The following is a 126,177-nucleotide window of genomic DNA, read 5'->3' on the forward strand; positions in this document are numbered from 1 at the left end:
CCTTGGGAAAGCCAAAGTCCTCCGAAGCCGGAGGGGAGCAATCCCGGCTGGCACCCGGCAGCGTTTCCCCTGGGATGCTCCAACCTTGACCTCGCTCCTCGTGGGACAGGACCAGGGACATCCAGCAGTGTCGGAGACACCAGCCCAAACTGCTCCCATGCTTTCATCCTTTCTCCTCTCCAGGTTTCACCCTGGCTAGCAAAAGCCTGGGCTGGAGAGGCCAGTCTGCTTTATTTGAATTTTTTCCAGCCCGCCTGCTTTGCCGGCTGTCGCTTCAGGGCAGCGTTTTGGTGGGTGCCGGACTGCTCGCAGGGTGCAGCCTCCTGCCCTGAACCCCCCCATGGCCGCAGATCACCCATCTGAGATCTTGTAATATTCAAACCTCGGTGCCTCCGTCGGAGATGGCAGCCGCCTGGCAGCGCTGGCAGGAACGGGGCCGGCCGGAAGATGAATTGATTCCAGCCGGAGGATCTATCCCTGCAGTGCATCTGCCCAAAAAATAGTTGTCAGGGCTGGTTTGTGTGCGCGTGTATTTTCCCACCAATAAACTTCTGCCACAATTACCCCATTTTTTATCTTTATGGCCTTGGACGCTGCAGGAGATATTGGATCCATATCGGAGCAAAAGAGGACATGAAAAAAGCTACTAAAAGCAGAGAGGAGATCAGTCAAACCGTCGGGTGAAACACGCTATTTTGATTAAGCATTCAGCAGGTAACCCAAACATAATTTATGGGGCTTAAACAGCTGCGTGTTGGGTTTCACTCGGCGCCGAGAGCTGGCTCCTTCGAAGAGTGCTGTTACCCGCATCTTGCCGCGGCCGATGCAGAGTGGGGACAGCCTTGGGGACCCCCGGAGACCCTCACAGCCCAACCCCGTGGGGCATTGCACCCCAGGACTGCGGCTCCGGGAGGCTGAGATCGATAAGAAGCAATCTGATCGTGCTCGGATGGAAGAAGGTGCTTTACCCGTGCAGCTGCTGACTGTCGAAGAGCAAGTGAGAGGCAGCAAAGCAGATGCTTTCCAGGAGCGGGGATTTAATTGCTGGAGCTGACAAAGCCCCGCTGAGAGCAGGACCTGCATCCTTCGGCTGGGGGAAACGCTCTCGCACCCCTGAGCAAGCCTGGCTACAGAGCCCTGTGTTTTGGGGTGCCCAGGGATGGGCTGCGGGTGGTTTTTGGGGAGCGGAGCTGATGTTCAGCCCCTGCCTTGCGCCACTGCCTCTTCAGCTGGGACCTGCGTGGCTCTGTGCCCAGCGTGCCAAGAGGGCATTTATCCTGGGGATGCTTTATAGCCCTCATCCGTCGCCCGCTCTGATCGGGGTGTTTGCAATCCCCCGTCCTGCTGCTGCCCGCAGGTGATGTGTGGGCGTCCGCCTGGCCGCGGCAGGCTGCTGCGCTGGGGGTTTATGATGTGTATTAAAAAAAAAGTCAATAGGAAAGGGCCAGGAGGGTTGACAGGGCCCATCCATCATGGGCGAGGAGCCGCCATCATTGCGGAGGCTTATCCCAGCGCGAGGAGCGTGCAGCCGGCCAGCAGCTCTGTCCGTCCAGCCCCTCGCTGGGTCGTGCCAGCACTGCGGGGGAGTTTGTCTCCCACCTTTGCTCACGCCGCTCCCTCGGCCATCCGTCACCCGGCAGAGGGGATGGCAGCAGGGCTCTGGGTTGAAGGGACAGGATTTATGGGCAGGGCTCAGCAGCAAGGCTGGGAGGCAGCCGCAGGCAAGCTGCAGGAGCGGAGGATCTTGCGGCGGCTGGGAATCGATGGGGCAGCGCAGCGGGGGCTCCCACGGCAAAAAGGGTGCTGCACCCAGCTGTGATACCCCTTCTGCTGCTGCCCCGAGGTCTCTTCTGCTGGACCACACGGGGCCGTGCCGGAGCGTGTGGGTGCTTCTTGGGTGTCGATGGATGGAGGCCGGTGCTCTGCATCCCGCGGGTGCGACCAGGAGACGAGCTTGGGTCAGCCCCGGGACCCAGTCAGCCCCGAGGCTCCTGCATCCTCTGTGCTGATGGCGGGGGGCTGCTGGGTCAGCTCCCGGGTGCCTGGGGAGGAAGAATGAGCGTTTTCATTAATTATCCTCAGAAACGAGGTATTGCAAGACCTCAGGGACTTGCAGCGGGTGATGCTGATAGGGATGTCCCAGGGACTGTGGAATTCGGGCAAAACTTGGTGTCTCCAACCTCATCGCTCTCCACTTGCTTTTGGAGAGGGACACGGTGCTCCTTGTCAGCACGGCATCGCCGGCTGCCAGACCCTGCGTTACGGCGAGGCGGTGATGGAGTTGGGGAAAATCAGACACAGCCTGGGCACGGTGCTGGGGGAGACCGGCCCCGAGTCAGACCGGCAGCCTGGCACCGCCGCCTTGGCCCAAATTCCCCCCAGGGAGCGAGAACTACTTTGAGGGTGTCTTAATGGCGGGGCTTTGCGGAGCAGGCGGGGAGAGAGGAGGTCGGCAGGTATCGCTGCCATACTCCATAGGCGGGTGCCTGTCATTTAACATCAGTTAATGAGCACTTACAGCGTTATGTAAATTTGCTCTTCACTCTCACCCCGAGGAATCAAATAAGAGCAGGTGCCTTTTTTTTTTTTTTTCCCTTTTAATCTCGCCACAGATCGTCTTTTCTTTTTCCCTTTTTCCTTTCATTTAGCAGCAAAGCAGCTGGGAGATCACACCGAATGCTGAATTCAAACCGGTGCACGCGGATTTCATAGACCGGCATTACCCGGGTACCGGTACTGCGGGGGAGCGCGCGCCGGCGCGGTGGCAGAGCAGGCGCCTTGGCCACGCTGAGAGCCCCCTGCCCAGCCTTCTCCTCGGTTTCGGTGTTTTACACCCCTCCAGAAACCCTCCGCTGTGGTCAGCACGTGGGCATGAGCATCGCGAAACGCTAGCGAAGGTTTTTGGACCTGCGGCATTAGAAGCTCCAGTAAGGAACGAGCAGCCCCAGCGCCGCTGCCGATGGGCTCTGCCGTTTGGTGATGCCCGGGCAGGGACCGGTGAGCACGGGGGCTCGGGTTGGTCTGAATTCACACGTGTTGGTTCGATCCTTCGGTAAACAGCGAAAGAAAAGACACTTGGCTTTGTACACATCCGTCTCCTGGAAGTACTTTTTAGCTCCTTTCCTTAGTAATTATTCTTGGTATGAGAAAGCAGCTCGGCAGCTCTAAGACCTGGGAGGAAATGTGTCAGTCATATAATGATTTTTCTTGATATTTTTCCCCCTTCAAATGAAAGTTGGCTAATGGTTCGTTTAGAAAAAAATAATTGCCACTGATTTCTCCAAATTGCAGAAAATGTATTAATGACACTTTTCAAGACAGAAATAACACAATTTGCATTTAAATGTGCCTAATCTTTGCAAACTCCACTTGGTATTTTCTTGCAGACACATAAAATACTGAGCGTTTCAGCACATCGTGAGAGTGCTGCAGCTCCGGCGGAGCGCTGATGAATGGTGGCAGGAGCAGGTGCCTCGCAGCCGGGGATGCTCGCGGGGACGGTGGCAGGGGACAGCTCTGGCTGCAGCCGCTCCGTCTCGGGGGCCGGCGAGCTGCAGCGTGGCACGGCCAGCTCCGGCGCTACCGGTGCAGGGGCGATGTTTAAACGGTGCCAGGTTTGCTTGTCCGTATTGACTTACCATGCTGCCAGGAGGGGAACGCCGCCTCGCCAAGCTGCTTCGCTTTATTAATAACCTGGCCCTTGATTTTTATTGCTGCCTCATTAGCGAGAGCCTGGGGGGAACTGGGAGCACAACAAGTGATTTATGCAGCGGGGCACGATTCCCCCGGGATGGGCAGGACGGGGAGCCCCGGGAGAGGCTGAATGTCCCTGTCCTGCAGGGATAACCCAGGGGTGAGGACGGCGTCGGGGTGTCCCGGGCTCTGCCCTTCCCCTCCTGGCCCAGGACAGCCTCCTGCGCTGCTGCTTCAGGTCTTGGCATCCACAAAGGCTTGGGCTGTGGGTGAGCAGATGGGAGAGTACAGGTCGTTGGGTCCCTTTGCTGCCTTTATGTCCCGCTGGCATCGCCGGTGATGGGAGGCTGGGCGAGGCAAGCGTGTAGGGCTGCGCGAGCATCCCCTGCCCGAGGAGCGGGGTCACGGCTGCAGGGGTGGGTGCTTTGCCCCCAGACCCCGGGCCGTGCACCCACGCTCCCCTCCGCCACGGCTGCTGCAGTTTAATTCTGCATTAGGCATAAATGAGTTTGGTTTTAGGAGATCAGAACGGACTCAGAGCTTCTGAAATTGGACTTTTCCCTGGTTTTAGCAGGGCAGAACTGCTGCAGAGGAGCTAAGAGCGAAATCCCACCGGTAGCTTCAGGGGAAGATCAAGAGTAGTCAAGAAATCATGATGAATCCTTGGTCTAATCTTCCTCTTCCCGAATAACGATCGTTCCCAGCTCCTCGTGCGCGGGCTGCCTGCAGAGTGCCTGGGCCCTCCCCAGCTGACGGGTGGGGAAACTGAGGCACGGGGCAGGGGAGCACCAGCCCAACGCGGGGCGGATGGGGGGGTTCGGTGGAGAATTTCCCCGGAGCCAGGAGGCAGCAGTGCAGGGTCTCCCTGGCCCCTCGGACACCTCCCTCCCACCCCTTGTTGTCGGAGTATAAATGCATTTATCTGGAGAGGGGAAACCTTTCCTTTCATCGGTGGGAAAATAATTCTGTTTCTTTCATGCAAAGAGGCGTCAATATTTGTGCCCCGTGGAGCTGAGGCTGCTCCCTGCCCCGGGCAGGCCCTTTCCAAGGGCTCATTTTTGGGGGTTTATGGCTCCGCTGTAAAAGAAAAAAAGGCTGCTGAGAAAAATAAACTGCAGACAATCCTGGATGGGTTTGTCCAGGCAGTGGAGGGGGGGGTCCTGGAGGCCTGCGGGCCCCTTCCCCTCCTGTCCGGGCAGGTTCCAGGGATGCTCTCTGCCTCTGGCCGTACTCCGTCCCAGAAGCAGCCGCCTTTCGGGTTGGGTGCTGGGGGTGCAGGGTGCTGGGGTGCTGGCTGTAACGCCGGTGTAACGCGCTGCGCTGCACAGCCCTGGGGGGCTTAACGCGCCCGGTTGTGCTTTATGTGCAACGCACTCGGATCCTCCCCGGGCCTCAGACTCCATAAAAAGCAAACGGCTGCCTTAAAAACTAAAAGGAGGAGGAAAGCGCTCGCCAGCTTTCTCCCCGCTCCGTGTCCTTTCCCATCTGGCTCCGGCTTTCCGATTGCTTTTGCTCTTCTCCCGCATGGACAGACCCTTTGCAGACCCCACAGAGACAATTCCCCCTTCGGGGCTGATTTCGGGAGCATCCCCGTCCCCCCCAGCCTGTGACACGTCCTGGGGTCAGGACTCGTCCCCTGGTGTCCCTGTTCCTCGGGGGGGGAGCGGCACGGCGAGGGGACAGGGGACAGGAGAGCGGGATCGGTGCAGGCAACGGCAGGGCCCTCGGCACGTTCCCGGCAAGGCCAGGGGCAGCGGGGACCCTCGCCAGCCCCTCTCTCCTCCTGAAGTTATTTCTCCCTTCTCCCCTTCTGTTTTCCTTGCAAACAGCTTGCCTTTGAAATTCAAATGTTGCTATAGCCCTTTCCTCACCCGCTGCAGGAATATCTCCCTTTTCATCTGAAAATAATTAACAAATGAACAAAACTCCTGTGTGAAATTAAAATTCATGCCCAGAGGTGACCGCTGAAGCCCAGCACTTGCTGCTGCTGGGTTGGGTTGGTTTCTTTTTTTCCTTTTTTTTTTTTCCCCTCATGCTCTTTTCTCCCCTGCTTCAGAAGGGCTCCTTTACACCTCCTTTTCCTCTTTCTTTTTAATTGCATTAAATTGCATTCCTCCAGAGATGCTCTCCCTCCTGCCGCCACCTCCTCCTCAGTCGGGGCTGTCCCCACAGGCTCCCAAACCTGTCCCCAGCGAGGAGCCGGGCTCAGCCCAGTGCTCCCCATGGGCTCCGGCACGGCGGGTGCAGCGTGTCAGGCTGTCTGGCAGATCAATAAGGTTATTAAATCCCCACCAGCCGGCCGTGGCCGGGCTCCATCTGGCCAGCTGGCACCCGGACACAGGGCCGAGGTCAGCCACCATGGGAGGATAATTGTTTGTAATTGGTAACGAAGAGCCTCGGGCTTCAACTTCACTGCCGGAGCCCCGCGGCCGCTCGCCTGCCCCGGCAGAGGGGACTTTCCCGCTCGATCCCCACGGGGCTGGAGATGTCTCGTTGCTGCTCATTTTAAGCTGATACTCGAGCACTCTGGATTTTCCTGCCTCGCTGCTGGCCGCTTGCAAACGCTGCGGGGTTTGCAAGGCTTTGCCCCGCCGTCGCTCCTCTTGCCGAGCAGCTGCCCGGCACGACAGACCCTTCCCACGTCCACCCATGGAGAAGCCAGCCCAAAGCCGGTTTTCTCACCAGAGCAACACGATGACCCTGAGCTGCGGCCTGGGGTGTTTCGGGGAGGAGCGTGGGAAGGCGTGTGCCATCCTGCTGCCTGCACGTCTGCCCACGCATCGGGCTCCTGCGCTGGGGGAAACCTGGTCCCCTTGGTCTGGTCTTGCTTTGCACCCCGGTTGGGGCGGAGGGTTGGGCTGGGCCGCCCCAGCGTGTGGTGGGGTTTGAAGAGCGGTGAGGGTAGGAGTGAGCATAGGAGTTTGCGTGTCCAGAGAAGGGCAACGGAGCTGGGGAAGGGTCTGGAGCACAAGGCTGATGGGGAGCGGCTGAGGGACCTGGGGTTGTTCAGCCTGGAGAAAAGGAGGCTGAGGGGAGACCTCATCGCTCTCTACAACTGCCTGAAAGGAGGCTGGAGAGAGGTGGGGTCGGTCTCTTCTCCCAAGTGACAAGCCATAGGACGAGAGGAAATGGCCTCCAGTTGCGCCAGGGGAGGTTCAGACTGGATATGAGGAAATTTTACTTCACTGAAAGGGTTGTCCAGCACTGGACCAGGCTGCCCAGGGCAGTGGTGGAGTCCCCATCCCTGGAGGTATTTAAAAGCCGTTTGGGTGAGGTGCTCAGGGACATGGTGTAGTGGTGGGCTTGGCAGTGTTAGGTTTACGGTTGGACTCGATGATCTTAAAGGTCTTTTCCAACCTATACGATTCTGTGATTCTGTGGTAGGAGTGAGCTGGGACAAGTGCTGGGAGCACTGGTGGAGGTCTTTTCCCTGCACGGGAACAGGCTCTGCTGGCTTTGCCCTGGCATCCTGATGGACCTCGTCCCCCCAGCATGGCCAACCGTGGATGGGACACCAGTGGGGCATCGACTCGGCTGCACATCAGGGTTGCTCCATGAGGATGCTCCTTTGGGGCCAGGCGAGGACCCTCTGGCTCCCGTGGGAGCTCGTGGGTTCCTGTCGGCTCCCATCCTGTAGCCCTGGCTCTGGGGAGCAGCAAACAAACAGACCCCCCCCAACCCCAACAGAGGCAGCAACCGACTCTGTAATTAAGCCAAGTAGGAAAGGTTGCCATGGCACCAAAAGCAAAGAAATGAAGCTGCACCTTTATTGCTGCTCCGGAGCCTCCGGGCATTCCAAGCCCCTCTGCCCGGGGCGGTGGGATGCTGCAGGGTGCGGAGGACCCCGGGGTTCCCCTGCCTGCCCCTGGCCTCTGCCCCATGCCTGCGGTGGGGCAGAGGTGTCGGGATGGAGCAGTTGGGCCCCAGCCCCAGGGCTGTGCTGTGTCTGTTCCCCGGGGACCTGGGGTTGGTCCCTGTGGGCTCCCTGCTCCATCCCGCTTTCCCTGTGTCCCCGCAGCGCCCCGTGCCATGGGGCCGTGTCCCCATCCCTGTGGGACCCACCAGGCTGCGCTCGGCACAGTGCAGGCAGCCCTCGGGGGCTCTCCGAGGGGCTCATGTGGACCCTAGCCTGGGGGGGCTTCCCCAGCACCCCAATCCTGCTGGCTGATTGCATCCCCCACACCCCAATGTCTCCCTGTGCCTGCGATCGTCCTGATGGAGACGGCTCCATCACATCCCGTTGTCCTGGCAACAGACAAGGATGCTGCTGAGCCAGCCCTGGCTGGTCCCCTCCGGCTATGGGGGGGCTGCCCTCACCCTGAAACATCCCCCCCGTGTCTGGACCAGAGGGTTCCGCTGCATTTCCCAGCCAGCCGGCGAGGGAGGGCACTTCTGCCCCAGGGACGGTGGGGACCGTCCCATCCTCACGGCCCCGGCTCGCTCTGCTCCCCGCGGGTGCACGCAGGATGGAGTGCCTGGTGGCATTCACGTCCCTTTGTCCCCCTCCAGTTCCTCGGCGGGTTGTGATTATTTACGGGGTGAGCAGCAAAGCAGGGCTGGTGGCGCGGCGGAGTATCAATTAGTTAATTATTGGCAGGCCGCCTGCCTGGCTGCCAGCATTAAGCCATTTACCGTAGGGCTCTTCTGGGACTTAAGAGCCCCCTGCCATGAGCAGGCAACAGGGCTGGGGCCGGGGCAGGCAGAGCCCCGGGGGGGCAAGGGGCATTTTTTGGGTCGCACCCTTCCAGCTCCTCTCAAACGCTGTGCCTGGGTTGGGATTTATTTTTTCTGCCTCTGCCCCACATTTCGAGCTTGTTCCTTGCCCTTTCTCTGGCCTTGTCCTCCTGCTGTGTTTCTGCTGTGACAAAAATAGCCAAAGAGGTGCTAAAATAGAATTAAGGTGCTTGAATATGTAAATACTATTTGTGCTCGCCCCGTTGCCTCCTTAATTTCAGCAAGAACGATGCTTTTCTTCCAATCTCAGCCCAAGGAGGTGATTTTGGACCAGGGGTAGAGAGCCGTGCCGGGGGGCAAGGAGCTGGGCTCCCTGGATTTGCAAGCTCCCCTTGGCACTGATGACCCTCTTCCCAGAAGCTCCTTATAAATACTGATTTTCCACCCAAAATTGGCAAGTGCCATCGCTAGCGTCAGGCGGCAGCATGTGAGCTCCCTTCGGCTGCCCCAGGGGACACGCGGCATCGCTGGTCCCCATCCTACCAAGGGATGCTTTGCAGTCAGCATCTTCCTGGGAGGAGGTTGGGGGCACCAGGCTCAGCCCCACGGCGTGGGGTTGGACTTCTCGTAGAGGAAGAGCTCGGCAGCCCCGAGTCGATTCCTCTTCGTGCGGCGAGGGGGGATATTTCGGGAGCGCTGCCGTGAATTTCGGCTGCTCCCGCGGCCACCGAGGGGAAGGAATTAAGCACTTTGAGAAGCTGGTAAAGGTCCCTCTGGGAGTTCTGGTGGCTTCTTCAAACCCATCGTTATTTTTCGCTCCCATCAGAAGTTACAATACATGGTTGCTGCCGATGCCGACACCTCTGATTTCCACTCCGCTCCGGTGCCGCAGCCCCCTGCTCCGCACGCTGCCCAGCTTGCAATGCCCGGGTCTGCATCGCCCCATCCGTGCACCAACCTCCCTGTGAGGCAGCTGAGAGACCTGGGGGACCCTTAAATCCCTGCCCACGGCCACGGGCTCCCATCCCACTCCTCCCCTGTGCTCCCTCTTCCCCCGGTCTGGTTTCTTTCCGCTGAGGCAGGTGATGGCATGCGGGGAGGGCTGGGTAAGGCTCGCTCCGAGACGGGGAGGCTTGGGGCCGTGGGTGTGAGCTCTGCCAGTCGGCACAGATGCTGTATTTGCTCACACAACAGCTCTGCTTCCCCCTCCAGATTTTGCCCTGAAAAACTAGGGCGCAGCCATGCTGCCCACGTCTCCTAATCCCCCCCCCCGGCATCTGCTGCTGCCGGTGCTCGGGGACAGGGAGCGGACATGGCCCTCACGGGTGCCCGGGCAAGGACTTGCCCCTGTGCCGGGTGCTGCACCCGCGGGGCCGGAGGGCTCCAGCGAGGCATTAGAGGGGTCGGATCCAGGATGAGATGCGCTGCCCCAGCCGGTCTCTGCCTGGCTTGCCGCAGCAAACCGCGGGCAAGGCGGCCTTCGATTGCGGTGCCATCCCAGGCGTGCCGGGGCCCGGTTTGGGAAGGAGCATCAGGGCATCACGGGGACCTCATGGGAGGCATCTGCTCCCGTTCCCTTCTCCCTCCCTTGGGCTCGAGCGGAGCAGCGGGTCAAGGTCCCAGCATGGCCACGCACCCAGTGGCTCCGGCTCCGCACCAGGCGGTGGCAGGGAGGCAGCAAAATCTGCATTTAAATGGGGATATTTAAAGCCCGAGCTGGGTGGGAAGCGAAGGAATCAATTTCCCAAGTGGGAGGGCGGGGTGTTATTTTTATATATTATTGGATACGCAGCTTAAATCTGGTCCTGGAAAATGAAAAGGAAACTGGGTGGGGTGGGGAAGGGAAATCACGTCCTGGCGTTATTGCTCGGCAGTCACCGGCTCCTCAGCATCTCCGGATGCTCCAGGAGAATTGCCCGTCGCTGCCAGCCCCCAGGCTGTGCCATGTCCCGCTCCTTCCCCGGCCACGGCTGGGGTGGCAGGAGGGGACAGGGACCTGAGCACACCCTCCCCGTTGGATACATCCCTGCAGCCCAGCGTGCTGCAGCGGGCGCTGGCATTTACTGGGGTGCAACATGCAAACGGTCAAAGCAAGGGAAGGCAAAGCCATCAAGTCGTCATCAGTGCCCGGGGCTGCTCCACACAAGGATCCAAAGGGCTTGCTGCCCTCGGCTCCGAGCATCCCCTCCTCTCCGAGCATCCCCTCCTCTCCGAGCATCCCCACCTACTCACGGCCGAGCGTTTTGGGACGTGGCTGGCCCTGGCCTGGATAGCGAGGTGTTTCCCATGGAGCCGTGCATGCTCCTCCAGCAGCGACGCTGGGTTTTGGAGGTGGGCAGGGGCTCCTTTTGTGCTGGTTGTTAATTAAGAGGATCATTCAGAGCCACTAGTAGTGTAGTGTGTTGTCTTATAATAGTTGCAATTCTGTCCCTGTGCCAGCTTCCATTAGCAACAAAACCCACTTATCTTGTTCTTTCCTATCTCTTCCCTTTATATTTTTATCCTTCCCTCTCTCTGCAAGTCTCTCCTCTTTTTTCAGCCCCAGCACCGCAGTAATAATTCTACCAGTCGTCATCTCGGTTGACAAAACACTGTTGATGTGACAGCTCCGAGCTATGAAATCTCCGTTACCGCTCGATAATTAATTTACTAATTGCGTGTGCTGCTTTGCCACGTGGCTCGGAGCCAGCTCCGGGGCCGGCGGTGCCATCCTGACCTCGGTGCCCGCCGGCCCGGGGATGCCTGGGGGGAGCGATGGGGTGGTCCCCTCCCCGTGCTGGGGACCACGGGGGGATGGAGGGACGTCCCTGGGGATGAGGCCACGTTGCTGCCAGCCATGCTGCTCCATGGGGGGCTTTGCCATGGGGTGCCCCCCTGGTTTGCTCCCTCCAGGAGGTCGGTGCATAGATGTGGGTCTCCTGGGGAAACTGGGATGGAGGGAAGGGGAAGAAGGGGCTGGTGTGGGATGGAGGGTGTCAGGGTGGCTGGCATGCCCCATTGCCCCCCGGCTTTCTGCCCCAGCGAGCTGCTGTCACCACCGGCCATGCCTGAATGAGCGAAGGTGTCGTCTCCATCCTCACACATCCCACCGGAGGGAAGGTTTCAAAACTGGTCCATCATTTTGAAGAAAAAAGCCCTTCCTCCCCTGTCTCCTGGCCAATAACCGTGGGTACGTGCTTCGCCCAGCTCCAGGCGTTGGACGGGACCTGCCGCTGCCTTCGCACCGTGTGAGGGGCAGGAGGTGTCCCCGGAACCCCCTCCACGCGTCCCGTCCAGCACACCGCAGCCATCTGGTTTCTTCCCCCTTGTTAAAGACCCATCCCACATCTCATGTACGACAGGAAGGTGTGACGGAGAGAGGAGGTCTCTCCTGCCCATTCCTTTTTAAACCAATTCAGAGACCGCCTGTGCCTCCTGCCCGGCTCCGTGCCGGCGACCTGGGGCTTGGTGAGAGCTGATGGTTCCCGCACAGGGATCTTGGTGGCTGTGAAATGTTTTGATTTTCTCTGATTGCAAGAGTCAAAATGAACAAAGTCTGCCGGAGCCTCCGTAACCAAGCGGCATCTCTCACTTCGACATCGCCGCTTGTTTCGTTTCTGGAGGGAAGTGTTGGGTTTTGCTTTGTTTTGTTGATTTTTGTTGGGTTTTTAATTTTCCCTTTGATGTCTCAAGCCGCAAACGATGCATTTTCATCTCCAGGAAAATTTCTTCAGGTCTCCGGCAGGACATGCAGGGCAGGACCTTGGCCCATTTGGGGTTTGGGGTTATGGACCTTGGCCCATTTGGGGTTAGCAGCATTTGGGGTTAAACCCCCCCTGTTTGGGGTTGTGCGGGGAGGAGAGACCCCCCGGTGCTCCCCAACCCATGGAGCCTCTGCTGCAGCACGGTGCCGCGGGTTGGCATCGGGGACGGACGGACCCTGCCTGCATCTCCGTGGGCTTTGCAGCCCGGGAGGTGACACGTGCTGGGATCCTTGTCAGCCTATTTTTAGGAGATGTCGCCTGAGACTTGGTATTGATTTGTCCCTACCGCCTCTACCTGCTTGGGCTCAGCTGCTGCCCACAGCGTTGGCGTGTTGTCACCCACTGCTGGTACAGAAGCGGGGACGGGGCAGCACGGGGGGACCAGCTCCGGCAAATACGGTGGCAGGAGGGGTGCTGGCGCTTGGCTGGGCTCGGCGTCCTGCAGAGCTCTGCTCTGAACACATATAGGATATAAGCAGGGAAGGGAAACTGAGGCACGGGCCGATCGTGCAAGAGGCTGCCGGTCGGGGCAGGTGCCGCTGGCACGGCACGGCACGGCACGGCCTGGCACGGCTGCCTAACAGGGGGTTAAGTGCCCTGCCCCGGTGCCATGGGACCTTCCAGGGCTGCCACCTCCTTACTGGGTAAATAACTAATGTCTCGGCTCCGAAGCCGCAGGGTGGGTTACATGGTAATGGCTTTTTGGGAGATGCAATTACCAGGCGATGTGGCGGAACGTGTCCTGCCCGTGCATTGGCACAGCCTCCTGCCAGGATCCAGCTCTGGCTGGGGGGCGGGTGCCGGTCGCGGGTGGTGCCGCCCCTGCGGGTGCTAAGGGCGTCGCTGCCGCTTTGGGTGCTGCTCGCGGGGACCACGGCACCGTCCTCGCCTGCGCTGGGCTCCCTTCCACCGCACGCTGTCGTCCCCGAGGGCAGGGGCTGGATCCAGCCTTCCCGTGTCCTTCCCCTCTCCCTGCAGCCAGAGCCCCCAAACCTGCCCTGCTTTAAGTCCTCTTCTGCTTTTTTGGGCTTTGGGGCTCCCTCCTCCCGTTGGCAGGAGTGTGGGCAGGGGGAGGCACCGTGCCATGTCCCCCCCCCCGTGTTTCGGGGCCTGCATCTGGGCTTGGCACCGTCACCCGGAGCCCGGGAAAACGCTGATTTGTGATTTGGGATGGGAGAGGAGGGGACGGTGAGGGAGGGCAGGAACCGCTGCAAGCTGAGGCTGTTTGGGTAAATGAGTGATGGTTTTGAAGCACGAAGCTGTGGCTCTCAGCAGCTTTTGAAGCCTTGGGAGATTTGTCTTTTTGATTCTCAAGGTGCTCAGGCGGGGAGGGAAATGCATTACAAGTTGAAATGCTTTGAGAGCAGAGAGGAAACGTTATGCGATTCAAGCCCCGTTCCTCCCAGCGAGAGGAACCCGGCAAACACAGTATATTGTATTCTTTGCGTTCCTTCACCTCCCTGTGCTGTGTGTGTAAATTTGCTCGTTCCCTGCCAGCTCCGGGAGCCTGGGCTGCAACCAGGAGCTGGCTGCTGCGGCACCCGCTTCCTGACGGGCTGGGCACCCATTGCATCCAGCCTGGCCCAGAGGGATGCAGGGAACACCGGGCAGGGGCCGGAGCAGAGCCCGGATGCTGGTCCAGGACAAAGCCGCTTTCCCTCCTGAGCATGCCGATGCTCCCCCAGCCTCCCCCCAGGTGGGCTTTGCCCATGGCGAGGTGGGAAAGGAGCTGGGAGGGAATGGGGGGGCCTGATGCTGAGCGTCCCGAGCATCCTGATGCTCTCCCGGCCTCTCCCCAGGTGGGCTTTGCCCATGGCCGAGGGGGGCCGTGCCTCGAGCGGGTACCGGTACCAGGCTGGGGGGGCCGGTGCTGCGCCGAGCATGCGCCGCCCCGCCGGGGAGCCTGGGAGCTCAGCATGACGTGTAAGGAGTCGAAAATAGAATCAATGCCAGTTTGTTCATGATAATAAATGGGAGCAAATCGCAAACAGTGGGTAAGCGGCTGACAAACGCTGGTATTTTAATGTCCTCACAAAAGACCCATGTGTAAGTGGGACTTTGCATGAGTAATTCCATACATTTTTAACGGTGGGCCCTGAGGGAGAATCAATCACGCTGCGCTGTTGAGTTTCCCTAACGCAAGGCACAACACAAAGCAATTTTGTTTGATAAGGCGGCACCGAGAGCGGCCGGTTCCCGCGCAGAGATGGGCGGCGTGAAGCCGCCAGCTCCTCTCCCGCTCTGACGGCAAAGTCCTCCTGGGCACCTCTCCCCGGGAAACATCCCTTTGGCAAAGCCGGCTGCTTCTCCCCAGGAGTTACTGGCTGGGCTGGGATCTCACTGGGAAGATTTCTCCGGCTTTGTGGGACTGAGCGGCTGTTACTGGAGGGGTTGTGCGTGCAAGAAATGCGCTCAGCTTGGCCCTGGGCTATCCATGGTATGGAGACTGGCCGGGAGATGCTGGCTGTTGAGGCGAGATGCTCTCCCTGGTGGCACCCAGGGACACAGGGGTCGGGTCCTGCCGTGGGATGCAGGGTCCCACCTGGGCTACCAGCCTCTCTCCAGGGCTCCTGGTTTCCAGGAGCACCCCGAGGCTCTGCTCTGGGCTCGCCCGTGACCTGGGCTGCTGCCTGCGCGTCTCTCCTCAGCCTTCCCGGAGAAGCCGGCTCGGCCGGCAGCGCGGGGGGGAGAGGCCGAGTGACCGGTACTGCCAAGAATAGCTCTTGGGGAAAAAAACGCCCTTATTGGTATTCTGGATGATCCCAGCTCCATTCATCTCTGGTGGCAGGACGCTTAATAAATATTAGCGGAGCGAGCCTGGGGCTGCGCGGGCAGAAGCACCCCTGGGTGCCGGGCAGCACCCAGTGCGTGGGAGCAGCACCTACCCAGTGCAGGGTGCTGCTCCCACAGCAGGAGGGTGTCACTTGGGGACCTGGGCCAGTTTTGGGGCAGTTTGTCCATCCTCTGTGACCCCGAGGGCTCAGCGTGGCCCCGGAGGGACACGCAGTGGCAGAGGTGGCAGGAACCTTTTCTGCAAGGGCAGGCAGCAAGCATTAGCTTTTTGTGATGGAAATGTGGCCCTGCAGGAGCAAAAGGCTAATGTGCTCTGGGTAGCTGCTAAAACTTCTGCCGGGGATATATAGCACCTCATTTACAATGATATTTTTTATGCTGAAATGGAAGAAAGCAGCTGCTATCTGTACAAACAAAATTAGGCCAAAGGAGGAAAGTAATTTTGTAAAAGAAATAGGGAGATGCAGGGGGAGATGGATAGGAGACAGATGAATAAACACAATCTACATAGAAACTGATAAAAATTCAATTTCTGCTCACACACATCCTGGTCTAGCTCACTCCCTTCCTCTCCTCTTCTCCACGCGCTCCGACGTTGTCTGCAGCCCTCGTGCATCCATCTGGGATGTGGGAGGCAAACACAATGATCCTATTCTGTCTTCAACATGCTGCAAAATTTTCTTTAATTATGGTTCTTTAATTCCTCTGACTGCGGCTTTATCTTCAATATTTTTCCCTTGCAAGCAGTGGGTGCCAGGGCGAGCGTCCCACAGGGAGAGACGGCCCCGGCGCTGGGGGATGCCTCTGGGCATGACCCCGCTCCCACCATGGTGCTTCTGTGCTGGTATGGGGTACCTGGATGGGGGATGTGGGACTGAAACCCCGCGGGGTGAAGGGGGTCGGAAGGAATCAGCAACTCCTGCGAGCGATCTGTGGTACCCATGAGTCTGGCTTTATCCCTGTTCTCAGGACCGGTGTCCCTGTAAACCTCAGCTCCCGGAGCCACGGGAGCACACCGGGCTCTCCCCGATGCTTTTCAAGGGTATTTAGTGCCTTTCACTGTGGGTTATAAAAAAAAAAAACACATCCAAAAACTTCCTGGGGCCGCCTGCGCCCCGCACGCCAGCGGCTTGTCTGCGAGCTGGGGTCGTGCGCTCTGACCGGCTGCGCAGCGGGAGCGATGCTGGGGAGGGAAGGACCTTCCTTGGGTTCATCACGGCAACCCTGGCTGGAAAATTCATCAGCATGAGCTTAATGACCGACCACAGGCCGGCCTGGAAGCTGGAGCTGGCACATACGTCAGCTTTGATCCGCTACCCACGCACCTCCGGTGGCCCCGCGCCCGTCCTGGTGCGAAGCCCACGCAGAGGCAGCGCTGCCCGGCTCGCTGCCGGCTCCTCCAAGTCCATGGCCAGCCCGGCACAGGCAGCCAATGCACAACCCCCTGCTCACACCTCTGTTCTCGGAGGAGACTTCTCCTGCCTCTTCCTTCGCCCTCTGACTGCGGGGGGAGCATCTCGCCTGCTGACGGTCCCCTTAGGTGCATTTTTTGCAGAGGCTGCGGGGGAACCAGATGCGATGGCTGTTTGACGCTAATGCTTTCCCAAATCGGGGGCTAAAAGTTCACTCAGAGGAGCAGGAGGCACATGGGTGCTTGTAAAGCGTGGGGCTGAGGCGGGGTGGGCTGACCCCCCCTCCCACCTTCCCCTTCTCCCTTCTCCCACCGCAGCCTCCCTGAGCCCAGCGCCGGGCTCTGGATGCGCCCCAAGGTACTGCACCTCCGTGCCAGACGCTGGGTTGCGTGCACACGGGAGGGTCTTGCGTGTCCCCTATAGCTGGGGACGTGGGGCACAGGGCTTTGCACCGGCGCGGTCTGTTCCCATGGAGCAAGCGACAGCTCCAGGCGAGAGGGGATCGATGAGAGCAAAGCGAGTGCACTTTTGAATCTGTTCGAAGGATAATGGAGCATGGAAACGGCCGTGCCACCGGGGAGCGGGGCGCGTGCCACCGGGGCATGGGGACAGCCAGGGCTGAGCCCTCCTCCTGCCACACACAGGCAGGCTGGACCCAATTCTGCTGGCTGCTGAGCACCCCCGGCCGGGCCGGAGGGCTGGGGCTGGTGGGGCGGCAATGGAGCATCCTCATGGTGTGGAACCTGCATCGTCCCCGGGACCATCGCTCCCCAGGGACCCTGGCTAAGGGGGCACCCAGGAGCGGGTGCTCTGCTCCATTCTGGCCCCCGCCTTGGGCGTTTTGGGAGGCTTCATGCTCTGCACCAAGGGTCACCACGCTAGCGAGAGCCAGGAGGGGAGAACGGAGGGTGTGGGGCACCCATGTCCCCGTGCACGCCCACGTCCCCCGTGCACACCCACGTCCCCCGTGCACACCCCCGTGTGCGGAGGCTGAGCCGAGCTGCAGCCTGGTTTCCCTAGGAAACCGAGCGGAGGCCAAAATCGTGCGGGGAGGTGCTGGAGGGGCTCCGAAATGTGGCTCGAAGAGCTTTGCACCCAGGGAGCCTCACTGTCCCAGCCGGTGCTCTGGGGACACCGATAGCAGCGATGGTGAGGTGGCACTCAGGCGGCTGGGGGTGCAAGAAGGGCTGCGCTGGTGGCAGCTTGGCTGCAGCGGGAGGTTTGGAGAGGGGATTTTGGTGATGAAACAGCCTCTGGGTGCTTCCCAACACTCACAAGTGACCCAGATGGGGCGGTGAGGGGCTGTCACCGGCGCTGCGGGGCTGTCACCGGCACTGCGGGGCTGTCACCGGTGCTGGGGTATGTCCTTCTCGCTGCCACGGGCTTGTGCAGGATTGGCGCAGCTCAAAGCGCACCCAGAGCATCCCCTCCTGAGCAACGGGGAATTTGGGGCTATCCAGAGCCCCCAGCACGGTGCAGCCTGTAACCCTGCTGCCACAGGGGCTGGGAGGACGCATTTCCCCGGGAAGACCCCGAGGATGAGGGGGGAGGAAGGAGGTCCTCGTTTGAAAGTCGAGGACCAGGCAGGCGTGCGAGGGAAGAGGCTCTCGCAGGCAGCAGGGTCTGCCCAGCTCCTCGGCCTCGCCAGTCACACCTTCACCCTGCGCACTGCCTTCGTGCCAGCCCTCCTACACCTCCTTCTCCTCCTCCTCCTCTTCCTACACCTTGTCTTCCTCCTCCTCCTCTCCTCCTCCTCCTCCTCCTCCATGGGCCTTTCGCAGGCTGCCAAGTGAAGATGCATTTGCTGGGCTGCACGCTCCAAAAGTTGATAATTCCCCTCCAGGCAATTAAAAGGAAGCCATTTCTCCTCAATCAGCCGTATTTGAATATGGAAATGATTTTTAATTACTCAGAGTCAATATCATTTTATCACTGAAATGTGTTTGAACGAGGTTCGCTGTATTTGCAGGGCGTCTAATAAGCTGAATGCAAATTCACTGCGATTCACCGTTTTTAAATGTTCTGATGAGCGAGGGAAGGTGCTGCCCTTTGAAGGTTTCATTCCCAGGCTCCTGACAGGGCACGAAGTGCCAGCCACCCCTCCCGCCCTGCCGGCCACCACGGCTGCAAAGGCAGGGGGGACGTGGCAGGGGCCACGAGCCTGGCGGGGACATGGGGACCGCGACTGCCCCTTCCCCGAGCGCGGCCATCCCCGGCTTGCCTGGCCCTGAACATGCCCGGGGTCAGCTCCGCACGGAGCTAATGACAGCTCAGCAGCGTTAGATCCGCGGGTATTGTCTCCTGATTAATTTGCTAATTATGTTCTGCTTTTATCCAAGGGGCCTGGCGGCAGTGCGGAAATGTCAGGCACTTGTTTATGCCCCGGGTTGCTGGCAGAGTGACAAAGGCAGGGTCCCCGAAGAGCCATGCGTAACCTGGCCCTGCTGGCTCCGGCATCACCGTGCCGCACCTCCCATGGGGCCGGGACCGAGCTGCTGCCTCTGCCACTGCCTCCCCCAGCAGCCCTGGGCCTGTCCTTTTGCCTGTGCCTCGATTTCCCCCGTAGTGGGGGCTGAAAAATAGCCAAATCCATCTCCCTGCACACTCCAGGGGTGGGGAGCGCTGGCACAGTGGCCTCAATGCCACCATGCCATGGCAGGGACCGACTCCCTGGGGCTGCGGCCCCTATACCTCTGTGGGGCTGTCACCGGGTGGGTGCAAAGCACAGAGCACCCAAGGCCAGGGTGACCGGGGCAGCTTCCCCCGGCTGCAGCTCGGCATTGCTCTTGTTTCCCGCAGCCTCCGCATCCCAGCTCACTGCTTACTGGGAGGCACTGGGGCTCCAGCACCCTGGGGGAGAGGCCCCCGGAGATGCCACCCCCCCTGCTGAGAAGGGGACAGAGGACATGGCCGAGCGGCTTCCCAACATCCAACCTCTGGGTTTTCCTGCTGTGAAAACCCATCAGGTGTTGGCATTGAACACCGCGCTCCTGCAAGACTGAGCAGCCAAGATAACATCCCCGCTGACGGCTTCAGCCGGGCTTTCTGCAGCCCTCATGTATATTAATCGAGATGAATATTTATGCAAAGTTTCTTGCTCTTGAGCGGTTGCTCATGTGCAGGCATGATCCGGCTACCGCTGCCGGTTTGGGCGGTGAAATGGCCGGTGGCTGCAGGCAGCCCTGCGGTGGGAATGGGCAGGGCTGGGGGTGGGCAGGCAGGCAGGCAGACAGGCAGGGCTGGGTGTGAGCTCGCTCCTGGCCAGGCTGCTCCGGCTCCAGGAGGATCTCCCAGCACATTGGGATGCGGAGGGATTTATCCTCGCCGAAGCCCTGGGATGGAGCAGGGCTGCTTTCTGGTGCGTGGGGACCTGGAGGTGCAAATCCCGCAGGTATCCCACGTGCTGGCTCCCCACCGATGCTCTGCTCATCCCTGGATCCCACAGGTCCAGGAGGCAGCCTCTGCACCCTCACCCGGCAGAAACTCTCCCAATTTCTTCCAGAAACTCTTCCCAGCAACCCTGGCCCAGTGCCTCGAGTCCTTCGCGTTGCCCTGCCTCGTGCCAATGCATCATCTCCGTATTGGCGCAGACGGACACGGGATCAGCCCTGGTCCATCCTTTGGTGCACAAAGTGCCTGGAAAAATCAAAGTGAAGATGCTGAGCTGAAGCCCATCTTCCTGGGCACGACGGCTGCGTCCGTAGGTCTGGGAGCCCCTTGGGATCAGCTGTTGGCTGCGCTGCCGCGGCAGCGCTCCTCGGTCCGTAACAAACCCCAAAGTGAAATTTATTTCAGAGCTTATTCATATCCTTCCTCTTCTGCTCATCACACGGGCTTCCCTTGCTCCTTTTCCTTTGCTTTTCTCCGTGCCACCACTAGCAGAAAACTTCACGTGAAGGTTCCTTGGAGGTGAGCAGCGGCCGCTTGCAGCCTGCGCGGGGCCGGTCCCTCCGTCCCGGTGATGGACACCAAGTGACTGGCGAGGGTTCCTCCGCCGGCGCTTACTGCCTCTTCCCATTAGAGCGGATTATCTTGCAAACCAAACTTTCCTGTTTATAGCTGCTTTTGTTTTTCCATGGGAGCAATTCGCAGTGAAGTTTATGGGAAGCGATTCAGGCAGGCGGCTGTGGTTACTGGCTTCTCGGGGGCTGCCTTCTGCTCCCGTCTCGCCCCGCGGTTCGAGCCGAGATGCTCCTGCTAAGCCTTTCTGAAAAGCTGCTGCTCCGTGCCCTGCTCAGGGCAGACGAGCCCTGGGGATCGGGCCCATCGGGGGCCACGGGAGCTTGGGGGCTGTTTGCAGCATTCCCACATTCCCCCCCCTGGCTGGGATCTGGACTCGCTCTCTTCCCTGAATCCTCACCCAGGGCCGGGCATGGCGTAGCTGCCACCTCCGTGACTCTCCCCGGTCGCTGATTTCTGTGCCAAATGAAGGGGAAATAAAGCCCCATGTTGGAAATGCAATAGTGCCAGGGGCCTCGGGAGCCCCCGGCTGCAGGGGGGGCTCAGTCGGTCCCTGCGTGGCGCTGGCTGTCCCGGCGGTGCCCGCGCCCGTGGCGGTGGATGCTGTTAGCCGTGGCGGCAGCGCCTGCATAATGATCGTGGCGGCACCAGAGACCTTGTGTCAACTGGCGGATTATTATTGCTTTAATGGACAGGTCTAATTCCCATCCAGCAGACAAAGCCCTGGTGTTACAACCTCCGCACACGCGGGCGCTGCTCTAATTATACCCTGCGAGCTGCTCTGCTTGCGCTGACACCCAGCCCCCCCGAATCCGCGGGCACCGGTGAGGCTGAGAGCCCTCATCAGTGTTTTCCCCGCGTCCCAGCAGTTCACGGGGGGTGAGGCGGGCGCTGGGGGCTCGGGGTGCTTGTACCCATCAGCCGAGGAGATGCTTCATTTTGGCTGGGGGGTCTCCAGCACCTTCCTGAGCGCTGCCCGGTCCAGGGGGCTGGGGGGGGCTGAGCACCCCTCTTGCCTTGCTTTGGGCTGGGGGCACAGCCAGCGGCAGAGCTCACGCTGTGGCTGGGGGAAGGTTTGCAGGGACGCAGCAGCAACAAGCAGCTTACAGAGAGCACCCAGTTGTCCTGGTAACAGTGGGTGCCTCCGGCTCCTGCAGCTTGGCCCCCCTCCCAGCACCAGAGCCCTCCAGCCCCTCTTTGCCGTGGGCAGGGTCCTACCTGGGGCAGAGGAGCCTTTTGGCGATGGTGCCGGCAGCAGTGGGGAGCCTGGGGCAGAGGAGGTGACACGGAGGCTGGAAATGACTCCCCGTATTGGCAGGACAGCAGCAGGCACAGGGTGACGTTACGTGCACGACCACGGGCCGTGGCCAGGCCTGGTGACATGGGGCTCTTTGCAGGACAGAGCGATGCAAGCCAGGCTGCGCCACAGCCGGCACCGGAGCCAGGGCAGAGGCCGCGGGCAACGTGCAGGCAGCACATCCTGCATCGCATCCTGCATCGCTTGCAGGACAGTGATAGCTGGTGACAAGCGATGCGTTTGGAAATTTCGAAGTATATCAAGCGTGCAGACCTATTCGGAGCAAATACCTCGCGGGAAGCAGAGAGTGTGACCCAGAGAGCCATGGCTTTGGGATCGCCCTTCTGCTAAGCTGCAGCCGCTGCAATGATCTGTATTTACAGAGACAGGTTCTGGAATATCCTCCAGTTACGACTGAGCTAATGATGCTTTTCTCCCTGGGATAAAGAACAGCTTGAAAAGCTGGTGTGCTTTCTTTCAGCCTTGACCCAGAGGGGATGAGTGTCTGTCTGGGGACGCCGGGTCGGGCACGGGCAGCTGCAGGGGAAGACTGGGAAAAGGGAATGCCAGGGAAGGAGGGAGCTGAATTGCACAAAGGTCTTGGGTGGATACGACCCCAGCGATGCCCGGCTGGATTAGGGCCGGCGCTGAGCTACAGGTCTCCAGGGTGCTGAGCAGCGGTCCTGGTGGTGCCTCCCGCTACCGCGTTTCTGCCTCTGTCGCATCTGGTCCTGGACGGAGGCTGCAAGGGGCCGCCCGGAGACCTGTGCATCCCCTGGGGCTGAGCACAGCGCACACAGCGCCGGGCAGGATGCAGCCAGAGGAAGTGGACAGGCGGGCAATGGGAATACGCTGCATTTCCAGCTGCGCTGCTCCCGCAGCATGGCAGCATGGCCGTGCCGCATCCTGCTGGGCGCCTTGTTGCGGGGCTGGGGCTTGGTGGCAGTGACGCCCCGTCCCCTCCAAGCCAGAGCTCCCCGTGCTCCCGGCGGGCTCTGCCCTGGGCAGGATCCGGGCTGCAGTGGAGCCTCTGTGCCAGCTGCTCTCAGTTGCCCATGGACCACCAAGACGCTCAGGTTTATCCCGTCTGTGCACGGCCTTCACATGTGAAGCTGCAGCTCCGCAGCCCCCGCCAAGCCCCACCGTGGCCCTGGGGGTCTGACATCCTCCGTGTCACACACACTCGTGCCACGTTTGTGCAGCCATGGGGTGTGCCAGCCCCGTGTCTCGCCCGGTGCTGATGCTCCAGGTCTCCCTGCATCCCGCACCCCCCGGCACCCCACAGCTCTCCCCGCAAAACCTGCCATGCCACGGCCTGCACGTGTGCGCGACAGGGCTGCTGGCAGGAGCGCGCGTATCTTGCACAGGGGTGTGCCACACGCGCGTGCGTGCACGCCCCAGCACCCACTGGTGTGCACGTGTGCACTGCCCACGCATCAGCAAGCACGAACAGACCCCTTCTGTGTCCACGCACGAACAGCCCAGCCGCGCGCACGCAGACACAGCCCACCCCTCTGCACGCACGACCCACTTCACGCGTGTGCGGGCACACGCCAGCCACACACCCGCGCGCAGCCTGCATGCACCCCCGTCCCCCCCAGTAGCACCACAACACCCGTCTGCGTGTGCACGCCACATCCACGCGTGTGCAGCCCTCCCCCACCCCCCCAGCGCTGCAGCATCCCGGGGGTCACCTTCCCCCCCCAGCCCCCCCCCGCTCCGGGGGCGGCGGGGGTGCAACGGCGGGGTGGGGGTGGGGCACACACCCCCCCCCTCCCGTTTCCCCCGTTCCCCCCTCCCCGCCCCGGCCTCCTTAAGGCGGCCCCGCCGCCGCGCAGGCTCCCGCCATGCCCGGCGCTGTCACACCGCCCCGCGCCCGGCGCATGCAGCAAGTGCCCGAGCCGCGCGCGCCGCCGCCGCCCCCGCACCCCCACCCCCCTCCCCGCCGCCGCCACCGGGGCCCGGCGCGCCGCGCGCCCGCTCCCGGCCCCGCGCGCGCCGCCGCGCTCCCCGGGGCCCGCCCGGGCACCGGCTGCTGCCGCCGCCGCCGCTGCCGCCGCTCGGGGATGGCCAGCCCGCTGCACGCCGCGCCGCGCCGGGGCTACACGCGCTGCTGACGGAGCGCAGGTAAGGGCGGCGGCGGGGGAGCGGGGACCCCCCCCCGGTGCACCGACACCCCCCCCCCCCCCGGTGTACCGGCCTCCCCGCTCCCCGGTGCACCGAGCCCCGAGGTGCGGTGCGCTCCGCTCCCCACCTCCGCGGCGCAGCGGGGGCGGCAGCTCGCCGGGGATGCGGGATGCGGCGGCCGGTGCTGCCGGTTGGCAGAGCCCCGGTTCCGCCGTGCCACACCTCCCCCCCCCCCGCTATCCCCCCGCTACCCCCGGCCAACTTTCCTGCCCCGACGGCGGGCTGTGGGGCCGGGGAGTCGCAGCCGCGCCGCGGTACCGGCGGTGCCCCGGGGCCGGTGCGGGGAGCGGCATCCCCGGGGCGGCCCCGGCCCTGCCTGGAAGTTGCGCGGGGCTGCGGCGGCGGCGGGGCGCGCTCGGCACCGGGGCTGGCTGCGAGCCGCGGGCATGCCCGGGACTGCCGGTCCTCCTCCGGGGCTGCCGGTCGTGTCGTGTCCCGTCCCCCCCCCCCCCCGCCCCTCCCCGGCGTGCCGGTCCCTCCCTGCAAGCGGTGCCAGGGCTCCGGCAGCCCCACGGTGGAGGGGCTGCACGCGTGTCGGTGGGCACATGCATGTTGCTGGGCTCACATGTGGCACCGCGGTGCCGTGGTGTGTCATACAGCAAGGCCACGGGTGCCCGGCTGCCCGCTGGCGTCCCTGCCAGCCCCGGCGTGGGCACACGTGTGCTGCCAGCCCGGCATGTGTGGGTGCTCAGCAGGTTGGTCTCCCCACGCCGGTGCTGGCCCCACACCGTCACCCCTTGGCCAGGGCTCCGGGGAATCGGCACGCATCGGGGCGTGTGGGCAGGCGTGTTGGCGGAGCCCCGGCAGCGGGCGGGCGGTTTTGCAGCTCTCCCCTGCGTGGGGCTTTGTTTGGTGCCAGCGTGGAGGGCTGCGGGGAGCCCCCGTGCCACGGCCGTGCCGCTGGGGCGAGCGGCACCCGGGGACCGTGGGCGTGCAGCGAGGGCACACGTGGGTGCCCAGCGTGTGCCGGCACGTGCGGCGTGCAGGTGGCAGCCGGCTCTGGGGGGGCGCGGGGGAGCTGCTTCCCTTCCCAGGGGACCTGCGAGCCCTGGGGTTCGTGGCAGGAGCGATGCCACGTGTGCACACGCGTGTGCCCACGCAGGTCACTTGTTGAAGCACGGGGAGATTTTCCGCAGCCCCGGCCGGTGCGGAGGGTGTGTGCGCACCACGCCTGCATGGTCGGCACCGAGGGCTCGTGGCGGCGCAGCGTGTGAACAACCCTTTGCTTTTCTAGGTCATGTCACTGCTGCCTGTGCTGGATGGCGCCTGGCAGCCGGGGCCGCCGGTGACGTGGAGAGGTGGCCCTGGGGTGGCCGGGCTGGGCTGTGGCAGAGCGTCTGGTTGGGGTTTCTGGCCGGGCGCTGCCGATGGCTGGGGCACACGTGGAGCCAGCGGCACGGGGCTGGCGCTGAGCCGTGCCGCTGGGAGAGCTCCCGGTGGGTGGCAGGGCGGTTATTTGGGACTGACCTCTCCCCTCCTCGAAGGCGGCAGCGGCGGCTGAGCCAAGGAGGGCTCGTGGGGAGGGAGCCGGCTCACGGGGCTTGCATTGGGCGCCCGTGGGGAGGAGCGGGTTGGCGCGGCTGTCGTCACCGTCACCATCACCTGGCTGCTCTCCGGCCACCCTCATCGGGGAGGCTCGATGCCCCATTTCCCAGTGGGGTTTGTTACCAGTGCAAGGACGGTGGCGGATACTGGAGTTGGCCGTGGGGCAGTGCCAGCCCCTCTGTGCCGGAGCCCAGAGCCTGGCAGCGGCTCCTCTTCGAGGCCTGCTCGGCTGCTCATCAAGCCTTGTCACCAGACCCTGCTTTGATCCGAGGAGTTTGCAAGAAGCTGGGATCTTACAAATTTGGTCTGTGCTGGAGAGAAAATGGATATGGAGCCGGCACTGCGGGCGGCTTGCTCTCCAACCGGCAGCCGCGTGGCAGAGGTGCTCTGGCGCCCGGGCTGGGATGTGCTGCCTGATCTTCCCTGCTGCCTCCTGCTCTTTTCAACGCCTCTAAGGACTCCGGCAGCGCGGCTCTGCTGCCCGGCACGACGCCTCTGCTGTGCCGGGGGGTGCTGGGGTCTTCCCGGAGAGCTGCGGTGGGCTCTGTCCTTCCCGGCGGGCTTGCGGGCTGCGGAGAGCTCTGCGCTGGCACCAACCTCCCGTGCAGAGCAGTGGGAATAGATGGGTCTTCCTTCGCCCCATCTGCCAAGTCCCCATGTCCCGGGCTGGGTGCTCTCCAGGCTGGGTGGGGGCTGCGGGACGGGCTCCCCACGTCCCCCTGCCCGGAGGAAGATGATGCTCGGCCGAATGGATGCACAAACTGTGGGACGAGCCGCTAGCCCTGGTCCAACCCCCGCCACCCCTGTACAGCCCTCGGGGCTGGGCTGCTGCAACGCCTCGACGCTTCTCCATGGGAATTTGGACTGAGGCCCTGCAAACTCGTTTCCTACCACAGAGCCGTCCTCTAATGGGGACGGGGCTGGCTCTGGGCCACCCAGCTCGGGTGCCAAACGTCAGAGGCTCCGTAGCTCCTCAGCACTTGCGAGGGCCATTGTGTCCCCCCCCGCTCTAGTCCCGTCTGTTCATTCTTGATGCCCTCCAAGAGTGGGATGGAGCCAGGCCCCTTCTCCTCCTCGGGGCACCTCGGAGGCTCCTGGCAGATCTGGGTCTGGCTGAGATGGTTACAGAAATAAGGGGGATTATTTCAGATCCTGCTGCTGCCCCCGGGACACGGATCCCCCTCTGGAGCCCTCCTGAGGCTCTCAGCCCCCCCATCCCTTTGCCCTAGGGTGCCAGGGCAGGATGAAGCTGATGGAGAAGAGGAAGTCGCATCCCAGCGACATGGAAACTACTTGGAAGAGGCTGTGGGAGAGCGACGGGAGCAGCCGCGGCTGCTGCAGCCCCTGCGGGTGCCCTGCTGCAGGGGGGGGCTCGCCTCCAGGGACCCCCGCAGCTGCGGAGGGGGAGGCAGCACACGCTGTTCCCTGGCAGAGCGTAATCCCTAATCCCACAGGAGATTTCACTGTGCTGTCTCTCGGCCTTGCTTTTGGAGTGGAGTTTTACCAACAGCAGTTAAGTAAAATAAATAAAAAGGCCTGTGCTTGCCAGTGCTAGCGAGGCTGAGCCAGTGATTGGCAAAGCGGCACCATTAATTACAGCTCGGCGCTCCTGCCAGCCTGCCTGCTTCAGGAAAGGTGGTGGCAGCGCGCCGGGGAAGCCAGAGGGAGAGGAGGAGTGCGCGGGGAAGGGGGAGATGTGGGAGCGTGGAGCGGGGAAACGTGGTCCCGGGAGCCGGGGGGATTGTGCCACAGCGGGTGGAAGCGGCCCCGATAACCCTCTCCCCGCCGAGTGCCCGTGCGTGCATGTGCATGGGAGCCCATGCGTGCACATGCGTGTGCATGCACACGCCTTGCAGGAAGCCGCGTTTTCGGGGGGCTGTGATCTCAGTGGAGTTGCTTCAGCACTTTCGCCCGGCGATGCTCACAGCGTTAATTAGTTGGCAGGGAGGCTGTGTCGGTGCTGCCGAGTGCTGGGCAGGGGCTCGGTGCTGGGGGTCCCTCGTGCCGGCAGGATAGGCGGCAAGGGCTGAGCGTGGTGGTGGCGGAGGTGGCTTTGAAATTCCCGGATGCCTTTGAGCTGCTAGTGAAGATCCTGGAAATTGGAGGGTCGCGGACTCTCCCAGCGGGAAGAGCTCATTACGGCGCTCCGTTCGTCGGTGTCACCTCTGGGCGGGCAGGGATGTGCTCCCATGGGATGGAGCCCGTTTCGTGGCCGCATGGCCGTGCTGTGCCGTGCCACCGGCCAGCCTGCTCCTCCCCAGATGCCGTTGCCTTTCAGCAGGGAGCGAGGCCGTTCCCACCGTGGTTCAACATCAGGACTGCCTGGCCCTTCCTTATCCTCGTGCCCTTGTCCTGAGCCATCCTCGTGTTAGGAATTCTCATGGATCATATATTTTCTTCAGCCTATTAAAAAAACGCTGTCGGGTTAAAAACCGTGTCTCTTAAACCCCAAATCTCCTTTACTTTGCTATTAATCGTTTCTCAGATTATTAATGCTAGCGGGGTTTAGTGCCGCCCGTTTATCACTTTTGGGGCTGTCTGGTTGTTTCTGGCTTTGCCTGGCCGGAGAGGGGCAGCCGCAGCAGAGCAGAAGCGTGGTGGTCGGGCGCCGGCTCCTGCTGTGCCGGGAGGATGGAGCTGGACCGGGTCCCCACCGAAATCCCCATTCAGGAGAAGCATCTTCACGGAAACAACCTGTTTGTGCCGCGCGAGCAGAGCTGGTGTGGAGCAGTGCCTCCTCCTGCCGTGCCGCGGCTGCTGGCGAGGGAGAGGCGAGCCCTGGTCGGATCCTGCTGGTTACCGGAGCCGGGAGGGATGCGACGGCAGCGATGGCGAGGGGCCGTGCTCCAACTGCCGAGGATGGGGAGCCTGGGATGTCACTTCCGCACAGTCGCTTCCCGGTTCTGTGATGGCTCTTTAAAAGCTTTTAATTAAAAACCCACCCCCTTCCCTGCGCCCGGGCGGGGAACAAAGGCAAATGGAAGGGACTGGATGGCTCCGTGTGCCAGCCGTGCTCCGGGTGGCATCGCAGCAGGGCGGTTGGGTGCGGCGGGTCCCTGGGGGCAGCCGGTGTCCCCCCATCAGCGGGCTTTGCTGGTGGTGCCGGGATGCAGATGCCAGTGCCAGGCAGTTTCTTCTGCATGGACCGAGGCCGTTTCGGAGGCGGAGGAGGCGGACGGGCAGTGGGGCCGTGCCCCGGCACCCTGGCAAGGCCGGGCTCGCCCTTGCCGGAGCACACCGATGGCGATGCCGCAGAGTGCGAGGTCCTCGCCGCGGTGCCAGGTAGGGGGTGACGGTGACCCCTCCTCGAGCTGCTCAGCAGCTCCCGCCGGGTGACTCGGTGCCCCAGATGTTAAATATCTTCTCGGGCCCAGCTTGCAGCTCAATGAAATATTTTCACTGCAGCACTAACAGCAAGCGCTGCAGGGAGCGGGGCTGGTGCTGAACGAGCTGTATCAGATTTGATCTGCTCTTAACGAGCCCTGGCCTTCGGTAGCAGCTACGGTGCTGCGCTGGGCTCTCGGGCAGCCGCAGCCCCAGCCCCAGCGGGTTTTTGGGGTGGGGGGGAGGCTCCCCGTGGTCCGGAGCACCTGGGTCTTGCACGGCACCGTGTTTAAAGCCCGGGGAGCCCGGGGAGGTGCAGCAGTGGGCTGCCCGGCCGTGCCCGTCCCTGCCGAGCTTTCCAGCATGCGGTTTGCACTAGTGGCAGCTGCGCAGGCAGGCTGGGCACCGGCAGGAGCCGGGCGGGAGGGATGAGCGGATGGCAGTGCTGGAGCATTCCTCCTCGCTGCTCCCGGGCGAGGGAAGCAAGCACCATCTTGTGTCCCTGCCAGGCTGCGGGAGCCCTGGGAGCTCACTGCAGAGCGGCAGCGTGTCCCTGTCTGACCTCCTCTTCCTCCTCCTCTTCCTCCTCCTCTGCTGCCTCCTCCTCCTCCCATCCCCGGCTCTGCCGGAGCAGTGGAGGACCGCGATGGGCCCAGGTCCTTGCTGGCTGCTTGAGGAACATCAGTGGGGGATGCCTGTGGAGCTCCCTGCTCCAGCCCCCCTTGGCTCCCTCCTCCTGGGGGAGGGGGGGGGTGTCTCCTGTTGAGTTCCCCGGGGTCTCCTGGGGATGGAAGTGGCTGCAGGAAAGTGGGGTTTTCTTTTGCCCCAGATCTCCCTGCTTACATCGGGGGGTCCTGCCTGGATCCGGCCCCAGGCCTGGCTGCTCCCGCTGGCTCCGTCCCAGCCCCTTTCTCCCCGTGCCTGTGTGCCGCTGGTGGGGGCCGGCTGCCGGCACCGAGCCCCCGCACTGCTGGGGCGATGGGAGCCAGCGCCAGCCTGTTGCATGAGAGCCGGGTTATTTTTAGCTCTCTAATGTGCCCGTTGTGGCTTCAGCGCAGGCTCGGCTGAGGCTCAGGCTCCCTCCCCGATGAGCAGGGGGATGCCCCGGTTCCGGAGCCTCGGCCAGGGGTGATTTGGGAACAGCAGACATTGTTTGGGGATGGAGAAGAGCATCCCGGTGTCACGTTGAGCGCTTGACATACCCCACACGTGGCTGGGATGGAGGGGAATGGGAACCTTGGTGATTTTGGAAATCAATCTCTGGAATGGCATCTGTCCCCTGTGGCCACCTCCTGAATGTCCCCTGCTGTCCCCAGGGCTGCCTCCTCACCGCCGCTGCCCCGTGTGCAGGCTGGCCCGGCAGAACGGTGCCGACACGCGTGCGGTGGCCTCGGCCTCTGTAGAGCCACGCTCCAGTCCCACTTAATAAGGCCACCGCACGCATTATTTTATTAATGAGTTATTAAAAGGCTATCCACGGCGATGCTGCTGCGTACCCGGCACGGTGTCCAAGAAATATGTACTTTAACGATTGCTCGCCCTGTGCCGGGCTCTGACGGCAGATGCGGGGGACACCATGCTGTTGGGGTGCCCGTGCACCCTCAGCACATCACCCTGGGCTCCTCTGCTGAGCAGCCGGCCCATTGCCGTGGTGCTCCGGGGCACCAGCAATAGCTAGGAGGTTTTTATAGCCCCATCTGGGCAGAAGCTGTTTGGTGGCTCCTTGCCCAGGTTTGTGCTTGGCCGGCTCCGGCGGGTGAGCTGAGGGCAGGGGGGGGTCACTGCAGCGGGGGTCTGCTGGCTGCAGGGTGGGAGCCGGGTCTCTGCTCTGGTGGTTTCGGGGTGAAGTCCCCGGTCCATGCTGCACGCTCCCCAGCGCAGGGGCTGCCTCGGCACAGCCTGGGGGACAGGGCAGGGGGCTCTCATGGCTGTCCCCTGTCTGCAAGGTGGCAACTGGGGACATGGACCAGCTGGGATGCTGCTCCCGTGCTGGCTGGGGCTCGGTGCAGGGCGCTGACCCCCTGTACCAGCTTCGCTCCCCCGGCACAGCGGGGAGCCTGCAGTGGCGTGCCTCCTGGTAAGCATCTGTCTGTCTGTCTGTCTCTCCCCCAGGGCAAATGCCATAGGATGACAGCTGCTGGTCCCCTCTTACTGGCTGTGATATCGTCTCTCCTGTTGCTCACGCGGGGCTTCGACCCGGCTCCCAGCGCCTGCTCCGCTCTGGCCTCCGGCGTTCTCTACGGCTCTTTCTCCCTCAAGGACCTCTTCCCCACCATCTCCTCTGGCTGCTCCTGGACCCTGGAGAACCCCGATCCCACCAAGTACTCGCTCTACCTCCGCTTCAACCGGGAGGAGCAGGTCTGCACCCACTTCTCGCCCATGGTGCTGCCGCTCGACCACTACCTGGCCAACTACACCTGCGATCCCCGCGGTGAGGCCGCCAGCCCCCTGCCCGCCCGCCAGCAGCCAGAGGAGGAGGAGGAGGAAGAGGAAGCCGAGCTGGAGCTGTGCGAGGGTGCGGGGCCCTTCACCTTCCTCCATTTCGACAAGAACTTTGTGCAGCTGTGCCTGGCGGCCGAGCCCGAGGCGGCCCCCCGCCTCCTGGCCCCCCAAGCCCTGGAGTTTCGTTTCGTGGAGGTGCTGCTCATCAACAACAACAACTCCAGCCAGTTCACCTGCAGCGTGCTCTGCCGCTGGCTGGAGGAGTGTCTGCAGGCGCCCGGTGCCCGCCGCTGCGGCTTCACCCACGCCGGCTGCAGCTGCCAGGCGGAGAGCCCGCCGGCACCCCGGCGCAACGGCACGCGGCATGCCGCCCGCACGCCCGCCCCGCCACCCGCCGCCAGCGACTGCTGCCCCACCGACCTGCATTCTGCGAATGCCGACGATTTCGACCTGCCCGAGGTCCCCCACGGTGAGTGGCGCGCAGGGGGAGCCCCGAGGATGAGCCTCCTGCTCCGTGCATGCTTCCCGGAGTGCTGTGCACGGAGCAGGGAGGCCGTGCCATGGATGAATCCTGCCTGTGCACGCTCCCCAGGGCAGGAGGGTGCAAATCTGGCACCGTCCACGGAGCAGGGAAGCCGTGCAATGGATGAATCCTGCCTGTGCACACTCCCCGGGGCAGGAGGGTGCAAATCTGGCGCTGTGCACGGAGTAGGGAGGCCGTGCCATGGATGAATCCTGCCTGTGCACGCTCCCCAGGGCAGGAGGGTGCAAATCTGGCACTGTGCACGGAGCAGGGAAGCCATGCAATGGATGAATCCTGCCTGTGCACGCTCCCCGGGGCAGGAGGGTGCAAATCTGGCACCGTGCACAGAGCAGGGAGGCCGTGCCATGGATGAATCCTGCCTGTGCACGCTCCCCAGGGCAGGAGGGTGCAAATCTGGCGCTGTGCACGGAGCAGGGAGGCCGTGCCATGGATGAATCCTGCCTGTGCACGTTCCCCGGGGCAGGAAGGTGCAAATCTGGCGCTGTGCACGGAGCAGGGAGGCCGTGCAATGGATGAATCCTGCCTGTGCACGCTCCCCAGGGCAGGAGGGTGCAAATCTGGCACCGTCCACGGAGCAGGGAAGCCGTGCAATGGATGAATCCTGCCTGTGCACGTTCCCCGGGGCAGGAGGGTGCAAATCTGGCGCTGTGCACGGAGCAGGGAGGCCGTGCAAAGTGCAAATCCTGTCCGTGCTCCCAGCTCCAGGTGCACCTCGCCCGAGCGATGGCCAGGCTCAGTGGAGCTGCAGCTCGCTGTGCCCTGGCCGCGCTCCGGCTGGCCCTGTTAGCGCCGCTCCCTGCCACGCTGGCCCCGGCTGTTTGCCACGGCTGCTGTGGCACAGCCTGCGTGGCCCCGGGGCCTCGCCTGCCACCTCCTCGTGCAGGGCTGTTGCTCGCCTGACTGCGAGCCTGGAGCAGGAGCCTTGTCACTCTGCATTGGTGGAGACGTGGAAAACAATTTGCAGGTAAAATGACCCTTTCCCGTGGCAAATTACCCTTGACTGCTGCAGCCCGGGCGCTTGTTATTCCAGGCAGGATGTCACGGCACGGCGGCATGGCGTGGCCGGGCTATTAACCAGGCGGAATGAAGCCATTTGCTCGTTACGGAATTGCAGGAACCTCAAGTGAAGATAAAGCAGCCGTGCTCGCCCGTGCCCTGGGCACTGGGGTCGGGCTGCCCGTGGCAGGGAGCCGCCTCACCCAAGCGCTCCTTTCACCCGTGGGGCATCTCTGCTGAGCCTGGTGAGGTGATGCAGGGGTTTTGGGGCACATCTGGCCAGATGTTCCCACCGCGCCAGCCCCGGGCGATGCATGGGGAGGAGCAATCCCCAACTTAGCTGTGTGGGGTCTTTATCCAGCAGATTAGGTGGTGGTGACGGGCTGTGGGTATATCTATAATTTCATTGGGCTTTAGCATTTATTTCAGGAGCTAAATGTCATTACGGGCAGATCCCCCGACTAAATCCCCAGTCTGTTACAGCTGCAGGGTTATAAATCGCCTCATCCCAAGGGGAGCTGCTTGAGCTGATTTTATTTTTTTCTTCCTTTTTTTTTTTCCCCTTTAAATGCAACTCCACATGGACAATTAAGAGCTCAGTGCTGGGTTCAGGTGTCATCCCCGAGCTCAGCCTGGCCGGTTCTCTGCCCAGGGATGCCACAGGGGCTGGCGTCCGCCGTGTCCTGGGGCTGCCTGGGGAGCAGCGGGTGCTGTGGGCTGCCGGCGTGGAGCAGGGCTGGAGGATGCCCCATCCCCTTGGTTCCCAGGGGATCCTGCACCTCCCCAGGGCTGGTTTGGCAGGGGTTAGTAATGCCGAGCACGGCTCAAAGAGGGGATGCGGGGCTGGGTGTTGGAGACGGGGTCCCCGCAGACCTGGCACACTCAGGCACCGAGCCGCCTGCCACCTTTCCGCAGACCGGCACGCCGACCGGCTGCAAGGGTGAGAGCACGAACTCCCGCTCCTTCCCCAAATTACATTTGACATTCAGTTAAAACCTGAAGGCGCCCAGAGGTACAATGTTATTGCGGTGCCGGAGCCGCAACGGTAATGCACTGCCTCGGCCGCCCCGCGTGCCACGCCGCTGCCGGCCAGCGCAGCCCCCGCGCCGCGTTCCCCCCGGGGCGTTCGCCTGCGTCGCGGGGCTGCGGGGCTGGAGCACAGAGCCCCCTTCATGGCAGCGAGGGGGGGTCCCGGGCTCCCACCTGGCCTCCCCCCAGCACCCTGCGGGGTGGAGAATGGCTGCCTTTCAGGGTGGCGGTGGCAGGCGAGGCCGGGGGGCTGAATGGCGCCTGTGAGCCGAGCCTTGGCGGGCACCCAGAGCTGATCTCACCGGCTCTCCTCCGCCGAACGCCGCAGCCGCTCAGCAACGTGGGGGCTGGCACCCGCCCAGCCGCTCCCCAGGCCTCCCCGCTCCCAGCCGCGGCGGTGCCTCCGGGATCCCTGGCCCCTGCGCCGTCCCCGCCGTGGCACGGCTCTCCCGTGGGGCCGGAGGGACGTGGTTGGAGCCGGGGAGATGCAGCACCGGTGCAATGCGGTGCTGGGTCCATGTGGGCAGAAAGCGTGGATGGATGCGGGGACGAGGTTGAAACTTTGCGGGGTGACATTGGGCGCATTGCAGCCATGCGGCGGGGGGGTCTTTGGAGGGGGCACAGACCCTGCAGCGCCGGGGCTGAGCGGTTCCAGCTCTGGGCTGCGTTTCCCCTTGCCCCAAACCCATCACCCTTCAGAAACCAGCCCCCGGGGAGGTGATGCCGGGATGGGGCTGTGGCTGTGGGCTTGCGAAGACGTGACTGGCCTTGGGGGACATCTTGGGCTCCCCAAAAGACCCCCCCTGCCCTTGCAGCCCAGCAGCCGTGCTGTGGTGCGGGGCACTGGGGGACCCCCCCAGGGCAGGACTGGGCGCGGGTGCCACGGTGGAGGGTGCCGGGGATGGCTGCGGCTGCCCCGCGGTGACGGCTGGGGATTTAGTGCTCTCCGAAGGAAATTGAATTTGGTGTCTCTGTCGAACACAGCCGGGGAGAGCGCCCTCGTATATCCTCAGGATTTATGGTTTTCCCCGGGCGCTCGTCGTGACGTGCGTAATTCTGCCGTGCCGCTCACGGGAGCGGGTCGCCCTGTGGGGAGCTCGGCTCCGCAGCCGGACAGACCCCCCCAGGGCAGCCCCTCTGCCTCCCCGGCTCCCCCTGCACCCCCATGCCACATAGCGGGATGTGCCGGGAGAGGAGCTGAGGGCGTCCAGCTCCACTGGCAGCGACGGTGAGGAGCCCGCGCCGGGGACAGGCCCGGGCAGGGGTTACGCTGGATTGAAGGCAAAAGTCAGTAAATTTGGGTCTGGTTTACGGCACTAATAAGTGTCAGTGCAGGCAGCGCTCCTTGCCTGGGGCTCGTATATCACCAGTGTGCGTTGCAACGGGAACCGCAGCGTGCCCTAAGCACAATGAGGGCTACCCCGCCAATGCCAGGTGTCCCCATGTCACCTCCCCTCCGTCCCTTGGGGACATCACCGTGCTCAGCCGGCAATGCCGGGGCAGCTCAGCGAGGCGGTTGTGCCGTCCTTGGCTGCTCTCCTGGCCGGCACAGCAGCGGGGTGCCCATGGCACTTTGGGGGGCCCTGTGCCTGGGGTGGCACTGGCATTGCCCAGGGGAGCACCCGCTGTTTCCTGCGGCACACGGCATCTCCCGGCGGCAGCAGCCCCGGTGCTGCCGTGCCGTGCCCAGGGTGAGCACGCAGGAGCTCACCAGCGTCCTGCGCCGGGGCGTGGGGACAAGAGACCCTGCTGCAGGACAGGAGGGTGGCCTGGGGGTGTGGGGGAGGCCGGGGAACACATCCCCCCCCCGCGCCCACAGCCGTGCCTCCCGCCGAGCCCTCCACATGCCAGTTAATTTCACGCCAAGTGCTCTTGATGGATCTCTTGTTATTTTTGGTGAGCCGAGCCATAAATTTGTGCCACCTCACTGCAGCAAGCTGTTAAGCGGGGACGGAAGAGCACCTCTGCCCAGCACGGCAGGGCCGCGGGCACCCTGGCCGCGCTGGGGATGCGGCACCGGGGCCGTGCTCCAGCTGCAGCCCCTCTGACAGTGGGTGACGTATTTTGGGGGAGCCGTGATGTGTTTGTGGGAGGCTGTGAGTGCGCTCAGCCATGCTCAACCATCTCTAGCCCTCAGGGATGCCATGTGTGGGGCTAAGGTGTCCCCGTATCCCCCCTGCAATGTCCCTTTACCCACAGTGTCCTGTCCCCATCCCTGTCCCCATCCCCATTCCCTGCCCACTCTCACTGGAGCCCTTCTCTCTTCCAGGCAATGCGGTCGAGGAGAACCAGAAGGTGAAAACCCAGTGGCCGCGGTCAGCAGACGAGCCAGCTGTCTACATGGCCCAGACAGGTACCAGTCTTGTCCCGGCACGGGGACAGGCACAGGACACCGGCGGTGCTTGGCTCAGGTGCCCGGCCACAGGCAGGGGTGATGGAAACGGAGCGATTCCCTTTGCTTCCTGCCCACGGACCGACTTAATTTGTTCCATTTATATATTTTTCCTTTACACCTTCCTCCGAGGGTTGTAAAGCGAAAAAAAAAAAAAAAAAAAAATCCATTAATTGTTTTGTTCAAATGTATTTATTTGGCAAATCCATCTGGGTAATTTGAGCGTGCTGCTCCCCCCTCCCCAGCCCCCTCTGATTTATGGTCGGAGGGCTCGGAGGCGAGCGGGAGATGGATGAGCCCCGGCGCTGGGAGAGGAGCTCAGCTCCGTGTGCCTGGCATGCAGATCTCCTCCCAGCTGTGCTCGGGTGCTCGCGGGGGTCCTGCACCCCTGGGAGCTGCTGGGCACAGCGTGGGGTGACCCCAGTGGCCGCCCGGTCCGGCCCCAGGGTCCCCGTGTGACGCGGAGCAGCCGCGGGGCATTGTCACCTCCGTGGAAGCCCTGCTCCGGAGCCTGGGTCCTGTCTGTCTCCAGGACAAATCGTCCCCTTCGGAGCCCTCCTTCGTATATTCCTTTTTAATTTAAACTGATGGCCTTTTCTTCTGACCTGTCCAATAGCTTCAGAGACATCATCAAGCTTAATAAGAGCCGGGGTGTTGTAAATGTCAATGCTGTGTGCCTGGGTGGGGAGAGGGAGCCGTGCCAGGCTGCCTGCGCTGCCTGCGCCGTCTGCGCCGCCTGCGCTGCCTGCACCGCCCAGGCTGCCCCGGGGTGGATGCTGTCCCTCGTGCCGGGAGCGATCCTGTGCCCCAACCCCTTCTCCAGGTGCATCTGGTGCTGGGTCTGGAGGGTGGCTTGGCCTCCTTCTCCCCGCTTGTCCTCAGTGTCATCCCCGTCGCCCACGGCACCTTGTCCTCGTCCCTGCGCTCACGGGTGCTGCCCGGCCGCGTTCCCGTCCCCCCCGCGGGGGCTGCACTCACGGGACCTTCCCCGGCCCCCCCGGGCAGTCGCCAGCTCTCAGGTCCCATGTCTCCCGCAGGGGACCCGGCGGCGGAGGAATGGTCCCAGTGGAGCGTCTGCTCCCTGACGTGCGGGCAGGGCTCCCAGGTGCGGACGCGCTCCTGCGTCTCCTCGCCCTACGGGACGCTGTGCAGCGGGCTGCTCCGGGAGACGCGGACCTGCAATAACACGGCCACCTGCCCAGGTACGCCGCGGCACGGGGACACCGGGGGGGGCTTCGCTGCCGGCTGGGGGGTGCCCACCGCTGGCTGGGCTCTGGGTCCGTGCCCAAAGGGCTGAGCGGGCGGTTGGCTGGGGAGAGTGGGGACACGTTGCTGGGGGGTCTCTGGGGGTCTCTTGCAGGTGGGGGGGTGCCGGGGGTGGACGAGGAGGGCGGCTCTGCGCAGCGGCGCTGTCGTGGAAGCAGGCATTGCCCGTCCCGCACCGGGCTGCTCCGAGCAGCCCCCCGTCATCTCGCCTTCCCCACTGTGCCAGCTCTTGGGCAACCAGGTGGGGAGCAGCAAGCCGGGGAAGGCGTCTGGAATGGGTGCCCCAGTGCCCCATCCCACCCCACCGCTCCTGCTGCCGGGCGTTTTGCCTTAGGAGCAGCTCGGCCAGCGGCCCCTCTCCATCCTCCCTCCCGGCACGCTCAGGGCTTCCCCAGGCTGCCTGTGAGGCTTTGTGCTGGGGGAGAAGCGAGGGCTGGAGTCTGTGCCGGAGGACTCGGGGCTGGGCAGCTGCCTGGCCCGGTGTGGTGGGGGGTCCCCACTCATGCCGGGCAGGAGGGGGCCGAGCTGCTCAGTGCTTCGAGGCAGGTCACAGGCAGGAGCGGGCAGGCAGGATGCTGGGGGTCTCACGGGGCTGTGTACTGGCCCGTTTCTCCACGGTGGTATCCATGCGTCTCGCGTGGGACACTGGATCAGAGGGGCCTCGGGATGCTGCAGCGGCAGCCGGGCTGCCCTGTCCAAGCCTGGGATGTTTTGGAGGCTTTGCACCCCCAAAACACGCAGGTGCCTGCTCCCCTCTGTGCCGAGGAGCGCAGTTCTGTCCCGGCACTCCAGGGACGCTGCAGCTCGCAGAGGAGCATCCCTGTAGGATGCTTGTGCACCCCGCGGGTCCCCGCTCCCTTCCTGGGTGAGCTGAGCTCCCGTGGGTGTGATGTGTCCGAGGAGTGGCCGTGCCCGGTGTGTCGACATGGGTTGGGGCGAGCCGGGCTGTGCGTGGGTGCGGGGGGACGTGCGCCGCCGGTACCGGGACCCCAAAGTGGGGGCTGGAGCAGGGCAGGGAGCGGCAGCGGCACCGTTGCCTGCTCAAGGCCCTTGGGGTTAGGGCTCGGGTGTGATGGTGGGGCAGGCGGTGCCAGCGGGACGTGGAGGGGAGCCGGGGACCGTGCCCGGCTCTGCCATGGAGCCCTGGCCCAGGGCACCAGGGGTCTGCGATGGCCAGGACCCCTCGGTGCCAGGAGGAGGAGGAGGCGGCTGGAGTCCCCCCGGGGCCGGGAGCGTGCGGCGACGGCGCTGTGCTGTGTTGCAGTTCACGGCGCGTGGGAGGAGTGGTCCCCATGGAGCCTGTGCTCGGTGACCTGCGGGCGAGGGGCCAGGACCAGGACGCGGCGGTGCGTGGCCCCGCGGCGTGGAGGGAAAGCCTGCGAGGGCCCCGAGCTGCAGGCCAAGCCCTGCAATATCGCGAGCTGCCCGGGTCAGTACCTCCCTCTCCCACCGCTCCTCACTCCCCCCCGGGAACGCCTTGAGACGGCACCGGCCAAGAGCCAGGGCCGTGCTCCCGGCACAGGGCTGTGGCACTGCGAGGGATGGGTGGCACCGCCGTGGGGACCTGGGACAGCCCGGGGGCACGTGGGGGCCGTGACATGGGGTGCAGCCTCTCGTCCCCGTGGGAAACCCAGATGGAGAACCGGCTCCGTCAGCCATGCCAGGGGGCTCGAGCCCCCACCATGGGCAGGGGGGACCAGCCTGGGGACCACGGAGGAGCCGGCTCCTTCCTTCCCCTTCCCTCCCCATCTGCTGCAGGTGACTGTCCCCCGTGGCAGGCACAGCGCTGGCACCAGGGTGGCACGGGGATGTCGTGAGGCACCGGGGAGGTGGCTGGAGGTGGCAAAGGGGGGTCAGCTGCAGGGTCTGTCTGTGCGCGGGTGGCAGTGCCATCTCCGTCCCTTCCTCCTGTGTGCCAGGAGTGGCTGTGGTGGTGGCCGAGGGGTTTCTGCGGTGATGGCCAGGGATGCCATGTCAGGGCCAGCATCCCTGCGGGGACCCCATGTGCGGCACGGCGAGGCCAGCGGCGGGCTGGGAGCAGGAGGGAGCACAGGAGCTGAGGGTTGCGCAGGGTGCACCCCCCCCTACAGCAGCTCCGGGAGGGACGTGCCACCCACAGCACGTGGCTTTTGCCACGGCAGCCCCATGGAGATGCTGCTGGAGTGACGAAAGCTCACAGCAGCTCCTTCCCCGCCTGCCCTGCCCCATACAGCAATGCCGGGGCTGCTGGGTTTGGCGGGGAGCAGTGCCGGGGCTGCTGGGTTTGGCGGGGAGCGATGCCGGGCTCCCGTGAGCGTGGCCGCGCAGCAGGACTGGGCATTGCAGTGCAGCGGGGCTGCAGGAGCAGCCGCTCAGGGTGTGGGGGCCAGTCCTGGTGACAGTCCCCCCCGCTGGGGCAGGATTCGGCGCTGGCCGTTGAGGTCGGCACGGGAGGAGCCGGCACGTCCCTAGGTTGGACCCGTTGCACGGAGAGCCCGGCGCGGGTCGTGGGGAGCTGGGCCCGCGCGGCCGAGGGGCCGCCGGCCGGTGGGGGCTGACACCGCTCTCGCTTGTCCCCGCAGTGGAAGGGCAGTGGCTGGAGTGGGGCGCCTGGAGCCGCTGCTCCGTCACCTGCGCCAATGGCACGCAGCAGCGGACGCGCAAGTGCAGCGTCTCGGCCCACGGCTGGGCCGAGTGCCGGGGGGCCCATGCCGACGCCCGGGAGTGCTCCAACCCCACCTGTCCCAGTAAGGCCCCGCGCGCTGGGGGGGGAGCGGGGGAGAGGCCACGCGTGCCGCTGGCACGACGCATCGGTGCACGGCACGTCAGCACGCGGCCCAGCCGTGCGTCTGCCGTGAAGACGCTGCGGTGTCACCGCTGGTGACACGAGGATGCCGACAGCCCCCGCCGCTGCGGATGTGGGTGCGGGGGGAGCAGGAGCCAAAGGGCGATGCTGGGAATCAGCAGGTGCCCCCTCGTGCCGGTTGCTCCCTCCAGGCACATCCCAGCCAGAGGAGCTGGGGATTTGTCCCGTGCCCTCGCCCCTGTGTCACGCTGGGGGGACCCGTCCGTGCCTGGTGGCTGCAGGTCCCGGCGTGCAAGCACACGCGAGCTCTCGTGCATGCACACGGGGCAGTGCGTGGGGCTGGGGGCCAGCTCTGCGGATGGGGGGACACCAGGCAGGGGGTAGTAATGCCAAAGGACGGACCCCGTCCTCCAACCCCATCCTCGTCTTGTCCTTTGAACCCCCCGGCATCGCTCGCAGGCGCAGAGGGAGGTGGGTGCTGCGCCGTGGCCGCCGCGGCAGCTGGAGGGAGGGAGCGGCTCTGCCATGCGCCGAGGGTGCCCTTGGGCTGCTGGCAGGAGAGCGGCCGGGCGGCGACACTGGTCTCGTCTGAAAGAGATTTAAATCATTGATCCATGGATTTCACGCCCTGCGGGGCTTTCAGTTCATGGCACCGGGGGCAGCTGCCGCTGGGACCCACCAGCCCGTCCCTGTGCCCCCCCGGGTGCCGCTTGCTGTGCCGAACCAGGCGTCCCACGGTGTCCCTATCCCCGCAGCCGACAGCAAGTGGGGTCCCTGGAACCACTGGAGCCTCTGCTCCAAGACCTGCGACACCGGCTGGCAGCGCCGCTTCCGCATGTGCGAGGGCACCGGCGTGCAGGGCTACCCCTGCGAGGGCACCGGCGAGGAGGTGAAGACCTGCAACGAGAAGAAGTGCCCAGGTACGGGGCACCCCCCCACGCCCCCGGTGCCCATCGCCCTGCATCCGGCCTGCGCCTGACCCTCTCACCCCGCAGCGTACCACGAGATGTGCAAGGACGAGTACGTCATGCTGATGACCTGGAAGAAAACGCCTGCTGGGGAGATCATCTACAATAAATGTCCCCCCAACGCCACGGGTCAGTAGCACAGGGCGAGCACCCCCAAACCCCCCACGCCCTGGAGCGGGGCAGGGGGCGGTGGGTGGCATCGGGGTTCCGGGCGGTGCTGCCTGTCCTCGGGGTGCCGTTCCCGTGCCGGCGTCGAACCCGATTCTCCCACGCAGGGTCCGCCAGCCGCCGGTGCCTGCTGAGCCCCCACGGCGTCGCCTACTGGGGTGTGCCCAGCTTCGCCCGCTGCATCTCCCACGAGTACCGATACTTGCATCTCTCAGTAGGTGCACGCTCTGGCGTGGGCCCCCTCTCCCCCGTCCTCCCCTCCCCGTCGTGGAGAGTCTGTCCCCAGCCCCTGCCCCTCCCCTCCGGGGCAGGGAAACGCAGCAGCTGCCTTGCTTCACCGGCTGGCTACTGCATGGGGAAACTGAGGCAGGGCTCCCCAGGCAGGGCTGGGAAAGGGGACCCCGTCCTGGAGCTGGAGGGGGATCCCAGTCCGAGCTGTGCTCCCGTATCCTCGGGAACTGGCTTTTGGGGCGGGAAGGAACCCCCAGACCCCCGTGTCCCTCTGCTGCCCTAATTAGTGCCATTAGCTCTGCGGTGTCCCCACTGCCCAGGCTCCGGGCTTAGCGAGGGATCTGGGAACGCTGCCGGGGAAGGTGCTGGCAGCCAAGTGACACCAGTGTCCCCCCCTGTACAAGCTGCGGGAGCACCTGGCCAAGGGGCAGCGGGTGCTGGCGGGCGAGGGCATGTCGCAGGTGGTGCGGAGCCTGCTGGAGCTCATGGCCCGCAAGACCTACTACAGCGGGGACCTGCTCTTCTCCGTGGAGATCCTGCGCAACGTCACCGACACCTTCAAGAGGGCCACCTACACCCCGTCCTCTGAGGACGTGCAGGTAGCGGGCAGGGGACAACGAGGGACGCCCCCGGGGAGGTGGCGGCTGTCGGTCCCCAGACCCCAGCCCCGCTGAGCCCCGTCCCCGCAGCGCTTCTTCCAGGTGGTGAGCTACATGGTGGATGCGGAGAACCGGGACAAGTGGGAGGATGCCCAGCAGGTGAGTGGCACAGGGCACGGGTGGGTGGCCGGGGCGGCCGGGATGTCCCCGCCATGGGGACGCATCCCGGCGGCTGCGGAGCTGGTTGCTCGCCCGCAGGTCTCGCCTGGCTCCGTGCACCTGATGAAGGTGGTGGAGGACTTCATCCACCTGGTGGGGGACGCGCTGAAGGCCTTTCAGAGCTCCCTCATCGTCACCGACAACCTGGGTGAGCGGCGGGGTGGACACGGGGCCTCAGCGGGCGCAGGGAGCTGGCCGGTGACGCCCGCTCTGCCCTGCCAGTGATCAGCATCCAGAGGGAGCCCGTCTCCGCCGTCTCCAGCGACATCAACTTCCCCATGAAGGGGCGCCGGGGCATGAAGGATTGGGCCCGCAGCTCTGAGGACAAGCTCTTCATCCCCAGGGAGGTGCTCAGCCTCGCCTCTGCCGGTGAGGCAGGGCCGGGACCGCGGGAGCAAGCACGCTTTGCATGTGTGTGTGTGAGTGTGCACGTGGGGCCATGCGCGTGTGTGAGCACGGAGATGTGAGTGCAGATCTGGGGCCGTGCACGCACACGTGAGTGCAGATCTGGGGCCGTGCACGTGTGTGAGCACGCACACGTGTGTGCAGATCTGGGGCCGTGCACGTGTGTGAGCACGCACACGTGAGTGCAGATCTGGGGCCGCGCATGTGTGTGAGCACGGAGATGTGAGTGCACATCTGGGGCCGTGCACGCACACGTGAGTGCAGATCTGGGGCCATGCACATGTGAGTGCAGATCTGGGGCTGTGCACGTGTGAGAGCACGCACACCTGAGTGCAGATCTGGGGCCGTGCACGTGTGTGAGCATGCACACGTGCGTGCAGATCTGGGGCCGCACACGCACACGTGAGTGCAGATCTGGGGCCGTGCACGTGTGTGAGCACGCACACATGTGTGAGCATGTGCATCTGGGAGTGTGTGTACATGTGTGTGAGCGTGCACACGTGTGAGTGCGCATCCATGGAGCATGCACACGTGAGTGCAGATCTGGGGCCGTGCACGTGTGTGAGCACGCACACATGTGTGAGCATGTGCATCTGGGAGTGTGCGTGTGTGCACACGTGTGTGAGCGTGCACACGTGTGAGTGCGCATCCACGGAGCACGCACATGTGGTGCAGTGCACGTTTGCACACATGTATGAGCGTGCATATCCAGAAGTGTGCATGTGTGTGCATGTGAACATGTGTGAGCTTGCATGTCTGGGGCTGTGCGTGTGTGTGGGTGCACATCTGGGAGCACGGGGGGGGTGTGCACATCTGGGGGTGCACGTGTGTGAGCGTGTGGGCGGCTTCCCGCCGGCCCATGTGCCTGCGTGTGCCCGTGTGTGCTGTGCCTGTGTCGGGGAGGGAGTGCGTGTTCCCTCACGCGTGTCGGGGGCAGACGCGTGGGCTCTCACGTGTGTGCGTGTGTGCTTGCTGAGCCCACGCGTGTGCCGCTCTCCCTTCCCCTCTCTCTGCAGAAACGGATGAGTCGTCCCACTTCGTCATCGGGGCCGTGCTGTACCGCACGCTGGGGCTGATCCTGCCCCCGCCCAGGTGAGTGGGGCTGCCTGCTGTCCCCCACGCCGTGTCCCCGTCCCTGTGACAGCCGGTGCCCCTCCCTGCAGGACCCCCCTGGCCGTCACCTCCAAGGTGCTGATGGTAACGGTGCGCCCACCGACCAAGCCCGCGGAGCCCCTCGTCCTGGTGGAGCTCTCCCACATCATCAATGTGAGTGTCCCCTTCCCGTCCCATCGCCGTGTCACCACGTCACCGTGTCACCTCTCGGTCCCGTGTGGGTCCCGCCGGCCCCAGGCACTGAGAGCTGGGCAGGGGCCAGCAGCTCCCAGCCGGTGGCCACAACTACTCGTCTCCGTGCCCACGGTGGGGACTTGCCAGCGCTGGGGAAGCTGGGCAGGTCCCCAGGGGCCGATGACCCTCCTGGGGCCGGGAGCAGGGCAGGGGGCGAAGCACAGACCTGTCCCTCTGTCCGCAGGGCACGTCCCACCCGCAGTGCGTCACCTGGGACTACTCGAGGACGTGAGTGGGGCATGGGAGATGGCGGAGGGGACAGGGACACCCCGGCCATGCCCTCACTGGCGGGCGATGCTGGGCGATGGGGCCGGGCTGTCCCAGTGCCCGGTCGGTCCCTGGGGAGGTGGCGGGAGGGACGGGGAGCAGGGCCAGTCCCTTCCCGTGGCTGAGCCCCTCTGTCTGCGGGCGAACCGCGCTGCCATGGGATCGATCCTCCTCCGCGTGACGCCGGGGACGGATGCCGCCAGCCTGCCAGATGCGATTTGTTAGCGCGGAGCCTGGCGCTGTGGCAGGAGCCAGGGAAAGTAGGGCACGGCGGGGGGGCGGGTGGCACCGCGGGGCGGGGGGCGGCAGTGCCAGGTGCCCGTGGGTGCCCCACGCCTCGGGGTCACTGGTTCCAGTACATCTCCCGTGTTGACAGGGAGGCGTGTGGTTGCGACGAGCGTGGCAGGTCTCAGCCTGGCGCGGGGGAGCCGCGTCCCCAGTTGTCCCACAGACCCAGTTCCCGGTTTCCCCGCCTCTCTGGGAGCTGTGGCTGCTCTCCCGGTGCATGGCCAGCATCACCACGAGCATCCCCTCCCGGGGGGTCCCCATGGCGGGAGGGGTCCCCATGGCAGGAGGGGAGCATTGCCCGCTCCTGGGCAGGTCTGGCTTTGGGGCTAGCACGTCTCTGCTGCGTGAGCCATGGCTCCTGCGGGGGGGGACGTGGGTGGCATGGAACCCCTGGGACTGCTCCTGCCTGCCCCGGTGCTTCCTTGGCCCCCCCCCTCCATCCCCACCGCCCCCCTCCATCCCCACCTCCCCTCCTCCTGGGCCTGGCCCCCTCCCTCTGCAGTTTGCCCCCCCGGAACCTGGGTGGGATGATTAAAAATCAAGCCTTTGTGTTGCACCACTCCCCAGGGGGATCAGCACCAGGGCAGGCGGGGGGGAACCGAGCACAGGATGGCTTCGCCCCCCACGATGGGCTCAGGGGGTTAACCTGTCCCCTGGCAGAGCGCCCCCCCCCCCCGTCTGCTCCCCCCAAGCAGGGGCCAGCAAAGGGTTAACTCGGGAGAGGCGCGAGGGGCTGCCTGGGTGTTTGATGATTTCAAATTGCTCTCCCTCGCTCTTGTCCCATTAATCAGGGACGCTGGCTTGGGAAACTGGGACACGGAGAGCTGCCAAACCCTGGAGACCCTCCCAGCGCACACCAAATGCCAGTGCCGCCAGCTCGCCACCTTCGCTGTCCTCGCCCAGCTGCCCAGAGACCTGGTAGGGGACAGGACTGGGACAGGGATGAGCCTGCTGGGGACACGGGCCATGGATGGGGGGTGATCCCAGGGCTGAGGGCCCTGGGTGGGGGTCCCAGGGGAGGATGGGGATGGGCAGGGGCCGCACTGTCTGCAGACACCTCGACAGGGTGGGGTGGGTGCTGGGGGGACGAGGGGGGTGTCTCCCACCACCCGAGGGAAGGGCCCCTGGCACCCTCAGGGTGGGCTTGGGCGGGCAGGGGGCTACCGTGGTCGATAGGGGTCAATATGGGGCGTTGCTGTGTGCGAGGAGGGGAGGGGGCAGCCCCGGTCCCAGGCGTCCCCCCACCCCATTGCTATTCCGCCCGCGTCCCCCGTCGGCATGGCGATGGGCACGGGTCCCCGGGAAGGCGCCTTGGCTGCGCCACCGCCGCCACCGAGACCCCCTCTGCCACCCAGGGGTCCCCAACCGGGGGGGGGGTGGAGGGGCCCAGTGGGGGGCAGGGGGCTGGCAGGGAGCAGCCGTCGGGGGCTCAGCCGCTCCCCCCTGTCCCCCACCAGGCCATGGACCCCTCGGGCGCCCCGTCAGTGCCGCTGATGATCGGCTGTGCCGTCTCCTGCATGGCCCTGCTGACCCTGCTGGTGATCTACGCTGCCTTCTGGAGGTGACCCAGGGACAGCTGGGGATGTGGGGGGCACCTGGGGCGCGAGAACATGTGGGGAGGGGGCGGCGAAGGGGGGCACGGCGCGAGCGCCGGGCTCAGCATCAACGTGATTAAATGCAACGTGGTGGGAAGAGAATAACCCCGGTGACAGCCGGGTGGGAGAGGTGCCCGGGCTGCCTGGCACCGTCCCTGGCTCAGGACAGCGCCCACGCGCCGGGGGACGTGGGACAGGGACGTGGCACAGGCTGGCACCCCGGCCCCACGCTGCTCCTGCCTGCAGGTTCATCAAGTCAGAGCGCTCCATCATCCTGCTCAACTTCTGCGTCTCCATCCTGGCCTCCAACATCCTCATCCTCGTGGGCCAGTCCCAGATGCTCAGCAAGGTGGGTGCCACAACCGTGCCCCCCTTGCGGGGTCCCCAGGCGGGCGCGGGGGCTGCGGCAGGGTCCGAGCCTTCTCTTCCCAGCCGGTCGCCTCGTCCCCGCTGGCTCCCAGCAGCAGATTGGATTTGGATTAACTCGATCTCGGGATTAAATCCTTTGTGCTGGTGGTTTTGACACAAACCTCGCCCAGGCGTGGGAGTTTAACCGCCGCGGTGCCGGGTGCGTGCCCGCGGTGGTTCTGCGATGCCTCCCCCTGACGCGCCCGTGTCCTCGCAGGGTGTGTGCACCATGACAGCCGCCTTCCTCCACTTCTTCTTCCTCTCGTCCTTCTGCTGGGTGCTGACGGAGGCCTGGCAGTCCTACCTAGCAGTGATCGGCCGGATCCGGACACGCCTGGTCAGGAAGCGCTTCCTGTGCTTGGGATGGGGTAAGAGCCCGGCAGGGCTGGTGCCGGGACGGGGTGGAGGGGAGGCACCGTGCGCCCCTCCCTGGTACCCCCTCGGGTTATCAGAAGGGGAAACTGAGGCACAATGGAGGAAAGCAGACCCAGGTGTCTTGGTCCCTTCGACGTGCCGCCCTCTGACCATCCAGACCATGGGGAGCTGCCGGAGGGGCCCCATCCCTGTCCCCAACCATGGGGGCTGGCACGGGGTGATGCTGGGGGGGGACAGCGATGCCACCCCCTGCAGCTCCAGCCTCGTCTCCCCTCTCCAGGGTTGCCAGCCCTCGTGGTCGCAGTCTCCGTTGGCTTCACGCGGACTAAAGGCTACGGGACAGTGAGCTAGTACGTGGGGACGGGGGGACACAGGGCTGGGCACGGGGACCGCTCCGGGCCGGCAGCAATGCTGGGAGCAGGGGATGGGGACAGGGGATGTCCCCTCTCCGTCAGCCCCTGACACGCCACGGTCCCCCGCAGCTGCTGGCTCTCACTGGAGGGCGGTTTGCTCTACGCCTTCGTGGGACCCGCTGCTGTCATCGTGCTGGTGAGCCGACCCCAAGCCTTGGACCCCCAAAAACCACCCCGGTGCATGGCAGCTCCTGCCGGCCCCAGCTCGCGGAGGGCTCCATGCCCAGCCCTAACCCCAGTGCCGCTCTCGCCCAAGGTGAACATGCTGGTCGGCATCATCGTGTTCAACAAGCTCATGTCCCGTGATGGCATTTCAGATAAGTCCAAAAAGCAGCGAGCTGGGTAAGTGCCGTGCGCCTCGCGGGGCTGTCCCTGGGGCCGGCGTGGGGCACCCTGCCCTGCCGCGCCACGGGGCATGGCACGGGGTCTCCTCTGGGAGCGGGCTGAGGACGGGGCAGACTTCATCTCATCAGTGGGCGGTGGGGACCAAGCCCGGGGCGACTACAGCCCCTTGTTGGGGGCTGCTGGAGGGGCAGTAGCTGGGGGGGCAGTCACCCCCACACCTTCCCCTGCGGAAGGGGGAGCCGCACGCTGCAGACCCCCACCCCTGCCGCCAGCGGAGGGGGCTGAGCCCTGCCTGCCCCATCCCGCTGCCGCTTGGCCACCCCTGCTCGTCATTAACAACTGCTGCCGCCCTCGACTAACCCGTCTCTCTCTCTCTCTCTCTCTCTCTTTCCCTTCTCCCATTTGCTTTTTGCCTCTGTCTGTCCATCCATCCATCCATCTGTCTGTCCATCCATCTGTCCGATCCCCCCCCCCGCCGCCATCCTGCTCTCCCATGGCCTTGCTCCCCTCGCCCGCATCCCCGCGTGGCCCGGTCCTGGCCGCGGGGCGCCGGGGGGGTGGTGGGCACGTAGCTCCAAGCCCCCACCCTGTGGCAGCCTGCTGCTGAAATGCACCAAGTGCGGCGTGGTGTCCAGCGCGGCCATGACCTCCGCCACCGCCAGCAGCGCCATGTTAGTGCCCGCCACGCGCCCGCTTCGCCCCCCGCCCCGAGCACAGCCTTGGACCCCGGGGAGTGGGGGGGGGGGTGGGCTCTGGGCATCGCCCCGGGGAGGGGATGGGCTCTGGGTTGGGGGTCCCGTGGGCAGGGCGAAGGCTGTGTGCTCAGGGCGGCCCCGGGCGCAGGGTGCGTGTGCCCCACCGCGGCCATCACGTCTGCATGGCATGGCTTCCCGCAGGTCACGTCATCTCCGGGGTTGGGGCGCGGGGGGGGGGGGGGGGGCTCAGCTCCTCTTCCCCGGGGCAGCTTGGGAGCGGGGAGGGCACGAGGGGCACCACGCCGTGGGGCGCGGGCCAGTCCTGGCCTTGGGGGTGTCCCCGGGACCCTCTTCCTGGCACGCGAGCCCCCATGGGTGCTGGCTGGGACCTATTCAGAGGGTTGGGCTGTGACCACTGCCACCCTGGGCAGCCGAGGTCCCTGCTCCCAGGGGTTTAGTTGCAATAGAAGCAGCCCCAAAATTCACTGCTAAAAAAGAGAAATCCCCTTTCTGCTCTTCTTGCGGCTGTGGGAGGGTGACGGTGGCCCCGTGTCCCCCCAGCGCCCTCGCTGCCGGCTGCACTGGCTGTGCAGGGACAGGGACACGCATGGCCGTGCCCTGCCCGGGCCGGCTCGGTGGTGCCGATGGCTCAAACCGGGGTTGTGCCGGGGCTGCCGGGGGGAGAAGGAGCCCATGGGCCTCCATACCCTAAGGCAGGCAGTGCCCTGAGCACCCAGCCAGCGCCAGCTTGGGGACGCCGAGGAAGAGGGGACAGCAGGGAGGGAGACGTGGGGTGCTCGAGCTGGGGTCTCGTGCCATGCACGCACGGTCGGCCCCGGCCACGCTTGCGGGGCTGGGGGCGATGCTCGGGGGGGGCTGTCACGGGGCAGCCCTGGTGCAGCGGGCTCACCCCGGCCCCTCTCTCCCTGCCCCAGGGCATCGCTGTGGAGCTCCTGCGTGGTCCTGCCTCTCCTGGCGCTGACCTGGATGTCGGCCGTGCTCGCCATGACCGACCGGCGCTCCATCCTCTTCCAGGTCCTCTTCGCCGTCTTCAACTCCGTCCAGGGCTTCGTCATCATCACCGTACACGGGTTCCTGCGCCGAGAGGTGGGGTGACCCCGGAGGGGTGCCGGGGGAGGGGGGGGGGGTGACCTGTGACCGCGGGGCCGTGACCGGCTCTGTCCCCGCAGGTCCAGGATGTGGTGAAGTGTCAGATGGGGGGGTGCAGGAGCGAGGAGAATGAAAACTCACCCGACTCCTGCAAGAACGGGCAGGTGCAGATCCTGGTGAGTGCGGCAGCGCTGGCAGGGGCTGCAGCGGGCACCGGCAGGGCTGGGCAGGGCTCCTCGCCCCAGCTGGGGCAGGGTCCCACTCGCAAACCCCCCTGCCCCCGTGCTGGCCAAGATGCATTCATTTCCCCGTCTCTCTCCCTCTCTTTCTCTCCTCTCTCTCTCTCTCTCTTTCCCCTCTTTCTGTATTTTTATAGACAGATTTTGAAAAGGACGTTGACCTGGCGTGTCAGACAGGTGAGGTCTCCCCTGCTCTCTGCGCTGGGGACGGGGATGTCACCGTGCCGTACCTGGGAGGGGACAGGCAGCGTGCACCGGGGCGGGCGCGATGCCGCCGCGCAGGGGGTCGGTGCAGCCTCCCCGCCCTCCCGCGGGACCCCCGGGGCCGGCTCTGACCCTGCTCCCCGCCCGCAGTGCTGTTCAAGGAGGTGAACACCTGCAATCCCGCCACCATCACGGGCACCTTGTCCCGCATCTCCCTGGATGGGGACGAAGACCCCAAGCTCAACACCACCTCGGAGGGTGGCCTGGGCTTCTCCAGCCTGCCGGGGAACATCCCTCCCCCCAGCATCCTGGTCCAGGTCCCCAAGATGACGCCCAACGTGGTGGCAGGCTTGAGCGAGCTGGGCGACCCGCCGGCGCAGCAGCTCAGCCTGGAGGCACCGGGTCCCGTCTACCTGTGCACGGAGAGCAGCCTGCGGCCCCTGGAGTACGGCTGGCTGCGGGCCCCCGAGCCCCCGCGGGAGAGTGACTACATGGTGCTGCCCCGCCGGACCAGCAGCCTCAAGCCCTTCCCGCGGGAGGAGGCCACCCTCGGTCCCGGTGCCGAGGAGGGGGTGCCCGGTGGGACGGGGCGCCCGGCGCCCAAGGGGGACGCCTACCCCGGCTTCGTCGCGGTGGACCACGTCAACGTGAACTTGAACCAGCCCTACGGGATGGTGAAGGCTCCCTACAGCCTCCAGTTCAAGCAGCACCCCACCGTGCGGCAGATCCTGGCCTCGGAGCTGTCAGAACGCAGCCGCACCATGCCCCGCACCGTCCCCGGCTCCGCCATGAAAGTGGGGTCCCTGGAGGTGAGCGGGGGGCTGGCGTGTGAGCGTGCCCGTGGGACACGCGCATGGGGAGGGAGATGTGTGGGAGGGGGTTGGGCGAGCGTGCAAGAGCACGCGTGAGCGTGTGTGGGCGTGCAGGGTCGCACGAGTTGCCCCTGTGCTCGCTGCTCGGCATCCCACCCTTGGCTTGGGGCTGCCTTCACCCCAGCAGCGCGGTGGATAAGCTGCACGGCCCCCAGCTCGGCCGGGAGCCCCGCGTCTCCAGCCAGGCTGCTGCGAGTGGCGTGGCTTGGGGCTGGCAGGAGCTTCCCCCCCTGCCCTGCTCCCCCAACGTCCCAGACCTGCAAAGACCTTTCCCTTTTCTTCTCCATCTCCTCCCCCTGCTCCGGGCCCTGCGTGTCCCCTGCCAGAGGAAGAGGTTGCGATACTCCGATCTGGACTTCGAGGTAAGCCCCACCACGGCAGCAGGCGTCACCGGTGCCCGCCGTGGGGTCGGGTGCCATCCGGGGACCGAACCACCTTGTCCCCGGTTGCCTCTGGCTCGCTGTCAGCAACGCAGCAGCAATTTAGACCAGGCAATAACGGCTCTTGATTAAAACACCGGCGCCAAGCGGGCTCTGCCGCTCATCTGGGGTGCCCCGGGAGGGGGGCAGGGGTGGGACGGGGGGTGTGCGCCGAGGGGCGCAGGGTTGTGCCGGATGCCGGCGGCCGCAGGCTCTGCTCTTGCCCCGCAGAAGGTGATGCACACGCGGAAGCGCCACTCCGAGCTCTACCACGAGCTCAACCAGAAGTTTCACACGCTGGACCGGTACCGGGCCCCGGCTGCTGGCTCCTCCAAGGTGAGGTCCTGGGGGCCCCATCCTCCCTCACCCCTCCCTGCTCTCCCTCACCCCTCCACCTCCCCCTGCATGGACCGGGGAAGGAGACTGGGCATCCCCGGGAGGATGCTGGCGCTGAGCGCTGTGGTTATTTCTGCAGCGAGAAAAGCGGTGGAGCGTCTCGTCAGGCGGCGGGGAGAAGAGCACGGCCAATGTAAGTGCCCAAAACCCCCTGGGGCTGATCCACCCCATCCTGAATGGGTCCGGAGGGCGGAGGTGGGTGGCTGTGCCCCAGGGCTGGGTGCTGGCGGGACAGAGCCGAGCATCGCCACGCAGCCCGGCCGCTTGCCGCAGCTCCCCTTCGCCCCGCAGGATGCGGCCAGCCCCGAGGAGCAGCAGGCACCGGCCGCGCCGCCGAAGCCGTGGAGCACGTTCAAGGCGATGACGCTGGGCTCCCTGCCCAGCACCCAGCGGGACCGGCTGGAGCTGCGCTGTGCGGACTGGGAGGGCCCCTGCGCCAGCCTGGATGCGGCCGATGGCGACTTCCAGACGGAGGTGTGAGCCCCGCGCCCGCTGCCACCGCCATCGCCCCGGGGCAGGACGAGCCAAGAAGCTGGCTTTGCTCCGTCCTCCTCAGCGGCCGGGGGGGTCCCTGCCTGGCCGGAGCCGTCCCCGCGGGAGGGACCGTGCTCCCCCCCGGCCGCAGCCGCCTCCTGCCCGTCCTTGCGCGGTTTCTCCTCCCTGACACCCTCCGGATGCGGGTGCGGAGGGGACACGTGCACCCCCCCACGCTCACCCACCGATCACGCCTGCACCCCCCCCGGGGCAGGACCGGCCGTCGAGGCCGTCAGATCTTCGTTCTTTTCTACCGGGATGTTTCTTCACGCCGTGCACCGTGTGCACGCGAGCGGCTGCCCCCCGGGGCTGGGCTGCCCTCGCCCCCCCCCCCCCGGGGCCCCGTGGCCGCCCCCTCCCAGCCCTCCCCATCGTCCCCACCCCACGGGGCAGGTGCTGTCGTTGTTGGAAATAAAAGTTCACTCTCTGTGGTGCCGTGGGGCCGTGGCCGCCGCCTCGTGCTTCGTGTCGGGGGTCTGGCTGGGGAGGGGGTGACTGTCACCCAGTGGGGACCTCTGCTCTGTCTGCTCCCCCCCCCCAGCCCCCTCCCCGCTTGGGCTGTGCCCCTGCCCGCAGGATCCTGCTGGCCAGGGCCGAGCCCGCACCCACGCGCTGCCTTGCAAATGAGCGTCTTATCGCAGGAGCCAAGAGCAGTAAATTACATGGTAATTAATCTATGAGCAAATTAGTAACTTTGGAGGCAATTACCATGCAATCTGCAGAGGCACGTAACGTGGGGTGCCTCACGCTGCCAGAGCATCGCTGGCATCAGCACAGCCGGAGCAATGTGGGTGCGCTGCCCACGGCCCCGGTGCCATCGGGGTGGGGATGGGGTGTTGGGACAGAGGGGGCTGGCAGTGCAGCAGCGGGGCCAGCAGCCGTGGCCCTGAACGCTGGCCTTGTGCCGGACCAGGAGCTGTTGGGAGAGCAGGGGCTGGACTCGAGCTTGGGGCAAGGCAGGGCTGGAGGAGAGGACGTCTCGGCATCGTGGGTCTCGGCACCTTGGGAATAACGAGGTCTGCGCTAAGTGTTAGTCCATGGCGTGGATCAGGTGCCTGGGCACGTCAGCCGGACCGCGGCACCAAAACCCTCCCACCGCGGTGTGCCGTGACGCACCAGGGAGGGCTGTGCGGCCACGGTGCCGGTGGGAAGCGTGCCCTGGTCATGGCTATCGCTTCTCTCTGGAAGAAGCCGTCAGAGCTTCTCTGAGGGCTCGTTTTGGTGAGGACAGGCTCAGCCCAGGCTGCGGGCGAGCAGGCAGCACCCTCCAGCACTCGCATCTCAGGCGGGCAACGTTCCCGCAGGGATGGCGCTGGTGGGAGCCGTGGGAGCCGTGCTCCCAGTGACCCCCTGCTCCCGGGGGATGCTGGCCCTGCTGAGACCTCCGGGCAAAGGATGCTGCCCAGTTTGGACCAGTGGCCTCCGAGGTGTTGGTTCACTCCTCACCTGCACTGCGGTGCCGTGGAGGGTGCTGAGCACCCTGCAAGCCCTGGGCACGCCGAGCCCCCTGGGTGCTGGGGGTCGGGGCCCCTGCCAGCACCCACTGCCCCACGGCAGTTGCTCTTTCCCCTGCTGCAGCACCTATTAGTCCTCGTCAGCGCAGGCCCGGGGCCACGGAGACGCGATTGCGAGACGAGGCATGAAATTAGGCAGGCTAAAGGGGAGCGTCATTAACCGAACCTGCCTCGGGAGCGCGCGGAGCTGCCAGCGCCCGCAACGACTCAATCAGCGCCGATGGCTGGGCACCGGCGCGGCGCGGCAGGGACGGGCAGATGCGCGTCCTTGCTGAGGGGGGTCCCTTGCCAGGGATGAGCTGTGCCTCATCTGGGAGAGGGGACCCCAATGGGAGCGAAAAAGGGGTGCGGGAAGATCCTGGGCCAGGATGCTGCAGGAGAGGACCATGCATTTGGGGGTGCTGCATCTGGTGGGGGGGTGCAAGGCAGAGCTGAGGGAGGGGGCAGACACCTCCCACCCGGAGCCCCGGCTCAGCCTGGCAATGCCGCCAGTGCTGCGTGGCGATCCCCTCCCGGCTCCCACCGCTCTGCCCGCGCCCGGCAGTGCCAGCCAGCCCCGCGGTTTCCCACCGGCTCCCTCGGCCTCCCGGTGTCTCGCCAGAAGCTCTCTGGTTCCCGCTGGCACGGGGCCCGCGGCGGAGCTGTGCTGCAGGGGGGGTGCCCATGGGCCCCCATGGGACAGGACCGGAGAAGCTGCCTCCAGCCCCAGTGCAGCCGTGCTAGGGCACGGGGGCAGGACACGGGGCCCCCGGAGCGCGGGGTCTTGCCTTGCCCACCCCAAACTGTCCCATTAAGGTTCAAGCGCTAATTGCATAACCCAGTTCACCCCAGCACCACCCAGGGGAGAAGCGGGCTGGGGGCTGCAGCACAGTGATGGGAGCAGGGAGGGGGCGAATTCTCCCCCCCCCCCCCCCCCCAGTTAGAGCCTCCTCAAACAAAGCAGAAAGGGGAGACGAGAGGGCCCGGGCCCGGCACAGCCGCTGCTTGCCCCCGGGTTTGCCAGCGCTGGGCTGGTGCCAGCTCCAGTTGTGCAACAGACGCCGGAGCCACGGCACAGGGAGGGGGCCGGTCCCGAGCTCGGGGGGCTTCGGCTGCCCACGCCGGGGTGGGAACGGGGCTGCGGGAGAGGCTGCGGGTGGGTGGCAGTGCCGGGCGCGGCGAGGGGCTGTGGTGGGGCTTGGCCGTGGCTCCCCAGCCCCACGAAGGCTGTGGGGTGGGAGGCTGCGGCAGTGTTTTGGGGGCGATGCTGTGGGTCAGGGCACTGGCCCCTCCCTGCGGATGCTCTGGCTCGGCCTTGCTGCTAATTTTGCTAATAATAGCAGCCACGTCCTCTCGCTCCAGTTGCTGGGAGCCGCCACGCTGTGGGATCCCCCCGCCCCGCGCTTCGGGGTTCCCGGGGCCGGCTCCAGCTCCCCTCCTCTCCCTTCCCAGCCGAACGCAGCCGCAAGAGGCAGCATCAGGGTTTCCTGGGGCATCTGTTGGCAATTAGCAGCTTTTATTACTCATGGAGACGCCATATGTGGTGAGGGAACAGAGCCTGGGCGAGAGGCGCAGGCTCGCGGCGTGCTCCAGCAAGGGGGGACGGGGGGCCAGCCCCCAATCCTGCGGTGTGCAGAGGGTGTGTGGGTCTGGGCAGCGACTGAGGGGTGCAGGGGGGTCCGAGCAGGTCGGAGAGCTCTGGAGCCATTTTCCATCTGTAGCTTCCATCTGAGCCAAGCCAAAAATGTTTGGTTTGGGGGGCGGAAATGATGGAGAAACCGCTCTGAGGCTGCGCAGCCCACGGTGGCGTGGGGGGACGGCGAGCTCCGCCGCTTGGCTCCCCGGCCGCTTCTCCCTTCGTGTTTCAGCAAAGTATTTCCTCCAAAAGAGGCAAAACTGCTGCTTTAACGCTGCGGAAACAAACGGGCCTCGTCAAGCTGGAAAGAATCCCTGCAGGCTCTTTCCTTCCCAGTGAATGCTGGAATCGGGGGGTTCGTGCCTAAATCGGTGCAGAAATAAATGCTGAACCGCCGAAATCCTTGCCACAGGAATTCCCTCCCGCATGCTGCCTGGGCCAGCGTGCCGGCAGCTGCCTGTGAGCTGGCAGGATCCGGCCGGCGTTACCCCAGCCCTCACCCCTGGCAGTGGGGGACCCTGGGGGGGCCGTGCCGGCAGCGCTGGGGCTGAGCTCGGCATGGGAGGCGGGGAGCCCTGCGGTAACCCAACCGCCGCAGCCGCCACATGACGCTCATGGTCGGAGGCAAATTGTCTCCAGCCCGAAAATTGCTGGGCTCTGCTCCGGCTCGTGTTTCTTGGCAGCCAGCGCGGCTGTTTCTTGGAAGTGCAACTTGCCTCCGCTTTTTCCGTGCTGGGTCGGTGGGCAGGGGCCTCGGGATCCTGCTTTCCATCCCCCAGCTCGGCGTCGCTCCAGAGGATGTCAGCACGGGCTGGAGACAAACTGCTCCCCCCTTAGCAGAGTGCTGGGGGAGCAGGATCCGGCCTCCTCCCCCCAGAGACACCGATCCCATGCACTGACACAGCAAGGGTAAGCAGGAGCTGCATGGAGCGGTTTCCATGCCGTGGCCGTCCCCATGCTCCCGGGGCCGGCGAGGTCCCTTTGTGCCACTGGACTGGGGACAATCTACCCGTGGAAGCACCTTGGCAAACGAGGGAAACTGAGGCACGGGAAGAGCAGCAGGAGGGATAGGTGCAACCCCCCAAAGCGCTTCACAGCCGAATTTGAGGGGCCTGAGAGCTGCTGGCCCTGCTGGTGTTAGCAAGGGGTCTGGCTTGAGAGGAAGGGACGAGGCTGCCCTTCGTCCCTGCTCTGCTGCGGGGCGGGTTGTGGGGCCAGGCTGGGCTGTGGGGCTGGGTTGTGGGGCCGTGCCTCGTGCGGGGGGCGAGGGCACCCCACCCCAACTCCCCGCACCCACAAGATGCACAAACCCCACTCGTGCTCATGCACGGGGTTCGTTGCTGCTGGGTGGCCACAAAGAAAGAACAGCTCGGGGTGAATAATTGTCCAATAACCAGGAATTACAAAAGTTTCGTTATATTTCGTACCCACTTGCTTTAATTACCTTTAATTACTACAGTAGGCAACTCGCAGGAGAATCGAGTGCTCTGTCACCGCATCTCGGGGGCTGTCGGCTGAATAAATGGCAGAGTCGAGCCGCTTTTCAAAAGCGGCGTCGCTTGGTTTGCCCGCGACAGCTTATTTACTGTGGGCTGAATAAATATCAGTTGTTAATTAGAGCGCGTTTATTGAGATGCATGCGTCCCTAACACACATTTGTAAAGCTTCAGTGTAAATAGATTCATCACAATTTGGGAGGAAAGCGGCTGAGCGGGGGCCTGGCGGTGCTGTGCCACGCTGGGCATCCCTCGGAGAAGGGATGCAGGGAGGGGGACCTGGGGACACACGTGGCTGCTTTGCATCCCCCAGACCCAAACTTGTGTGGGTCAGCTGCTGCCCTGGGTGGGCCTGCTCCCTGCCTGCTCCCTGCCTGCTCCCTGCCTGTGGGGGCTCGAGGTGGCCTGGCTTGCGTGGGCAGGGGATGCTGGAGCGGAGTCAGGCAGCCAGGCCCGGGGGGCAGCGGGGTGGCATTTGGGTCTGGCACATCTCTGCGGCGCGGAGCCGGACGCCGTGCAGAGGTGGCGGGAGCCAGGACGGGTGCCGGATCCCCCCGGGGCTCGGCGGGGCTGGCAGGGCCCTGGCGCTGCTGGAGAGGCTGGTTCAGCTCTGGAAAGCTGGCAGCTCTGCTGCTGGGGACGAGGGGGGGGGCCCGGCCAGGAGCAGGCAGCGGTGCCAGGGGGAGGGATGGCGGCAGAGACCCCCCCACCCTCCCGGGGCTCTGACCCCAGGCACCTTGTCCTGGGCCGGATTGTCCCCAAGCCACCAGGCACCGGGGACGGTACATCAGCCCCGTGGCACGGTGGGGTCTGGCTGCCCCGGTGCCGCGGGGTCTGCCCGGGGCTGTGGTCCGGTGCCTGGAGCATCCCTGGAGGGACACCCGTCCTGGCCAGCCACCGGTGCCAGCGCCTGGGTCCCCTCCGGTCCCTGGGGGGAGGAAGAGCTGCTCCACAGGGATGGCAGCCAGGGGATGGGGTTCACCCCCATCCCGGGGATTGGGGCGTCCCGCTCGCCCCCTCGCAGGGGGTCCCCTCCTCCGGGCGGGGGCCCAGCCTCCGGGGGAGGGGGAAGGCGGGGTGGGGAGGGCGGTGCCGGAGGAGGCACCCGGGGGGGAGGAGGAGGAGGAGGAGGAAGAGGAGGAGGAGGGCGGCGGCGGCGGCTCGGGCCCCCCGGGCTGGGGAGGCGGAGGGCGGGCAGCCGCCGGGGGACGGCTCGGGCCCCCCCGGAGGGAGGCGGGGAAGGCGGCGGGGGCGGCGCGGCGGAGCTCCCGGTGTCCCGCGGCGCTCCCACCGCCCCGGACCGGCCGGACCCGCGGCACCGCCCGCTCCCTCCCCGCCAGCCCCGGGCAGCCCCGGGCCCCGCCGAGCACCGCGCAGGTGAGCCCCGGGCGCGGGGAGCGGGGCAGAGCCCGGCCCCGCCGTCGGGCGGGCGCGGAGCGGAGCGGAGCGGGGGATTCCCCGGAATTAATCGTAATTAATCACCGCCCCGGGGCGGGCGTCCCGGAGCCGCGGGGACCCGCCGGTGCGGAGGCTGCGGGGGTAGGAAAGGCGGGGTGCGGGCGGGGGGCAGCCCGGGGGGGCATGGGGAGCGGGGGGGGGTGCGTGGGTGGGTGCAGGGGGGAGCAGCGTGGGTGCATGGGGGCAGGGGGTGCGGGGCCAGGAGGCGGCAAAGGGGAGCCGGGAGGTGCAGGGGTCGTGCGGGAGGTGCGGGGCAGGGGAGCTGGGGTGCAGGCAGGGAAGAGCTGGGGGCTGCAGGAGAGATGAGTGCGGGCAGGGCAAAGGCAGGGCCGCTGGTCACAGGGGTCCCCGATCGCTGTGCGTGGGGACGAAGGCGCAGGGATGCGTGTCCCGCTCTTGCAGCGGCGAGCGGAGCCGAGCGTGTCCGGTCTGGGCTGTCACGACGCCCGGCTCCCGCTGCCTGCAGCCCTGCCTTGCCTCGTGGCAGGAAGCAGGCAGGAGGGAGGCCAGGTCGGGGTGACATGCAGGACCTGGGCCACCCGGGGATCCACATGGGACTGGGAGATAAAACAGGAGGGAGCGAGACCTTCCCGGGGGGTCCTGCGCAGGCGGCACCCGGTTCTGCTCTGAGGCACCCCAGCCTCCACGTTTCTGGATGTTTCGAGTAAAACTGGGTGCTGGGGTTGGACAGAACTCGTGAATGCCGGGATGCTGGGGCTTGTGCCGTGTGCTTGGGCTGGGTGCGGAGCAGATTGAGGATCCAGCAGTGGATGGGGGCCACACTGACCCCCAAAACCTGCCCAAGCCGTGGCCGAACAGGTCAGCATCAGCTCTGTGCTGGTGGCTTTACTGGCAGTGTCCCAGCCCGGGCAAGCTCACCCATCGTGTGCCTGTCCCACTGCTGCCCGATCTCTCTCCCTTGCAGGCAGCCACGTTGGCCCCGAGCCGCTGCCGCAGGCACCATGAGGGGTCTCTGGGCCCTCGCGCTCGTGTGGCTCATCAGTGCCTGCGAGGGGAAGGAGCTGCCGCCGGCAGAAGGTAAGGGGCACTGGGAGCGAGGGCTGAGGGTCCGCGCAGGAGCGGCCGCCTCCTTGCCTGTCCCTGGGGAGAGGAGGGAGAGGACGGCTGGTCAGATCCAGGGATCGCGGGGCAGAGGTGGCCAGGGGACACAGTGAGCCGTGCTGGGTCCCCACGTGCCAGGACCACACGCAGGGACACGCTGGCAGCCGGAGCGGCGGCTGCAGGCATTGGCTCCCTGCTGAGCACTGGCTGCCCCGGCTTTGGGGCTTTGCTCAGCATCCGTGCAGGCAGGGGGCCAGGGAGAGCCGAGTGAGCCCCGCCGCGGGGAGCCAGCCTGGGGACACCCCGCCATCGCCCCCGCAGCGGCCGAGTGCCGGGAACGCCCCACGGCCCAGGCCACGCTCACGCTGGCCGTGCTCTGGCCGTGGGGTGCTTGTTGCCAGCTGGCAGCGAAGGCAGCGCTGTCCGGCAGCACGTGCGGGAGCCGGGTCCGGGCGGGAGCTGCTCTATAGGTGAGCCAGGACCACGCGGGGCAGCGGCGAGGATGCACAGAGATCCTGAGGGGGGTTTTGGCCTCCGGCTGCGAGGTGGGAAGAGGTTTGGCCATGGTGTACACCAACGGTGGAGGGCTCGGGGATGTCCCCATGCAGCTGGGGACAGGGGGACGATGACTGAGCCCATGGGGGTCCCCGCCAAGGCCTCCCTGGTTGTGGGGCCGCTGTGCTTGGGTCCTGGTGTGGGGCTGGCTGCAGCTCACGGTGAGCTCGAGGCGGATGGTGGGGAGGAGCTGCTGGCAGCGAAGCCACGGTTGCATCAGTCTTTGCGGGGGTGGAGCGGTGGCTCGTCCTTGTGGGGCCCGGGGGCTGCCCGGCTTTGCCCATGGCGAGGGACTCCACGGCCGGCACCGGCACCCACTGTCCCATGCAGCATGGCCGCCTGGCTCCGGGCCCTTCGTTAGGGAAACGAGGGTTGGGGAGATGAGGATTTCCCTTAGGGACAGCGCTGGGGCCGGGAGAGGCTTCAAAGCGGATTGCGCCCGGGGTGATTTATGCCTCACTTTCCGCCCCCTGACCCGCTGCGGATGATCTCACTGCTGGCAGGAGGGAGCTCTGCCCCTGGCCACGACACGTGCCTGCGGGGCCGGCTCCAGAACCGCAGTCCCCGCTGCTGCCGCCATGCCAGGGGTCCCGAGGGCGAGGGGCACCTCCCTGCGCCGCTTCTGGCTCTGTGCGAGCCTGCGGGAGAAGCACCGTGGTGGTGTCCGGCTCTCGGGTGGAGGCGGAGGTGGGCAATGGGGCTGTGGGGGCCAGAGCCGCCCCCCAGGAACTGCCGAGGGCTGGGGAAGAGGCGGGTGAATCGTCAAGGGCCATCCCTGCTCCAGGGCTGGTGCGTGCTTGGAGACAAAACAAATTCCTCCTTCAGTACCCCCTAGTTTCTTTCTGTCTCGTGCCTCTCAACATCTGGTAGCATCCAGTGGAGGTGGATTGATGCTGCTAAAGCAATAATATATCAGCGCAGTTGCAAACAGCACCGGCATCCCCGTGATCGCGACTGACACGGCATTTCCTGCGGCTCAGCCTCTTGCCGTCCCCTGGCCCAGCCCTCGCGCCTGTCCCTTGGGGCCACCAGGTCTGAAGATATCACCACGATGGGACAGGAAGGCCAGTGGGCAGCTCTGGGTGCCATCTCCCCGCCTTGGGTGTCCGTGACACCCATCCAAGCCTCTTGATGACAATTCTAGCCACAGGGCTGTTTTGAGGCAAAACATGCGGCAACTGGGAAAATCATTTCACCTGGTGAACTTGCCGAGGGAGGCGGCCGGGGCCAGCTCTGAGCTCACCCTCCGTCCCTTCCAAGCCTGCTGCTTCGCTGCTGGTGGGCTGTTTGCAAGGAGCCGGTGCTGCCGTAGGAGCCGTATTTGCTGGATCCGTGCTGCTCTGCGGCTGCCAGCGGCCTTGGCATGCTGGGGGGCCAGGGCGAGCTCCCGGCAGCACCCCGAGACCTGCTGGGGCTTGGGGGGCTCCGCGCGGTCCAACCCTGCTTGTACAGCCCCCCCGGGGACACCGTGGTGATGTGCTGGCTTGTCTTGCAGGGGAGCCGTGCCCGCAGCTCTGGGACGAGGATCTGGTCGGGGACAAGTATAAGAACGTAACGGGTAAGGAAAGCCCTTCTCGCCCTGCAGACGGGGGCCCTGCGCAGCCCCGACTCCCCGGGGATGGGCTCTGCGCCCTGCCTGGAGAGCGTCAGCCCTCGGCACCCGTGCCAGGGCCAGGTGTCACCCGCTCCACTCTGTCCTGCAGGTTTTAACCTGATTAAAAGGTTCGACCTGCTGAAGATCTCCTCCATCAAGAAAGTCCGCAACCCAAGGGGGCCGGTGGTGCTGCGGCTGGGCGCCGTGCCGCTGGTCCAGCCCACACAGTGAGTGCGGGCGGTTCGCGGGGTGGCCCTTGGTGGCCAGGGTGCCGGTGGGCACACCATCCCCACGTGTTTTAAGGATGGGGCCCGGGCGAAGCTCGTTAGGCTTTGTCTTTAACTCATGCTGGAGAGGCCGGGCAGCTCTGCAGCACCTGGGGGGACGCAGAGGTGCTGGTGGTGCAGCCGCGGGGCTGCCCAAGCCACCTTCCTCCTAGAAAGTAAATCACGGGCGGCAGCAGCTCGGCTGGGTCTTGGCCAGCCCTTACGCAACCACGGCTCTGTGACTGCTCTGTGTCTGCTCTCTTCAGCTTGGCAGGCGCTCGCCAGGGTCTAGACAAGCTCGAAACACTGCACAGCTCGGAGCAGGCGCTGCTGGGTTTGCTGGGACCACAGGGGTTTGCTGGGGGAGGCAGATGGAGAGCAGCCCTCAGCCCCACCGCCTCCGGCCCGTCCTGCCCGGCTGCGCCCGAGGGGCCAGGGCTGGCAGGGGTGCTGGCTGCTGGCAAGGGTTCTGCAGCGTGGCAAGGTGGGAGCAGGTCCGCCTTCTCCAGAGCTGTTCCTGGAGGAAGCTGCTGCGGTTTGCACGCCTGCCGCCTCCAGCCCGACTGTCCCCACATCGCCCCGGGGCTGGCACACGGCTGTGCTGGGCATAGGGCTCTTCCAAGGGCGAAGGAGACGCAGCCTTGGCTCCTGACCTGGGCAGCCAAGTCCTTAGATGGCTTTGAGATGGGAGATGCTCCAGCCTGGTGTTGCTCTTGGCCGGGTGCCTGCGGCAGCCCAGAGCCAGCCCTGGGGAGCGCTCAGCACGGGGGTGGCCCCGGCAGCTGGGTTGAGAGCTCTGGGTGGGCACCCATGGGTGCCCCTCTGCTTGGCCCTGTTCCTCGGTGCCCCACAAGGACAGCCCCATGCCCCGCAGAGAGTGGAGGGGACTGCCGGGTCTGGCTTGCTTGCCATGCCTTGATCCCGCTCCAGAGCGGTGGTTTGGGAAATTGCTGGCGTGGTGGAGCCGAGGCCGGGAGCTGAGTGGAGCCCGAAGCACATATTTCCAGCGGTTGAGCGGGCTGCGGGCGAGCTGGGCACGGTCCCACCGGGGAATGGGTGCCCTGCTCCCTGCCCTGCGAGGGGGGACCAGGCTGCCGGCAGGAGGTGGGCACCGCGGCTGCCCGCTACCCGCCGCCTGCGTGGGAGCATCCGTCCCACCGAGCCTGTGGGGTCAGGGACATGTTTCCCGGCTGCCTGAGGACAAAATTCAATACCATGGTGATAAGTGCATGGCCCTGGGTGCTGCGGCCGCCCCAGGAGGGCCGTGTTTGGGGGTGCGTGGTGGAGATGGTGGCTGTGCTGTGGGGCAGGGATGGGGACAGCGGTTGGGGGTGCCTGGAGCAGGCTGGGCTTGGTCCCCTCCACCGCATGCGTGTCCAGCCGGTGCGAGGGATGTGGGCTTGCACTCTGGGGGGACGGTCCGAGCTCCCCATGCCGTGCCAGGACGGGAGGAACCGTCTCTGCTGTCTGCCTCGTGTTCAGCTTCTGTTGCATAAGCGCTGGCATCGCCGGCAGCCACAGCCTGCGCGTCCGGCTGAGACACAAACAGCTCCGGGTCCAGGCGCTGCCGTGTGGGGCCGGGACTGGATCCACCCCGGCGGCATCCACGGTGCCACCGATGGGGACAGACCCCGGCGGGACCCACGGGGGCTGTTGGGGTGATGCTGCCAGCAGGTGCCATGTGGGTGGGGGTGTTGGGGCCGGTGCTGCTGCCGGCCTCGGTGCAAATGCCGGCATCAGAGCTCGGTGCAGGGTCTGGCCGTCCCTGACGCCTGTCCCTGCAGGCAGGTGTTTCCCCACGGGCTGCCTCCTGCTTTCACCCTCGTCCTCACCTTGCTGCTGAAGAAGAACAGCACCGGGGAGCACTGGTACCTCTTCCAGGTCACCGATCGGCAGGGCTACCCCCAGGTATAGCCCTGGGGTGGCGGGACGTGCCGGCAGCAAGGGGGACAGCCGGAAGCCGTCCCCGAGCGCTGCGTTATCCCCTCTCTGCCCAGCTCTCCCTGGCCGTGCACGGCCCCGAGAAGAGCCTGGAGTTTCAGGCCAGGGCACCGGGAGCCACGTTCGTCAGCGCCGTCTTCGCGGGGAAGGCTGTGGCGTCCCTCTTTGACGGGCGGTGGCACAAGGTGGCGGTGGCCGTGCAGAGCCGTGCCATCTCCGTCCACCTCGACTGCACCTCCATCTCCTCCAAGCCGCTGGGACCCCGGCGGGCGCTGGCCCCGGAGGGCAACGCCTTCCTGGGGCTGGATGCCGTGCGCGGCACCCCGGTCCGGGTGAGCCCCTGTGGGGATGCGGGCACGCTCTGCCTGCGGTGCAGGGTCCGTCCCTGCCTGCCCCTGACCTGCCGCCCCTTTCCCGCTGCAGTTTGACATCCAGCAAGCCCAGATCTACTGTGATGCCGAGCTGGCCAGGCAGGAGGGGTGCTGTGAGATCTCGGCCAGCGGGGTGAGTCCCCCCGAGTCCCGTCCCCCCCCGGGCCCTGGCATTGCCCTGCATGGTCAGGGTTTTCCCCAGAGGGGAAACTGAGGCACGGTGAGGGCAGGTCTCTTAGCCAGAGCTCCCCTGTGGGTCACCTCCTGCTCGTGGTGGCTGGGGACGCAGGGCAGCTCTCCACCAGCCCTGGGACATCATTTGATGCCTGTCCCCGTGGCCAGCGCAGGGCACGGTGCAGGATGCATCCCTCTCCCAAATCGCACTGGGTGCTCGGGCAGGGCTGGGGCTCCCGGCTCTCACCCCGGCAGCCCCCCCATGACCCCCCCCCCCTCTCCTGGCAGTGCCTTGTGGAAGTGCCCAAGACCCGTCGGCAAGCAGAGCTGATGCAGAGCAGCAACCTCATCGAGATGTCGCCGCAGCCCGAGGGCCGGGTGTACACCCGCTGCTTCTGCCTGGAGGAGCCGCTGGGCGCGGTGAGTTGCCGCAGCCCTCCGGCAGCCCGGCACAGGTCCCCATCCCGGCGCGGGATGCTCCCAGCCCCATGGGGTGGGCCAGCGCTCGGCTGCCGTGCCGGGTGCCTGGTGCTGCCGAGGCGACAGCCGCGTTGATTCGGTGCCTGGAAAAGCCCTGTCTCACATTTTCCACCGCGCTGGGCTCGGTGCGAGGGGAGGGAGGGAGCTGACGGCAGCCAAACTCCAGGGAGCAAAGCAGGGGAGGGCTCCTGCAGCCCCGCTGCCGGTCTGCGCTGGCTGAGCCGCCGGCTCAGGGCTCAGCCTGAGGCAGGTCGCACCCATGGGTGCCCCAGGCAGGACAACCCCGGGGTGCATGGGGAGGTAGCATCTGGGGGTGCACAGGCAGCATAATCCAGGGTGCATGGGGAGGTATCACCCAGGGGTGCACGGGCAGGTAGCACCCATGGGTGCTCTGCTCTCTCCACAGGAGCCGGCGAGGACCTCGGGGAGGACTGGCCTGAAGGGAGATCACGGGGAGAAGGTGAGGGGAGGTGGGAGAGGGTGTCCTAGCCCGGCTGCACCCATCCCGGCACGCCTGGCTCCGCTTCCCTTCCTCCCCCCGGTGCCGGTGCTGTGCCGGGGCCCATCCGCGCCCCAGGCTGGGTCTGTCCTTGCTCCGTTCGGGAACTTTCTGCTGCTGTCAGAGCTGCAGGAACGCCTGCAGAAGCGGCTGCTCTGCTCCCCCGAGCAGGAATTGAGGCCCCACTTACTCTCCGCCGCTGCTGGAGCCATCCCAGCCGTAGCCAAGGGCCTCTTTGTTCCCTCTGAGCATCTCCGGAGCGCTGCCGGAGCTGGGAAGCGTCTCCAGCATGCTCCATGCCCCATCCTTGCATGGCTCCGTCCCCCCAGAGCTGCATCCCCGCCGTGGGATCCTGCTGGGGATCCCCAGGGTGCAAACCAGGTTCCACAGCATGGGCTGGGGGCCGTGGGGCCGTGGGGGCTAAGAGCCTGCCCAGCTTTTCTTTTCACCCTCTGCTCCGTGTGGCTTCCCCACAGGGTGACAGGGTCCCCCGGGCAGCCTGGGGACACCCAGCGAGGGGGTGAGGTGTGGGGCTGGCCCTGGCTGGGGGACGGGAGCCCGGGGGGGCTGCACTCAGCCCTGCCAGCACCAGCATGGGGGTGAGCAGCCCCATCCTGCCCAGCCCCGGTCCCGCGGGAGCACGCTGGAGTGGCTGGTTTGGCCCGGCGGAGCTGCGGTCAAGCCACAAAGCCGCGGGGAGAGCCGGGTGCCAGGCCAGCCACTCCTCGCCTCCCCAGGGCGGGGGAAACGGTCTCCTGGCTTTTTCTTTCTCTGCCCTGGCCATCTCCCTGTGCCCACGGGCACCCCGGGGCCGGTGGGGAGAGATGCTGCTGGGTGAGTCCCGGCGGGTTTGGGGGGCCCAGGGGAGCAGGGCAGTGGCCGCGGGGTTGTGGGTGCCGTGGGCGGTGCGTGGAGCCGGTGCAAGCCTCCGTCCCCGTTTCTTCCAGTGCCTGCCCTGCTCGCCGCAGACGGCTTCGGCAAACGTGAGTGTGCTGCCGGGCAGCACCGGGCTGTGCTGGCAGGAGGAGATGGGGACCCTGACCCGTATGCCAGGGCTGGGCTGTGAGCTGGGGCCAGCAAAAGCCACCGGGGTGCTGGCCCGGGGGGTGTCACCTACCCCTCTGCCAGCGCTGCCAGCGCGCTGTGACCCACGGCTCCTCCTGGCCCGGGGCCTGGCAACATCTGGCTGTGGGGAAGGTCTCTGATCCCTTCCAGATGTGGCCCCATTCTGGAGGCGTTGGGCTGACGGGGGGGGGAGGGGAGGCAGCGGATGTTTGGGACCCCGTGTGCCCCACGGGGCTCCTGGGATGGCACTTGGGGACGGGGTGATGGGACGGGGACCGCAGCGGGGATGGGGCTCTCTCCCGCTGCCGTTTGGAGGCAGTGTGCCCCTGCGGGCTCCGGGCACTGCGGGACATCTCTCTCCTCTCTCCCTAGGTCACGCTCGGTCCCCTGGGTCCAAAGGTAGGTTTGTCACCCCCCAGGACGCGCAGAGCCCAGCTCCGGCAGGGATGTGGCCACGCAGGCCCTTGGCTGTGCCCGGAGCATCCCTGCCGGGGAACCGTGGGGACACGTGTAGACGTGGGGACACCCGTTCCCCGTCTTGTCACCTGCACCTTCCCTCTCTTGCAGGGCGGGAAGGGCGAGCGTGGGCTGCCTGGCACTGCTGGCAGCAAGGGGGAGAAAGGCGACCGTGTGAGTGTCCCCAGCTGTGTCCCGGACAGGGACCCCCCCGCCCTGGGGGTGCTCCCTGCGGGGGTCCCTGGCACACGGGGGTCCCGCTGCCCTGGGGAGCGCTCCAGCCCCCCATGGGCCCCCATCCTCGGCCACGGCCGGTTCAGGCAGAGCCCCTGAGCCGCCTCCCCTCCTCCCGCAGGGTGCTGACTGCGTGCGCACCCACCCCGGTGGCCCCGTGCAGGTGAGACACCCCCCCAACTCCATGTACCCCCCACCCTCCACATACCCCCCACCCCGGCTCTGCCGCCCCCCCTCACCCCACTCCCTCCTCCTCCTCCCCAGTGTGCCGAGGGGCCGCGGGGCGAGAAGGGGCAGCGCGGAGAGGTGGTAAGTGATGCTCGGCGGATGGGGCCACAGCGTGGGGACACGGCGGTGCTCCCCCCCCACATCTTGTGCGTACCCCGGGCTGGGGCGTGGGGGTCCGTCCCCGAGGAGACGGCTCAGCGGGTGGTGGTGGGATGAAAGGAGCGGTGGTGCGAGTGGGAGGGGGGAAGCCCTGCATGAGCCCACCCGTGGGCACCCACTTTGCCCTGCTGTTCCCATGCAGGGGCTCCCGGGGGCAGCCGGCGCTGACGGGCAGAAGGTAAGTCCAGCTTGCCCACAGGTCCTGGCATCGCAGCAGGGACAACCCCCCCACGGGTCCCAGGATGCTGGCAGAGGTGCCGGGACCTGACGGTGCCAACCTGGGCAGCACGGGAGATGGCACGGGTGACGTCCATCTGTCCCGCAGGGTCAGAAGGGTGAGAAGGGCGACGGGGGACTGCAGGGCAAGCCGGGGCGCCCGGGGCGTGATGTGAGTAGTGCCGGGTGGTAGCTGGGCATCCCCTGGGGCACCCCCTGGACAGCGGGGTCCAGCCGCTGGACCAGCCCGCCCCGTGCCGTGCACGGTGCTGCACGTGCGGAGCCTTCACACCCCGCTCCCCTCCCGGCAGGGCCGGCCCGGAGAGATTTGCGTGGTGGGCCCCAAAGGCCAGAAGGTAGGTGGGGGCTCAGAGGGTGGGGGCACCTGGCAGCAGCGCTGGCACTGACACCCCCCTTTGCCTTCCAGGGTGACCCTGGCCTCGTGGGACCCGAAGGGCTGGCCGGCGAGCCGGGGCCCCCGGGGAAGCCAGGCTCTCCGGGGATCGGCTTTCCAGGGAAGCCGGTAAGGACCCCCGTGCCGTGGGGTGGCACCCGGGCAGGGTCCCTGGCTCGGCACGCGGTGGCTGCGGGTGGGCATCACCACAGGAGGGGGCGAGGTGCCCCCCCCGGTGCTCCATGGTGGGGCTGGCTGGCCGGGGTGCTCAGGCAGGGCTCACGCCATCCTCTCTCCCTTTCAGGGCGACCCTGGTGGCCCCCCGGGTCCGAAGGGGGAAAAGGTGAGTGGGGGGGAAAGGGGTCCCGACCACCCCCTGTCCTGCCCGAGGGCAGCTCGGCGCGGCAGGCGGTGGGTCGTGCCGGGGATCCCCGGCTGGAGCCGGATCTGCTGCAGCTGAGCCAGCACTGGCTCGTGGTGCCGCTGGCTGGGCAAGCCCCAGCTGGGTGGCCCAGGGCTCCTCTTGGTGGGGCAGGAAGCCCCCCTGGGGGGAGAAGGGTGCTGGGGGTGCCAAGGGCCGTGGCTTTCTCCCTTGCTGGGCTCAGGCTCTCCCATCTCTGGCTCCAGGGCAGCTCGGGAGCTCCTGGACCCGGAGGATCGCCTGGGACGCCCGTGAGTACTGTGAGCCCGGAGCCAAAGCCCGGGGTCAGGGACGGGTTTCTTGGCTAGGGACGGGGGCTGCTTGGCCAGAGCAGCAGTGGGATCCAAGCCCAGGCGTGGAGAGGGGTTTGGGAGAGCCGTCGGCCTCGTTTGGGGCTGGGACCGTCCCGTGCTATGGCTGGTGGCAGGAGTTGGGGGGTGCTGGGTGGCATTGCCAGGGCAAACCTTGGTCTCAGGGCTCCCTGAAGCAGCTTTGTCCCCTGCCTTCCTCCTGCAGGGACCCCCCGGCGTCCTGGGGCCGAAAGGAGACAAGGTAGGCACAGTGGCAGGGTGGCCTGGCAGGGGGCTGTGCCATGCCTCGTTGAGCCATGGCCACGGGCACGGCAGCCCCTGCCGGCACGCGTCCACCACGGTGCCCGTCCCCTGGGCTCGGGGCTGCCTGGGGGACCTTGGGGGCCACCCCGAGGATCCCCCAGCTCAGGGCCGCATCTCACTGTCCCCGCGGGCAGGGCGAGCCCTGCGAGGTCTGTCCCACTGTCTCCGAGGGGATGCTCGGTGCCACCGGGCTGCCCGGCAAGCCGGGACCCAGGGGAGTGCCCGGAGCACCCGGCAAGGATGGGGTCTCGGTGAGTCTGGACCTGGGGGCTTGCGGGCAGATGTGCGGGGTGGGGGGGGGGGGCAGAGCAGGGTCTTGTCTCAGCATCCCTAACGCTCCCTCTTTGTTTCCCCCTCCCCAGGACAGACCCGGCCCCATGGGACCCAAAGGGGACAGGGTAGGTGACGTGGGGCTGAGGTGTGGGCTGGTTCATCCCCAGCCGGAGCAGGGGGACACGGAGCAACCGTCCAGCCCGCGCTGGCAGCGCCTGGCCCAGCTCCTCTGTTTCTTCCCCAGGGAGATCCCGGCATCCACGGGATAAAAGGGGAGAAGGTGAGTGTCCGTTCCTCCATCCTACCCGCCCGCTCGGTGGGCAGCCCCCACGGCCCCCCTGAGCCGTGCCCGCTCCCTGCCCTCGCAGGGGGACTCCTGCCTGTCCTGCGATGCCCGCGTCCTCGCCGCGCTACTGCGGGGTCCCGCCGAGGGGCTTGAGGGTGAGCCGGCACCGCTGCAGCCGGGGATGCCGGTGAGTACGTGGGGCTGAGCCCTCCTCTCCCGTGCTGGAGCAGCACCCCGGCTGCCCCGGGGCTGCGTGGGTGCTGGGTGTGTGACCCCATGGGGTGCTCGGCAGGGCGAAGCGGGGCTCCCTGGGCTGGCTGGCATCAAGGGCGAGAAGGTGAGTGACCCCAACGCCCACCCCCCTTTCTGCACCCCCCAAAGGAGCAGTTAACGGCTGCATTGCCCCACGGGGTCGGGGCAGCCTCGGTGTCCTTCAGGGCCTGATCCTGACCCTGATGTCTTGTAGGGGGATGGCGGCCAGGAGGGACCCACGGGCAGACCAGTGAGTGGGGGTGCAGGGCCTCAGGGTGGGTGCTGGAAGGCCAGGGGTGCAGGAGCTGGGTGCTGGGGGCTGTACTCTCACCTCTGCCGTGGCTCCTTGGTGCAGGGGCTCCCGGGAGACAAAGGCGATCCAGGAGTGCGGGGGCTCAAAGGAGAGAAGGTGAGCTCTGCGACGGGGACTGCCCGGGACCCTGCTCCCTGAAGCCTCCCCAGCTGAGACCCGTGCAACTCATTGCATGGGACAGCCCTGAGATGGGGAGAGCAGCAGGGGCTGCGGGCCCCGGCCCCTTCAGTGCTCTGGCCCCCGAAGCCACGCTCCGACCGGGATGTCCCCTCCGCAGGGCGAGCCGTGCGGGCAGTGCTCTCCCACGCCACAGGCCCTTGAAGGGGCAGCGACGGTGTTGGCCGTGCCTGGACCGCCGGGGGAGAGGGGCCAGGGCGGCCCCCCGGGCAAGGCGGTGAGTGCCCCCCGCGTTTGCGGGTGCCCGTTTTGGGGGATGCGATGGCCTGACCCGTTCCTCTGTTTCCCCAGGGCAGACCTGGTGACGCTGGCCAGAAGGGACAGAAGGTGAGGGGCTGGGGAGGGGGCTCCGGCGAGGCTGGGGGTGGCAGAGGGGGCTGCGAGACCCCCGGGCTGTGGGTCTGGGGGAGTGCTGTGTGCCCCCCTGTCCCATGCCAGCCTTGTCCCCTTTCTTTGCCAGGGGGACGCAGGCAGCCCCGGGGACCCAGGCACCCCGGGCATGGCCGGTCTCCCGGGGCTGTCGGGTGAGCCCGGAATCAGCGGTCCGGCTGGCCCCAAAGGCGAGAAGGTGAGACCCCCGCGCTTGGACGGGGACCCGCATCCCGTCACCCCCGCGTCACCCGCCGCCTCCATCCCTCACCCATCCCGACCTCCTCTGCAGGGAGACGCCTGCGAGCCCAGTCCCGCTCCGCGTGGGGACTTCTCGGATGTGGCCGGCATCCCGGGAAAACCCGGGGCCAAAGGCGACCAGGGCCCCCCGGGCATCGGCCAGCCGGGCAGACCTGTGAGTGCCCCCTCCCCGCGGTGCCGTGGGTGCCCAGGGGCATCGTGCCCTCGGGCCTGACCCTGCTGTGTTTTAGGGGAAGCCGGGACTGCCGGGGGTTCAGGGTCCTGCCGGGCTGAAGGGGCTGCAGGTGAGTGGGGCCGTGGGGGGCTGGCTGCGGGGGGCGGCTTCGGGCCACTCACTGTCCCTCTGTCTCCCTAGGGCGAGCCGGGACCGCGGGGGATCGGCCAGCCCGGACCGCAGGTGGGTGTGCGGGATGCCTGTGCCGTGCCGTGCCGTGCCGTGCCGGGCAGCTCTGCCGGCTCTCACGCACTCTGTTTTTCCCAGGGAGAGCCCGGGAGCACCGGACCACCCGGGACACCCGTAAGTAGCGTTTCGGGCTGCCCAGCCCTGGGAGATGGGGCAGCCGCCAGCCCCCCGATTCCTGCAAGCGGGGGGATTGCACCCCTGCAGCATCAGCCCCCCGGTGCAGGCAGTGGCAGCGGGATCCCTGGCCAGACCACCCTGGGGACGGCGCTGTCACCGCGGCTCGCTGGGTGGGCAGGGGGGCTGGCTGGGGCTGCTGGGGGGAGCTAATGCCCTCTCCTGCCCCCAGGGCCCCCCCGGACCCCAGGGACCCCCGGGGATGGCAGCAGAGAAAGGTGCCAAGGTAAGGGAGCATCCCCCAGCCCTCCCTCCCCACCCTGCCACCCCACTCCTGCTGTCCTTCCTCTGCAGGGACCTCCGGGGCCCAAAGGTGCTGTGGGACCCCCTGGGCCACCAGGAACCAGTGTCACAGGGCCACCGGTAAGTCCTGCCCTCCAGGAAGGGCATCGCCGTCCTCCCCCGGCCCCTCAGCTCTGGCTAAAAACCGCCGTGCCGTGGTCCGAGCCTGGAGCTGAGCTTCCTCACCCTCCTCTTCCTCACAGGGCCCTGAAGGGCAGCGGGGGCTCCCCGGGGTGCCCGGGTCCAGCGGGCAGCCGGTACGTACGGAGGGCGGTGGAGGGGCCGTGCCTGCGAGCGCGGTGCTGAGCCCCCTGTGCCCCAGCGCTCGCCCGGCCGTGGGTGGGGGGCAAGCGGGTGCCGGCGGCCACCTGCTAACGCACATCTCCGGCTTTGCTCCTCGCAGGGGGAGAAGGGTGCCCAGGGCGAGAAGGTGAGTCGGGGTCGGGGTCGAGCCGTACCCCCTGCCACCCCACCGCCCTCCCTACCCTCGCCTCCTCTCTCTGCAGGGAGACCCCGGGGACTGCGCCTGTCTGCCCGGCTCCCGCCAGGACCCCAGCTACGCCGGGATGCCGGTAAGCACCACGGGCACCCATAGGCACCCCCCGGCTCCGCTTCGCCCCCGCTGAACGCTCTTCCCCTTCTCTCGGCCCCAGGGAGCCCCAGGACTGTGGACCGGGATGTCCTGGCAGCCGCAGCCGGGCCCGCAGGTGGGTGCTGCCCCCGCTGTGCTCAGCCCGCCGGCCCCCCACCCACCGCTACCTCACCCCCTGCCTCTCTCCGTTTGTGTTTTGGGGTCTCGCAGGGTCCCCCCGGGGCTCCCGGCCCCCCCGGCCCCCCCGGTGCCCCAGGCCGCCAGGTGAGCGATGGGAGACGGGAGCGGCAATGGGTGAGCGGGGACTGATCCTGCCTAGCTTTTAGCGCGGGGTTTCGATATTCAAGCTCTTTCCTCGGCTTTAGGGGATGCCAGGACACAACGGTTTACCGGGACTGCCTGGACCGGCCGGAGACCTGGTAGGTAACGGCTGTGCCCGTGGCAGCTCCCCTTGCCACCCATCCTGCTCCCCCCGGCGCGGGGACCGTCCCCTTCCCTCCTGCACCTCTTCCAGGGGCCGCTGGCCGTCATGGCCGAGAGGAACATCAAGGTGCTGAAGGTGAGAGCACGGGGATGGGCCACCTTCCCACCGTGGGTTGTGCCCGGGGGACCCCGAGTCCCTCGGGGTGCCCCTGACTCCCCGCCTCCTCCTAGACCCTCTGCGGGGACTGCGTCCAGCTGCAGGCAGCCTTCGAAGCACCCAGCGGCATCAAGGGGGAGAAGGAGGACGGGGGCATGCCGGGAGCCCCCGGCAGCGAGGGCTGTGCCCGCGTGAGTATTTGCTCTCCTCTGGGTGGGAATCCCAGTGCCCAGAAGACCCCTGGTCCTGGTGGGTCTTGGGGTGAAGTGCAGAGATGCTCCCAAGCCCCCGGGCATTGCCTCGCGCGGCAGTCGTGCAAAGCAGCGGGCGCTTGCAAGGCTGGGCACGCTCGGGCACGCTCTGGGCACGCTGTGGGCACGCTCTGGGCACGCTGGTCCCGCCCGGTGTGCAGGCAGGCTCCCACGCACAGCTCCCACCTGCCTGGATGGGGTCCCTGGGGAGGGCGATGGGCTTGTCCTGTGCAGGGGCTAGCGCAGGCTGGAGCAGCGGGTGCTGAGCGCCTGAGGGGTGCGGGATGCGGGGCTCCGAGCCCCGCTGTGCCCCGCAGCTCCTCCGGTGCATCCCTGCAGGGGATCCCCAGGTGACTCCTGGGTTTTCTTCCAGTGCTTTGCCCAGTTTCCGAGAGCGGAGGAGGCTCGGGTGAGTGAACCGTGCCACCCGGCACCCTCTCCCTGCCCCTGGGGCTGAGCTGGTACCCCGGTCTGGCCCCTCAGTCCCCAGGGTGCTGCGGGGAAGGTCCCCGCTGGGGCAGGACCCAGCACCGTACCTCCGCTGCGGGAGCAGCTCACGCTTTGGGGAGCGGAGGTTGCTTCGGGGGGCACTTGGTGGGGCTTGGCAGGGCTTGGCCGTGGGCAGCGGGCAAGAGCTGGCCCCGGTTCCTGACGCGTCCCCGCTCCCCGCAGGGTGACAGCCCTGACCTGGACTGCGCGGGTGACCCTGGGCTGCCGGGTGCCCCAGGCATCCCCGGCGAGAGAGGCGAGCAGGTGGGTGCCCTCCCCGGCCGTGGTGCTGTCCCGCTCCTCCGGCCCCCCCTGCCATCCCAGCCCTTACCAGTGGCCACCGGGACCGTGACTGGTCCCTCAGTGCCCCTCGGAGCTGGAGCGGGGCCGGGTTACGCCTAACACACCCGTCTCTCCCCAGGGCTCACCAGGACTGCGGGGACCCCCGGGGCCACCCGGGCCCATCGTAAGTACTCCTGCCCGGGGCGGGGGGGCTGCCAGGCTGCGCGGTCATCGTGTTATGGTCCTGGGGGGCTTGGAGCCCCCCACTGCAAGTTGCCAAGGGGGCCCGGTGTCCTGCCCCGAGGCCATGGTGATGGGCAGAGGGCTGGGGCCATGGCGAGGCGGAGGTGCGGCACGGCACGGCACGGCTGTCCCCCAGCGAGTCCGGAGATGGAGGCGAAGGCACTGCCAGCCCAGAGACGGAGCAGGAGCCCGGCTTGGTGGGAGGCCGAGGCCGAGCCGGCCCGTGCCCAGCCACTCTGCGGTGCCCCGAGGGCTCAGCCCAGGCTCCCGTGTGCCGTTTCCAGGCTGTGACCTCCCTGTTTCTCCCCTCAGGGCCCCCCAGGCTTTCCTGGAACGCCTGGCACACCCGGACTGCCCGTAAGGACCCAGCACGGCTCTGCTCTGTGCCCTCTGTCGCTGCCGCTTGGTTTGGCTGTGTCCCCCGTCCCTGTCCCCCCGGGAGCAGCCGCAGCCCAGCTGCCCCCCGTCCCCTTCCACCCCATCTCCATCCTCCCATTTCCACCTCCTCCATCCCCATCCGGGGGGTCTTGGCGGACCCGGGGTCTGCAGGCTTGGGAACGCTCTTCCTAAGCTCAGGGACTGGCGCTGGCACTTGCCGGCCCCGCTGCGGCTGCCCCCGGCACCCCATGCCAGGGCCCTTCACCACGGCGGGACCCGGGTGTGCCTGGGATGGCCGCAGCCCCCGGGCTGGCCTGGCTCGGCTGCCCGGCTGCGCTCGGTGTGCCGGGGACCTGCTGCCCCGACTTGGTGCCCGCGGCTCGTCGCGGCTGCCGTGGGGCGTGCTGGGTGCACCGGATGGCACCCGGCTGCCGCCGCTTCCCCGGCTGCCCCTGCAGACTCCCCTCGTGGGCGCTGGGAGGATCCCCCCGTGCAGCCGGTGCTGCCTGGGCTCATCCTCCTCCTCCCCTGGTCCCCGGTTCCTCTGGGGGTCAGCCAGCCTCCGCCACCATCTCCATCTTGATCTTCATCTCCACCTTCATCTTCATCCTCATCTTCATCTTCATCCTCCTGCTCCCACCCGTGCTCCCTCCCAGCACGAGGCGGCGGTGGGGCTGCACCGGCGGCTCTCGGAGGATCCTGCCCTCCCTCACCCACGCCAGCCGTGTGCTGCTCTTGTCCCCTCGTCCGCTAATGTCACCGTAACACCACGGTCTGTGTGGGTCTCTATGGGTCTGTGTGGGTCGTCGCTCTGTGGTGTGCCAGCGTGTCCTGTCCAGCGTCCACCGCTTCAGCACCACGTCACCCCACTAACCCGCCCCAGCAGTCCCGTGACATGGAGCCCAGGGGCTCCCGGCTGTCACCCGAGTCACCTGTGCCTGGCACAGCCTGGGAGGATGGGGAGGCAGCGGGTGGCACCAGGCTGGAGCCGTGGCCTGAAGCGTGTCCTGGGCAGCGGCCGGGGTGCTGGGAGCTGGGCACCCTGCGCAGCCCCCCCCAGGGCTGAGCTTTCCACGGCCCCGTGGCACCAGGGCTGCCCGTGGGTCCTACCCGCGGGCCACGGCATGGGGGACACGGGCAGCAGTGACCTGTGTCTGGCTGTGGGTGTACCTAGCTGTGCTTGGGCGTTGAGCCTGGTGCACCCGGCTGGTGCCGTGGGTGGAGGGAGCCCAGCTGGCTGCCAAGCGGGTCCTCCCCGGTGCCCGGAGGTGCCGGGCAGGCTGGGGCCGGCACGGGCTGGCGGAGATAACAGACCCCATGGGCCGTGCCCGGGTCCTCGGCCCCCGTGCTGTGCGTGGCTGTGCTGCCAGGTGGGCACAGCCCCGGGCAGGAGCCGCAGGAGACCCCCTGCAGCTCCTCTCTTCTCCCTCCGAAGGGTCTCCAGGGGGAACGCGGCCCCGCTGGGCTTGCCGGAGCCAAAGGGGAGCCGGTGAGTGGTGTGGGTCGAGGGGACGGGGGACACACTAGTGCCCCGTGGGCTTTGGGCACCTGGCTGGGGCATTGCAGGTGGCTCAGCATCGTCGTCCTCCTGCACAGGGCCCTCCAGGGCAGCCCGGCTACCCCGGAGCGACGGGTCCCCCCGGCCTTCCCGTGAGTATTGTGGGGAGCCAGGCAGTGTCTGCCAGCCCCCGGCCACCTCGTGCATCCCCACGTCCCTCCCTGGTGCTCGCTGGGACCCCCCCGTGCTGCCGGGGCAGGCAGTCAGGGGACCCCAGCAGACACCAAGTGCCATGTCCCTGCAAGGCTCATCCCTGTCCCACACGTTCCCAGTGCCCTATCCATTGCCCGTCTGTTCACTCCATCCGTGCCCCATCCGTCTGTGCCCCGTGCATGCCCCGTCTGTGCCCCATCTTTCCGCATCCATCCCCGTGCCCCATCTGTCCCCCCCACCTCCCGTCCATGCCCCATGTCCCAGCTTGTCCCCTGTCCTGCACGGGGCCGTCATCTCCTTCCTTCCCCAGGGCATCAAAGGCGAGCGAGGCTACGTGGGTCCCCCCGGGGAGAAGGGGGAACTGGTGAGTTCCTTGGGGCCATGCTGCCAGGGGCAGAGGGGCTGGGGGCTCTGCCAGGTGCCCCCCTCACCACGGGCACCAGGGCTGAGGTCCTTCCAGCCACATCCACCTGACCCCGTTCCTCCCTTTCCCAGGGACCCCCAGGTTTGGACGGCCTCCCCGGTCCCACGGGACCAGCGGTAGGTGCTCACCCTGATCGGCTCCTGGGGGGCTGGGGGGGGGAGGGTGGCTGCGGGGTCTGCGGGTGCAGCAAGGTGCTCCCCACCCACCTCACCCCCTCTCTCCACAGGGGCCGAGGGGCGAGCGCGGGCTCCCGGGCAGCGCTGGCGAGAAGGGGGACCAGGTGAGCATCCCCGAGGGGTCCGCGGGGACGGGGATCCCCGTCAGGCAGGATGCGGCCGTTGGGGTCCAGCTCAGCTCTCGTCTCTCCGCAGGGTTTCCAGGGCCAGCCCGGCTTCCCGGGGCCACCGGTGAGTACGTCCCACCGGGGCTGCGGGGAGCGATGCTCCGGCACAGTGGGGTGTCCCCAGGAGATGATGGTCAGCCCTGGCTGTGTGTCCCCATGTCCTCATGGGGCTGGGGACCCAGCCAGGGGTGGGAAGAGGGGTTTCTCCCAGACAGACACAGGCACGTCCTGCAGGACAGGGAGAGCAGCCCCAGAGCAAACCCGTTAAAATAAAATGAGTTTGGAGACGGCGGGCTGTGCGGGGCTGGGCTCTCCTGCCACGATGCCCCCCCCCCACTTCAACACCCCTCTTCTCTTTAGGGGCCCCCTGGCTTCCCGGGGAAGGTCGGTCCGGCCGGGCCACCGGGGCCCACAGCTGAGAAGGTGAGTGCCGTGGGTGAGTGCCACCGGGACGTGGCTATGTGGTGGCACCGCTCATCCCTCGGGCTGGTGGCCGGGTTTGGCACCGAGGGGTGCCCAGCCCAGGCTGCTTCCGTGAGCTTCTGTGGCTCTTGCAGGGCAGCGAGGGCATGCGTGGGCCCACGGGGATGCCAGGGCCCCCCGGACCTCCCGGACCTCCGGGCATCCAGGTAAGACCCCCCCCATGCCATCCCTGGGGGCGGAGGGGACGGGACCGCCGGTATCACGGTGCTCCTGGGGAGCGCTGCTGGCTGGACCCGCTCCCCGGGGACCTGTTCCCATGGCCCGGGGTGCCCAGAGCAGGTCCCTCGGGGACCCCCCAGAGCCCCTCGGTGCAAACCACCCTCTGACACCCCCTCCTTCTCCCCGCAGGGCCCTGCTGGCTTGGAAGGACTGGATGGCAAGGATGGCAAGCCAGGGCTGCGGGTGAGGCTCCGGGGCTCCCGGGGGGGTAGCCACCCTGCAACCCCCCCCCAGGACACCCCTAACCTCTATCATTTTCTCCCCAGGGTGACCCCGGCCCCCCTGGGCCACCAGGGATGATGGGTCCTCCGGTGAGTGACAGCCTTCCTTGTCACCCCTCCCCGGTGCTCGGTGCCTGGCATGTCCCTACAGCCAGGACCGGGTGTCCCCTGAGCTAGGACTGTCCCACCGTGTGCTCCCAGGGACGCTGAGCCCAAGGGGGTGGTCGGGGTCGCTGCAAGTCGGGGTCCCCGCCAGAGACCGGGGTCCGGGTTGCCTGCCTCGGTCTGCTCGTGGGAGCCAGGACCCCCACCCAGCTCTTTTCTTCCTCCAGGGCTTCAAGGGGAAGACGGGGCACCCAGGTCTCCCGGGACCGAAGGTGAGTGATGATGGCGCTGGGGGACACGGTGGTGACAGTCCTGGGGACCTTAGTCCTGGGCCAGGGTCTCCACGCACTGCGCTGCCCACGGTGTCCCTTCCTGCTTTTAGGGTGACTGCGGCAAACCCGGCCCCCCGGGGAGCACGGGCCGGCCGGGAGCAGAGGTGAGCAAGGGGGTGGGTGGGCACGGGAGCCCAGAGCTGGATGGGTCCCGTGCCGCCCCTCATCACGCTGCCTTCCTCAGGGTGACCCCGGACCCATGGGACCCCAAGGCCGGCAGGGACCCCCAGGGCTCATCGTAAGTGGGACCTGTCCCCCTCGGTGCACTGGGACGGTGCCCGTGGCGGGGAGCACGGCACGGCTTCCCACCAGTGCAGGGAGCAGGGGCATCGCCATGGCCCCCCCACAGCTGACACCCCTCTCTCTGCCCCCCAGGGCCCCCCTGGCACCCCGGGGCAACCGGGTCCCGCTGGCCTCGCTGGAGTGGTGAGTACCGCTTGGGGCCGGACCCTGCCCCGTCACAGCCCCAGCTGCAGGATGCGGGGGCCGGGTGGGTGCCTCGGAGGGTGGGTTTGGGGGTCGCCGTTCCCATCCTGCGCTGACTCTGACGCTCTGGGCTCCCTCCTGCCTCCCCACAGGGGCTGAAGGGTGAGCGGGGCTCTGTGGGGGAGCGAGGTCTGCCAGGGATGCCAGGAGAGCCGGGACCCCCAGGCCACCCGGGACCACCGGTGAGTACAGTGGGGTGCGTGGGGCGGGGGGGGGAGTGTGAACCCCTGCACCCCGGAGCGATGGGCACCTTGAGACCGGTACCGCACCAGTCACCCTCTCACGCTGCCCCGCTTTGATTTTGCAGGGGGAGCAGGGACCAGATGGACCCATCGGTAAAGAGGTACGAGCGGGAGCTCTGCAGCTCTCCTCCCCAGCTGGACTGCGGCATCCTCTGGCCTGGTCATGGTGTCCCCAGGGTGCCTGCGCAGGGGACATCCCTGCCACCCCGCTCCTCTGTGTCTCCCCAGGGCCCCCCAGGAAAACCTGGCATCGCCGGACCGGCTGGCCAGAAGGTGAGAGGAGAGCCCGGCCATGCCGCCATGGCCATTCTGGTGCCCCGCAGCCCCGTGTGGGTCCGGGGGTGCTGGGGCTGAGCCCTGCCTCTCCACGTCTCTGCAGGGCGAAGCTGGATCCCCCGGCGAGAGAGGCTACCCCGGGGAGAAGGGCAGAGCTGGCATGCCCGGGGGGCCGGGGAAGAGTGGCTCCATGGGCCTCGTGGGGCCACGGGGGCCCGCAGGAGAGAGGGGCCCCCCCGGCTCGCCGGGACCTGCGGGCAGCCCCGGGCTGCCGGGACCCCCGGGGATGATGGTAAGGAGGGGCGGCCGGGGCGCGGGACCCTGTCCCCCCGCAGGGCTCGATGGCGATGGCCCCATCCGTGTCCCCCCAGGGAGACGTGGTGAATTACGACGAGATCAAGAGGTTCATCCAGCAGGAGCTGAGCAAGATGTTTGACGGTAACGGGGCGGCAGGGGCGAGGGCCGGTTGCACCCCGGCATCGCCTTGTCCCCGCCAGCGCTGAGCGTGGCCGCCTCTCCCCGCAGAGCGGATGGCATACTACACCTCCCGGATGCACTTCCCGGTGGAGATGGTGGCATCCCCAGGGAGACCCGGTCCCCCAGGGAAGGACGGGCTCCCCGGCCGACCGGGACCCCCCGGCTCCCCAGGGATGCCGGGGCAGATCGGCAGAGAGGGGCGGCAGGGTGTGCCAGGCATGCGGGGTAGGTGCTGCTCCCCGGGGCATTCCCGGTGTCCCCGAGTGCCGTGCTTGTGCCACGGTCTCACCCCTCTCCATCCACCTCTCCTCCAGGTGAGCCGGGCGCCAAAGGAGAGAAAGGGGAGAAAGGTGTGGGGGTGATGGGGGACAGCGGCCCCCCGGGACCCCCAGGTGAGCCCCCTCCCTCTGCATGGCCACCAGCCCCATGCTGGGGCTCGCTGCCAGCCCTGCACCCTGCCACTTCCCTCTCTCTCTCTCCATCTCTTCCAGGTCCCCAAGGGCCACCAGGCTACGGGAAGATGGGCCCCCCGGGCCCCGTGGGACAGCAGGGCATCCCCGGCATCCCCGGCCCCCCGGGTGCCACGGGGCAGCCGGGCAAGACGGGGCACTGCAGCCCGGCGGAGTGCCTGGGTGCTGTGCCCCTGGAGCAGCCCCTCTTCCAGCCCAAAAACGTCAAGGGTCCCTTCGGCTGAGGGGGGTCAAGGGGTCCCCTCGGCCCCCGCGCCCCCCGCCTTTGCTGTTAATATTGTTTCCCCGCTGTGTCGGGGGCTGTGCCTGTCCCGCGGGGGGGACGGGGGACGGGGGGCGAGTGTTGTACAGCTCCATCGCGATCGTGAGGGCAGGTGGATCCTGCCCGGCCAAATACAGCCGTACTGGTGTCCCCACGCCTCCCCCGTCCTTGATCGGCCGCCTTGGCCCCAGCCCTGTCCCCATCCCTGTCCCCGAGGGACGGGGCTCTGCCCAGTCCTGCAGCCCCAGCCCAGCACACGGGCTGGGGGCACGGTGCCCCTGAGCCCCCTCCTGCCCTGCGGCCCTGGGCCTGATGATGGGGGGGGGGGGGGGATCCTGGGGAGATCCCAGCCCTGATCCCAGGGGATCCCAGCCCTGATCCCAGAGGATCCCAGCCCTGCCTCTGGGGGTTCCCAGCTCTGATCTTGGGGGGATCCCGGCTCTGCTCTTGGGCTGGCCCCGGCCCTGCCTCCGGGGAGATCCCGGACCTGCTCCCAGAGAGGTCCCGGGCCCGCTCCCAGGGGGATCCCCGCCCTGATCTTGGGGGGATGCCAGCCCTAACTCCCAGGCTGACCCCGGCCCTGCTCCTGGGGGATCCCAGCCCTGCTCCTGGGCTGATGCCGGACCAGCTCCCGGGGCGATCCCCACTCTGCTCCCGGGAGGGGACCCGCGGGAGGCGGTGGGCCCCACCTCGCTCCGCCCTCGTTGCCGCCTTAAGCTCCCCTGCGGCCACGCCCCTCCCGCGCGTCACCGCCCCCGCGTCCTCCCGCTCCCCGGGGGCGAGGCCTCCGCGCGGCCAAGCGCCGCAGCCAATGGGCGTGCGCGCCGCCCGTGACGCCGGCGGGGCGGGGCCAGCGGGGGCGGTAGCGCTGTCATGGCGGCGTACCCGGGGCAGGTGGGGCCGCGGCGGGGCCGGGCCGGGCCGGGCCGGGGCCGGAGCGGGGGCGGCGGGGCGGGGGGGGGCACGGAGCGGGTGCCGGGGCGAGGGGCGCGGCGGGGCGGGGGGCGGCGCGGGGCGCGGGGCTCGGTGCCGGCCGCACACCGGGCTCTGCCCCTTCCGCAGGGCTTCCCCGGCGCAGGACAGGCCCCCGGCGCGCCCCCGGCCGGCTCCTTCCCCGGGGCTCCCTACGGCGGGGGGCCGGCCCCAGCGCCCTACGGACAGCCCCCGCCCGGGGCTCCCTACGGAGGCGGCGCCCCGCCCGGAGGCCCCTACGGACAGCCTGGCAGCGGCCCCCAGGCCGGGCCCTACGGAGGGCCGGCTCCCGGAGGTGAGTGGGGCCGCGAGTCGGAGGGGTCCCTCCCGCGGCGGGTCCCCGGCCCCCTGGGTGGCCCCGGGACAAAGGTGCAGAGTCAGGGGGTGGGGGGGTGTTCCCCGGCCCGGTCCCTGCCAGGAGGGGCTGGCTCGGCGCCCCTCACCCAGCTCAGCCACATTCAGCGCATGAACGAAATCGCAAAGTCCCGGTTTATTATTTTAAAATCCGGAGGAGGAGGAGGAGGAGGAAGGTGCCGAAGAGCCCGCAGCCCTGAGGACCAGCAATACAACTTCACAGCCGTGCATCTGTCTCCCGGCGCTGCCGGGTTTACGGGTGGGAGCCCCGCGGTTCGCTCCCCAGTCCCGAGCCATGCCAGGGCGCTGATTTCCTTCTCCTTCTCTGATTTCCTTCCCCTTCTCTGCCGCCAGACGCTATGTGCCAAGCCCCGGGCCTTGCTGACCTGTTTTCCCAGGATTGTGTGGCTGTAAAAAGCTGATTAGAGCAGAAGTGCTGACTGGTCCCTGGGTGTTGGCTGCGTCTCTGTGAGCCATCCCCGGGGACGGACCAGGCAGCGGCCTCTCTCAGGGGACGTGAGAGCCGCTGATGGCCTCTCCCCGCGCAGGTAATGCCCCCCCCGGCGTGGACCCGGAGGCCTTCTGCTGGTTCCAGGCGGTCGATGCCAATCACAGCGGGTACATCTCCGTGAAGGAGCTGAAGCAGGCGCTGGTCAATTCCAACTGGTCGACGTTCAACGACGAGACCTGCCTGCTGATGATAAGTGAGTCTGGGCTCTTCCTGCTCTCCCCCTGCTTTTTATTCTGATCTTTTTGAGACGAGCCTCTGTCGGGGTGAAGCCCAGCCCAGCCTGCGTTCCCCTGTTACCAGAGCATCGCTTACCTGAGCAGCTGGTCTGTAAGCGCTCTCTGGAGCGAGAGCTGGGAAAACTGAGCAGTTCCAAGCGCCCTTTTGGTGGAGGACACGAGTCAGGGGCCCAAAACACTGCTTGGGAAAGGGAACCCCGCTCTGCACGAGGCCGAGTGAGCCCCTGCTCCCAGAGAGCCAGGGATAAAAGGGAGGGAGAGCTCCAGTAGCGAGCCAGAGTCACCCCGTTCCCCTGCTTGCCCCAGCATCGCGTTTTGGTGCAGTTTCCTACCAGCCTCTTAGGGATTGAGTGGTCCTGGTTGATCGCAGTCCTGGTGAGGGAGGGCTTTTGGGGCCAGAGCAGGGTACCGGGGAGCCATGGTGCAGATCCTGAGCTCTCTGGGCGTTTCTGCAGCGTGTCCTTGCTGCACTCCTCACTGCCCTGCTCCTGCTCTTTGTTCCTTCCTCCCCAGACATGTTTGATAAGACCAGGTCGGGACACATAGATGTGTATGGCTTCTCAGCCTTGCTGCGCTTCATCCATCAGTGGAAGAACCTCTTCCAGCAGTACGACAGGGACCAGTCGGGCTCCATCAGCTTCAGCGAGCTCCAGCAAGGTGGGCGAGGGGCAGAGACGCCAACCTGGCCCTTACCAAGCTCCTCAGGGACCGCTGTCTGGCTCTGCTTGGTGTTCATTTCCCACCCAGCCCCATGACTCCTCCTGGTGCCATCCCTGCAGCAGGGCTGGGTGCCTCTGAGCTCCTGGGGTGCCTCCCGTGCAGCCGTGGCTGCAGCCCACGCCTGTTGCTGAGCTGGGACGCGCTGGGCTGGCTAAACCGGCCGCGGCAGAGCTGGCGCTGAGCCTTCCTGTGGGGCTGGAGACGAGGAGCCGCAGCAGGGGAGTGGCATGAACTTCCTTCCTTAAGGAAACGCGGAATGCCCCCCACCCCCAAATGGCATGTGGCTAAAGCCTGTTTTCTGAGAGGAGCTTTTGGGTGCGTGTGTCTGATGGAGGGGAAAAATGTCTGGAATTCATGCCTCGGTTTGGTTCCTCCCTCCAGAGAGCCCTGCCCGCACACACCCGTCGTTGGAAGTGAACACCACGGGGTGGTGGGAGATGGGGTGCGCAGGGGAGGGAGGGCACAGTCACTGGGGAAGGTTTAATCCAAGTATTTCTTGCTCCTAGCTTTCTCCCAGATGGGCTATAACCTGAGCCCCCAGTTTAGTCAGCTGCTGCTGGCCCGCTATGCCCAGCGATCCTCCAACCCCAGCATCCAGCTCGACCGCTTCATTCAGATCTGCATGCAGCTCCAGAGCACGACCGATGCCTTCCGCGAGAAGGACACGGGGCTGGTGGGCAACGTACGGCTGAGCTACGAGGACTTCCTGACGATGGTCGTGACTCGCATGATGTGACGCCTTCGGCCGAGGGCTGCGAGCCAGCCGGGAGCTCGGCGGGGCTCTCCGGGAGCAGCAGCCATCCTCGGCCTCATGCTGGGATGTGGCCGAGCCTCCCGAAGAGCGAGCTGTTCCCCCGGGCCGGCTTTTCCACCCTGCTCTGCCCGAGGAGCCCCGAGCCCTGCTGGAGCCATCCCGGCTTCGATTCCTTGTCCCCACTCAATGGCAGTGGGTGCCTCCACGCCAAACTGGAGCCCGGTTCTGGGGCTGTGCCGTGGGGTGGGACAGCCAAAGCAGTAGTGAGCCTGTGCCGTGCCTCCCAGGGAGCGCTTAGATCTTCCCTCGCCAGACACAAAATCCTACTTAAACCCCATCCGTGCTGTCCCTCTGCTTGGCGGGATGTCTGCAGTGGAACAGCTCTGTCTCGGCACGCTTTTGGGGACTTTCTGGTGACCGAGAGCTGAGCCTTCATTTGAAAAGCAGCAAGAAGGGCACAAGCGACGGCAGCGCTTGTGGCCGGCTGCGCTCGTCCTCGCTTGCCTCGCAGACGGCCCTTCCTTGCCGGGAGCACGTCCAGCCCCTCGCTGTGCTGGAAACGCTGCAGCTTTCCGCGGGGTCTGAGCTCTGTTTCTCTCTGAGCTGCTGGAACGGGCCACGTTGCTGCCGTCACACGCAGGATCATCGTCCCCCCCCGCCTTGTTGCCAATGTCTGTTTTGATTTGTCCCCGTCTGCCAAACTCAAACGGTTTAGAGCTTATTTTTACAGCTTTTGAATAAAAGGCGATGTGCACTGGGCGATGGGTGGTTTGTGTTTGCGGAGCGGCTCACAGGGACGCTGCCCTGCCCCGTGTCACCCCCCGCGGGGCCAGCAGCAGCTCTGTGTGCAGAAGTTAACTCCCCTGACGTTAATTCTTGCACATTTCTCGTCAGCTTACAGAAAATAAGGTGCCGGGGTCTCCTGCTGAGATACAAGTAAAGATTTGACCAACGCAAAGGTTTCCTTTCCTGTGGTTTTAAAGTGATGTCCAGGCGCTGATCCTTTAATTGGCCTTGATGGGAAATCTCAGAGATGCTTTTTGAGAGATGCCTTGCTATTATATATTTGAAGGAATGTTTATAAAAGAAAATATTTAAAACGCTGAGTAACTTACCCGATGCTTTTAGAAGCAATAACCAGATGTGGGTGTTGTCCTCAGCTTCAGCCAAAGGCAGGACTTTTTGTTCCAAAGCATCGCTAATCGTCCCGACGATATTTCTTGTCTTCTGTGGAGTCAGAGCTGCCCAGCCCTTCAGAGGGGTTTAGAGCAGAGGCGGTGGGGCCTGCCCCCCCCGCGCTGTCACCCGTGCTGTCACCTGCGCTGTCACCCGCGCTGTGGCTGTCACCGCCTGGGCAGGGCTGTTGCGCAGCAGCAGGGATGACTGGGGGGTTGTCACCCCAGCTGGGGGTGAGTCAGTGTGTGTGTAGGGGTGTGTGTATATATATATATATATAATATATATAAATACCCAGGGAAGCCTGTCAGTGTGTGTGTGTGTACATAAACACCCCTGTATATATGCACACAGACACCCCTGTGCATATATAAATATACAAACACACACACTAACAGATAACCCTGTGTATATACGTATATACACAAACACCGCGCTGTGCACACACACACTGATGCCCCTCTGTGTGTGTATGTATATATATATACATACAGGGGTGTGTGTACACATATATATACACACGTATAAATATATATATATACACACAGGGGGGTGTATATGTATGCACACACACAGTTACAGCCACCCCTGTATATATATATGTATATACACACCCCATACACAGACACTAACAGGCACCCCTGTGTATATGTATATGTATATGTATATGTATATGTATATGTATATGTATATACACACCCCATACACACAGACACTAACAGGCACCCCTGTGTGTATATATATGTATATACACACCCCATGCACAGACACTAACAGGCACCCCTGTGTATATGTATATGTATATGTATATGTATATGTATATGTGTATGTATATGTATATGTATATACACACACCATACACACAGACACTAACAGGCACCCCTGTGTGTATATATATGTATATACACGCCCCATACACAGACACTTACAAGCACCCCTATGTATATGTATATGTATATGTATATGTATATGTATATGTATATGTATATGTATAGTATATACACACCCCATACACACAGGCACTAACAGGCACCCTTGTGTATATATACATATATACACCCCCATACACACAGGCACTAACAGCCACCCCTGTGTATATGTATATGTATATACACACAGGCACTAACAGGCACCCCTATGTATATATATAAGTATATACACACCCCATACACAGACGCTAACAGGCACCCCTGTGTATATCCAGATATACACACGCATACTGACTGACCCCTGTGTACGTATACATATCTACACACACTAACAGACACTGATGTTTATAGAAACACCTCACTGCATGCATGCACGTACGCACACACACAATTACTGACACCCCTATGTGTGTATATATACACCCAGTAACAGACACCCCTGCGTGTGTATATATACATACACACACTAATAGACACCCCTATGTAGGCACACACAGATACCCAAGTATATACACATATATACAGACAGTAACAGATACCACGTGTGCGTGCGTGTACAGGCACCCTTAGATACCCTTGTGCGTGTCTATACACGCACACACAGACACACTAGCAGGCACCGCAGTTCCTATACATATATACACCCCAACAGCCAGCACTGCATAGATAAGTGTATTCACAGCCAGGCACCAACAGACACCGTGTATGTATAGATATGCACACCCCTTGTCTATGCACACACAGACACCCTGTGTATGTACATATAGATATACACAGACCCCCCCGCTCTGTGTGTGTGCACACACAGACACTGCTGCTTTATATCTATATCTATATCTATATCTATATCTATATCTATATCTATATCTATATCTATATCTAATCTATATCTATCTATATCTATATCTAAATCTAATCTATCTATATCTATATCTAAATCTATATCTATATCTATATCTATATATCTATATATCTATATCTATATCTATATCTATATCTATATCTATAGCTATATCTTATCTATATCTAATCTATATCTATCTATATCTATATATCTATCTCTATCTCTATCTCTATATCTATATCTATATCTATATCTATATCTATCTATATCTATATCTATATCTATATCTATATCTATATCTATATCTATATCCACACTCACAGACACCACTGTTTAGAGATACACACACACAGACGCTGCTGTTTATATATATCTATATCTAATCTATATCTATATATCTACATCTTTATCTATATCATCTATATCTGTATCTATATACACACTCACACTGACACCACTGTTTAGAGATACACACACACACAGACACTGTTGTTTATATATATCTATATCTAATCTATATTTATATCTATATCTATATCCACACTCACACTAAGACACCACTGTTTCGAGATACACACACACACTCTGCCACTGCTGGTTTTTTACATACATATATATATATATGTATATATATAGCTGTATAGCTCTATAGCCATATAGCTGTATAGCCGTATAGCTCTATAGCTGTATAGCTCTATAGCCGTACAGCTCTATAGCTGTATAGCTCTATAGCTGTATACCTGTATAGCTCTATAGCCGTACAGCTCTATAGCCGTATAGCTCTATAGCTGTATAGCTCTATAGCCGTACAGCTCTATAGCCATATAGCCGTATAGCTCTATAGCTCTATAGCTGTATAGCTCTATAGCCGTATAGCTCTATAGCTGTATAGCTCTATAGCTGTATGGCTCTATAGCTCTATAGCTCTATAGCTCTATAGCTGTATAGCTCTATAGCTCTATAGCTCTATAGCTCTATACCTCTATAGCCGTATATCCCTGCCTGTGCCTGCGCGGGCCGGGCAGGGCTGTGCGCAGTGCAGGCTCTCACCACCAGGGGGCGCCCTACGCCCACCGACCGGGGGGCAAAGCGTCAAAAATGGTTACGGGGGAACAACCACACCCCCCACACACACACCCCTCCCCCCCATCCCCCCCCCACACCTACCCCCCACACCCACACACCTACAACCCCCACCCCCACCCCCACCCCCACCTACCCCCCACACCCACACACCTACAACCCCCACCCCCACACACCTACCCCCTCACACCCACACACCTACAACCCCCCACCCCCACACCCCCACCCCCACACACCTACAACCCCACACACACATCCCCCCACCCCCCACCCCCCAGACCCACACACACTCACACACCCCCACCCCTCCCACCCGCACCCCCCACACACCCCCCACACCCCACCCCCACACGCACACACACCCCCACACCCCCCCCCACACACCCACACTCCCCTCCCCCAAGGGCCTGCTCAGCTTCCCCACCCCTCCCGTGGCTCCCACTGTGGTGGGCAGGGTGGCTGTGGTGGCACCCCTGGCTGCAGGGCAGCTGTAGTGGCGTGGGTGGCTGCGGTGGCGGCTGCAGTGGCACCCCTGGCTGCGGTGGCACCCCTGGCTGCAATGGCACTCCTGGCTCTGGTGGCACTCCTGGCTGCGGTGGCACCCCTGGCTCTGGTGGCACTCCTGGCTGCGATGGCACCCCTGGCTGCGGTGGCAGCTGCGGTGGCCCATGTGGCTGCGCGTGCCCGTGGCGGGTCCAGCGCTGGCCGCCGGTGCTGCCGGAGGTCACGGGGAGCGGCAGGGCCGGAAGGAGCACAATGAGCGGGGCCTTATCGCGCCCCGCAGCCCTTCCCGGGGCCAAACCACACGCGAGGCCACGGCTGGGTCCACCCCGGGACGGGGCCACGGGGCCACACGTCCCCCCGCAGCTGAGCAGGGCTGGGGAAGGAGCAGACCCTCCTAGCACTGAGGATTCGGTACGTTTATTACAAATAATAAAAAGCAAAATAAATACAAAAACTCTTAAAATTACAGCCCTAGGGGTGAAGGGGCTGGGGGGACCCGGGCTGTGCTGCTGCGTGGTCCCCGATTGTGGCCCCACCAGGACAGGGACACCGTGGGGTGGGCTCATTCCCTGTCCCCACAGTCCCCGGGAAGGGGGTGGCAGGAGCCATAGCACCATAGGGACGGGCAGGGGAGCATGGTGGGGACCCCATCCTGATCCCCAGCTGGCAACACCCAGCCTCGGGGCTCCTCCAGCCCTGGGGGCACGGACGAACCCCCTGGGCACCTCTGGGTTATTGAACCCCCCCGGGCTCCAGGGCTGCCCAGGGCAAGGGAACCTGGGGGCGGGGGGGGCAGATATGGGGGTGCAGGAGCAGCGGGGATCCCGCTGCAGCGCTCCCCCACCCCATGCATGTGCCCACCGGCACTGGGGGGAGGACGGTGAAGCTGCCTCTGAAGAGCCCCCGGCTGCCACCGAAGCCCCGCTGAGCCCGGGGCAGGGGGATTAGCGGGTAAATCCTACGGGACACGGGACGGGGCCCCGGGGCACCCCCGGCCGCGTGCCCCGTGCACGCACCACCGCGCCCAGCCGCTGCGTCAGCACAGCGGGGACACGCGGCCCCCCTGGCGATGGGGACCCAGAGGACAGCCCCATCCCCCTGCCCGGCAGCACGGGGCTGCGTGGGGGTCCCACCCCATGGGTGCCCTCAGGAGGGGACGGAGGGGCTGCAAGTGCTGGGCAGGGCCGTCGTGGGGACAAGGACATCTGCGGGGCCGGGGGGGCCCCGGGGTGGGGGGGGCCGTGGGCGGCATGGCGTTTCACTTGTGGGGCATGTCCTCCATGCTGACGCGGCCCCAGACGCCCACCACGAAGGTCTCCACCTCGCACTCGTTGACGCCGCGGGCGATGCGGAAGTGGCCGCCCTCGCCCCACGCCGTGCCCCAGGAGTTGGCCGCAGTCTGTGGAGAGGACACGGGACACGGCTCAGCGCTGGGTGGCCCAGCTGAACCCCCCCATCCCCAAACTGGATCCCACCTGGGCACGGGAAAGCAGCACTTGCACCCACCCACCCCAGTGACTGAGCCCCAGCAAACTTGTGACACCCACCAACACTCACCCAGTATTTTTGGGTCTGGCCATCAGGCAGCTGCTCTTCTCCCCACCTGTGTTGGAAAGGCAAGGGCAGTGAGCGGGGGTCCCGGGACACCCCCTTGGGCTGCACCCCGTACTGCGGGCATCACCCCACCCGGCACTGCGATAGCGGGGTGCTGTGTTGACCCCACTGGTTCCCTGGCCCCGGCACCTCCCCAGGGGCCAGGCCGAGGTGTTTACGTCCACTCCCAAAATACAGGCAGGTATATTCAGCCGTGGGGAGGAGGAAGCAAGCTGCTGGTACAGGGCAGCCGGCCCCGCTCCCTTCTTTGGGCTCTGCACCTCCAACCTGCCTCCCTCCACTGGGGGGCTGAGCACCACGCACTCGTGTCACTTGTGGCTGCAGCCCCGGGGTGAGCATTGCCCCCCGGCAGGGCTCCCTGCCCTCACTCCCCGCACCCTCCTTCCCTCCCCGCTTCCTCTCCCTGCCCGGAGGAAGGGGACGCCTCTCCTCCCCCAAAAAAACCGCTTCTCCTCCCTGCAGCGGGGGTCTCCGCACTCCCCTGAGCCCCCCACGCCACCCCCCACCTACCCGGTGATTTTGACCGAGTGGGTCCCGTGTCTCTGGTGCTTCGGCCCCTTCCCCTCAGCCACCGGCGTGTGCCGATAGATCCCACTCTTGTACATGAAGAAATCCTCGTGCACCTCCAGGATGGCTGCGGGCAGAGGGAGAGGGTCTGGGAACGCCGGCCATGCCCCGGGCGACGGGGCACCGAGCTCCCAGGGCCCCTCGTCCCCCACAGCGGAGGATACGGGCACCGGGGACACGTGGCATCGCCCAGGAGGGGTAAGGTGGCAGCCAGATTCTCCTCCAGGCGATGTGACAAAACTCAGATGAGGATTTAAAATAATAAAATAAAACAAAACCAACTGCCGAGACGGAGATTAAATCTCAGGAGTTAATGAGCAACAAGTGCCCGCTGGTGTGGGCAGCGTGACGGGCACCCGGGGGCTGGTGACAGCACGGCGCTGCCCGGGCACGTGGCTAAATATTAAGCAGGGTTAGCAGCCGAGGTGGGGGGGTCTGGGCTCCCACGCCGGCCCCCGCCAGGGTAGCTTCCCCCACCCACCTCGTCCCCCCCGCCCACTGCAGCACCCAGCTTCGGGGTACGCGGGTGGGGTGCCCACGCCGGTTCCCTACCTTGCACGGGGCCGTTCTCCATCAGCTCCTTCATGATCTCCTTCTCCTGCAAGCACAGAGCTGGGTGGTACCAGGGCCGGGACCCCCAGCACTGCCGTCCCCACACCCCGGGGATGCAGGCACCCACGTTTTGGCACCCACGGGTGGGTGTTGCGGAGATGCCGGGTGGAGAAGCAGCTCCCCTGGGGGCTCCGTGGCGGGTTTTTCCCAGCTTCATTTCCAAACTTGGCTCTCCCAGGCAAACCACCCCGAGCCAAGCCCCTTCCCGCTCCCCACACCAAACGGCTCCTGCTTCGCCCACGCTGGCGGCTCTGCCCGGCCCGGCCCCGGCCCGCAGGCACTCACGCTGGAGGAGAGGCGGTAGGCGGGGGTGGACTGGTAGATCTCGTTGGCATGGGTCTGGGGGTTGGGGCAGCGTGCCGTCGCCTGCCGCTTGCCCCTGCCCGTGGAGCGGCTGTGCATCATGCAGGGCTGCGCCGCCGGCTGGCTCTCCTGGCTGGTGAAGGGGTAGCACTCGTCCGTCACCACCCTGGCCCGAGGGACAAGGACATGAGGAGGGGAAGGACCACCTGGCTCCATCCCCAAACCCCCCTCTCCAAAACCCTACTCTCCAAAACCCCACTCTCCATCCCACCGGGGCCGGCACCCCTCGGTCCCCGCCTGCCCAAGGGACAGCCCTGGGGACAGGATGCGCACAGGGCACCGGGGGTGCCAATTCCGGGCTCTCCCTGGGTAACCACAGCCTTGAACCCCCTTATCCCACCCCAGCACTGGGGCAGCCTCTACCCCAGGGGTCCCGTCCCATCCCCACTCACCCTCGCCTGCGGAGGTACCACCAGGCGCCGTCCAGCCGGCCCCCGCTGCAGCCCCGCTGGTTGCGGGTGTCGCAGGACAGGAGGTTTTGGGGCGACAGGGCGGGCGTCATGTGCCCCATGGAGTGGATGGAGATGCGGTCCGAGGCGACAGCTGGGAGCGAGCAGGGAGTCAGGGAGCAGTGGCTGCTCCCCCGGGTCCTGCCCCGCTCCCCAGCCCTGCGGCAGCAGGTTTAGTCCCCGTCCCCACCAGCCACCCCATCCCGTCCTGTCCCATCTCACCCGCCGTGGAGAAAGCCCAGGAACCAGCACAGTTGCCCTGGTCCAAGGGCTCGTGGATCATCCCAGGCCACTTCGCGGCTGCGTCGAAGTGGCGGGGCAGCACCTCGTTGGAGTCCATGTTCATCTGCAGAGGCAGAGCCGAGGCATGAGGGGTGCTTGCTGCGCGGGGACCCCCTGCTCCTTCACCCCCCGCCCACAGCAGCCCATCCCCAGCAGCTCCCGGGGCATCCTCGGAGCTGTGGTCCCCAGCCAGCGTTATCACTCCCAGCCCCACTGCAGGGCCCCTTGGGATGGGGACGCCCGTAGCCCTGGCTGAGCTACCAGAATTCGGGTGCCCCCTTGTCTCAGAGGAGCTGGATCCCTCAACCTTCCCTAAATTTAGGCTCCAGCGGTTCCTTAGGCAATGACAACACCAAGTGCCCGGTCTCAGACACCAGCAAGGGCGGCGCTGCCCGGTCACAAGTGCACAAGTGCCTCGAGACCCTCATCCTGGCCTCTGGCCGGCTCTCGCCCGGCCGCTGACTCACGTCCAGGCTTTCCGCTTTGGGGGGGGATGGTGCCGCCGCCCCGGCCGCACACAGCTCAGCCTTCCTGGGGAGGACACGGCCACGACACCAGCTTATCCCAGCGCAGGAAGCGCCTCTAAAATTAAACCTCGCTGGGAGTCAAGGCCGTGGCGCTGGGCGTGCACCGCGCGCAACGCTCGCTCCCCGCCAGCACCCATGGGACCCCCGGCCGCTGCCCAGCCCGAATGGGGGCTGGTTTCGGGTGCAGCCCAGGGGCAGGCGGAGGCACCCCGCTCGCAAAGCGCTGGCGCAGCTGGCTCTGCCGACTCAGCAGCTGCGGGGCCGGCTTTCCGATGGGAAACGGGCACAAGAGAACGGGGAAAAAACAACACTGGCAGCCCGGGGATTGTCAGGGGGAATTTGCTGAGCTGCTGTCTCCAAACACAAGGGCTGCCTGCGGCACCCACCCGGCACAGCCCCTTCCCTGCCTCCCCCTGGCTGCAGAGCCCCTTCCCGGGGTCAGGGACACTGCGGGGACATCACTAGCCGAGGGGATGGCGAAGCATTGGGTGAAGCCATGGGACAGGCAGGCTCAACCCTCGGAGTGCCTCAGTTTCCCCTTGTGGCCGAGGGGCCTGGAGGGCTGGGGGGGGGTGACTCACGTGCATCTCGTTCATGTTCATGACGGTGGGAGAGGGCCAGAAGGTGCCCAGGCGGTGCCGGATCCCATCCTCCAGCGTCATGCCCCAAAACTGGCTGTAGTTGGCAGCTCTCCAGCTGTGCAGCGGAGGGGACACAAGGTCAGGGGTGCTCCAAAAAGCACCGAGGGGCGAAGGATCCCTTCCCCGCCCTCCCGGTGCCCGGTCCTTACCCGTAATCACCCCTGTTGATGGCGTCGATCAGCTCCCCATCCATCAGGCAGGCGTGGTCCTCGCACTGCCACTGCCCGCCAGGGCTGCAGGTGCTGCAGGGGGGACGGCACCGGAGGGGACAGTCAGCTGGAGAGGGACGGTGTCCCTGGGGTGACCAGGGGGACCCTGGGTGGGTATTGCCCCCACCCAGCCGGGGACCCGCTGCCATCGTGGGCAGCCAGTGAGGGGCTGGGGCTGCTTCTGCACCGGGGTCTGGGGGTTGCACCGGGGTCTGGGGGTTGCACCGGGGCTCAGCAGCTTGGGACAGGGTGAAGCTGGGCCAGGAGCCAGCGGAGAGCCCTCTGCATGGCCCTCGGGGCTGTCGTCCCCCCGCCCTGGTCCCCGCAGGAGCCCGGAGGGCAGACGGAGCATGGGACAGAAAATTAGCTGAAAAGCAGCCAGGCCTGCAGACATCAGAGCGGGGCTTGGACACCAGCCCAGGGAGGGGATTCGGGGCTGGCTGTGTCCCCCCCTGGGCCAAGCCGCTCTGGCCAGGTTAGCTGAGAGCCCTGTGGCACCCATGGGGAGAGCCAGGGCAAGGTGTGGCTGGTGGGGATGTGCCAGGTCTGGGTCCCACCGGGGAGCCCTGGGCTGTGCTCCCCCTGCATGGCGAGCAATGCTTGGCATGCTCTCTCCTGCCCGCAGGCCGAGCTCCCGGCACGCTCTTCCCTTTTAAGGAGCCATGCGAGGCTGGAGCCGTGTTCCGCCAGCCCGGCCCTGATCCTGCCCGTGGCACCTGCACCCCTGGGCACTCGCCCCGTCCCCATCCCCGAGCGCTCCCGGTGCTGCGCTGGTGACCCCACGTGTGGCTGTTAACTCCTCGGGGACTCCCACGGGACCACCTCGGGGTGCAGCCAGCTGGGTGCCCGCAGCAGCCCGCTCTGCTTCACCCAGGCATTGCATTTGCCCCCTGCCAACCCCCCCCCGCCAGACCCTGGGGGAGCCAGGCAGGGACAAGGTCTGGGGTGAAGCCCTGCAGGAATTGCTGCTCTCCAGGCGCCGAGTGCGGGGGAAAGAGCGTTTTGGCAGAAGAGCCTCGGCCCCGAGGGCCAGCGCTGTTGGGGAAGGGATGCTTTCCCAGCAGCAGGGACCAGTCATCCAAGTGCACAGCTTGGGGACCTCGACCTTCCCCTGGGGCTCGGGGACTTCCTCCAGCCCCACGTGCCTCCGCGCCACAGTCCTGGAGAAACGCCATGCAGCATCGGGGCTTCGGGGAGGGGTCGGGCTGGCTTTTCACCTCCAGCTCCAGCGCACACGCCTGCACACACGTGCACACACATGTGCTCATGCCCTTGCACACACCCCAGACGGAGCCTTTGATTTCCCTTATCTGCCACATCGTTGCGAGCCAGCCAGCCCTGCTGTGTTTGCTCCTTGTCTACGGGCACATCTGCGCCCGCAGGTTCCCCTATCCCCCACCTCCGGGATGCCATTAATACCACCGCAGCCGTTTCCAGATAAACCCCATGCTGCTCGCTAACGCAAACAGCAAACTCTTGGCCTGCAGCGCAGACGGGCTGCTTGCACCAAAGCAGGCAGCAGGGCCGGACTCCGGTCGCCTGGCATGGAGCCGTGGCGGCTGCCAGCTGCAGACGCGTCCCGTCAGGCTTGGGCAAGCTGGGCTTGGACCGGCGCGGCCAGAAAAATCCCGGCGCGCTAACCCGGCAGAGCGAGCGGCTCCCACAAAGGCATGTGCTGAAACTCGGGAGTGGCTCAAGGCCCCGGGCTCCGTGCTCCGAATATGCCAGAGCAAAGGCATTTGGCACCGGCTCCCGCCACCCAGCTCGGGCCCTGGGCTCCCGCTCCCGCCGAGCCGGCCGCGGGCAGCCCTGGCACTCACAGGCCCCCCGATGCCCTTCCTCCGGGCAGGCAGCACACCAGCGCCGTGCCGGCAGTGCCTGCGTGGCACGGGGAGCGCGGAGGCACTCACCACAGGTTGCAGTTCTCCCGGTACGTGGCTCCGGTGGGGTAGCTGCGGCCGGCGCGGGCACAGCCTGGATGGGAGACGGGAGAGCCCCGGTGAGCGCCCAGCTGTATCGGGGGTCCCATCAGCACCCCCATGGCTTCAGGGGGTAAATACCAAGGGGAAAATAAATGCAGTCCTTAAAGCCAGGCAGGTGCCCAGCTGCAGCTCGGCACCTCCAGACCTGCGTGCCCGTCCAGCTGGGGCACGATGGGGACCAGCTTGTGCCCCACGGCGCAGGGTGGGAGCAGGGCTGGCTCAGCGCTGGGAGGGTTAACCGTGGGGCTGCGCGTGGGGCTGCCAAGCAGAGCCAGCCTCGCACGCACAGGCTGGCGGGACCGGGATAAAGGGGCCAGTTGTACCCAGGAGCTGGCTCCGCTCTGCAGGGACTTCTTAGAGAGCCTTGTGCTGCGCGGCGGGGGCCGCCCGTGCCCCCTGTTCGCCCCCGTCCGCCCTGCCCGCCCCAGCTGCCGGGCGGGTTAAGTCAGGGCCAGCATCCGCCTGCCCCAGACGTGACCGGAGAAGCCAGGATGGAGCACCATCCACCCCTGCTCTGCCCCACAGGTACGGGCCGCTGGAGCTGCCCCTCTGCCCTCCTGCCCTCGGCAGCCCTGCTCGTGGGGAGGTGCAGGGGACGGGGCTGTGGGGCTGTGGGCTGCTCCCAGCCCTGTTTTTGGGAGCCCGGTCCCAGCTCAGCCACTTTGCACGAGTTTCCGCAGCTCCGAGGGGTCCAGAGCAGCTCTGCAGCGAGGGCAGGGCTGTGGGGTGTCGTGTCCAGCTGCACCCATTATCCAGAGGGGCACCGGCAGCATCACGCAAGCATGTCGGGCACCCCAAGGCTGGCCCCTGGCACCCATGGACCCCTGCCCAGCTGGGCTGGGGGGCTGCCTCACCTGGGGCTTTGGGGAAAGGGGCCGGGATGCCCAGACAATATTCCCAGAAGTCAGGGCAGCAGTCGGAGATGGTGCGGTTGCAGAAGAGGTCGCAGTAGCAGAGGGTGTCGTGGTAGGGCACGGTGCAGCCGTCGTCACGGCCGTGGCAGCAGACGTCCCCTCGCTGGCAGTAGGACCCGCCGGCATCATAGACCCCATGCTCATACAAGCCGGGGCCCAGCTCCCGGCGGGCGCGCACCCGGGAAGCCAGGGCCGCCTGGGCCAGCGGCCAGAGGCAGAGCAGGGCCCACAGCAGGCGCATGTTGTCAGCAATGTCCCCAGACCCGCAGCCGCTGCAGAGGGAGGGCAGTGAGCGGGCGGGGGGCAGCCTGGGGTCCTGCGGGCACACGGCAGCTCCACACCCCACACCAGCCCCATCCCGCTGGGTCGCCCACCCAAGCCAGCACCCAGCACGCCGCGCACCCAGCACGCCGCCTGCCGAGCCCTGGGCCACGTCCCGGGGCACCTCGCTCCCTCCCTGCCCTCCCCTTCCCGGGGACGCTCAATATCTTCAGGTTTCTTAACTCTCCTTGTGCCCACCCTGGCTCCGGGGACCCGCAGCGCCATGCCCCGAAACACCGGGGTGCTCTCCCCTGGGTGCCCGCTCCCCGGGCGGCCGAGAGGCCCCGTGCCCACCCACACCTTACCCCCCTGCTCCAGGAGCAAAACCCCAGCGGGACGGCCCCCCCCATACCCGGGGCACCCGGGGCGGGGGGCTGCCCGGGGCCCGATCCCGGCCCCGGTCCCGGTCCGCACCGCCGCGGAGGCGCGGGCAGTGCGATGAGCTCCCAGGTCTCAGCCCGCGGGGCCGGGGGGTGCTGGGGAGGGCGGGAGAAGGGGAGGCGGGGGGGGGGTGGTCCGGGGAACCCACGGGGCACGACCCCCTCCCGTCCCCCCCTGCCCCGTACCTGCCGCGCCCGCCGCTCCGCGCCGCGCCGCCGCCCAGCGCCTCCCCCGGCCCCGCCGCTCCTTATAGCCGCGATCCGGCCGGGCCGCGCTGCCCCTCCCCGGGCGGAGCGCAGCGCCGCGGGGCGGGGGTCGGGCCCGGGGCTGCCGTCGGGGCGGGCGGGAGAACCGCGGCCCCGGCACCCCCCGGTCGGCGGGTCCCCGGCGGCACCTCCTCCCCCGCGGGGCCGGGGGTCTCCCCGGCTCCCGTGCCCCCCCCACCCGTGCCCTCGCAAACTGGGGGGTGCCGGCAGCCCTGCCAGCACACCCCCCCCCCCCGCTCCATCCAGGGGGTTCCCCGCTGCTGCCCGGGGCAGGGTGGAGGGAGAGGAGAGGGAGGGGGAGAGGGAGAGGAGGAGGGGAGAGGCAGAGGGGGAGGGGAGAGGAGAGGGAGAGGGGGGGAAGAGGAGGGGGAGAAGGAGGAGGGAGAGGAGAGGGAGAGGAGAGGGAGAGGGAGAGGGAGAGGGAGAGGAGAGGGAGAGGGAGAGGGAGAGGAGAGGGAGAGGGAGAGGGAGAGGGAGAGGAGAGGGAGAGGGAGAGGGAGAGGGAGAGGGAGAGGGAGAGGGAGAGGGAGAGGGAGAGGGAGAGGGAGAGGGAGAGGGAGAGGAGGGGAGGGGAGAGGGAGAGGGAGAGGAGAGGGAGAGGGAGAGGAGAGGGAGAGGGAGAGGGAGAGGGAGAGGGGGGGAGGGGGAGAGGGAGAGGGAGAGGAGAGGAAGAGGGAGGGGGAGGGGAGGGGAAGGGAGAGGGAGAGGAGAGGGAGAGGGAGAGGGAGAGGGAGAGGGAGAGGGAGGGAGGGAGAGGGAGAGGAGGAGAGGGGAGAGGGAGGGGAAGAGGGAGAGGGAGAGGAGGAGGGAAAGGGAGAGGAGAGGGAGAGGGAGAGGAGGGGAGGGGAAAGGGAGAGGAGAGGGAGAGGGAGAGGAGGGGAGAGGGAGAGGGAGAGGGAGAGGGAGAGGGAGAGGGAGAGGGAGAGGAGAGGGAGAGGGAGAGGGAGAGGAGGGGAGGGGAGAGGAGAGAGAGGAGAGGGAGAGGAGGGGAGAGGGAGAGGGAGGGAGAGGAGAGGAAGAGGGAGAGGGAGAGGGAGAGGGAGAGGGAGAGGGAGAGGGAGAGGGAGAGGAGGGGAGGGGAGAGGGAGAGGAGGGGAGAGGGAGAGGGAGAGGGAGAGGGAGAGGGAGAGGAGGGAGAGGAGGCAGAGGGAGAGGAGGGGAGGGAGAGGGAGAGGAAGAGGGAGAGGGAGAGGAGGGGAGGGGAAAGGGAGAGGAGATGGAGATGGAGAGGAGGGAGGGGAGAGGGAGAGGAGGGGAGGGGAGAGGGAGAGGAGAGGGAGAGGGAGAGAAGGGGAGGGGAGAGGGAGAGGAGAAGAGAAGAGAGGGAGGGGAGAGGGAGAGGGAGAGGGAGAGGGAGAGGGAGAGGGAGAGGGAGAGGGAGAGGGAGAGGGAGAGGGAGAGGGAGAGGAGAAGAGAAGAGAGGGAGGGGAGAGGGAGAGGAGAGAGGGGCTGTGTGACTCCCCCCTCCCAGCACCCCAGCTGCAGTGTGCGCAGCTGGACGCAAGTGAGACAGGGACATCCCATCACAGCCCGGGACACGGAGCCACCGTCACTTGGAGTCGGCCCCATGTCCCCGCTGCCAGTGCCAGTGTCCAGCCAGGCGCTCAGGACCCGGGGAAGGGGGCCTGGATGCCCCGCAGGCTCCGGTTCCCCCTGCAGCACCAGGACTCGCTGTAGGGCTTCGGCTGCCAGCCCCGGGGGCTCCTGCCTGCCTCTGGCCTGCACGGAGCATCTCCGGGCCACTGCCAAAGGATTCCTCAAAGATTCCTCACGGCAGCCAGGATGGGAAGCGCTGCGGGCGGAGGGAGGGAGCAGGGTTCCCCGGGTGGCCGTGGGAGCTGGTGCAGGGGCTGAGCCCGGGGCCACGGGCTGGAGGGCTCCCGGCTCTCGGCTGCAGCCCGTGGGGAGGATGCTGCGGCCCGTCGGGGTGTGCTTGCACCCCGATGCCTGCGAGCAGGGAGCACCGCAGCCCACCGGGCATAAGGACTGTCTGCTCCCTGGGACCCCAAGGCGCTCTGGGTGCCCAAACGAGGGTCCGGCAAGAGCCCCATCTGCTGGGACCCCCGCCCGGCTGCTCAGCCAGCGCTCTCGGAAGGGCCTTTTCCTGCAAGCGTGGCCTTGGGCAGAGCACACCTAGCTGAAGGGCTGCTGAGTGCCTCAGGAAGGAACTGGGTCGAGCCCGGAGTCCGATTGTCTCCAATGACACATACTTTGTACTTTCTCCATAACGGGACTGACAGGAATCCAGAGTGAGTCACAAATTCCCCGAGACCCTCAGGGGACAAAGCAAAGCCACTGGTGAAAAGGGCATCCCCAGCTTCTGCTCCCAGTCCTTGTGCTCCTGCCAGGCAGCTCCCTGGCAGCGGCTGAGGATGCCACGGGCCGCTGCCGGCAGATCTGGCCCATTCCCGTTCCGCTGCAGCCCCCGGCCCCCCCAGCCGATAAGGGCTCACGTACGGAGGCGGGAGCGGCGGCAGCCCAAGCGATTGCAAGCTCCCCCCCCCTTCACCCCCTTCCTGTGGCTGTGCTCGGCGTGCCAAGCGTAGCTCTCGGCGTGACGCGGTGAGCCGGAGCTGGGGGGTCATGGCTCATTGCGTCCCTCTGACATTGGCATGTCGTGTCCCCCCCCACCGTGTGTCCCCAGCGGCCAGGCGTGTCCCCATCCGGGGAGTGGCAGCCTCTCGCACACGTGGGGGAGCCAAGGTAGAGTGGGGCAAAGTCCAGCCGGGACATCTTGGGCCCACGTGAACATGGGAAGTAGAGCCAAGTGCCGCGGGCTGGCACGCACGCCTGCCCTGCCCTCGCTGCCACCGCCTGCGGCTGCTCTGGGGGAGGGAGAAGGTCCCGGTGTCCCTGAGCCCCACTGCACCGAGTCCTGCAAAGAGCCCAGACCCAGGTGGGTCATCCCCGGATGCACCCAGCGCAGCAGGGACACGCACGGGCTCTGCCAAGCTGCACCTTGCACAGTGCTGCCATCCCCGTGGGGTGCAGGGTGAGCACCCCTGGCGATGCACAGCCCCATGGCAGGGTGAAGACCCTGCTGTTGCGGAGATGCATCCCTCCAAACCCACCCCGGAAAGCCACCCAGCCGGCCGGGGGAGCCGGGCAGCGGCCGGTGCAGTGCCGCCCTGGCACAGCTCGCTCACACGGGGCTTTCTGGGTGCTGCCGTGTCCTGGCTTCCCCTTCAAAGCCTCTGCTTCGAAGTAGTACGTGAGCCAGATGTGAGCAGTGCCGGGGGTGGCCGAGGCTCCCCAGGGATCACACCCCGCACACCAGGCACTTGGTGGGGCCGGGGGACCGGAGTCACCCTAAGACCCCCGTCCCAGCAGGCTGGGGCAGCCCTGGGGCAGCGGGGCCGGCGCAGCTGGGGCAGGGAGGTGCTGACCCCCGCGGTGCTCGGCACAGCCCAGCGCTCCGGGACAAGCCAGGAACGGGTTTGTTGGCGAGAGGCAGCCAGGAAAGGCAGGGACCGACCTACGCCGAGCCCTGGCTTCCTCCCCAGCCAGTGCTGGGCCAGGGCGGTGCAAAAAGGGGCCACCCCCGGCCCCCCGACATTCGCAGGCTGGGGGACACATCATCCCCGCGGGGTGCTGGCACACGGGGCTGGGATGAAGGCTTTGCCATCCCTTGAGGGGTTGTGGTCTCCTGGGGAAGGGGGCTCACACCCCCACCTTCCCTGGGATGGCCCCAGGGCCATCGCAGTGTCATCTCCGCTTGGGGACACACCGTGACACTGCTAAAGAGGCAGATGGGGCACGGCCCTTCCCGGGGCAGCGACCCTCCCCGCCAGCCCTGGGCTCCAAACGCAGGGCATGAGCCCTTCTGCAGTGGCATCAGGCCTGCAGCCCCCGAGGCACACGGCACCATGGAGGTGGGTGATCGAGCCGGAGCTGGGACCCTGCTCCCATGCCGGGGGGGGACACACGACTATGGCTCGAGGGGAGCCTGGGGGGGCTGGCAGGGAGGTGGCCGGACGCCTGGGTCCCCTGGCCGGACGCCTGGTCCTCCAGCCGCCGCGCTCGGCAGCAGGGCTGGAGTGCCACCTCTCGGGAGAGCCGGGAGAGAGAGAGCAGGCAGGCAGGCAGCCTCTACTCCAAATTTTAATGAAACAAATAAGTTAATAAGTTAATCAAGTGAGGTAACTACTGCTGGCTGGGGAGGTCTGCGGGGACCAGCCAGCCTTGGGGAGGGTCCTACGAGTTAGTTCCTGCGTGCGGCTGCGGGCAAAGCTCTCGCATGCACCCTCGCCCCGCGTCCGGGCACCCACGGCACCCACGCGCCGACCCACCGCCTGCCCACCCACGGCACCCGGCAGCACCGCTGCCCCACGGCCCGGCGGGGGGAACGGGCGGGGGGGAGGCTGCGAGCGGCTCTGGCACGGCCCGTGCTGGCCCATGCACCAACAAGGCAAGAAAAACAAGCAGGGCTGGGGGTCCCCGCTGCCGGGAGCAGAGGCCCAGGGGGGCTTGGGAAAGGGGGGTGCAAATCCCACGGTCCGAAGCCCAGAGAGGGGCCGTGCCGGCAGCGAGGGGCTCGGTGGGTCCTCGCCAGCCCAGGTCAGATCCCGGCACCACGGCCACGCAGGTGTCGCTGCCGAACCCCGCAGGGCACCGAGACCCCCGGGACCCCCCAGCTTGGCAAACTTTGGCACTACCACGATCGCTTCCAGCCTGGCTCAGCCCAGCGCTGCGGGACTGGAAACCGGCCCCAGGGCTGGGGTCGGGGCAGCAAAGGGGAGTGGGGCAGCGTGGGAGCTGCCATGGCTCTGCCACGAGTGGCATGTAAGGAGGCACGGCCCCTCTCTGTCCCCACCAGGCAGTCACCCTCCGGGCCCAGCCCGTGGTCCCTGGGCCGCGGAGGGGACAGGGACATGGGGAGGGACAAACTGAGCACCGCAGGACCTGGCAGGGAAGGAGTCCTCTAAGCAAGAGCAGGGGCTGGGACACGAGAGGGAGGGATGCTCCTTGGCAACCACTGTCCCCATCGCCTGTGCCTGCATCCCTCCCTCCTCCGCAGCCCCTGCCCAGCCCCACGGCCCCAGGGCCACCCTCGGGCAGAGGTTTGTCACCCAGCCCCGAGCCCCCGGGGCACCCAGGCGGGCCCCCATGGGCAGCAGGATCCAGCCCTGTATGCTGGTAGGGGGGTTGCTTATTGCCTATGTCCCCATGGGTTGCTCTTCCCAGGGGTGTTGCATATTAAGACATTATTGCATAAATACATATATATATATATCTCCTATATATATATTGCCCTGGGAGCATGCATGGGCAGGCAGAAGGCTCTGCTGTGCTTCTAGAGGTGCAGCCACGGCTGCAGCGCTGCAGCCCTGCGAGCAGGGAAACAACCTGGGCAGAGGAGGGTGAGGGGAGACAGACCCCTGCTCCCCTGCCCGGGGGGGGCCCTGCTGCTGCCCTGACCTGGAGCGACGCAGGTAAAACCACACTGGGCTGTGCGCCAATGCCCCCGCTCGGCACTGGCAGCAGAAGGGAGATGGAGCCTTGCATAGCTGGCGGTGGCCCCGGCTCAGCTCCGGGGGACCGGGCAGGACCCTGCTGGGGAGCTGGACGTGTCCTGAGGGCTGGGGCTGGGGGTACGAGCCAAACCTCAGGGGACGGGGCCAGCCTGGAGCGTCCCCACCATGGCTGGGGAGCAGTCAAGGCCCCAGGAGCTGGGGAGGGTCTCACCCCCCGGGAAGGGCAGGAGCATCCCAGAGGAGCGTGGTCTGGCCATGCCACAGTGCCACGGGCTCCCACCCCATCCCCGAAGCGGGCACCCTGGTGCAGCCGCGTCCCCACGAAGAAAGACTGGGTTCAAGTAACAGGGCGAGGGACACGGCTAGACGGGGCCAGGCGATGCCACGCTGCTCCCACGTCCTGGCATCCCGTCCCACCGGCTGCACGCTGGCAGGATCCGTCCCGCTGCCTCCCCACTCAGTCCATGTTGGTGCTGGCCGACCTGGAGATGTTCAGGGTCTGGGCAGAGACCGAGATGTCCTCGTGGTCCACGGGGCTGTGGTAGTCAGAGGTGATGTCGGGCTCGCAGGGGGGCACCTGCACGGCGGCCAGGCTGAAGGAGTTCGTGGAACCCTTGCGGAGGCACTGGGAGTAGAGGCCAAGCAGCAGATCCAGCTTGTGCTCGATGGACTGCACCTGCAAGGGCAGGCAGGGCTGAGCCGGTCCCTCCCCCCGGGGAGGGGACCCGGGGGTCCTGGCTCCCCCATCCTGCAGGCACCGAAGGGACGGTGACATGATCCCCGGTGGCCGTCCCCTCCTGACCTGCCTCTCCACTTTGACCACGCGACCCATCATGCTGAGCTCGTCCACCAGCTCCGTCTCCAGCGCCAGCTTCTCCCCCTTCTCCCGCATCTTCTTGTCTGCAGTGAGGGCCCCCCTGCCCACAATCTGGTCCACGCTGGCAGGGAGGGAAGGGACACGGCCCATCACTCCCAGTGGACCAGAGGGCATGTGAGACCACAAGGGATGGGGACAGGGCTCTGGGAACGTGTCCCACCCATCGCGACAGGCCAGCACCCCTCCCAGCGGGCATGGCTAGCGGTAGGAGACCCAGGGGAGCCCGGAGCCCCCCGCCACCTTTGGAGCAGCTCACCGCATCTGCAGGCTCTTGATCCTGCCCAGCATGTCCAGGTGGCCGGCTGAGTACTGCTCGATGACATCCTTGACGTCGTAGGGACGCAAGGTCTCCTTGAACTTCCTCTTGGCCACCAGGAACTTCAGGATCCTGCGGGGAGACCTGCACTGGCTGCAGGGCACTGGGGAGGACCGGGGGTGCCCAGGGGCTCCGTGCCGGGGGGCGAGGGGGGGTGCATGCAAAGCACCAAGGTCCTGATCACTGTCCCCACGGGGGGGCTGAGCCGGGAGCCATCCCTGCTCCCTGCCTGGTTTGGCCACCGCTATGGGCTGGACCGGGGACCAGGGCTCTCCGGACATGTCCTCTCGTTGCCAAGGGCTGAGAGCTGGGGACAGGAGCACGTACGTTGGGGCACGCAGGAGGGGATGGTCTCACCTGACAGCCCGGATGAGGGTCTTCACCGCTGGCATGATGTCCTCAAAGGTCAGGTCGCAGTGGGAGCTCTTCTCCTCACCGCTGTCCTCCGGCAGGCAGTCGGCTGTGGGTGCAAGAGTGGGTGGGTGGCAGAGATCAAGGGCTGCCCCCCTGTGTCCCCTAAAATGCCTGCAGGCCCCCAGCATGACCCCTCCGCCAGACCCAGACCCCACTGGTCCCTGGGGCTTACCCTCGACTGGGGTCCGTGGCTTGAGCCTCAGGGATGCACGGAAGCGGGTCCGGTCGTTGAAGCTCCAGCTCTTCTGCACCTTGGTGGGACTGGAGGCCTCGGGGACGTCCTCAGTGCTGGGGGAGCGGTGCAGGGGGGGCCCCAGGTGCTGCCTGCACCGCGTGCCCTGCCGCTGCGAGTTGCTCAGCCGGATGCGGTCCTTGATGCCCATCTTGTTGCTGTGCGGGAGAGCGATGTGGGCAGCGTCAGAGGTGAGCGGACACCGGGGGGGGGGGACAGGGATGGGGACAGGGAGGGGACTGGGTCCCTGCTGCGGATGCAGACGGTGCCTACTGGGGTGGGGGTGAGGACGGGGGTGGCTGTGCCAAGCTCACGGCGAGGCTCCGGCACGCGATGGGCACGAGGCAGCCAGGCCAGGAGCAGGCGGTACCGCATGCCCGTGCAGGAGCAGCTCTCTGGTTACTCCTTTAAACACCTCCCCCCCCCCCCCCCCCCCCACCCGAGAGCAAAGAAAGGAGGAGACAGACGGACAGGGAGAGCAGGGAGGGACAGGTTTGGCGGCGGGGAGGACACGCAGCAGAGCCGCTGGCAGAGCAACTGGCCCCAGCCCCGCGGGGAGCAGCCCTGCTCCTGCCCCATCCCCGCTGGCACGGGGTGTCCTGGGGCCAGGCCCCTTCATCATCCTCCTCGTCCTCCTCCAGGCTGCACCACCTAATCCAGGCTCTGCTCCGGCGGGCAAGTGGAGCAGCCCCCCTCCTCCCTAACACGAGCTCTGCTCCTCAAACCAGCTGCTCCGCTGGGTTGGGAGGGGAAACAACAGGCATAGTTTATGTAGGACCTTCACAAAAACACCGTCTCGTGCTGCCTTTCGTGTGATGCGGGACCACAGGCACACCTTGGGACATGCAAGGAGGCCAAGCAGACGCATGGCCCCGTGAGCGGAGGAAGCCAAAGCCGCAGAGGACGCAGAGCAAACCCCACACCTGCTGCACAACAGGCTCCACAAAACCCCGGCATTTGGGGAGCCTCCTGGATGTCCTGGGCCAGGAGCCCCCAGGCAAGGCAGGGGTACAGGCAGGGGTACAGGCAGGGCACCGGGCTTCCAGCCCCTCCCCATGCAGGCTGCTGGCGAGCTGGTCCTGGGCCGGCAGGGCTGACACAAGCCCCTGCAGCCAGCGGCACGCGGTGCTGCCGGGCTGTGCTGGAGGACTGGGAATGGCTGCGCCCAGCGGGGTACCAGCCCGCAGGACAGACGTGGGATGGGATTCATCCAAGTGCCTCAGTTTGCCGTTGTCGGACTCGACACGGCCAGCACAGCAAAGGCACCAGGCTCATCCGTGCTGCACGGAGGGGGAAACTGAGGCAGGGCCCACCGTGGGAGCCGGTGAGGGGCAGCGGGGCCAGCTGGCTCAGCCCGGGCCATGCACAGACCCCCCTGCCCTGCGGAAGGACCACCCTTCGGCCTCTCCCCCCTCTGCCTTGCCCACCCCCCCCCGACCCCCTCCGCCCCGCAGCCAGCAGGCAGCCCGGCACGGAGCACCATGCACCCCCAGTGCTCCCTGGCCCTGCGCGGCCGCCCAGCGCAGGCAGCCAGGACGCAGTACCTCCGTCTCCACGTGCCCCACGTCCGCAAGAGCCTCCTCTTACCACTAAAGATGGGGCTGGAGGGTCAGGGCAGAGACACAGGAGAAAACGAGAGTTAGCCTGTAGCCGGGAGGGAGCGGAGCATCTGGGACCACCGCGTCCCCGACCCCCCAGGCATGCCCGCACCCCAGCGTGTGGGCGCAGGGTCCCTGCCCACCGCCGGTGAGCATCTCCCACTGCACCGGACCCGACCACCGTAGCCCCTCTCTGCTGCGGAGGCAAGAAGCACGAGCAAGGAAGTTGTTTGCGTAGGTCCTGCATAAACACTTAACGCCTGCCCCGCAGAGCAAAGTCTGGTTTCTCAGCGGTGGAGCTCTGCAAAAAAGCGATTTGGTGACGGCACACGGTGCCGAGCAGCTGAACGGTGGCGACCCTGCAAACACTGCTGGGGCTCTGCGGACCCCCGGCCCCTGCCCGCTCGCTGCGGGAGGACGGGACAGGCGGCGAGTGACGGCCGGGGGCAAACGTTACCTGAGGCGTAAGCACTTGTGGGGCTGCACGTCCTCCTCCTTCCAGCTTGGGGGTGAATGGGGGGCACAGAAGGTTTGGGGGGAGGTTGGGGGGGAATGGAGAGGAGGAGGGTGAACAGGAGAGGGGAGGAGAGAGAGAAGATGAGATGTTATGAGAGGTGATGCTCGCGGAGGAGACGGGGGGAGGCTTGGGCCCCCCTGGGTGGGATGGCCAGGGGGCTGCAGTCCCTGCCCTGCCCGCTCCTGGCCATTCACTGGGAAACCGGGTGAGCACAGGCCGGTGCTGCCACAGGGAGGAGCCCCCCAAGCCCATACTCACCTCGGGGCCGGTGCAGGGAGCAGGTCCCCCTCGGCCCCACGCCTGCAGCCCCACGGCTCGGCACAGCCCCACGCCCTGCCAGACCTCCCGCAGCCCCATCACAGGGGAAACTGAGGCACGATGCAAAGGAGCAGCGCTCCTTCTCCCCACCTAAGCCTGACACTGGCCCAGGGCCCCGCACCGTGCTGATGTCCTGGGTGGCAGGCCAGCAGCCACGGTGGCCACACCGGGGTCTCTGGGATGCTCTTCAGCCAGAGGGGACCGGGGACACGGTGCAGAAGTAGCCACCACCAGCAGTATGGCAGCCCCGCACGGAGCGGCCGAACCCTCTTGTCTCTTCTTGGCAGCACTGGGGAGGCTCAGCATTGCTGCTCCCCACTGCCACGGGCACGGGAAGCCCATCTCGGACCGCAGGAACTGGGTTTTGTTCCTCGCCCAGCTCTGCGGCAGGGCTGTGCAGCTCCAGCCCTGCCAGGCTTGCAACGCTGCCTTCACGGGGTAGTTTTCAGCCACGCTTGGTTCCCCCGTGCAAAGTCCCGGTGCCGTACCCACATCGAAATGGGCAACACGTTAGAGCTGAACGTTGCAAGAGGCTTCATGCTGGTACAACAGCCCAGAGTCCATCCACGGGGACCAAACGTGTCCCCTCCGGAGCTGCAAGCTGGGAGCGGTGCTGGTAGCCAGCAGCAGAGCGGGACGGGTGCCCCATCACAGCGCTGGGTGGGGAGCGGGGCCAGGGGCTGCTCCCCTGGGGTCCGGGCTGGCGGTGACGGGCACCGCGGGTGGACACAGACGAGCAGAGGAGAGAGGGCTGAGAGGAGGGAGAACGCGGTGCCGTGGGGCTGCACCCTCCTACCTTTCCCCTGAACAAGCGGCAGGGCTGATGCTTTTCTGGCCAGGGGTGAAGGAGTGATAAGGCGGTGGGGCTCCGTCGGGCAATTTTTTCACCTCTGAATTCCTAAATCCTCCGTTGCGGACTCGGTGCAAATGCTCAAACACTAGGACCAGCTCTCTGGGGTTGGGGTTAAATAAAAACATGGAGAAATTAAACTTTCCAAAGCAAACGAGATGAGCAAACCAAGGCTGAGCAGAGCCGGGTCCTTCTCTGTGCAAACCAAAGCAAAATCAGAGCAAAACAAGAAGCAAAAAACAGGACTTTCTTTCAAAAGACAGTTTCTTAACAGCTCTGACCAGTGCTGCCGGCAGCAGGTTGAGCCAGCAGCGGGTGCTGCCGGCACGTGGGTGACAGTGCTGGGGAGGGGGGTGCTGGGAAAGGGTCCCACGGAGGCTGGCCACCGGCAGAGGGGTTGGTCAGGCAGGGGACAGGCAGGACGGCCACCCTTGCTGCAGAGTGGGGACACGGGGACCTGCCACATTCTGATCTGGGGGTCTGGGCACTGCTGGAGCAAGGGGGAAGCTCAGACCCGGCAGAGATGGAGCCTGCCCCTATCTCAGCTCCCCGCTGCAGGAGACACGGCTCCCGGCACAGCAGGAGGGGCCAGCGGAGCCCCCCATGATGCCCACGCTGGGATTGCCCAGTGCCATGCTCAGCGGCGATGCACAGGAAGCCGGATCTCCTCAGGGACCAGAGGGACTTGCTGCCACGGCTGTTAAGAGCCCTGTCTTTGAAAAAATAAAGAGTGAAACGGAACGGTGAATTTGCAATCAAAGAAACACATGGCCGGAGCGGGGACAGGACGCACAGGCAGCGGCAGGCAGGAGGGCAGGGCTGCGGCAGGCCACGCTGCCGGCCCGGGGACCACACGGCAGACGCCGGTGCGCTTGGTGTGATGGGAACGCACAAGGGATCTGGAAAAGCTTCGGAGAGTCCTTGATCCACCCGAGGCGGCAACATCCCAGAGGCCACGGGAGGGAAGAGTGCTGCAGGGACAGGGCACGGGGCTCCGCACCGGACCCCCCGGGTCCATCCGCTCTGCTGCCGCGCTCGGAGCCGGCTCCCGGCCGGCTGCAGCTCCATCGCCCCAGCCACGAGGTCCCCGTGGCCAGCGGCACCATCCTCTTCCCGTGGCGGTGCTGGAGGAAGGCTATGGATGGGGCGAGTGGGGACAGGGTGGGATGGGCACTGCGGGCTGCAGGGATGGTGAGGATGGAGGAGGGTGTTGGGCATTTCGGCAGATGCTGTGCTGGGGCTCCGGCGTCCTGGGGCTGAGCAAGGCGTCCGTGCTGCTTGTCCACCGAGCCATCGGTGGCTCCACATGGCCCCTCGTGGCAGGGGCTGCCCAGGTCGCTCATCAGCCGGGGGCCCCGCAAGGACCCCCGCAAGGACCCTGCCTACCTGAAGGAGGGCAGGAGGCTGTCGTAGTAACACCACGTGGCTGTCAGGTACACCCGGCTGATGTCCGTCGCGTACAGCCGCCAGGCAGCCTGGACGGGAGCGAGAGCCCATGGGCATCGGGATCAGCCCCTGTGGGGTGAGGAGGCGAGATCCCCCCCCCCCCCGCGCTGGCCCCCTCCATCCCCTTTGGCCACCACAGGCAGAGTCTGGCCCAAAGGAGACAGCTGCCAGATTTGGGGTCGCGCGTTTGGGTCCTGCCTGCGGCAGGCAGGGACAGGCAGAGCAGACGGGGGGACAGCAGAGCATCCCCGGGGAGGGATGGGGCAGGATGCGCCAGCCCTGGGCTACCTGGATCAGGTTTGCCGCCGGAGTCCGCCTCTTCTCAAAGTGCTTCTGCCGATGCTGCTCCTGCACTTTGAGGGCGAAGCCGGAGCCCAGGATCCCCTGGGGATGGGAGGGGACAGGGTCCGTCGGTGCCGGCCACACCACCACCGCCAGGCAGCAGAGACGGGGACCCTCCCACCGCAGGGGTGGATCTGGCCCCTTTCTCCCCGATTTCTGCGGGGCAGGAAGCGCAGGGACCCTCTCCCCGGCCCTACTCACGGCGGGCAGCGCGAAGAAGGAGATGCCGAGCAGGGCGAAGCCGGCCGCCAGCATGCGTCCCAGCCACGTCTGCGGCGTCTTGTCCCCATAGCCGATGGTGGTGAGGGTGACCTGCCCAGGGGCAGAGCAGGGGGAGGCCTGGAGGGAGCTCCCCCCCCGCGGCCCCGTCCCACCCTCCTCGTCCCCTCCCGGGGCTGGGGGGCCGCGGTGGCCGAGCTTACCGTGCCCCACCATAGGGAGTCAGCGTAGGTGGCAAACTGGGCGTTGGCATCCTTCTCAGCCAGGTAGACGAGGAAGGAGGCGAAGATGAGCACCAGGAAGCCGATGTACCAGGCGGTGATGAGCTCCTGCCGGGGCAGGCAGAGTGAGAGGGGCTTGGGGGGGGGGCGTTGGGGGCCGTGCCGGGACCCCGCGTCCTCACCTTGCTGTGGGCATAGACGACGGAGCCCAGCAGCTTCCAGGTGCCGCCGCGACGGTCCATGCGCACCATGCGCAGGATCTGCAGGAAGCGCATGCTGCGCAGCGCCGAGGTGGCAAAGATGTTGCCCTGGGTGCCAGCGGCGATGACGGCCACCGAGGCGATGAAGACGATGAAATCTAGGGGACAGCGAGGGTCAGGGGCGCGGGCTTTTCTCGAACATCCATGGCGTGGGTGACAGCGCAAGTCCCCAGACGGCTGTGCTCCTCCCAACCCTCCCCAGTACCTATAACGCAGAAGGGTTTCCTGGCAAAGCGGAAGCGTCCCCTCCAGCCCCGGTAGCGGCAGCAGCAGCCGGCCGCCCAGACGCGGATGATGTACTCCATGCCGAACACCACGATCATGACGAACTCCTGCCGGGGGGAGAGGAGGGGCAGGAGGGTGAGGTGGGGAGGGCAGGGGCAGGACGGTGTGGGGGGGGGCTCAGCTGGGTGGGAGGCTTTGGGGGGGGGCAAAATGAAATGCCGGTGCTGAGGAGGGTGCAGGGGGAAGCGTGGTGTCCCCCCAAGGCCACCCCCTGACACAGCCCCGGCTGGAGCCATCCTGGGGGAATCAGGGCAGCGAGACGGGAGCCGCGGCCGTTGAGCCTGTCTGAGCAGCCCGGCTCTCCTACCTGTGCCAAGCTCACACCGAGCTGGGTCCTTTTCCTCCGCCGTCAGCATTGTCCTCCTACCTCTCGCACAAACAAGCCCCCGTTCTGCTTACTTGCGGGAAAGTCACAAGGACCTTCCCAATTTAGTCTCCATCACTCAGAAGAACTCCAGCGTCAGCCGTTTCTGACAGTTTGGGGGAAAGTTGCCTTTTTTAGCCCCTCCTGCCCTGCCTTTCCCAGCGGTTTATGCCTCCCTGCACCGCAGAGGTCCAGCTGCGGTGACGGGCCACCCCGAGCCACGGGGACGCCCGCAGCGGCAAGGCCACCCTGCAGCTTCTCCCCAACATGCCGGAGAGGCTGCCATCATTAACACCGATGATCAATAGTGACATCTGGGCTGGGGAAGGGGTCGGGGGGGGTTTGTCCATGATCTTGTCCGAGTGTCTTAGGGTGTAACGTGGGGAGGGGGGAGTCCGAGCGCCAGCCCTGCTCCCCACTTACCAGGATGAAGAGGCACTGGTTGGCCAATTTCTGGTGCTCCTGGATGGTGGAGAAGACCGACAGCACCAGGCAGCTGAAGACCAGGAGGAATCTGGAACGAGAGCGTGTCGGCGCGGGCGTCGGGGCCGGCCGGGGGGAGCCCAGCCTGCAGTGCTGGCCCCCACTCGCAGCCTGACCCCCCCCAGTCGAGGCCTCCACGGCCGTGGCTGAGCCACCGGGGACACGGTTTGCCCCTAGATGGTGGCATGGAGCAATTCGGGAGCCCACCAGCAGCTGCCCGTGGGTGCAGAGGCAGGGCTGTGCCTCAAGCCTGCCCACGCCGAGGCTGCCCGTGGCAGTGGGATGCCCAGTGCAGGCAGCACCTCCCCGGGCCAGGGCACCGAGCCCACGGCGGGACCCCTCCGTTCCCTGTGCATCTCTCCGGCACACCCGGGAGCCTCGGGCAGGGCCTGGGGTCGCGTGGGGTCCCCCAAGCCCTGTGCCCAGAGGGGACATCGCTCCCGCTAGTCCCCTCCCTGTGATGAGGACCAGCCCCGCACAGCAGCCGTGTGCCAGCCTGGGCTGGTGGCACAGCACGTCCCCAGGCTGCCCCGCAGGCACTGAGGAGGAGGACCAGGCTCCAGCAGCCATGGGGCTCAGTGCCAGGCTCTGCCGCAGCCCTGCAGCCTCTGCCCGGGCAAAACAACTGCTAGTTAAAGGCAGGGAGGGAGGTGGGGGGTCCCGCACCGCGGCAGGGTGCTGCTGCTGCAGAAAGGGGACCAGAGGTTCTCCTGCCTATCCCCAGCATCACTGTCACCGTGGGGACCTGCCGGGGACACGGGGGCCGCCTGGGAACAGCCGACCCGGGGGAAGAGTTAACAGGGAGCTGCTCTGGGGCTATTTGTCCCCAAGAGCTGGGTTAAGACACAAGGGGCTTTGGCCCATTTAAAATAAGGAGGGGAAAAAAAAAATAGACTCTGAAGCTGAAGCAAATGAAACTCCAAAAATACATTTTTTCCCCTGATCCAGCGATTCTAAAAATGGAAATTGGAGGGCTTGTGCCACCGGCCCACGTGACGGCGTGCAAAGGGCCACCGCTCTGCCGGAGCCGGCTCCGTAATGGCACGGGGGGCTCCGGGCACCCACTGGGCACGCAGCCTCACGGCACTGCGGGGAGGCACCGCCAGCAGCACCGGGACGGCCAGGCTGAGGCCAGCAGCGCAAGCGAGGTGGCCCTGGCACCCCGTCCCCACGCTGGTGGGCATCCATCTCGCCCCCCCAGCACCATCTCCCCACGGTGGGCAATGTCCGTGGGACACATCAGTGGTGCTCCAGAGAGCACAGGGGACTTGGCTCAGGGAGATGCTGCCTGACACCCGCTCAGGAGCACTTTCCCATCTCCTCTTGCTGCTGACATGGAGCTTTAGAGCTGAACTGGCTGCCCGGGGCGGTCGAGGGGTGAAACCAGACCTGACCAACCTGCACGCCCGCCCCAGTGCCAGCGGACAGGTACCGGGTGACGTGGGGGAGAAGGGACGATGCTCTGTGCCCTCTGCGGGACCACCCGGGCCAAGGGGACCTGGGGCAGACACTGAGGACTGGGGCTGGGGGGAGCCGAGTGCCCCCCCAAGGCTGAGCATGGCCCGGGGACACACCCCCCCACTCACGGAACCCACAGTTTGTGCCGTGTAGGGCTGGGGGGCTCTGCAAACCTGGGCATGGCATGAGGGGGCTGCCGAGCACCCCATGCCCACAGTGGGGCAAGGGGGGTAGCACCCAGCTCAAAGCCCAGCCTAAAGGGGACAGGCAGGTCCCCTTCCCCAAAAGCACCACGAGGGGAAACTGGAGATGGGATAGAGAAACCACAGGGAACGGGAGAAGGGCTGGATGCAGAGTACGGGGAAGGGAGAGCTGGAGCGACCCACCACCTGCCAGCTACCGGAATGAAGGGGCCGGGGCTGTTGCAGCCTCGACACCGCCCTGCCCTCACTGCGGAGGACGATGCTCCTCTCCCAGACACTCCCCATCTGCAAGGCAGAAGGCTGGAGCCAGTTCCTTCTCCCTTTGAATTATTAATTGAGCCCCTTTCCTCCGGCACAGCAGTTCTGCCGTTAACTCCTGGCACAGCCGGGCACAGCGGTACCCCCATCCTGCCGTGCCGGCACAGAGGGCAGCGATGCCGTGGGCAGGGAGCACCGAGCGGGTCACTGGCCTCCTTGCCACAGTGCTTGGTCTGAGGAGCAAAACAAGACCTGGCTGAGCAGCCCAGGGCAGAGCCTTTCTGCTTTGTGCATCATCAGCAATAAAGATTATACAATCAGGATTTAGCAGGCAATTACATGGGCAGCGAAGCACAAAGCAGAAGAGAAGGCAGAAATCTCCCAGCCTGCGAAGATCTGTGCCTCTCGCCCTGGCTGGGGAGCGGGGAGGGGGGTCTCCGGTGCCTGGGCACACGCTGCTCCCACGGGGACGCGCTGTGGGTGGCCCTGCCTCGGGCGGTGGCCAGTCACGGTGCCTTTGCACCGAGCCGGAGCCCCACTCGTCACCCATCCCCAAAGCAGCACCGCGAGCAATGGGGCCGGTCAGTAAAGCCGTGCCGCAGGAGCGGTGATGGAAACCTGCACCCCCAGGGTGGGGACGCCTCCCGCCTGGCCCCCTGGCATCCCACAGGATTCGGTGAAGGATACGGGCATGCGAGGCCCCACAGAACCAGCTGGGAAAGAAACTTTCTGGGAACACATCACCTGCTAGGAATTAACTTGCAAAGCCTGGGCAAACGTCCCATCCTGGCTGCCGGCAGCGCCTAAGCGGCTTAGGGAAAGGGTCAGATGCCTGAAGGCAGCTCGGTGAGCCAGGAACCGGGGCTCAGCCGACCGCTCCATCAAATGCTGCACGGTGCCGGCAGTGCCAGGCTCCCCGCCAGCACGCTCCCCCTCCCGAATTCACTGCTCTTCCCACCCGCCAAGTGGGGCCAAAACAAAAGGAGTGCTGCCAGGGCAAGTGGGGATGGGGCAGAGCCGGCAGGGCAGGAGCCGGCAGCAGCCTCGCTGCCTCCCGCTCCCCTGCGCCAGGGTCCTGGGGGATGGAGGGAGCAGATGCTGTTGTTGCTGAGCTGGTGCATCAGCTCTCCCCAGTAAACTTTCCATTGCCAGCCCCCACCACCCGGCAGCCTTCTCCCCCGGGGGCTCCTGCCGCTGCCCGCACCCCTCCCTGCCGACACGCGTCCCTGCGCAGGAGGGGACACGCTGCCGGCAGCCTGGGCGCAGTTACGGGGCCCCTCCAGCTGCTCTCACCCCTGCGGGAGCAAAGCCTGTCCACGGGAACACTCCTCCCCAAAGTAATAATTAAAACCCGGTGGGGGTCCAGGTTGGAGAAGGTGAATCTCCTCACATTAATCTTCATTAGAGCGGACTTTGCCATATGCTCCTGCCCACGCCAGCAGCGCGGTGCTGGCGGACGAACAGGTGAGTCGGGAAAGCTGCTGAGCTCAGGGGGAGCAGGGCCAGGTCGGCCCCGGCCGGCGAGGAGCAGCGCCGGGCAAGGGGCCACCAGCCAGCACCCAGTGCCTGCCTGAACACCCCCGGGCAAACGGGCTGCACCCCGGTATAGCCTGGGCAAAGCTGCGCTGCGGCACCCCGGTGCAGCCGGAGCCAACGGGACCGTGATGCTCAGAGCCTGTGCAGCGGCATGGCACCGCCCGGCCAGGCTGCGTCCCCCAGCCCCAGCAAGCAGCCGGTGTCCAGGCTTGGAGGGGGGGGGGGATGCTGGGGGACCCCCGTGCCCCAGCAGGGCTGGCCCAGACCCCGCTTCGCCCTCCCCCGGTGAGGAAGCCCCGAGCCGGGGGCGCAGGCAGCGTCAGGGAGGCTCGTGCCGACAGCCCGGCAATAACTCAGCGGAAGGAAAATACCACGCGCTGTAGGATAAACAGCTCGGCCAGGGGACGAGCGAGCAAACAGCCTCTGCCGAATGGCACGGCTCCCTTCCCCGTCCAAGCCTGGCCCCATCGCGACGCTGCCAGGTCCCCGCAGCGCTGGGCAGTCCCCCCAGGCTGTGCCACCACCGCAAGAAACGGCTGTTTGGGCCAAAACTGCCCAAGCCCAGCTCCAGCGGGGATGGGGACAGGGACGGGGACGGTGCTTCGCTCTCCAGCCTCCCCAGCCCACGAAGTTCAGCTCCTCGAGCACCGTCTGCAGCTGTATAAACAGCGTGTCTTATAAATCCTCTGTCCCTCGCCCCAGCAGCCCTTTAGGAGAGGTGGAGCAGGCAGCCTGTCTGCTCCGGGAGATATAAATAACCAGGGCTGTAGCGGGCCTGTTTGTGCCCGTAACCATGGCAGGGTCCGTCCCGCACTGCGCTTCTGCCCGTGCCGCAGAGAAGAGGAGCAGAAAAGCACCGAGCGTTTCCCCACGGTCAGGGAAACCGGAGCTGGAGCCAGGAGCTGGCCAGCCCCGCCACGGCACCGGCACTGCAAACCCCAGCACTTGCTCAGAGCCTGGCCCCGACCCGGTTATCAGTGCCAGGAGAGGAAAGACGCTGCTCCGAGAGCCCTCCTTGCCCCCAGACCCAGGGGTACCAGGGGGTAAGGCAGGACGGGGTGTTTCCAGCACCCTGACGCAGACTGCAAGCAGGGCTGGGACGAGGAGCCCATCTGCAGGCTGCGCACCTCCTCCTGCAGCCTGGTGGCACCCACGGCAGGGACCCGGCAGCACCCACGGCAGCAGCTCCAGATGACGTCCCACACCGCACAGGAGCCGATGGCCCCAACACCTTTGTGCTTCGGGAGCCGAAGCCTGCAGACGGCATCGTCCATCACCCCTGCATCACCCACCGTCCCCCAGCACCTCGGCCCCGCAGTCCCCACAGGGAGCACGGTCACAAGGCTCCTGTGGACGGTGCCAAGACGCTCACATGGAGCAGCCAAGATAGTTTTGCTCTTGAATCATCTGGCAAGGAGTTGGCTTAAGGGGAGGAAAAGAAAACGAGCACGTTTTCAGATGCACCCCCTGTGCCCGATGGGCCTTGCACCCCAGGAGTGGGATCGGGGCCACCCCCACCCCTCCAGCTCCTCAGGGCACGGGGACCTTTGGGGCACAGGGACACGAGTGGCCCTGAGAAGGCAAGGCAGGCTGGGACCCCAAACGTGTTGCATGGGGGGCAGCAGCGCCCAGAGGCAGAGGGTCAGGTCCGGGCGCTCGCTCAGCCCCACTCCGACCCCCACCCCAGGGGTGGCTGCTTTGAGGGACAAATAACCGAAGCCTCTCAGGGCAGCCGAGCATCATCCCTGCCCCCCTGGCAGTGGGGCTTCCCTCCGTGTCCTTGCCATCGGGGCCGGCCAGCCTCAGGCACCCAAACTGGCACCTCCTGCTCTGGGCTGAGGGGTCCGATGGGAGCGGCAAGAGGGGAAAGGGGGGAAAAAAAAAAAAAAAAGAAGAAGAAAAATCAATGCAGAGTTTCACGTTGCACCGAAGTCGCTTAATTTTATGCCCCGGTGACAACGTATCAGGCTGGGGAAACTGCTGTGCCGGCTTCTCTTCCCACTGGCATTTCCCGCAAACGCAGCTCCCGTTTCAAGCCCGAGCAAGGCGAGCCCTTGGCCCGGGAGCAGAGCCCCCTGCTCAATGGGCACGGCTCCGGCAGGGGACAGCCTCCCCGGCCCCTTTTATTTTGGCCACGCAAGCGTAGCAGCCGGATAGGAAACCACCACACCAGCCCCTGTGGGAGATGCCAGTGACAGCAAATTAAAACCCCGGAGCTTAATACAAGAGGTTTTTACCAAGCAGGCAGTGGAGAGCCAGCTCCGAGCAGGGGATGAAGCAATTTCCCTGCAAACCCCCCGGGGCTCCAGCCCATCGAACAGCCCCGGTGGGTTGGCAAGGGCTTGGGCTGGAGCGGCTGCAGGCGCCCACCACGGTGGCAATCCCCAGCATGGCAGGGAAAGCGCTTTCCCGCTTGCCAAGTGGGGATGGAGGGATGCGGCGAGATAGGGGAGCAGGGCAGAGCCACCCGCCCTGCAGCGGGGGCAGGATGCAGCGGGGATGGCAGACCCATCCTGCCACCACAGCCCTCTTCTGTAACAGGATCGGAGCACAGCGAAACTCCGGGAGAGCCCGGCTGTCAGCAGCCTGGTCCCTGGCCAGGAGCTGGCCAGTGCACGGGGGGACCCGCCAGCTGCTGCCCTGTGCCCATCACACCCCCACCACCCCGCTGCCCCGAGCCAGCGGGGATTTCCCGTGGCCCCGAGGCGCCTGGCCCGCCCCGAGCCGAGGAGAGCCCGTGCCTGGCATCGCTCACCCAGCGCCAGGGTTGCCCCGGGGCTCTGCTGGGAGCTGCCACCCCTTTGTCCCCCCAACGTACGTGGGGACCCAACGGCACGGCAAGAGTGCCATGGGACAGCCGCCCTACATGCCCTAGGGACAGGCACCCTCCAAGCTCTGTGCTCCCGTCTTCTCCTTGCCCCAGGCACAGGGCGACACTTTTGCAAGGTAAATAAAGCCCCATCGACTCAAGAGTACCCAGGTGAGATGCTGCCAAGAGCAGCAGGCCAGGGAGATGCCTGGCTGGGCCGGCACAGGGGATGGTGTTTCAGGCAGGGGGCTGCAGGTTGTTACTGGTGCTGCCAGCTCAGTCTTCCCTAATTTGCTCCAGGTCAAACTGTTCTTTATTAAAGCATTCCTCTAGGAAATGGAAAAAAGTGCTGAGCTGAGCTTCTGGTGCACCCAGCAGTTTCATAACCATTGATAAGAGCTCCCCGGTTTCCATCGGGGCAGCAGGACTGAGCCACTGGCCCTGTGGAGGGGCTGGCAGATGGGGAGGAATGGCCTGAACTGGAAACCTCCGCAGTGCAGGTCCAGGCTGCAGGAGACCCCTCGGGGGGCAGCCCCCGAGCTGAGCTGGGCTGGGCTGGCAGCAGTGCCTGTGCCAAGGGCAGAAGCCGCAGCAGCTCTACCCAGGAGCAGGGCAGTCCGACGCCATATACAAGCAAAGGCACGAGCTGGGTAGGAGAACAGCCCTCCTGTTTGCTTAAGAGGTGAAGATTGGAAAAGGAAGTTTTTATTTGCCTTCTAGCTGTAAAGCCTTTAGGTTAACACTCTGGTCGCACTCCCAGATTTGCTCTGTAAAGCTCCAGGGCTAGAAACTCTCATTTCAAGACAGCAAGGCAAAGCTTTGCAAGCCCAGCAAGCCGGCCGAGTCCAAGCACATGCCTCCACAGTCCTGCCATGGTCAGCACGGGCTTAGAGGGGATGGGGTCAGCCAGCCAACACCACACGCCTCAGCCCTGGCTTTACACCTGCACAGGCACCCACTTTCACACCATCCCCTTCCTGCAAGCACTGGAGCACAGGAACCCATGGGGACACCCAGCACAGGGGGTTCCAAGGGGCTGCAAACCCTGGCAGAGCCCAACGGCGGCTCCGAGCCCCCGCAGCCCGTCGGGCAGGGCTGCAGGCCCGTGCCCGGCACAGCTTGGGGGCTGCAGACGGTGCAGCCACCAAACCATCCTGCAAGGTGGAGCAGCACCAGCCCAGCCCAGAGCGGGCGCTGGGGACGGGAAGCTATTTGGGATCAATTTGACGAGAAAGAGAGACTGAACTTGTCCAATAAATGGTATCAGCTCAGCCCTGCTACGTGCTCCCAGACACTAAACTGCTCAGGGGAGGGAAGCGAGGGAAGCGCTGCGCTTCTCAGCGTGTATTTCCATTTTAGCAGTTTTCAGCCCTGTCTCGGAGCCAGGCTGCTCGGGGGGAGGCAGCGCACAGCCGTGACTCAGAGGATGGGTCCTGTGACCAGCACTGCCCCAACCTTGGGGCATCTCCCTCATGCTTCAGTCTCCCCCAAAACGGGGGTAACTCCTTCCTCCTCTTATTTAAAAACCAGTCCTCAGCTACTGAGGCACACAAATCATTCCCGAGAACTTCAATATCCAGCACTGCAACAGCTTAGCAGGTCCCATCTGCTGCAGGAGAGAAGAAAAAAAAAAACAACCAACTTTGAAGAAGCCAGAAAGGAGCAACATTTACAGGAAAGGCTTCACAGAACAGACGTCCACACCTTGCACCCACTGCGGCATTTTCCCCGCAAGCTTCGGGGGGGTCCCTGGCAGGACTGACTGCCCTGCAGCATACCTCAGCCGTAAAACTAAGTGAGCAAATGGACACAAACCCTCCCCATCCCGCTAAATGCTTAAAACGTTTCACTCCTGCTATCGACTGCTGCACGTCTTGCCCATATGGGACAAAGCCATATGTATGGGACATCTCCCAGGAGCTGGAGGCCAGGCATGGCTGGGGTGGCAGAGGAGGGACCCGGGGCTTGGTGGGCTCTGCAAGGGGAGCTGCTTGGTCCGACGCGGTTGTTTCTGGGGCAAAACACAGGCAGGTCAGGAGGAAGAACTGGTGGAGGACACTCGGGCACACACGTCTCAGCCGTGAGATGAGCGGAGGCATCTCTCTTCCAGAGCCCAGCGAGTACCTACACAAAAAAGCCTGATCCCCTTCCCCTAGCAGCAGGTTTGGGCTGCCATCGTTAATTCCCTGCAGGAAAAGCTCTTTCGAGGGCAGTATTTGCAACGTAGGTATTATTGCCGAAGCACGCTGCGGAGGTGTCGGCAGGCGATACAAATGGGCCCCGGGCTCCTCTCCCGGCTCCCCAGGGAGCTCAGGTGCCCTCTTATCCAGTGACAAATTCATCCTGCCATCTCAATGTGCTAACTTAGGCAAGACCCACTTTCCTGCCTCTTAACGAGCTCCAGCTCGCATGCCCGGCTAGCGACTCAGCACCGTGTTACTGATACAGAATCATATAGGTTGGAAAAGACCTTTAAGATCATCGAGTCCAACCGTAAACCTAACACTGCCAAGCCCACCACTGCACCATGTCCCTGAGCACCTCATCCACACGGCTTTTAAATACCTCCAGGGATGGGGACTCCACCACTGCCCTGGGCAGCCTCTGCCAATGCTTGATACAGAATCACAGAATCGTATAGATTGGAAAAGACCTTTAAGATCATTGAATCACCTTTAAGATCATCGATCATACTGCTCCTGAAAGCAGAGGGAGAGGAGGTTTTTCAGCTCGTGCTCTCAGAGGGGGCCTGTGCCCAGCTGGGCCATGGGACACAGTGCACAGGCCTGGCATGCAGGAGGCACATGGGGAAACCACCTCCTTCCCCATGGCTACAGCTGGGTGGGGAGCGGCAGTGTCCCGGCAGTGCAGCCACAGCAGAGCGGGGGTCCTGGGTCGGGGCAGCCAGAAACAACAACCCCCCGGCACGGAGCCTCCTCTCTCCCCGCAGCCTCTGGGTGCGTTACGGGCACCCCAGCTCTGCAGCCCCGTTACAGCCCTCTGAGCAAACAACCCCAAGGGGCTGAATTTGTTACTCGGCCCCGAGCTGAGCCCGCACATCTCGGAGAAGCTTCTGCTTTGCAAAAGCCGTCGGACACCCAGGTCCAGCGAGGAAAGCCGGAGCAGCATCACACTGCTCAGAAACTGCGTTGAGCCAGGGCAGGGAGGAGCCGTGCTCCTGGGAGCATCCCGGGCTCCGTCTCTGGAGAGGAGTGCTGGGGATCAACAGCAGCCGTGACCCAGGAATGGGCACAGCTCTTGGGGTACAGCAGTTGCTGCCGGCTTGCAGGGACAAGAACACCCATCCCCACCTTCCCCCATCCCATCCGGGCCCAGCTCCGGGGGTGCTGGCCTGGGACCGCTGCTACGTCCCGACACTGCTACAGGTACCCCAGGGGAGCGGCCCTGTCGCTCCTGCAGGGGACTCCTGCCTTTGGGGCTCTCCAGGGGCTCGGAGACCCCGGCCGGGGCCCCGTGTGCCAGGCGCAGACAGCGAGGGGACAGCGGCGGAGCGGGACGGTGTCCCAGGCTCCGTGCGGGTGCCACCAGCAAGGGGCTCGCTGCACCCCGGCCACCCGGGGACCGAGTCCCATCCCCCGGGGACGCGCTCGCCTCCTCGCACCGCAGCCGCTGGCACGAATCCGCCGCTGGACTCAGCCCCGCCGCTCGCCCCCCCCCCCCCGGGCTCCCCGCTCGCCCCCCTCGGCCCAGCCGGTGGCGGAGCTCCCCCAGCGCGCTGCGCCCATCGCACCGGCCCCGCCGCCGGGCCGGGACCGGGAGCGGGAGCGGCGGCGGGAGCGGGCACCGCCGTCGCGTCCGTGTCCCCCGTCCCCCCCCCCGCCAAACGCTCACGGAGAAACTTCTCCGGCGGAGCTGCCCCGCGGCTCCTCGTCACTTCGAGCGCGCTCCCTCCCCCGCGGGCACCGGCAGCGCCCGGCCCCCGCCGCCCCACCGGGACCAGCCGCCCCGGGACCCCCGGCAGCGGCCCCGGGGCGGCGGGACGCTGCAGCCGGCCCGCTCCCCCCCGCCCCGGGCCGCCGGTACTCACATGAAGACGTGGTAGACGAAGGCCCCCCGGCGGGGCCGCTCCAGCACGTTGTAGAGGCAGTTCGGCAGGCGGCGGCGGCAGCAGCGCGGGGGCCCGGCGGGGCAGGCGGGGCCCCGGGGGCGCGCTCCCGCCAGCAGCCCCCGGCGGCGGGGCGGGGGGGTCCCGCCGGGCGGCCCCGCGCCCTCGGTGCGCACCGCCGTCAGCGCCGCCGCCGCCCGCCGCTCCCCGCCGCCCGCCGCCGCCCCGGCCATGGCGCGCCGCCCCGCTCAGGGCGCCGCCGCCCGCCGCATGGCCCCGCCGCCCGCCGCGGGACCCCCGCGCCTGCTCCGCCCGCCCCGGGCAGCCCGGTACCGCTCCCCGCCGCCACCTGCCTTTAGCTGCCCGCCGCCGCCGCCGGGCCCTCCCCCGCCGCCGCCCCGCCGGGGCCGGCCCGCCCCGCCGTACCTGGCCCCCGCCCCCGGGGCTCCGCCGGGACGGGGCGGGTGGGGAAGGGGAGGGGGGCGGGGGGCGCGGGGCCGCCCGCAGCAGCAGCAGCAGCAGCAGCAGAGGGGGACGGGGGACTGGGGACCTCCTGCTGCCCACAGCACCGGGCAGAGAGCGTCCTGGCCACGGGGCGTGGAGCATCCCGCGAGCGAGCATCCCAAACCACGGGGGTGTGGAGCACCCCACGAGCGAGCATCGCAAAACACGAGAGTGTGGAGCACCCCACGAGCGAGCATCCCAAACCACGGGGGTGTGGAGCACCCCACGAGCGAGCATCGCAAAACACGAGAGTGTGGAGCGTCCCACAAGTAAGCATTGCAAACCACGAGAGTGTGGAGCACCCCACGAGCGAGCATCCCAAAACACGAGAGTGTGGAGTGTCCCACAAGTAAGCATTGCAAACCACGAGAGTGTGGAGCACCCCATGAGCGAGCATCCCAAACCACGGGGGTGTGGAGCACCCCACGAGCGAGCATTGCAAACCACGAGAGTGTGGAGCACCCCACGAGTGAGCATCCCAAACCACGGGGCGTGGAGCATCCCAGGCTGCCAAGCATGGAGCATCCTGTGAGTGAGCATCCCACACCACATGGCGTCAAGCACCCTCAGCTACCAAGCACGGAGCAGCTCTGGAGGGAGCATCCCTGGCCACCAGGCACGGAGCATCCCAGGCACGGGCTTCCCAAGCCAGCCAGCATCCAACCCCCCAGGCCATCTGGCAGCGAGCACCCCAGGCCAGGGCATTCCCCTTCCTCTCCTTTGCTCTAGGTCCAGGAGTTACTCAAGGCACCGAGGTTTAGAGGGACACCAAATACCTACAGAGAGACTTCACGGTGCTTGGGAAGAGACGGGCATGTCCTCGTCCTCCCCCTGCTAGGCCAGGAGCCCTGCCGGAGCCCGTTCTCCGTGGGGTCCTGCAGCAGGCACAGCTCACCCACGCCTGTACCTCCCCATCCTCTGCAAACTCAGCTTTGAGCTGGGCCCCAAACGTGTTTCCCAGCCAACACCCACAGCTTTTTGCTCTTCCACCTTATTCCCCTCAGCTCCACGCAACCTCCCACTAACAGACTGGGAAACTGAGGCATGCTGCTGGGAATCCCCTTTCCCAAGGTCAGAGGTGCCCCATCCCAGCTGCAACCACACGCTCTCCGCACCGTTGCAGAAGCCGGGTCCCACCACCCCGCTCGGGTGCCCAGAGCCTGTGCTCCTGGAGAGGAGAGCAAGTTAAAGGCTTTGGTCAGTGAATTATTTAACGTGGTGGCTGGAGATCCTGGCACCGGCCTGGGCCCTCGTGAGCACTGCGGTATTTGGTAGGTCTCGGGAAACACACACAATAAATAGACAATTTTATTTACTCGGGCACGGGGGAAATGGTAAAACCCACCTCAGGAGCCAGCCTGCAACCCCCCCCTCCGAGAATGCCTCTCCCTCCAGCCGCCACGCAAACCCCACAGCAGCGAGACAGGGACGAGAGCCGTGTCCGTGGAGGCTGAAATCCTGTAAATCTGAACCAAATTCTCCCCAGTGAATCTGCGGTGTCTCCTCCACGCTCCCCTCCAGCCCTATCCCCTGCAGCCCCTCTGCATGTGCTCCCCAAGGGGACGCGGCCCCTGGAGCGTGGCCCCGGCTGCGCACAGGGTCCCCCCAGCACATCTCGCCCCCCCCGGCAGATGCTCCCTGCAGCCGAGCCACCGCGGCAGGAGCACCCTGACCTTCATCCGGCTGCCGTTTGGTTCAGCGTATTCCCCTCGGTCGCAAGGTTTAGGTTTCACCTGGTAATTGATTAAAGCCTCCGGGCTGCGGAGGGGGCAGAGTTAAGGTGACCTGGAAAGGACTTTGGCCAAGGTGGGTGCTCGCTTGAGAGGAGTCAGGGGAGGTGGGGAGTTTTTATTCCTGCGGCTGCTTCGCAGCTGGATCGGGAATATCTGGGCTGATGTCCCGGGCTTGCCAGGGAAGCCTCGGCAGAGCTGTGTTTGTAAGTGATGAAGAACTGCTGATTTTTTTTAAACAAAGACATGACTTCTCTAAATTGTTTGCTGGAATCGACGAGCTGCTAATAAATTAGGGGAGAAGGTGTGCTACCATCACCCACCAGCCGTTCTCTCCGCTTTCTGGCCTCCTGCAGTTTTGCTTTTGCGGGTTAGACCCCGACCAGCCCCCTGGTAGCGAACGAAAGTTTGCAAGGTTGCAGGCGCAGCCGTCCGGGGCCGGCGATGCCAGTCGCTCCCGGCTGGGCTGAGTGCCTGGGCACGGGTTAACGGGGACACGGAGCTGGCGCTGAGCTGGTGCTGTGGGTCACTGCATGCGGGGATGGGGCAGGTCCCATCTGCGCCTTGTCACCGGCCCGGACCCTGAGAACCTGCATTGATCCTGGAGCTGGGAGGTTTTGGGATGGAGGCAGGGAGTCTGAATCAACACGGTGCTGACCCATCCATCAGAACCAGCAGAGGTTTCAGGCAGCCGTCCCGAGCTCTGCCGGCTTCGCCCCCCGGCCGTGGGAGTCCCACAGAGCCACTCGCGTCCTCTGGCCCTGATGAAACTTTAAAGAGGATTTCCAAGGCCAGGTGATGGCGAGCGGGGAGGCCTGCGTGCTTGGAGCCTGCTGCCCTCTTGGGATTGCAGCTCAAGCTCCTAGCACGGACAGGAGGCCAGGATTTGCATCTACAGGATTTCCAGTAAGTTTTGCAGCCCTGGTACGCAGCTGCAGGGCTGTGGGCTGGGGAGAGGGGCAGGCGGGACCGGGGGCAGCCGGGACTCCTTGCCCAGGCACGGGGACCGGGGGGAGCCGGGACTCCTTGCCCAGGCACGGGGACCGGAGCAAAGTCCCAGCCTGGCCCCCTGGCTGGGGGGATGCTGGGGAGTCCTGGGCAGAGCTGGGCGGCATCACGGAGGGGAGGATGCAACCAGCCCCCTCTGTGCAAGGGAGCCTGATTTGGTGCTCGGTGGCCGGGAGGGGCAGAGCTGGGGGCAGGTGGCCTCGGGGGATCCAGGGCTGGCATCGCCCTGGGAGCTGGGCGAGCACTGGGGACATCCGGCAGCGCCGGCAGCGGCACAGGGAGAGCTGCAGAGCACCTGCTTCTGCTGAAGGCTTGGCCTGGGCCCAGGGCAATTAGCTCCTGGCTTCGCTGCTCGCACACGCTCTGACAAACAAGTGGCTGGGACGCCCTGGCCTCGCTTCCGAGGGCTCCCTCCCTCTCGCTGCCGGGCGCGGGATGGGGACCCCTCTGGGCCGGGGGCTGTGGGGCTGCTGCGGAGCTGCGTCAGTGCTCACCTGCCCTGACCCTGGGCTTGGAGCAATGCCAGCATTG

At 65.8% G+C, this 126,177-nt stretch overlaps 5 protein-coding genes across 12 annotated transcripts; 3 read left to right on the top strand and 2 right to left on the bottom strand.

The window, feature by feature from the left end:
• The first annotated feature begins 23,628 nt into the window (after positions 1-23,628).
• ADGRB2 (adhesion G protein-coupled receptor B2) lies at positions 23,629-52,125 on the top strand. Its single transcript, XM_072885024.1, has 31 exons — positions 23,629-23,699; positions 30,741-31,539; positions 35,909-35,992; positions 37,069-37,233; positions 39,859-40,023; positions 40,838-41,002; positions 41,078-41,179; positions 41,326-41,432; positions 41,854-42,048; positions 42,139-42,207; positions 42,307-42,415; positions 42,490-42,636; positions 43,689-43,764; positions 43,836-43,938; positions 44,204-44,247; positions 45,366-45,492; positions 46,032-46,135; positions 46,416-46,518; positions 46,795-46,945; positions 47,233-47,302; positions 47,435-47,501; positions 47,622-47,707; positions 48,283-48,381; positions 49,341-49,512; positions 49,596-49,691; positions 49,892-49,931; positions 50,109-50,767; positions 51,157-51,192; positions 51,481-51,585; positions 51,725-51,778; positions 51,937-52,125. The coding sequence occupies exons 2-31, from the start codon at positions 30,756-30,758 to the stop codon at positions 52,123-52,125; spliced, it is 4,473 nt and encodes a 1,490-aa protein (XP_072741125.1). The 5' UTR covers positions 23,629-23,699; positions 30,741-30,755.
• Positions 52,126-57,946: 5,821 nt separating this feature from the next.
• On the top strand, positions 57,947-80,797 carry COL16A1 (collagen type XVI alpha 1 chain). 8 transcript variants are annotated; one of them, XM_072884867.1, is made up of 71 exons: positions 57,947-58,181; positions 59,188-59,300; positions 61,375-61,437; positions 61,583-61,700; positions 63,524-63,647; positions 63,737-64,012; positions 64,104-64,184; positions 64,514-64,645; positions 65,112-65,165; positions 66,152-66,187; positions 66,642-66,668; positions 66,837-66,899; positions 67,081-67,122; positions 67,224-67,268; positions 67,489-67,524; positions 67,672-67,734; positions 67,874-67,918; positions 67,990-68,085; positions 68,261-68,299; positions 68,584-68,628; positions 68,894-68,929; positions 69,126-69,242; positions 69,354-69,389; positions 69,509-69,544; positions 69,633-69,737; positions 69,843-69,887; positions 70,017-70,052; positions 70,158-70,211; positions 70,393-70,509; positions 70,584-70,619; positions 70,753-70,860; positions 70,954-71,076; positions 71,153-71,206; positions 71,278-71,319; positions 71,404-71,439; positions 71,672-71,725; positions 71,794-71,862; positions 71,985-72,038; positions 72,185-72,211; positions 72,288-72,353; positions 72,435-72,488; positions 72,584-72,637; positions 72,739-72,792; positions 72,888-72,932; positions 73,028-73,144; positions 73,578-73,613; positions 73,877-73,957; positions 74,115-74,159; positions 74,531-74,575; positions 76,032-76,085; positions 76,193-76,246; positions 76,618-76,671; positions 76,803-76,847; positions 76,958-77,011; positions 77,103-77,138; positions 77,435-77,497; positions 77,632-77,703; positions 77,906-77,959; positions 78,043-78,087; positions 78,330-78,374; positions 78,485-78,538; positions 78,619-78,672; positions 78,810-78,860; positions 79,013-79,102; positions 79,228-79,263; positions 79,391-79,435; positions 79,542-79,730; positions 79,810-79,876; positions 79,964-80,140; positions 80,230-80,307; positions 80,407-80,797. In XM_072884867.1, the coding sequence occupies exons 2-71, from the start codon at positions 59,225-59,227 to the stop codon at positions 80,607-80,609; spliced, it is 4,863 nt and encodes a 1,620-aa protein (XP_072740968.1). In that variant the 5' UTR covers positions 57,947-58,181; positions 59,188-59,224; the 3' UTR covers positions 80,610-80,797. The 8 variants fall into 8 exon arrangements, with proteins under 8 accessions (XP_072740968.1, XP_072740969.1, XP_072740963.1 ...); XM_072884868.1 differs by lacking the exon at positions 57,947-58,181 and adding an exon at positions 58,190-58,343; XM_072884861.1 differs by lacking the exon at positions 57,947-58,181 and adding an exon at positions 58,913-59,081.
• Positions 80,798-81,070: 273 nt separating this feature from the next.
• On the top strand, positions 81,071-84,953 carry PEF1 (penta-EF-hand domain containing 1). The gene is made up of 5 exons (XM_072884870.1): positions 81,071-81,541; positions 81,710-81,914; positions 82,522-82,677; positions 83,234-83,377; positions 83,947-84,953. Exons 1-5 carry the CDS (start codon positions 81,521-81,523, stop codon positions 84,174-84,176), a joined length of 756 nt encoding a protein of 251 aa, XP_072740971.1. The 5' UTR covers positions 81,071-81,520; the 3' UTR covers positions 84,177-84,953.
• Positions 84,954-89,131: 4,178 nt separating this feature from the next.
• TINAGL1 (tubulointerstitial nephritis antigen like 1) lies at positions 89,132-97,876 on the bottom strand. The gene is made up of 12 exons (XM_072885358.1): positions 97,778-97,876; positions 96,831-97,162; positions 95,905-95,968; positions 93,935-94,027; positions 93,726-93,840; positions 92,558-92,681; positions 92,279-92,429; positions 91,809-91,992; positions 91,464-91,509; positions 90,855-90,978; positions 90,288-90,333; positions 89,132-90,129 (listed from the first exon to the last, which is right to left on the bottom strand). The coding sequence occupies exons 2-12, from the start codon at positions 97,129-97,131 to the stop codon at positions 89,989-89,991; spliced, it is 1,389 nt and encodes a 462-aa protein (XP_072741459.1). The 5' UTR covers positions 97,132-97,162; positions 97,778-97,876; the 3' UTR covers positions 89,132-89,988.
• A 4,126-nt stretch (positions 97,877-102,002) lies between these two features.
• On the bottom strand, positions 102,003-122,637 carry KCNQ4 (potassium voltage-gated channel subfamily Q member 4). The gene is made up of 15 exons (XM_072885487.1): positions 122,387-122,637; positions 112,015-112,105; positions 111,148-111,274; positions 110,865-111,040; positions 110,665-110,790; positions 110,444-110,554; positions 110,189-110,284; positions 109,841-109,929; positions 108,401-108,556; positions 107,227-107,271; positions 105,112-105,329; positions 104,883-104,985; positions 104,466-104,597; positions 104,135-104,270; positions 102,003-104,008 (listed from the first exon to the last, which is right to left on the bottom strand). The coding sequence occupies exons 1-15, from the start codon at positions 122,635-122,637 to the stop codon at positions 103,790-103,792; spliced, it is 2,076 nt and encodes a 691-aa protein (XP_072741588.1). The 3' UTR covers positions 102,003-103,789.
• Between the last annotated feature and the right edge of the window lie 3,540 nt (positions 122,638-126,177).

Source organism: Ciconia boyciana, chromosome 21 (genome assembly GCF_034638445.1).
Source record: "Ciconia boyciana chromosome 21, ASM3463844v1, whole genome shotgun sequence".
Lineage (NCBI taxonomy): Eukaryota > Metazoa > Chordata > Aves > Ciconiiformes > Ciconiidae > Ciconia > Ciconia boyciana.

Excerpts from the sequence above, each read along its gene's own strand:
- ADGRB2 (XM_072885024.1), top strand. The coding sequence starts at position 30,756 with ATGACAGCTGCTGGTCCCCTCTTACTGGCTGTGATATCGTCTCTCCTG. Across the intron at positions 42,208-42,306 it reads AGTGGGAGGATGCCCAGCAG|GTCTCGCCTGGCTCCGTGCA; the intron begins GTGAGTGGCACA and ends GCTCGCCCGCAG. Across the intron at positions 43,939-44,203 it reads AGCTCTCCCACATCATCAAT|GGCACGTCCCACCCGCAGTG; the intron begins GTGAGTGTCCCC and ends CTCTGTCCGCAG.
- COL16A1 (XM_072884861.1), top strand. The coding sequence starts at position 58,963 with ATGCCGGGATGCTGGGGCTTGTGCCGTGTGCTTGGGCTGGGTGCGGAG. Across the intron at positions 69,888-70,016 it reads CTGGCATCAAGGGCGAGAAG|GGGGATGGCGGCCAGGAGGG; the intron begins GTGAGTGACCCC and ends GATGTCTTGTAG. Across the intron at positions 74,160-74,530 it reads CGGGGCCACCCGGGCCCATC|GGCCCCCCAGGCTTTCCTGG; the intron begins GTAAGTACTCCT and ends TTCTCCCCTCAG.
- PEF1 (XM_072884870.1), top strand. The coding sequence starts at position 81,521 with ATGGCGGCGTACCCGGGGCAG. Across the intron at positions 81,542-81,709 it reads TGGCGGCGTACCCGGGGCAG|GGCTTCCCCGGCGCAGGACA; the intron begins GTGGGGCCGCGG and ends CCCCTTCCGCAG. Across the intron at positions 81,915-82,521 it reads CGGAGGGCCGGCTCCCGGAG|GTAATGCCCCCCCCGGCGTG; the intron begins GTGAGTGGGGCC and ends CTCCCCGCGCAG.
- TINAGL1 (XM_072885358.1), bottom strand. The coding sequence starts at position 97,131 with ATGCGCCTGCTGTGGGCCCTGCTCTGCCTCTGGCCGCTGGCCCAGGCG. Across the intron at positions 95,969-96,830 it reads CCCTTTCCCCAAAGCCCCAG|GCTGTGCCCGCGCCGGCCGC; the intron begins GTGAGGCAGCCC and ends TCTCCCATCCAG. Across the intron at positions 90,130-90,287 it reads GCCAGACCCAAAAATACTGG|ACTGCGGCCAACTCCTGGGG; the intron begins GTGAGTGTTGGT and ends TCCTCTCCACAG.
- KCNQ4 (XM_072885487.1), bottom strand. The coding sequence starts at position 122,637 with ATGGCCGGGGCGGCGGCGGGCGGCGGGGAGCGGCGGGCGGCGGCGGCG. Across the intron at positions 110,555-110,664 it reads ACTCCCTATGGTGGGGCACG|GTCACCCTCACCACCATCGG; the intron begins GTAAGCTCGGCC and ends GCCCCTGGGCAG. Across the intron at positions 110,285-110,443 it reads CCTTCTTCGCGCTGCCCGCC|GGGATCCTGGGCTCCGGCTT; the intron begins GTGAGTAGGGCC and ends TCCCATCCCCAG.